This window comes from Myodes glareolus, chromosome 1 (assembly GCF_982192425.1).
Source record: "Myodes glareolus chromosome 1, mMyoGla1.1, whole genome shotgun sequence".
In the NCBI taxonomy this organism is placed as follows: Eukaryota; Metazoa; Chordata; class Mammalia; order Rodentia; family Cricetidae; genus Myodes; species Myodes glareolus.
The window spans coordinates 96,449,744-96,593,922 of NC_142026.1; the positions used below are offsets into that span (position 1 = coordinate 96,449,744).

Below are 144,179 nucleotides of genomic sequence, written 5' to 3' on the forward strand. Positions count from 1 at the left end.
CTGGATATCAAGTGGTCTGCATTTTAAAGTTAAAGGAGAAATGCCAAACATTTTCTGAACATTCTCCTCATGGTTATGAGGCATGAGTGGAGAGAGCCCTTCTGTGAACACAAAGAGAACTTCCATTGCAAAATGCACCTAAGTGTGTCTCGGTAAAGGCAGTACATTGTACGTGTTAGCACTGAAGTGAAAAACCCCACACACTAAGCAGGCTCTGAGACTTTCAGGGGACTAGGTAGAGAAAACAAATATGCCAAGTTGTCCAACGTAGGGAATAGCTACAGAGCACTGGGTGTGTGGGTAAGTACGCGGGTCCAGCCTGCATTCAGCAACCACAGAAAGCCTGTGAGAAGGAAGAGCTTTGAAAGAGGAGAGGCCTTTTCCAGCAAGTGCTGCTGAGAGTGAGGAAGCTGCAACACAAGAACAGTTTCAGGTGCCCTGGGGGAAACCTCTGCTTTTGAGTAGACTGCTCCCTCCCTGTATCTGGCCCTTCAGCTATCTGCCGCTCTGGGTCTCATTTTGTTTTCTCCGTGTGATTTCAGCTTAATGCTATTTCATGCTAAATTCAAGGGTGATATCTCTTTCTAATGCCCTCCCCAAGAAGATATAGGGTTGGCTGTGATGAAACAATGGAACCAATGTCTTTTCCTGTCTTTTCTTGGGGATTTGTTGATCAAAAGGACACAAAATAGACTGAGGAAAACCATGTGTCAGCCCGGCAGTTGGATCCCAAAACAGCACATAGCACCCTTCTTTAAAGAGAATCCAACTTACCTTTAAACAAACACAACTTTTGTCATTTTGAATTGGAATGCTATTAAATTTTATTTATGTTAATAAGTAAATGCTATTAAATTAAGATAAAAAATTTAATTTTTTTATCATTGCTCGGCATGAAATGAGGAATACAAATCTTTTTTGTAAGGGAATTGTAAAGGAATGCATCTTTTCTTTCAACCTCCACAGCTTAGAGGGCTGTGAGGCCCAAGTGTCCAAGTCAATGTGTGCACTGCAGTGCAGAGAGATGTGAGTGTTCTGCCTTCCAGTCATTCAAAAGGGTGCTCCTCTATCCTTGGATTACTCCAGAAACATACCTGATGAAGGCGGTGCAAAGACTGCCAAAGACTGGGTGGTACTGTAGGTTTTGTTCCCTGCTGTTCTATGCTTGCAGAGTCAAGTCTGCCCCGACAGGTACCTAAGTTAGGACACCTGGGAATAGAGATGGGGACAGTTTAAGCTGTTTGTCCCACTAGAGAGGAGGGCTAAGCTTTCTGGGATCCTTCAGGAAGTTTTCCATAGAGAAGTAGTTCTGGATTCAGAACACGGTGAGAGAGAAAGAACGAAGAGGAAAGCAGCTCAGGCGTGGAAGTAAGCAGGTGTGGAAGTAAGCTGGGAGCAAGCTTCTGTCCAGATCCGAGATGCTTGGAAAAAGGCAGCGTTGCCTCCGCCCTCCTACACCCTGCCATCTGTGCGGTACCTGGTCACCCTGTCCCCTCTCCGCCATCGGGGGGCTCTGAGCCTGCAGCCTCCTCCCTGCCCAGCGGCCAACAGGTCCCCAGCCCCGCCCCGCCCCGCCCCGCCCCGCCCCAGGACTCTGGGGCTCTACCCCGAGCTGGGCAAAGCTCCACGCACCGAGTTCCAAGCGCTGGAAAGGATGGCCAAGGTCCCCGAGTTGGAAGACGTCTTCGTACAGGAGCAGCCTTCGCCCCAACTTCCGTCCGAGATCGCGGAGGAGTGCTGCGTGCAGCTGCTGGGCAAGGGTTTGCTGGTCTACCCCGAGGACAGCGCGTACCTTGCCAGAGCAGCTGCAGAAGCCGCAGGCAGCGGGGAGAAAGGCGGAGACCCTAGGCTGCAGGTGGGAGTCAAATCAGGTGAGTGCTCCGCTCGCCCCGGCTGCGAGGCAGAGGCGTCCCAAGGGCGTTCAACAGTAACTATAAACCACTCCGAATACACATAGAAGTAGGGTACTCTGTTGGGACCGGGACCATCTCATTTCACCAGGAAAAATGTTGATGAAAACACTGTTAACTCCGAGGGCTTTGCTCCACTCCGTCTGCCTGGCTCGGGCACCACATTCAACGTAAAGCAAGTAGATGTGGAAGCCACCAGACTGATCGCATGTTTCCTTGTTCTTTGTCGCTCCTTAAACTCGCCCTCAGAAGTACATTTAAGCAATGGTAACTTTTCCTCCGAAGAAGAGGATGTTGACGCTCACGAGAGCAAGACCAAAGCAGCCGACCCACAGCTCTCTCAGAAGAAGAGCATCACGCAGATCATGAAGGACAAGAAGAAGCAGACTCAGCTCACCCTGCAGTGGTAAGCCGGCCCTGTCGCGCGCACCTGTGTCTCTAGGACCCTGACATTTCCCAATTTGCTTCTCCCTAAAAGTTTAAAAGACCCACGAGAAATGCATCCGTTTTCTTTTCACTGCCTATTCTCACGATCTGTATTCGGATCATAATGATATATGATATATCATTCTTCTGTATATATATATATATATATATATATATATATATATATATATATATTACAGGTTCTTCACATGTAAGCAGTGATGAATTTTTCTATAATTTGTTCAATATGAAATGTATTTATTTGGTATTTTTGTGCTCTCGAGATATGATCCTTCAAAATAACAAAAAGTGGAAGGACCTTAATTCTACCTTAATCCACAGCAGGGCAGAAACTGTGTCAGTTAGAAAATAGGTAGATTGAGTGAGAAGTAAGAGACAGACAAGTCAGTTAATCTGTCATAATTTTACAAAATTCCGTTTTATAGTAAATCATATATATGATTTACTGTAGCAAGTACTACAATTGAATTTGGCCCAAGATTTTTTTAAAACTAAGAGATTATCACCAGGTCTAAATATTAAGAGCGTTTTGGTAACACTTGTCTAAAAGGAAGAGGAATCTAAAGAACGACTGTGTCGTTAAGAAACCTTGCATAATATGAAGAATTATAAGTATAAGGTTACTTACTGATTAGTTATTCTGTCTATCATTTATCTATCTGTCTGTCTGTCTACCTCTCTGTCTGTCTGTCTATCTATCGGTCTGTCTATCTAGTATTATCTACAGGTTAGAAAAAATTCGAAAAATAAAATCTATAAATGCTATTAACCCTTATTTTTGTTTATTTAATCATTAAGTTTTAATTTGCATAGCCTGAAGTTCTGAAACTGTATGTTCAAACCCTTCCAACATCTGAAATACAGAACAATTATTCCTTTAAAGTTGAGTTGTGATTGTTGAAGTTTGTTGCTACAATTACTAGTTGAAAATACTCTGAAGCTGTAAACAGTTGAGAATAAAATTATCTGGAATACTTAGGAAACAACTACTATCATCAGGACAATTGGGAAATTTTTTGACTTTAGATTTATTTTAAAAGATTTTGTATGATTTCATCATGTTTTAGTTCAAATTGAGTGAATAGAAACAATCTTGGATTTATTTAAAATTCTTGTCATAGGTATGTCTAGCTTAACTCAGTATTTTGTAAACCAAACAATGACTATAAAGACAGCTACCTAAATAAATGGATCGCAGGTATTATATACCTACTTTTAAAAATGCAAGTTTTAAATAGTCATTTCTTCTAAGAATTATCATATTTTGAAGACTATAAAGCACTTACATTTTTGTTTTATTTTCCCGGTCTTCTAAAAACATAAATTAAAACCCTAAGGTATCTGGATTTTGATAAATCTGTAAGACTATAGAATCTTGAGAGTGTTAAAATTGGAACAGAAAATCAAACTAAAAATATGACTTATTAACTTAACTTTTATTGTCAATTAACTATTCAATTTTTGGGTAGGCAAATTCATTTGTTTTGAAATACTGCTTCCTAGTTGGTTTGGACAATTTTAATTAAAAGGATAATTGGCATCTGAAATTCATTGAATGGGTCTTTTGACTTTTACTTTGTGTGCATTGAGAGTATCTTAAATCTGAAATCTTTCAAGACTTCACCCAATTTTAATTTGAACAATGCTGCATATTGCATTTCTCTTGTGTTGCAAATGATTATGATTTTATTAAGCATAAAATTAGTATAATTACATTTTAGTAAAAAGAATTTACTGGACAATTAGGAAAAGTGGGAATAGAATCTCGAAGTTTTCATTTCTAGATTGTCGTTCAGATAAGTGCAGCACAAATATATTCATTACACTACATTTAGTTGAAATTAAATGGAAATCTACCCAGATTTCTGAAGTTTATATAGTTACATCTGTACCGCAGAGTTGGGATTGCATGTGTTATATTTAGAGACTTCCATAGAGATACATTGCTTCTTTAGATGATCATAGGTTTAATCACATTAAAAGGGTTTGAGAGTGGAAATAGATCGTCATTTCCACTTCAATAAAGTGAGTTTACCCTGGTGTGTTTTCCAAACAAATGCAGTACCCTGTTTTCTCTTGTTGTTCAGGATTCAGAAACAGTTGGTGGAGGAAAGTAAGGATGTATGAGCATTGACAAGCAGAAGCCTGGCATTATTTCTGAATTGAGGATGTTCTTTTAAAAACATAGCCTCTTCAATTTCATCACTCAAAGTCCTAGACCAAATAGTAAGCTACTGAACACTGAAGATTTAAAAAGAAGTAAGATCAAGTATTTGCCACAGTGGCTTGGGAGAAGTGGTTTTTACATTAGCATCACTTTGTAATGGTGCTAACAGGTGATCACGATGGTTCTTACTCTTCTAAAAAGAGTCCTTATGTTTTGTTTGTGTTTATGTGGTGGCACGTGTGTGTTTGCTTACAACACAAACATATTGTCTCGGAGCCTCTGTGAGTCAGGAGTCTAGACAGGTTACCTTGGCACTAAGTTCATGGCCATACCAGACAGAAATTAAGAAATTATTTGATGCTAGAATTTCAAGAGACATTTAGTTGTTTCTCAAATCTCACTGGTTGTTGAGAGAATTTATTCCCTGAACTGTAGAACTGAGCCCCTCAGCTCCTAGAGATCAAATGCTATCCATTCTCTTAGAGGTGGCCTTTTTAGAAGCTGTCATTCGCTTCTCCAGATCAGGAGAGGGTGTCTGCTACTACTTCAGGCCTTTCTTCTCTTTATTCTCTTTTATTATTAAAAAAAATTACTTTTCACTTTACATAACAACAGTTCTTCAGCCCTCACTTTCTCCTAACCCCTATTTCCCCTTCTCCTCCCCCATTCACTCCTCAGAGGGCTTAAAGCCTTTTTGGGGGGGAATCAACAAGTTCTGGCTTACCCACTTGAGGCTGGACCTTCTTTCTGTTTCTGACTTTCAAACATTTTTTTCCCTAGGGCTTGCCAAGTTAAGTTGGATCATCAAGATAATTTCCTTTCTCAGGAAATTAATTAACAGTTATATATAACCTTTGTGCACATTTTTAAGTCCACTGTTACATTTTAATTATGTAACCACCGGAGAGTGACAGCAGTGTAAGGAGTATATCCATCACCATTGTGATTTTTCTTTTTCTTTTTTTTTATTTATGGACAGCACATTCAAATTTCTCTCAACAATTTTGAAATTTATAGCACATAATTTTGGACTATTTTTATTCTGGTATCATTTTAAATAGCATCCAAAACAAAAAAAATCCATGTATATCTGCTCATTGACTCACTTGTACAGTCTGTTTTCAAAATGAGCATTAAGTAATTGAGGGGGCAGGGAGGTAATGGTTAAAAGGTTTGACCTAATTTTTGGCCTTTTCTCTCAGGCTTGAAGACAATTACATAGTGTGTGAAGGAGTTTGCCTCCCACGGTGCATTCTGTACGCTCACTATTTAGATTTCTGCAGGAAAGAGAAATTGGAGCCAGCTTGTGCGGCCACCTTTGGAAAGGTATATGACATATATTAGCTAATACTACCTGACAGCTAACATATTAGGTAGACAATGTGTAAGCCAAAGCATCTGAATGAGTTGTCTCACAGAATGTTAAGGCATTTGCTTTACAAGCATAAGTGAAATGTCTTAGCGTTTGTTTAGAGCGGTGTATGTTTATATCTTGATTTATTGAGTCACCGAATGCGGGCTATCAGATCTAATGTGAGCTCAAGGCAAGCTCCATAAAACTGTAGCATATTCCTTCAAAGAGAATGCATTCAAGAATATAGTTAAATTACATTCGGAAGTAAAAGTAAATGAAGGAGATCCACAAATGCAAGCTCTCCTTATTATTTATATTATCCAAACTTTTGAATTTTTAATAGTTTTTCATTCTATTACTTAAGTAGCTTTTCTAAATCTTTGTTTCAGTATGAATATGTTTATGCTATAGACATAAGATTTTTTATGAAAGGATTGGTTAAATTTCTGTCATTTAACATTCTATCTTCAGGATGGGAATCTATGAATCTGATATTAGATGACTTATATATGTTCATGTCATTTTGAGGACCAGGAAATAATATTAATTTCTTGGTAAAATAACTCACCATTGAAACCTTTTTAAGTATTCTGATAATCTAGGATACATTAGTAGAACTGTAGTAAGTTTGGATCTCAAGTATTATATCTCCAAAGTTCAGATCCTAGCCTGTAGAGGACTCATTGTCTAGAAAACAATGAGTGTTATGGTCCAGCTCTGTGGGTTTTCAGGGCAAGATGAAGCAAGTGATTTGAGGATTTTTCTGTGTACCCCAGGCTGACCTTAAACTCATTATTTAGCTCAGGTTGTCCTTGAACTTGTGATCTCCCAATCAGTCTGTTGAGTGCTGTTGTTACAGGCATGCATCATTATTCTTAGCACCCCACTTAAAAAACCCACTTTAAAGGTGGCCCAACTCTATACTTTCAAGAAGTATTTATATTTTGGAGCATAAGAGATTCCTCAGTGGTTAGAAGAACTGGCTACTCTTCCAGATGAACCTCTATTCCAGGGGATCCCATGCCTCTTCTGGATTCCATGGGCACAGACATACATACTGGTAAAATACTCACACATATAAAGTAAAATAATGCTAAAAAGTAGTTTATTTTTGAAAACATTTTTTCTTACACAGACAGTGTGATATACAGTGTGGTACTTGTGGACTTCGAATCTAACCGTGCCTGTGATTAGCTTATTGGATACATGATAATCAGTCTCCTCATAGCTCAGTGCACCCTCTGAAGCTGGATGAGACAGCTTCAGATGTCCATGTTAGTACTATCATTTTTCTGAGTCTACCTTACGGCAATGGTCCTTAAGTAGGAATCATGGAGCACTTTTAACATTTGATAAAACTAGAAGCAATTAACTCATCAAATTTTCCATGGAGCTCCTTTAAGATTCAAGGAGCCTTTCAGAATGGTGATGGATATTTAATGTGGGTAAACCTCTGAATGGAATTATCATAGAGAAATCTAAACAGCCTCCTGTGTGTGTAAATAAAGTAACTTTTGCTTCAGTAGTTACATCAAGCAAAAATAGATCTTGGTAGGCTCTTCCATGGTATTGGTGCAATTCCCACCAGCATACATGTATTGCTTTCCTGTAGTTTAAGTGTTCTTTTCAGTCTGCCATTTACTTTCTTAATTTAGTAGGATATGAGTGGCTTGCATTAGAACTACACAAGTTGGAAACCTTTTCCTTCTTTTTTAGACAATTCGCCAAAAATTTCCCCTCTTGACAACACGAAGACTTGGAACAAGAGGACATTCAAAGTAAGAATGGAACAATAGGTTTCTCCTTTATACTTATAGACATATGATAACTATTGTCTTTATCAGTGAATAGAATCAGGTATTTTCTTTCTTGGTGAAGTAGATAAACTGGGAAAAATAAAAGGGTGTAGAAAAGAATAAGGTTTAGAAAGAAACATTTACAAAGACTACTCATAGTATCTATCATGCCTTCTCCTGAAATATGTTAAGTGAATAGTTTTCATGATTTTAAGCTATTGTTGAAGTCACCAGGGTCATGAACAATGAATATACAAGACAAAATGTAATAACCAGGGAGACCGACAACATCCCCTAAAGGACAAGGGGAGCCCTGCCACATGCTTCAAGTTCTTCCTAGCCTTTTTCTCACTCAGATGATCATTTCAGTCATTTATCATCTCCTTCCCCATTCAAGACAAACAGCATTCATAATAGCCTGCTTTCTAATCCCTATAAACATAAATATCACTGTAAATATAAACATACAATAAGCAGTATGCAGCTTGCCCCTTGGCATCCTTGGTTTTCTCTGTAGATCTCCATTATAGGCTCATGTTCACAGTGATTATTCTGTCCATGTTTTAATTTTCTAACAGAATCAGATCTTTCTTCTTTTTTAAACTTGTCTAAAAAAGTTACATTGTTCTCAGAATTAATGGCATACTGATTTATATTACCCTCTCCCCGCAACTGCCGCTCCAAAGAGATATCCTTTGTCGATTTCAGCCCTTTGGGTATTTGCATGCAGAAATTTAAACAATATGTTTCCATTTGATGTCCACTCCGAAGATTAGCCCTCACTCATACTACACAGGTTTAGTAATGTCTCAATGTTACTCCTCACCCAAAGCATTATTCTGTCTAGTCGGATCTTTGGTTTTGTTTTGTTTTGATTGAGCTACATATTTTTCTTTGTTCCCCTCTGTTCATCTCCCCTCTCCTTCTACCCTCTTCCATGGTCCCCATGCTCCCAATTTATTCAGGAGATTTTGTTTTCTCTACTTCCCATGTACATTAGATACATGTATGTCTCTCTTTGTTGTCTAGGTTCTCTGGGATGATGAATTATTGGCTGCTTTCCTTTTGCTTTATGTCTAAATTCACTTATGAATGAGAACATATGATATTTGTCTTTTAAGATCTGGATTACCTCACTCAATATGATGTTTCCTAGATTTGCAAATTTCAAGGTGTCATTATTTTTTTCTGCTATGTAGTACTCCATTGTGTAAATGTACCACATTTTCCTTATCCATTCTTTGGTCAAGGGGCCTTTAGGTTGTTTCCAGGTTCTGGCTATGACAAACAATGTTGTCATGAACATAGTCCTTGTGGCACAATTGAGCATCCTTTGGGTATTTATCCAAAAGTGGTATTGCTGGGTCTTGAGGTAGGTTGTTTCCTAATTCTCTCAAAATAAATACAATATTTTCACATTGAGTTTCCAAAGTTCTTACTGAATCATATCTCTCCCATGCTCAATGACTTTCACAGGTTCACAATTTCAACTCTTTAAAATTATGTATCTATTCACTCCGTTTCTTTCTCTCCCTCTCTCCCTGCCACCCTCCCTCTCTCCCTCTTTCTGTGTGGGTATGTGTGTTCATGCCTGTGTGTTTATATATGTACTATGCACGGCACATATGGACATCAGATAATAAGTTTCAATAGTCAGTTCTCTTTTCCCATGTACATTCTAGGAATTGAACTCAGTTCATCAGGTTTGGCAGCCAGTTTTAGTTTTTACCAACTAAACATCTCACTGCTTCACAATATCTACTCTTAAAGACAACTTATCTCGGTATTCAAAGTCTATTATGACTTAGTTTCAACCCATTGTCCTATCTTCCTGTTTACTTCTCAGTTCTCAGGATATATCCATGTTGTCGCTAGATCACTACCGCAGTAGCCTTTAAATCACCCCATCTGTCTTGTCTCTCTTCAGTGGCAGCTTCCCCTTCTGATGACAACCTTGGACCTTGTATGTATTTTGAAATCTTAGATACTTAAAGGAATGGTTCCTGAACCTTCTCTTCTAAATATTCTCTTATTCTATTAATTTGCATAGGCTCTTTGCACTCTCATAACTGTTCATTAGTATCTATTTCGGTGTGACATTTAGTCCCTTCCTAATATTATAATAGGAAGATATGATTTGAGAACAGATAATTTGATTCACTTTTAATTCTTTCTGTTGTCTAACAAATAATGTATTGTCAATCAATACTTATTTTGATTAATTTAGAAAATACTATGGCATGTGAAAGTAGAACAACATACCACAATAGGAAAAGAAGGGGAAAAAAAGCCTTTTTCTTCTAGCCAAGTCAGTTTTATGTTGTTTGGTTCAGATTGGTTTGATGATTTCTAAAGTACTATATTGTGTAAGTGGAGCTGAGATCTGACAGTGTTTGCAGTAGAAAGATAGGGGGCAAAGAGGCAAAGCAACACAAGCAATCCTCTTGACGGGATCTACAAGAGATTGGGTGGGCAGGCTGCAGAGGACGTCAATTAATCCCAGAAGGAGCCTTTAGGATTAGGGATGAATCATTAACCATGCCATTGTGACACAGCCACACTCTAGTTCTTAACGTTGATATAGCAACATTTGGTGGCTTTTGGCAACTTATTGGATAATTAAGAGCCATAGACATGCTCAAGGCATTAACAACTTGAAATTTTCGGTCTTATTGATATACCATTTGCTTTTTATGACATGGTTATCACCCTTCCAGGCATTTATATATTGTAAGTAGAAACAATGTCCTTTGTGTAAACTACTTACATTGAAAGATATAGCAAGATACATCTTGGAAATGGTAATGCTTTGATGTGATTATTCTTATCCAGAAGACATTCCTGGTTTAGTTTCTAAAGACATCTTCAGATTTTATTTTGGAAGATACATCTAAGACAGCATGCCTAATAGCTGGAACATGAGTTAAAGTTGGGTAAATCAGAGTAAAATCTATGCTTTCATACATGGCTGTGTGACAATTGGACAGATCACTCAGCCTCTATCAGTAAAGTGGCTTGTGATACCTTATATCATTGCTTTGAGAATTAAATAATATATAAATAATATTAATGGAAGATCAAATATACTTTTGATCTTTTAAGGATACTTTTTGGGGGGTGGTTTCTCTGTAGCTTTGGAGTCTGTCCTGGAACTAGCTCTTGTAGACCAAGCTGGCCCCAAACTCATAGAGATCTGCCTGCCCTGGGATTAAAGGCGTGTGCCACCACCATCGGCTGAAATGATGTTTTTTATAAGAGAAAATTGTGACTGAAGGCATCAAAATTGACAAAGCAATGAAAAGTTATTGTTTATTGAATTGTACACAGAAGTATATGTGCATTTTCATTAGGTCTAATCTTTCCAATAATAATACAAGATAGGAACTATTATGTTTAATGAATAAGGAAACTGTAGTTAGAAGGTTATTGACTAGCCTAAGGCCGCAAAGATACAACCCATTAACAAAAGTGGCATTTATACAAAGGTTCAGCTGCTCTAAAGTTTACGCTCTAAGTAGTAAAAGTACGAAAGCCCACTTGTTTCTAATATCAGCCAAATTAGCAAAATGATTGCTTTATTAAACTTTTTACTATTTTTATCTTTTTAATTAAAAGTTTTATTAATTCTTTACTGCTCTAACAGTTCTTAAAATTCATTACTATTGGATTCTTCCTCAAAGACAAAAATATTTTATTAATCTTCTTTAATTTATTTCTGATAAATAAATTATTCTCTAATAAATTCTGTAATTGAATCATACCACTAATTCTAGAGAAATATATTTTATATGAAAGCAAATTTGTCCCACCAATGAATTCTCAGACTCTTAATTTTAACCCTAAGCATTCTCTATGCAAATACATTATCTTCCAACCATTATTTCTGCTAGGTGTTCAATATTTAATAGATTTTAATTTTATAAAAATACCTTATCTCTATACAAATATAGACAACTGAAATAGAAATACAAATGATATAATTTTATATAGAAAAATCAGGGTATCATGATTCCTTCCAGAATTTCAAGTCATTTTATTGCAATTGTAGTGTTTAATACAGTACTCTAAATAATTGTTGAGTATTTGTCAAATTACTTTAAAATATAAATGAACTTGTCAAAAACTCATTTTAACTTCATCATATGGCTTGTTAAAATGTTAATATTATGCAATATTCTGATGGTCATTGTTTGCAAAAGTAAAATTTCAATTTTATCATATTTTCACAGAGTATCTAATGTTTAAATATTTCATTTGGAATTGTCAGTTGGAACTGTTGCTAGATGATGATGGACCTAAAGGATTCTTCTGTGTTCTGGGCAGGAAAAGTGTTCCATGATGTCTGAAACTGACCTCAGATGTACTTGGGGTTGATGGAGCAAAGGTTCTTTACATCTAATAGCAATATGTGGAATCTACAGGTTGGGAAGCAATGGCCTGTGTGACCAGGTGTGAGAAACCCCAATCTGTGTAGGAAAGTGACAGTGGGAGGCTCTTTGAATCCAGTGAATTCCTTACTGGTTTTAAAGTCTTATTTTCCCAGCCTCAATAACATACTCTGCATATCAGTAAAAACCAAGAAAGAAACCAACTTAATCTTCACGTTTCTTCTTCTCCTCCTTTGATTTCAAAATAATACATAAAGCTGTACTTTAACATTTTTAAATTTACATTTTCAAAAATGAAATTGTATAGGTACCACAGAGTCAAATTCAAGTGTACCTTTTGATTATGAATATTTCAAGAATAATACATTCAGTTGGAATTGAGGTACAAAGCATGGTTCTAAAGAGCTTTTGGAGGTATAAAGAATTATAAGATAGGTTATCTGCTGTCAAAATTTTTCACTATTAATATTAATTAATAAGTATTATATTTGCAATCTCAGTGGTAGTTAGCCTCTGATAATACAAAATGAACAAAACAAGCCTATATTTGTCTTTGCCCAAAATAGCTTAACAAAGTAAGGGGGGTCTAGGTGAGCTCATTTATAGATACCACGCACATGGTGGACTGTTTGAATCAGTTACATTTTAATTTCTGGTAGACTTTGGTCAACCAAATCTTGGTTTTCAGACATGATGGGAAAGAGCTATTATCTTATTTATTAGTGGTGATTTAGTGGGTTAATAAAACTGATATGACAGCTGCTCTTATCACAGCAAGTTATTGCAAGTCCCTGAGGAGCTTAGCTGCATCATTTCCTTATCAGTTATCATTTGTGTAGTGTAAACAGCCAACATCAGGGCGACTAGCTCGGTGGGAACATATGTTTCGGGAATTCTATATGATAAATGATGAGAAAAAGAAACAATGGAAGCATAGGTATATGCTGCTCAGCCAATGAAGCAACGCGCTAGAGACAATGTGAACGTGCTAGCTGTGAAAGAGAAACACAATGGTTCCACTTAGTGTACTGAGAATCTGTTACAGTTAAGTTATGAGCCCAAGAATTAACCATTCCTGTGTGTTCATAACTTGAAAACGAGATCAGTCACTTGACCTAAGGCATAAGTCAGAGAACAGTTGGTGCTAATGAGTGAACACAAGTGTCTTAGAAAATCAGAAAGAGTAATTTTGGGATAAACATTTTTTTCCTAGGAAAATAGCTAACTATACTCAGAATTTTAGTGGTATTTGTAACATTTTTCCCTTAGTAAAATGGATGTAATGATGGACTGATAAAGGACTGTGCAGTGTTAGAATGGCCCATTAAACACCCAGCAGGTAGAGGTACATAGATCAAAATAGTCAAGCAGGTCTCACTCTTGCTTATCACGTATTAGCATATGTTCTTCTGTTGTAATATTCCTGGAAACATTTCCTAGCAAGATTTATTTTAGCAGAACCTAGCAATGACAAAACGGTGTTATAAAAGGCTGCAGCGGAGATGCAGGATCCGTGCATGCCCTGCATGAACCCGCTCCTCCTGGGTTTACGGGGTTTATATTTAACAAAAGGGAGGCAGGGGAGCTCGTGCACTATCTCTTCTCTTTTCTGAAAGACACTAAATCATCACTAAGACGATAACAGGTGCTTTGCTAGACCAAAAGAAAGCTTAAGGGGAGACAATTGTTTTATTTGCTCCTGAAGAAGCTAGGTATGAAGCCTGGCAGTAGACAGCATAAAACTCTGAGAAGTGTGTCGCCAGAACCTTCCTATCTAAACATACTACCCTCACATCTGTCCTACACAGTATTTAAACATACAACTTTTGCTTTGTTCAAGTGTTTTATTGGTAACATGGAAATTCACAGTGACAGCTGCTTACAAAAAAAAAAACTATTGGCCTTAAGAAAGTTTATGTTTTATTGGTTTTCAATCTCTAGAACAGTGATTTATAAATGTTTGAGGGTTTCCTCAAATCTTAGTGCTTAAGCCATGGAGAGAGATACTAATGATTACAGGGATAAGGCCACAATGGGATAAATAGCCAAGAGTGGAATTCAGTGGACAGAGAGATTAGTTTTCCTTCAGAACTAGGCAGTTCCACATGATAACAATATGCCTCAAAGTTGACCTAGAGAGATCCTGTCCCAGGAAGGAAGGAAGACATTCCCAGTGAAAAATTCAACAAAGCAAAGGCAGGAGCCAGCGCAAGCTCTTTATGGAGAGCAAGTAATCCGGACAGAAATGGATAAGTTTACAACATGCTCATGACTGGATGAAAGGAGTAATCAGATTTTCTTATATTACAGGAGATAAAATATGTTAATCTCTACCAAAGTTTCAATTATGCTGATAACACGAACATGACTATATATGCTTGACCTTAACTGGCAAGTTATTTTTTTATAGTTTCTCTATGGCACATTGTTACCTTTAAAATTTTTCCATATATTCAATTCATTTATTCAGCATGTTTATTGACTTCCCGTTACAGGAAGCTTGCAATCTAGAAGTCTTTATTTACACATGGAAGGTCAAATATAAACCATCCCAATCAATGTTGTAGGTCTTAGAGATTCCTGCTGTGATTTGTGGCACTCTAACTCATGATGACTCCTAGAGAGAGCATACGTGAGTGCACACATATTCAAACTATATTTGACTTAAGATTTTCTAATTGTGAGTAAGCTTGAGATACAAAACTAATTCTATCTTCTACATTTCAGGGGTGAAGGCTAGTGCTCTCTGAAACTGTGGTCTTGAATTTTGCCTTCAAACCCATAAGGCTGTTAAATAACCTTTAAATGAACCTCAGGGTTGGTAATGTGGCTCATGGGATGAAAGAATTTGTTATGGAAGCTGGACATTTGAGCTTGATCCCTAGAAATCATGGTGGAAGGAGAGAACTGACCCCTGACAGCTGTCCTTCTGGTCTCCACAGAGATGCACACATAGTCACACCACACAACACACATACACTCACACATCATGTACCCGCATACACAAAAAGATAACAAATAGAATTTAACATAAATTACAGATTTTTTCAAACTTTATTATGAAGTTGGGATAGTAGTATTTTCCTTATAGAATACATTTGAAATCATGTATGCACAATGATTTTGCATTAGGAGGAACACAATACATGGCAGCAACTTCTATTAGCATTTGCTCGCACCCACTTCAACTGTAGCGTGGGTTATTTTGGAACTGCCTTTCTTTGCATGTTTTTTTGCCCCAAGACTGTTAACTCCTTCAGGACGGAGGCTCTCCTCTAGCACACAGAACACAGAATACATTTGAAGAAAAGAAGATTCTTTTTCAATAGTTTCCTCTCTCTGGGCATGCTCATAAGACATCATAGATAGCATAAGTTTGGTCATCTCATCAGTCCTAAACAAGGAGACATTACTAATGAGAAAAGCTGCTGCTTCTCCACTGTGGAGGTGAAGGCCACTGACCAAGTCAGTTCCCCCATGTCTGTGTCGATACGTCAGTTACGTTTCATTATAGAATAAAATGTACAAAATCTTGACATTGAATAGAAATGAATCTTCTATTTGTGAACTTTATTGCTCTGATTGGATAAGAAATAAAAAGTAAACAACAAAATTATTTTCTAAAAATAAGGAATTGGTAAGTGCACATGAAACAATTGTAATGTCATGAATAAGAAAAAAAATACAAATCCACACTAGCCAAGGTCTTTAAAGATGTTGCAATTTAAAACAAATCAAACTGCAGGTAATTTTAGAACGTGGAAATGTATTTGCTTCTGTGCTGATCAGTATGGTAACCAGAGCAGGACCAGCAGGCATCTAGCTCAAAAGGACATCGACTGGGATGAACAGCTGGTCTTACTTTCTATGTCTGTTTTGTTCATCATTATTCTGACAACTATCACATCGGTCAGACATGATAGACACACTCTAATGTTTATTGAACTCATGGCTACCTCTTTGACTTATCTGATTGTCTGCCACCTGTGAAGGCCGTGTAGTTCTTTATAGACTGTATGGCAAACCACTTTACTTTGGGATACAATTATTTTATTATAGCTTTAAAAGGGGGGTTGGAGATGTGAAGCAAGAAGATAGGAGTTCTCATAAGTTAATCAACGTTTGACATGATACTTAGCATATATTGCTTTAGCCAGTGACTTAAGTATAGTTGTTTAAATTGTAAATTCTAGAGAACAAATAGTAAACTTTGCAAAAGAACACGAAGTTATGATATTTTTCCATTTGAAAAGACCCTCTTGTCTTTGTTTACCACTTGTTTATTTCTTCAAATGCAGTGACATTATATAGGTGTTTTAGTTCTAAAGTTTAAGATAGAAATAACAATACTTATTCCAAACCCATAAGATCATAGTCCCAATTCTGCTATGTCTGACCAAACTCATATAAATCTGACAGTTTATGAATAGTTTAGGTACTGCTGTTATTATTATTTATTATTTGCTGTTTAATGATTTCTTTTACTGTGTTTTCTTTGATCAGGTCTTTATTAATTAAGCTTCTTTTACCATAAAATCAGTTCAACATTTTTGAGATTTCATAGACTTACTATATTTCCATCTCTCTATTTGTTTTAATACATTATAGGGATCCTCTTTTGTAGTATCACAAAGTACAGCTTTTAACGGTCTATAAATGTGGAATAGTTATGGGAGTCTTCTGTTCAGGTTAACAGATTACAATTTTCTTACCCCAAACAGTCTTTAAATCTTCCATACTTACAAAATATTGTTCTGCCTGTTTCTCATCTATAACATCATTTTAATGTACAGATGTGTATATAGAGAGACACATTAGATTTTATATACTATCTAACTCAAGTAACCTTGAGTCAATAGAAACAGCTTCACTGTTATGGGCCTTGTGTTTGGAGGCTCTGATCTCAGTGCCCTCCAGCTTCTTGCTTTCCTAGAGCATCAGGAATTCCACATTCAGAGTGAATGCCTCCATCCTGACTGCATCTCTGCCCTGGGGCCTTGGAAATCCTGACACTTCTCATCTAAACAGCTTTGTTTCCTTGAGCCCTGGGGACCTGCTCCCAATCCATTCACAGGAGGTCACCTTGTCATACTCATATGTACATGACCTTGAAGAGTGGCTATGGGAAGCTTGTGAGTGGTGGAAAATCTGGGGTGTGCAGTATTCCTCCCCACAAGTGAACAAAGCAAGAGCTGATAAGTGGTGTAAGGGTGTGCCCCCCACACTATCAAACTATCACCTGGAGTCTAAGAACCCTAAAGTCAAGTCTGTGTTTTTAGGTCATTATGAGTGTGCAATGTAAGTATAACAGCACAGTAATACCTTATGTAGCAGTTCATTTAATTGATTTAAATTTTTAAGTAGTTTGGTATTCTATATGTACTTCTATTTTGGGCCACGGAAATGTTTAGGTATGAAGCTACTATACCAAGTTCTTTTTTTTTTAAATAAGAAATCCTGTTGTTAGAAGAACACTTGAAAAACATACCAGCTATTGCTCTATCCACTTTAAACTTACATGGAAATGCCAAAAAGTAACATTTTAAAATACAGTTAGTCTGGAGTCCAGTGAAAATATCCTCATCCTTTAGCTTCATTCACTTCCCGACCTTAGATGTGTGTGGATGGGAAAACATAGGGGAAAGGCAGGCAGTGGTACTGCCCAGGCAATATCTTTCATGGGTGGCAGTCCTTACTGGGTTGATTCAGTTATTCCTACTTCTCCTTTCTCTTTCACTAACACAGAAATGGCTCCTGTCTTGCTGTAGGTATCATTACTATGGGATTGGCATCAAAGAGAGCAGTGCATACTACCACTCCGTTTATTCTGGAAAGGGCCTGACAAGGTAGAGTGATGGCATATTCAAGATGCATCTCTGCACTTCTTTAAATATGTATGATGTCTATTCAATAAGATGACTTTGTAACTTTGCTTATTATGAATTTTTTTCTTCTGATCATTAAATATCAGCTTTGTGAGATCCTTGTCATGATATGGTCTCTACCACTTGGTAAATTATATAATTTTAATGGTTAATGAGAAAGTAACAGTGAACTAAGTGCTCCCAAAAGATGAGGAGGAGAATTCAAGGAAACAGAATTGCCTTTAAGTTTGCTCTTACTCGGGGACTGGGGAGATGGCTCAAGGGTTAAGAGTTAACGCTTATTCTTGCAGCAGACCCACATCTTCCAACTAGCAACTCTTCAAAACTCCAGTCCAGGGCACATAGTACATCTTCTGGCCTCCATGGGCACAGCACATACATGGTGCACAGACATCATGCAGCCAAAAACACCAATACATGTAACATAAAAAAATCTTCTAAATATTCTCATCTACTCATAGGATTGGATCTATTTTCAGGCTGGATTCAGTAACAAGTAAAGTTTAAATGTAATAAATATGAAGAGACAGTTGATTTAGAAATCTGTGCATTTGAATAATACCTTACCAACACAAAAGATTGCTATAATAACTCAACACATAATATTTGAGTACCATCTTACTTAGAATGACAGTAAGATACAATGGTCCCCTTTGAGTCTCTGTGACAAAAATTCATGTTACACTAAAGAGCCCACTGTTTTAAGCTGCTATTGAGCAGGATATTGATATGTGAGGTTATAGTCAGTAAGACCTTTGGGTACACAAAGCTTAGAAGAATGCTGGAACAGATGAATTAAAACGGCTCCTGGGTTTCCTCATGGTGTGGTTACTGAGAATTACTTGTAGCTCTTAAAAGAAGAATTCATCTTAGGGAAAAAGACATCACTTGAGTTATGCTAAGATTAATTTGGGTTTTTCGGTAGCAGATTTCTAGTGAATACCCACAATAAAATTTAAATACAGGCTAGGACACACACAATCTTTTAGTATAAAGTATCTTTCTTTACCTCAAATCTTACCTGACTTCCTGAGATACCCTTTATTTTAATTTCCTCCACAAAGCACTTTCTCTTAGACGTTTGAGCAGTAATGATGTTATGAACAGACTACTTTCATGTCCTCTTTGTTTTCTTGGATGCTATGATTATAATTTCTTTCAAACTAACGGAAAACATATGATTTTTAAGGTTTTCTGGGAGCAAACTGAAGAATGAGGTAAGAATGCTTTTTATCTCTTTTCTCATGTGTGTTTTTAGTTCAGAGGGTTTTGTTCTTTAAATATACAAGTACACGTTATTCATTGGGAGCTCTACAAACCGGGGACTCCAAATCCAGTTAAGTCAAACTTTGGGTGAAAATGTTTGCACAGACCTGCTTAACACCTTCCAGTTAACTTGGAAGAGATTATTTTTGGTGATCTAATTCCACATACTTAGAAAATTGAGAAGTAGACCAGCAGTGACCTAAGAACTTCGACTTCAGCAATTGGAAGAGCTCTAGTAGAGAATACAGAAAGAATTGGTATTAACTGTCGTCAAGAAGCCACAGTGCTGCACTGTACTGTGGTATGTTCTGCTACACTGTACACACACACACACACACACACACACATGCACAAATGCATACACATACATGCACACTCTCACGCATGTACTGTCTCACACCCACATATGCATGCACTCAACACTCACACTGGAAGTAATCTTTTCCCCTTGGCTTCCTCTCCAACCTCTCCTTAAAGAACAGATCAGCAAACTGACTTTATCTAAATGAGTTAGGCTACCATTAGGGACTGCATGGCTAATTAGGCACAAGATAAGACCTTCATTATCTTCATTTTAACTAATCATTAAAACAAGGGGCCACAGAACTAAATGCACAGGACAGTGTGTTGTGCGGTAAATCCTAACTAAAGGTAAAGCGTAACTCCATTAGTTTGGTGAAATAACGCAAGCACATTATTTTAAAAAAATAATAAAAGCCCTCAACCTTCTGAAATGACCTGTTTCTTTGCAGTACTTTTAAAAGAGTTAATGGTTAATTACATAATAAACTACAGATTGCTATTTTATCAAGGAAATAATAGCTTTTTATTAAATAAACAATTGCAAAACTGCAAAAAAATATTGACTTAGAAATATACTTTGGTTCATTAAAGACTAGGCCAATAGGGATTTTAAGTGATTTCACTAAGGGTTTTAAACGATTTTGCTCAGGTGTTCTTCCAGTCCGATGAGGTAGCAGAACTGATCTATCCAGCGATCTGACACATGTACAGCACATCTTAGCCCACAGAGGAAAAGGAAACTGTTTCCCAGACCTACCTTTTCCTCCTATGGTGATTACATTACTAATGCGGATGTAGTAATAAAGGTTCTAATAAACTATTCTAGGCACATCACATGGACTGTGTGTTTTCTACAGGCACATCATACGGACAATAGTAAAGCATCTTTGAAAAGATGTTTAAAATCAACACACAAAAGAGCTTTTTAAAGGCTCAGAACTAAGTAATTTGTTGTAGGTAGAAGACCAAGTTCGAAGCTTCGCATCTGTCAGACAGTTCCTAAGCTGCACCCGCACCCACCTAAAGCAATTTCTAAATGATATTTGCTCAACAAAATTGAAATTTTAAAGTTATTTTGTGCTTAAGGTAATCAACAATTGCTGTTTGCTAAGGGCAAGAAACAATCGGTGCAAATCTATGTATAGTTCAGGTTATTTGAACATTAATAATGCTGAGATAGCTTCAGTAGCTGCCAATACTGTTGATTTACAGCCAAAGCAAGTAGGTCTGAGAGATGCATGGGCTTTAAAATAATCAGAAGAGGGCTCTGCATTTTAAACCCATGGTCAAAACAATTAATACACATATTCATGGTGCTACAATCTCTAGGGGACAAGGGAGTATGTGGATATTCATGCAGAATTTAAGACCTGTGTTTATGAATTAACATTTTAAGACAATCAAAATTCATAAGATCACAAAGTAACTGTGCTTACTTCCCTCCCTCTTTGTTTTGTTTTGTTTTAATTGTTGGTTAGCTTCTACTGTGGCCAAATTTTGTTTGCTTTTATATTTTTGGAATATTTAAAGTTTGGCAAAGCTATGAAGAATAAATAATAAAATCCCATATACTCACCATCCCGACTAAGACTTGAGAATGAAGGTGCACATTTCCCCTTCAAACTGGAAAGAGGAAAGGCAAATTCAGAGGGAGAATGCACACTCTATAACAGCAAGCTGAGGCAGCTTCTCTTAGGTGGTGTCTCTCTTTCGGGCCACAACAGAGGAAGAAAGAAGTTTGAGGAGTGGAGGGGGGCCTAGGGTAGGGGGAAGGTGGAGGGAGTGAAAAGAGGGGATGGAGTAGGAACTGGGATTGATATGTAACATGAGAAAAGATTGTTTTAAAATATAAATTTAATAAAACATAAGAGAAAGAAAAGGAAATAGATTCTTTTCTTATATAATATATGCTGATTATAATTTTTCTTCCCCCCACTCCTCACAGTTCCTCCCTTCTTCCCGCACCTCCGAATCCACTCTCTTTCTATCTCTAATTAGAAAAGAACAGTCTTCTAAGAGATAACCACCAACATGGTAAAATAAGATATAATATGTAACAAAAAATACCATATCAAAGTCGGATACAGCATCCTAACAGGAGGAAAAAAGTTCCAAGGGGGAGCACAAGAGTCAGAGACCCACTTGTTCTCACAGTCAAGAGTCCCATAAAAAATACTAAGCTGATACCTATATTATATAGAGGACCTGGTTTATACCCATGTATGCACTGTGTTCGTCACGTCAGTCCCTGTGAGCCCATATGCACCTTGCTTAGTTGATTCTGCTGATGTCCTCTGCCCCCTCTGGCTTTTATAATCGTTCCACATATTCTTGGATGGGATTCTCTAAGCTCCAAGGCAAGGGGTTTGGCAGGGGCCTCCCATTTAGACTTTTGCTCTCCCTATAATGTTTGGTTGTGGGTCTCTGTATCTGTTCCCATGTGTTGCTTAAGCAAGCTTTCTGGTGGTGACTGGACAAGGCACTGAGCTACAGAAAACCATGAGGAGTCATTTTATGGATCTTTCTTATAAAGATCAGTAGTGTTTGGTTATACCCTAGGCCTTTGGACCATCTAGTCTCTGGTTCTTGGTTACCAAAATAATGCCAGGCATACATTCCTTCTGGTGAAGCAGGCCTTAAGTTAAATCAGATGTTGGTTAACTACTCCCATAAATTCTGTGCCACCGTTTCCCTAGCATATTTTGCACGCAGCATGGATTAGGTCAAAGGTTTTTGGCCAAGTTGGTTTCCACAAGATACCAGTTTTATTGGTGTTTGACTTCCTGTGCTTTTTTTTTCTGGAGTAATATTGTCTCTAGTGCTTTTTATAATATGTGCTATCATTTTTCTTGTAGTTTAAGTTTCTCTTTTGTACAAATAGGAATTCCTACTCAATGGCATGAATTAAATGACTTTTATTTACTCTCTCATCTCCTTACCACACACAATGATCCCCTTCACCTTCCCGTCGAGCTCTACTTACACTTTCATAGTTTTTTGTTTTTGCCTTTTGGTGACTCAGTGAATTTAGTTTGAGCTGATTGAAGAAGCTTGGATGAGGATTATTTACAGGTGCTGACCTGATTAGTGGCTTACCACGGAAGGAGATATCTCCTCTATTCCTAGAAACCACTAATTACCTATAGTTATAGTCTTAGAAAAATGCGGAGTCTTGTGATACCACCCTTACATACCACCAACTATATGCTTCCTACAAATACTCCAGTAAGGACAGGCTTTTTGAGTCCATCTCCACTCCTTGATGAATACAGATGGGCCCAATATTGTACAGATCTTACATAAGTAATCACACTCACTGAGAGTTCAAGAGTGTCATGAATGAACAGCTCATTGGTTATCTACTCCAGGCACTGATATATTAATTGAATAATCCTATTGTTCCTGAGAGTAGTTGTATCTACCCATGCAAAATATCTCTGGTCAAACTCTTTCTTAAAACTTTAGCTTCTGTTTAACTCATAAAGTAACAGATTGCTTTATGGTTTTAAAATACATACTTAGCTTTGATTGACCCTCTTCTTGCCCCATTCTTTCACTTGTCCCTGCCCTATTTCCTCACTTCCAGCCTGTCCCGCCCAGTATTCCCACTACTGTTTTCATAGCCCCTGTGCTTCTCCTATACAACCTCCCTAAAACCTCTTCTCTCCCAGAACTGTAATGCTCTCTTTTTTCTTTACATACAAATACACATTTATAAAATTTACAAACTAGCATTGACGTATGAGAGAAAACATGTGATCTTTGTGTGTCTGAGCTCAGGTTACCTAACTTAATATGTTTTCTAGTTCCATTTTGATACCACAAATTTCACTTTTCTTTATGCACAACTGGATAAAATTCTACTATATATATTATATAGTAGAATATATATATGTATATATATCATCCATTCTAGTTGGTATATATCTACAATGATTTTCATTTTCTTCCTGCTATAACTAGAGTATCTTGGATGTTCTTATTTCTGTCATAAGGTACAGGACCCTTTGAGCAGATACGTAGGAGTGGTACTGCTGAGCCTTAGGGCAGATCTATATTTAGTTTGTTTTGAGAAATTTCCATACTGACAGAGGCTGCCCAGTCTCCACATCATCCATTACCAGTAAATAAGCTTTCCCTTCCCAACCCCCTCACCAGCATTTGTTGACATTTGTTTTCTTGAGGCCAAACATGGTGACTGGTTGAGATGGAATCTCAGTGTGTCAGCGTGTTCATGTGCTGTGTGTGTGGAATTGTGTGTGAGAGCGAGGACACACACATGCCACAGTGTGCTTATGGAGGTCAGAGGAAACAGTGGGTGTCAGTTCTCCCTTCCACTTTGGGACGGGGTGTCATTACTCTTTGCTGCTGTGTCTAAGAGGTCACCTAGCCAGAGTGGATCAGGGATCAGCCTTTCTCCAGCTCTCTTCTTGCCTCAGGCGTGTCAGATTACAGACACATGCTACCTCTCTGGGACTGCAGGTGACTCATGAGGTTTCAACCCCTCACACCTGCACAGCAAGCCCCTTTGCCCACCAAGTCATCTCGGCTGTCAAGTTCATGTTTCTTCTTTGGGAATCACTCATTTTCTTATTCTATATCTCAATTGAGTTATTTTCTTGCTTAGTTATGAAAGTTCCTTGTATATTGCAGATACTATTTTTTCTGTCACATGTATACCTGGAAAGGATTTTGCTCTTTCTACAGGTTGTCTCTGACTCATTTAACTGATTGTTTTGCTGTTTGGAGCCTTTTGAATTTCTTATGGTCCCATTTATTAGCCATTAGCCTTATTTCACAAACAACCAGATTCCTACTTAGAAACTTCTTCTTTCTTTTCTGGCTTTTTTCTCTAGCAGGATGAGAGAGATAGGAGTGCTTCATTCTTCAAGATGTAGATAATTAGTTTTCCCAGCACCATTTGTTAAAAATTCTGCCCTTTCTCCAATGAGTAAAAGATCAAGCTGTGATAGTAGTGTGGGTTCCTTTCCCTGTGGCTTTTCTGATTTGGGGTAAATTTTGTCTCAGACATCTAGAAATATCAAAGTTTCCACCATTCCTTAGAGAATAATCTCTTTCTCATAAATTATTTATCTCTATTTTTATAAAGTGAAGAAAATTCTGTAATAGACAGCTTGTTTCTCCTTCAGACTAACTGTTCATGGGCAGTTGAGCAATGTTGTATCAAGACCAGTCTCAAGCGCTCCCTCCTTGGGATATGCTTTTCAAATATTTGCAGACTGTTATCACGTCCTCCTTTGTCATCACGTAGGCACCCTGGGCCACTTAGCCCCTCTCTTTGTGCTCCTCACAAGTCAGACACTTTTACCTTATAATCACATTTGTCTCTTTTCTGTAGGGTCCTTCTTTTTTGTTCCTAGAAATAGGATTAATAGCTTACCCACAAATATTGAAGTCACCACCTGAGCAAGAAGAAAATCAAACAAAACGCAAGAAAAGAGAAACCCAAAGAAACAAAGCAGACTAGTTCTATGGCCAGTCTGTAGCATATAACCTGGCATCTCTGGGAGCAGCAGCATAGCAATGAGAACACGAAAAGATAGCCAGTCCTTCCTGCTTTTGTGTCACACACTCCGAAGAGCATAGTATCATTTATAACTTTTGCCATATTTGTCCACAATTTCTAGCATACCCAAAGAAATGTATTTTTAAAAGTCTTCCTTTGGGCTGTTTTATTTCTTGCACATCATCTGCCTATATCGCTAGCTACAATTACACAAAGGTATTACCCATACGAAAACTTTAAACTATTAAGATAAAAGTGTATACTCTGCTCTGTAATGTTTTCTAGCATGCTAAGCAAATTTGCTAGGAAATTTCCATTTATAACACCCCAATACACAGAGATATGTGTGCATGACCTACTGCACTGATTAAAAGAGAGAAGTTCTTTGTACAGTGTTCCTCCTCTTTCTTCTCTACTAAGTAAAAGTTAGTGATCTCTAGGATACAATCCTATATTTCTGTCTCAGCTTTATGACTGATGAAAACATTCCTATCCATATCTGTTGCTTATGTTTTGTTCAGTTTTACTTTCTATACATTTCAAATTTGTACTGTGAATTTGTGTTTATTTAGTTATCAAATTTTTGTTGTTTACAAATGATAAATATAAAGATCCAGTTCCTGTATTTTGTACTATTATAAAGAACTCCACTATAGGGAAATACCAAAATACATTTATTCATCATATATTTAATGAGTTATTTTAAGCATGGAAAGCAATATTGATAAGAACATTTCCAGATGCTCATATATAGGAGTGGGAATTTCAGATTCTAGCACGTACTTGCACTTCAATTTACTATATCCTTTTTGTGTTTAGTTAATTTTTAGAGTAAAATTTCCTTCTTAGTTTCTTTTGTGTATATTCTTTGACACTTAGTAGTTATCACTTGTATCATATTTAATATCCTAAAGGTATAACACTCCAGACTGAATTTATACCAGCTCAATCTCAGTGACGCATAAAAATGACTGCTACGACCTCCATCTTCATCCTTTCCAGTTATGCCATATTACATTTCCAGTTCCATATTACATTTTATACATATGTGCCCCAAAATATAAATCAATAGTTAGTTTATGAAATTATATAGAAAACAAAATGTGGAGGTAACAAACAAAAGTTATAGTAGTTCAAATGTTTCTACTGATAACTATTTTTCTTCCCATGTCTCTGAGAATGCCTTACTTTCTTCTAGTTTTTTAAACAATACTTTATTAAACCCGTGAGAAATTCATAAAGTGTATTTCAATCATATTCACTACCTCACTGATCCCACTGAATTCTCCCAGATCTACCCACCCATCTCTCCACCCCTTCTCTTATTTCTTCCCTTTCTCCCCCATTTTCTTTATTATTGTTGCACGCACACATGCTTGTAAGTACATAAGTACAACCGGCTGAGTCTATTTAGTGTTGCGTTGCTCATATTAATATTCCTTTAGGGTTGACCATTTGGATAACTCATTAGAAGGTTTATCCCAGAGAAAGACTGATTCTCCCACTCACATAAGACATTTATTATCTATAGCTCTGTTTTGAGAGAACCTTGTGAGAATTTCCCTGTCCACACTGACATATCACCTGGTGATGTCAATGTACAGATCTTTTTCATACAACCATAATCTTTGATTTCATAGTTCAGCTTTCCTATTGCATGTAGAAGACACAAGACATCGCAACAGATGTCTTTGTTCTCTGGCTCTTAAAACCTGTCTGGCTCCCTTTCCCAGAAGTTCCCCAAGGCTTAAGTACAGGAGTTATGTTTTATCAATTGGGACTGGGCACTTCACAGTCAGTTTTCTCTAAATTTTGGCCAGTTTTGTCTTCCTGTCACAATCTCCATCTACTGCGAAAGGAAGTTTCTTTGATGAGGGGGAAAGCTACACTTACCTGTGGTTATAAAAATAACTGTAGTACTTAGAATGCAGTTCAAAATTACGCAAATTTGGGAAGATGTTATAGTGGCTCTTCTCTAAGCTCCATGGCATCATCAGCCAGGGGTAGTTGGCTAGACTTCCAGCACTAGGTATGAATTCCTTCTAATGAAAGGTCCTAAGTTTAATTAGGCAGATGTTGATTGCTCCTAGGATAAGAGTACCACTATTGCACCATCAAGGGTATCTTGCCCACAATGGTCATTACTGTGGTTCATAGGTCCACAGGTGGGTAGGACTTGTTTTCCTCCCTTGGCAGCTTGTATAGCACCTCCCAGTACTATGAGATTAGTTCTCAGGAAGGAATCTTCAAGGGTAATTCCCATTCCATTCCCCTAAGTCTTGCATATGAAGTGTGTGGTGTCTTCAGCAATACAGGCCTAACTTGCAAGTTATGGGAGGAAGCTTAGGGCAACATTGATAGCCTATACTGGTTTCAGGGGAATCTCATTTATAGCCCCTGACCAACAACTTGAAAGATTTTTCAAACCTGGCACTGAGAGTTTTGTTAACTAGTGTATGACTTTTGGGGGTGTCTTTGTCACCCCAAGTGAGATAACTTCATTCAAACTACATATATGCTATATGTATGTATATATGTATGTATATATACATACATACATAACTTATATACATTATATGAATTTTTAGGTCATCATAAAATGATTCCTATGGCTTTTCCAAACTTTCTTAGTATTATTTACCTTCCCCTGCTCCCCCTCTCATTCTTACTGCCCTCCTCAGTTAAAAGCTTCTGCCCTGATTTTTTCATTTCTCCTTTCATAGACTTGATTCTGCTAGTCCTGTCTCTAGAGTATCTTCTCCCATCTCCCCCTACTTGGTCCTTCTTTACTTTCCTAGTTTCTGTGTTTACTCTAGGTCACATACTCACATCTAAACATTCTGAGCTATGAACTATGCATAAGAGAGAACATGTGAGTATCTGTCTCTCTGGGTCTGGGTTAATATATTATGATACTCTCTTGTCCCACCATTTACCTGAAAAGGTTGTGATTTTAGATTGTCTTTGTAGCTGAATAACATTCCACAGTGTAGATTTGCCACATTTTCATCATAAATTCAGCAGTCATAGAACATTTAGGTTATTTCCACTTCTTAGCTTTTATCAATAGAGCGATAAACACAAGTGAGCCAGCATTTGTTAAGTAGGACGTCTTGTCCTTTGGGCATATTCCAAAGAATGAAATGACTCAGTTATATAGTAGATATATTTTTAGATTTTTGAGATTTTTTTCATGATGATTTCAATAGTGGCTGAACCAGTTTGCAATCCCACCAAGAGTGAATGAGCATTCCCTTCCCCCACCTGCTCGCCAGAATTTTTGTCAGCTATTTTGTTGATCTTTACTGTTCCAGCTCAGGTGAGATAAAATTCCATAGTTGCTTTGGTTATCATTTCCTTCATTGCTGGAGAAAATTAATGTTTATTTTGGAAATACTGTTTACCTATTTTTATTTTTTCTATTGTGAACTCTGTTCAAATCTATAGTCAATTTTTAGTCACTTCATGGATTTTAACTGTTTTTTGAGCTCTTTATAGATTCTGCATATATATCCTCTGTCAAGTGTATAGATGGCAAAGATCCTTACCCAGTCTGTAGGCTCCCTTTTTACTTAGTTGGCTGATGCCTTAGCTGTTTAGAGTTTTAGCCTTATAAGGTCCCATGTATGAATTGTAGATCTTAATTCCTGGACACAAAGAGTCCTATGCAGAAAGGCCTTTCCTACACCTACATCGGAAAGAATATTACCTAGGTTACTTTTTTTTTTCTCTTGGAAGTTTTGATGTTTCAGGTTTTACAGTGAAATTACAACTTGGCCTTTCATTAAAAATGAAATTCTTGCCAGGCATGGTGTTGCATGCCTTTTGTCCCAGCACTCAGGAGGCAGAGGCAGATGGATCTCTATGAGTTTGAGGCCAGCCTGGTCTAAAAAGTGAGTTTCAGGACAATCGGGGCTGTTACACAGAGAAACCCTGCCTCAAAAACAAACAATAAAAATACACAAACAACAAAAACAGAACAAAATTCTTCATTTTCATACAGTTGACATTCCTTTCTTTTTGACGTACAGTACCCATCTTTGAGGGTACACTGGCAATGGTCATATATGGCAAACCCAAAGCATAGAAAGTCTTTGAAATAGATCTTGAATTATGAAGACTAATTAAATGGAGTGGGTTGAAATCTACTTGCAATTATATCAGCAGATGAGGGTTATTTCTGTAATAGTTCTTGACTATTCTTAAGTTTTTATTCAATATTTGTTAAACTTGAAAATATAGGATATGGCTAAAATTTATACCAATTAGGAAAAATTGATTTACATGTTAATCTAATATTGATTTAAAGCTTATATAAAATCTTTCCACTTGAAACAAGTGATATTTCAAGTATTTGATGTTTAAAGACTCAAGAGTCTCCTGAACATTTTTCCTGTTTTACCATGAAAAATCTAGAAGGATATATAATGCCTGGTACTAATAAGACAGGGTGGAAACTCTGCCTATGTATATCAGTAATATGTCTCATAAACATATTCAATATGACCTAGATGAACACGGAAACAAGAAAAACCCAGAAGTCTGAAGAAACTAGAAAGCAGAACAAAATTCCTTCCTTCCTATCCTTTACCATATTCATAAATTTTATTCTTGACTCCAATTTTTTATTTTTCCCTTTTAGTTTTAATTTTGTTTTCTGAGACAAAGTTTCAGGTGGTCCAGGTTACCTCAGGCTCTCTATGCAGCTGAGATCACCCTTGAACTACTACTTTTTTCCTCCCAAGGGTAACCGCTTCGGAAAAGTTTAGCTTGTTTTAGAGTAGGAACAACCAGTCTGGTCTATGGGCCAAAGTAAACAGACATTCACTCTTCCTGGCTGAGTTTTCCACAGGTCTCAGCGTGTCAGCATTACACTTTGTCACACAATATGTATTTGCTATATTTTTGCAATTTGCTAAAAATTGCTTTCCTCCAGAGATGCGAAAGAATGACAAACTTCTGAATTCAGTGTAAGAGCATTGATGTAAAGAAGTTCAAATTACAAGTCTGGAAACCAAAAGAATTAGATGTTAAAGTTCTAGCAGTAATTAACCCACCTAAGACTCAGCACTCGGATTTAGTTCCCATCATCTTCCTTATCTTACTGGCAAATGTGCAGTGGGGATCCAGCAGCCCTTGACTTTGTAGCTAAAGTATTTTTAGCAACTCCAACAGTAAATCTTATAAAATTCACCCTTACTTTCTAAAACTTATGAAAAATGGCAAATATTCAAAAACAAAACTCCCAAGTGAGAGGGAAAATATTCTGATGACAAAGTTACTTAACATTTGGCCCAAATTGGTTGATGCGTCTGGTTTATTCAATTACACAGTTTACCCAAACTTCTAAATGTACACAGTTTGAAATGTTCATTTCTGTTTCATTGCCCAATTTGTCCACAACTGTGACACTTCTTTTTGTGCCTCTCTTAATTACAGGGCGGTTTTACTCGTAAATACTCCCTTAGCTCAAAAACAGGAACACTACTTCCAGAGTTCCCCAGTGCTCAACATCTTGTGTACCAAGGATGCATTTCTAAGGACAAGGTATCAATTAAAGACACTTCTCTATCGATTTTCTGATATGCTGGCTCCGTATCTCCTTTTGCTGGGGGATCTTATGGCACTTGCAGGAAGCAGTCAGAAATCCGCATTATCAAACAGAATTGATTGATTTATAGGAGAGACAAATGTTTACTAACATTGATTAAACACTTTACAATTAATTATTTACCATCTTTCTGATAGTGTATAATCAGAAGGTGGTAAAATAAATCCCCAGAGGCTAAAGATTATTTTTATTTAAAATTTAAAATTGAGGATATAAAGCAGACTGTGTCTACTGCGTCCAGATTTTCAATGGTAAGTTTTATAGGATTTTTTTTGTTAGTATAATTTTATTTCAATTGTCACTGAGCCTTTCTTTAGGACATAATCTGTCCCTAGCAATGAGGGGGATGCTTAGAAAATGTAAGGGTTATACAAGATGACAAAAAGGAGAATCATCTTCATTGAGTTAATTCTATAAATATTCCTCAATAAGAATTTCCAATGTTTCTTTAATAAAGTCTCATTATAAATCTTATTTTATTTCTAAAGTCATTTGTTGGAGAATCACTGCCTATATATTAGTGGGTACCATTACTGAATCAGAGCTTAATGATCTTTATATGTTTCTTTCAAGTAAAAGTCATTATATTGATGCAGGATGGGAGTGATTTTTGACACATTCATATTTTGAAGTGCAAACACACAGAGATGTCATTAATGTTCAACTGAACCATTTTAGCAATAGGTGTTTTGTAGAAAGAGGAAGCAAAAATGAATATTGATTTTTAAAGCTATTGATACATGTGGATGCAGAGTAACTCTAGGGTATATTTGGATGCCAGATGGACCATGCCAGGTAAGAAGAGGCCAAGTAGTGAAGATAATCTTCAGATGTTGAATACATCCATTTCCTTCTATTCTCACCTCCAACCACATTTCTTAAGGTTAACATACATTTTATTTATAGATACAATGACTTTTTAACTAGAGAAATTGCCAATCAATGTTGACTTGTGGGGAGAGTTGTGGCAAATAGTGGGCCTTCACTTCTTGGAGGAGGAGTGGTATTGGCTCTACTCTGTGGAGAGGACTGCTTGCATGCAAACATGCTATGAAGATGTTTACTGTGTAAATATACCTGGCGAAAGCCATAGAAGGAAGCAAGCGACAAAGAAAACTTGGCAAGGAACGTGTGCCAATAGTTTATTTCAGCTTCTCTGATGGCCTCCAAGGAGTTCTTATCTTTTACATTAAAATGCTGGCAGATCATTTCTCAGGTACCAAGGGTGATTTATCATGAGAACCCTGGCTTCTAAGTTCATACCCAGTGGACTCTTTTATGAGTCCAGGGACTGACACCTTTCTCTTTTTTCTGAAGGATAGCTTAGCCCTTTTACCTTTTTACAGTTGCCAAGATCCACAGGTGGCCGATCAGATCCTAGAAAGAGGTTGGGACTGAAGCCAAGGGCTTGAAGCACCATTTTAACGAAGCAGAAAGAGTAGAGAATGCTCAACGAGAATCTAATCCCGGTAGATATCAGCACCAGCAGCTGGGGGCTGCTCTTTCATTGAGTGTGAGCATCACTTAAGGTGGTGGTCAACTCCACGACACGTTTACTGTCCACAACTGAGCTGAACCTTTACTCTTTCTGGTACTGTCTAAAATGATATCTATTCTCAAAAAATAAAAACAATTATGTTTCTGGAGAATACAAGTACACTACAATTAAAGTTTAATGTCATAGGCATGTAAGTATTAAATAAACACATGAAATATTAAGATATACAATTTATGATGAGTTGTGTGTAAAGCAGCATATTTGAAAAAATAAATAAAGCAACATGTGAACTAGAAGTTTAGCTAGTAGATTTTGGATCCCAACAAGATATCCTTTATTAACTCATGTAAATTTAAATAAAGTAATTCATTGCATTATAAAATTTTAATACATGCATATTACTTACTTTGATCATGTCTGTACCCAAGTTGCCTACACTTTTCTCCTTTCCCTCATTCAACTGATCCCTTTGTATTCCTAAAAATATGAAGATATGAGGTTTTGACAATATTATGACTTTCTTTCCATTCTTCATGCTGTCCTTATTCTCATTTAAAAGATTTGCCTTGGTGATCTATCTAAAAATAATAGTTTTGCCTAAAGTGTAGAACAAGTTTCATTTGCTTTGTCGAAAACATCTCGTTGAAGATATTTTGTGATCAGCAAATTCCTTGGAGAGAGACTGCTAATTTTCATGACATCATTATTCATTGGCAATATACCATAAAGACCTATGCTGTCTCCAGAAAAAGAAGCAAAACACAAAATGTTAGGACAGACAATGACCACACCACCATAGATGTGATCCAAAGAGCTGCTGTGATCCAAAGAGCTAACACTCATATATTATATGGCATATAGCACTCATATACTCATTTTGTAAGTGTTAATTCATTTAGAATTTTTATTAAGGTGACTCTAGAGTTAACACCTGAAACCACTACACCACACTGTTCTTAACATCCAAAGAGTTGATGTATTTTAGCCCAGATGTGTGGTAAGACATCTTTAATTCTGGCACTTGGAAGGAGGAAGCAGGCAGATCTCTGTGAGTCTAAGGTCAATTTGGTCCATATAGTGAATTTAAACTTGGCATAGCAAGACCTTGTCTCAACAACAAGTTGATGCATTTTGAGATCTTACATTCCATTTTTCCAATTTAAACATTGTTTTGTCTTATGCAGAAAATTAAATGATATTTCAGCCAATAGTTTTCTTCCTACTACCTTTTAAAATGCTCTCATCACAATCATGTTGTATCATATTGCATCTTAGCATGTTGTATGGTATCAGGTCACCAATTTCCTCATCTTTTTTCTTCGTTGGGTAGTATCTTGAAATAAGGATCTGCTCCTTATTCCAGGTTCTCTGCATTGAATAAAATGCCTGGTCTAAAACAGGAACTTCAAAGTATGAAATAAACCAAACAATGGACTTTTAAAATATTCTTTAGTTAAACTTTTTCTTCCTTAACGTAGGTTGATACTCTCATAATGATGTACAAAACTCACTGCCAGTGTATCCTTGACAACGCAATCAATGGGAACTTTGAAGAGGTGAGGTGACAGAATGCTTCTTTATGGCATTATGCAAGCATTCACGTCCTGTTCTTAATAAGTTAATGTGCTCTTTGCTCTACAACTAGATCCAGCATTTCTTACTCCACTTTTGGCAAGGAATGCCTGACCATCTCCTTCCCCTGCTAGAAAATCCTGTTATCATTGACATTTTCTGTGTCTGTGACTCAATTCTTTATAAGGTAAGTTCCTTGGGGTGCCCTAAGCATAAAGACTTTATTTCCTTAAATGACACCCTGAATGCTTGTTACATAGTCACAATTATTTTAAAAACTTTAACAGTAAGCAAAACCAGCTTAAGTTTTTATTTACAGCTAAGGACAATCCAAAATAAGATAGCTAATATATGAAAAATCATTAAATTTTGTTACCTCTATGGGAGATTTTCATATTAACATAATACAACATCAGTTTTCTCAGGAGAAAGCCAAATTAGATACCCTTATAGGATTAACACCTTGAAAATCTCTAGTTTGAATAAATTAATGTCCAATTCTGTCCTTAATCTAATAAGAGTCCTCTTTAGAATCATTTCAAGAGATCCTGGAAGATGGCCAGGTTGACCTGGTCAAATATTTAGTAGGAAGGGAAAGAACATCTTCCACAGTTGAGCAGTAAGAAGGCCCAAATGGAGGGTACATGATATTACACCTTAAAATCATCTTGCCTGCATTTTTGCTTGCTAAGTTGTCATATGGAAAAACAAAAAGTGTTATTTGAAAACATAATCTGAGAACATTTGCATGAAAGTTCAAACATGTTGGGCAAATGAATTACTTTTTCATTCTAATCTTTTTTGGAAAACTAGAGGAGACAGCAGGTACATCACTGAGAGGCAGCTTTACAATTGACAGATTGACTTGAGGATAAGAAGTGAGAGGCCACAGTTTCTTTCTCCGCTTGGTAACCGTAGAATGAGAGAATGCAAAGCTAAGTGCAGGGTTTTCTCGCCTCCACTTCAAGTTCACATTGATGGACAAGGGAGAGCAAGGACTGTCTTGGTTTTGTTTCTTTTTTATTGAATAATGTAGAAGGAGCGGTGGGCCGCTTCCCACCGCCTGCCTCCCACTAGATTTACCCCTGAAATAATTACATGGAAACTGTATTCTTTTAAACACTGCCTGACCCATTTTCTGTAGCCTCTTATTAGCTAACTCTTACATATTGATCTAACCCATTTCTAACAATCTGTGTAGCACCACGAGGTGGTGGCTTACCAGGAGGATTCTAACCTGCAGCTGTCTCGGAGAGGAGAGTCATGGCGACTGCCTACTTCTGCTTTCTTTCTCTCACAATTCTGTTCTGTCTACTCCACCCACCTAAGGGCTGGCCTATCAAAAAGGCCAAGGCAGTCTCTTTATTAGCCAATGAAAGTAACAATATACAGATAACCCTCCTCCATCAGAATAAATGCCAATATTTACAAAAAAAGGCTCAGTTTGCACTGTGTGATTGTCTGTAATGCTTACCACTTGGGAAAGCAATTGGTAGGAGAGGAGAAGTAGTTCTGAGTGAACACGGGAGAGACCTAGGCTCAGGTACATAGCTGTCACTGTCAGAGCAAAGCTTTTGGAATGACAGATCAGCTCTTTTGAGAAATAGATTTCACACACACACACACACACACACACACACACACACACAGAGAGAGAGAGAGAGAGAGAGAGAGACAGAGAGACAGAGAGACAGAGAGACAGAGAAAGACAGAGAGAGACAGAGAGAGACAGAGAGACACAGGCAGAGACAGAGAGAGAGAGAGAGAGAATCATTTTTAAAATTTTAGCCCAACACAAAAATTTCTGGTTTAGTTATCAATAAGAACATTTAGTTTTCTTCCTTGTGATAGGGTCAGGAAGGCACAGACAGCCCAGTAAACAAAACAGTGTAAATTGAGATCTATGAGGTCTTTTCCTGCTTAAAGAGAGCATCCAGCTTCTAATCTGCAAAACAGTGAGCGATTAACAAAGCCAATCCATGGATAATTCTTACTAGGGCTGTTGATTGACCCTCTCCTATGTCTGCAGACACATCACACATACCCACTCTTGTGGGAGAATATCTAACCTTCAGAAAGGAAACATGCCATTCTCTAGGAAAGTGACAAGTAAAAGTAATTGATACATAATGCATCTGGCCTCAGAAATAATCATTTATGGTGCTGGGAATGAAGCCCTCTCATCCTAGAGGCCCAGGCTCAGTCTCAGTTTTGCCTAAACTCTGATTACAATTTGTTAATGTAAATAAGGTTTATGTTAACTCTGTTTTGCTTTTGTTAAGGTTCTTACAGATGTCCTCATTCCTGCAACGATGCAAGAAATGCCTGAAAGGTATGTCAAGCTAATAAAACCTGACAGGTCCTCAGAAGAATGACAACTTCATGTCATACACAACGATAATGAAAAAAAGAATGGCTTGGAATTCCAAGAATTAAGAAAAAATCTTAAATTATTGTACTTTTATGATTAAGTTTAATTTATTCTAAAAATTGGAAAATAGCATAATGAAATTACAACCATCTTTCAGAACTAAGATCTTAAATGCTGTATTTAATATACATGGAGAGATTTTTCACACAGCCTTTTCCAGGGTGAAGACATAACTTTGGGGGAAACAAACAAAATTTTCCCTTGAAAACAGACTATAAAATAATTTATTTTTAAACAGATAACACAAACTAATTTGTGCCTTGATGCATACTCAATGCATACAGCTTGACAAAAATATTTATTTTTGACATATTTTCATCAAAATGCTTTCTTTCTGTATATACTAGTTGGCATTGGTCTGATCAATAGTTTCTTTTAGTTATCTCTGGCACACTTTAGGCATATAATCTGCACGAGTTAGTTATGCATGACGATTTGTATTATGGCCCAACGGCTATGCTTAATGACAAGCAGCTAGTTAGGTGACTACTTCTAACAGTAGAAACAGCTGAACTTTATTAAATCATATTTTTTAAAAATACCTTTGGCTATGTACAATTGAAAAACTGAAAGCTCAATATTACCATTGTAGCAGTTCCTCCAAGAACATTTCCACATCAGTGCGTACAGCTGGGCACTTTTCTCTTAAGAGAGGACATACTTTCCCTTCACCCAGAGAACACTGCAATTCATTTAGTAGACTCATTGTCATTGACCGATAAGTAAATGCTTAAATACTATTCAAGAGTTGATATTATAATCCAAAATTACCAAATGGGGAAGCTGGAAGTGGAGAGAGTTCACTTAATGTCCCAGAGGCAGCTAAACCCCAGAGTTTAACCCCACAGTTTGCTTAGTCTTTCCCTTACATTACGTTTTATCACTGCTTCCCACGTACAAACCACATCAGCTCTACTTAGACTGCTTCTGTGAAACAAATATGACGATTTTAGAGTTTTACACATTTATATGTTCTTACATACATGCTTCCACAATTTGCAGTTTTAAGTTGACTCTGTACTATGTATAGAGTCATCTGTTAAATAAAATTAGATTTGGATGATAAGAATATATTATAAAACTGATTTAAAACATAAAATGTTATAATGTCAATATATTTATCATCTAAGAAGTCAAAATACGAAATAAAAATCTGACATAATTTCCAAGAAATCTATTTCACAGAAAATGAGTTATGAGTTAATAATAATAAGGTACCTATTGATTTTGTGCTAGGATCAAACAAGGGCATTTTCCATGAGTTAAAACAGTTTCATAGCCAGCTACTATTCTTTGTCCCATTTAATAGGTGAGGGAACTGGAGTTACAGGGAATTGAGCATTTTGAATTACAATCATATGTTAGCAGCTCTAGGCTAAGTCTGTTGTCTCTGAATTTATGATTTTGGAAGTCCTAACCAACAGGATCCATCCATAGAAATGTAGATATTCAATACACTTTTTTGAACCGTGTAGAACCTAACCCAGAGTTTTGTTTTTAGCTTGCTAGCAGACATAAGAAATTTTGCTAAAAATTGGGAACAGTGGGTTGTTTCATCCTTGGAGAACTTGCCAGAAGCCCTAACTGACAAGAAAATTCCCATCGTGCGAAGATTTGTATCTTCTCTGAAGCGACAGACATCTTTCTTGCATCTTGCTCAGGTATGGGGTCCGCTGAGAATACGAGTCACCCAAATCAAAGGGACTCTTCCAATTAAGGATCTTTCACAATTTGAAGGAAACTAAGCTTGCAACATTAAGATGTAATGTAAAAACTAGGGCAAATACTAGACCCAAGAGATACAGAATTATATCTGTGTAGCTGTATTTTAACTAACTGTGTAGCGTAAGCATTAATATCCTGCCTGCTCTTGGAAATAGACAATGCCCATGTGATATGATATGTGTAGTATGATAAGAAGTTGGATGGAGGGCATTCTGAAATTTTCTACTCTGGTTTTGCAATGCTTCTGTGATTCTAATTTATTTGAAAATAAAAATAATGTTACTGCAGTCTCAAAAGCAAGATATAAACTGGTACAAGTTAAAGTTGTGGGGAGTGAGGCTGTGTGGTTCCTTTTTTACATTTATCTTTTAAAGTGAGTATGAGTGTGTCTGTGTATGTGCACAGGATCACAGGTGTCTGAAGAGGCCAGAGGCATTGGATATCCCGGAGTTAGAGTTACAGGTAGTGGCGAACTGGCTGACATAGGTACTGGGAATCAATCTGAACCCTCTTGAAGAACAGTACGTGCTCTTACCCTCTGAGCCATCTCTACAGCCTCCAGCCTGGCTGTGAAATATTTAATGTTATTAAACCTCTGAGCCCTCTTCACTCTAAATTGATACCGACAGTCACTGTCATATATGGAGAAGCCAACTAATTCATAAGTAAGAAAATCACATACATTTGTCACTGTCACTTAATTGTTGGCTTTATAAAGGTTTTCAGTGTCCTGAAATAAAAACAAACAAACAAACTAGATAGGTCCAGATAAGAAAAGTAACATTAAAATGTTATTTTTAAAATAATCATCATTTGAATCATCCTAGCTTTATGATGATAGATCAAAAGCAGTATTTCCATCTTCTAAATCTCAAACAAAATTTTAAATCTATTTCAAAGATGACCATGAGCTTCAGTTATTGCTTTTCATTTTAAAATGAAGAAAAGGTTTGAGTAGAGGAGATAATTTTTGTCATTAAGTATTTGCCGTACAAACATGAGAACCAGCACTCACACAAAAGTCAGGCATGGCAGCAGCTTATACCCATAAAACCAGTGCATAGAAGACAGAGCAACGAGGGTCCCTGGGGCTTTCAGACCAGTCAGTGTACTTGAATTGGTAAATTCTGGGCTCAATGAGAGTTTTTGTCTCAAAAAATTGTATGGAGAGAAACTAAGGAAGACACCCAATGTAGACGTCTGGCCTCCACAGAGACACATGCATACAAATACATACAAACATGTATTTATACACAAATAAGCTCCAAAGTTATTCATGATTGTCTTCCTTCAAGAAGCTATTTTTATCAAAACTAAAGACTTTCTCCAATAGACTATAATTAATACACTTTAGTGTCTTTTTCTGTCCATGTGCAGATTGCCAGACCAGCTCTCTTTGACCAGCATGTGGTGAATTCCATGGTATCAGATATTGAAAAGGTTGACTTAAACAGCATCGGCTCTCAGGCGCTTCTCACCATACCCAGCAGTACAGACACGGAGTCTGACATCTACAGTGAACGTGAGTCTGTTTAGCTAACAACAGAGTCTCCTAATTTTGATACTATCAGCCCTTTGGTAGATAACTGGGAACAGGGAGGCTGTGCCATTCATTGTAGGGCATTTATCAGCATCATTGGCATCTGTGCACTGGGTGCCATGAACAGCACATTCCCTCCAGTTGTGGCAACCAAAAATGTCTCTAGGAGATACCAAATGTCCCTGACAGCAAAATGACATCTGTTGGAGAGAGTCGTATGAAAATATTTTAATTAAAACCAAAAACCTGTGCTCATTGAAAAGTTATACTTACTGTGGAAAATACTGAAGAGAATGATTCATCTCTCTTTATGCCACAACATTTCTAATGATTTATAACTCAAAGTTTTGTCTTGGGTTCAAAGTAGTTGTGGTATATTTTAATTTTTATTTACCACAATGCTAATCATTCATAATGGCAAGTTTTGTTATGAGATTTTCCTTTATTCGTATAATGTATTTTGATCATATTTATCCTTAATTACCCTTCTTCTTTCTCCCACTCCCACTTATTCCCTTCCTCTTCCCAACTATTGTGTATTCTCCTACTGTTCCCCCTTCTCTTCCTTTTGACATGGTAGATGACTCTATCACTGTGTTCCACGAACTGAAGGATCTCCTTAAGAAGAACGCTACAGTCGAGGCATTTATTGAGTGGTTGGATACTGTAGTAGAGCAGAGAGTTATTAAGGTAATTTTATGAAAAAATCAGGAAGTATTTTTAAGAAAAAAATCCTAAACTGGCTGTATTTTTTGGGGGGGGACTGGTGTGGAAAAGGTCCATACTGTGTATTTCTAAACCGTAATTTGTTTATTTATGATAACAAGAAACTGGGGCCAGCCTAGATGGCAATCAACAGATAAATGAATAGCGAAAAATGTGGTGCATATATGCAGTGGAATTTTTCACCTTTTAGGAAAGATGAAATTTTCTGAAAAAATGGCTGGGTCTGGGAAACATAGTATTAAGTGAGGTGATCCAAGCCCCAAAAGACAAAACCATGTGTTTTTCCTCACACATGAGCCTGAGATGGAGTCTCAAAGTGCATACGCATTACATGTAAGTGTGGGTAAAGGCGAGAAGGGTAAAAACAGGTGATGAGAACTGAGGAGGTGCGAGAAAAGACACAGGGCAGATGAGAGAGGTAAGACTAGGGTGGGATTATGGGGAGTTTGAGTGTAGTAGCTGAGGGGAAGAGATGAGGAGAAACATCCACTAAAATACACTTTGTTCAACAATGCCATAATGAGATTTTAGAACTTGCTTGCTGATCTTAAAATATTAATATTTTTTGTAAAGTTTTTGATATCCTATAAAACTGAATGACCCAAATATTAACATTAGGAATACAACCACTTTTGAAAGCACTGAACACGAAGTCAGTTCTGATTCTTTCTTAATCACAGGATACGGGATACTATTTTTTTTTCCTGTATCATCAGTTTATACAGTTATGCCTGAACAACAGCATTAATTAAAGATAAACTTAGAAATGGAAAGATTTGCATCTTTCTAAAGAAGCAAATTTTCTTTATACTTACTGGAACTGTGATTTTATACACTAAAATTCTGATTCCGAAAGGTCACAATTTTACATTTTCTATTTGGTTTCTTCAACTCTTTCAGTTAACCTTCAAGTCATCCATCATGAAGAAAGGCATTGAGAACAAATATGTCCCTCACTAGCTGGTGCGAGCCACTCCATATCAAGGAAACTGGTTATAGTCTGGGGACTTTTTGTTCGGGAAGGAAAACAGACTCTCGTTCACTACCAGAGAAGTCTGTTAATCATTTACAGGAAAGTGAAACCCTCGCTTCATACCTGCCTTCTGTCCTTCTTAAAGTTTTATCAAAAACAATTGAAGATAAAAATACACTGCAAATTATTTCATTTTACGATCCAATTCTGATAGGAAACCAAGCTATAACGAATAGTGTGCCTTTAAAATTACAAAACAAAATAACAAAACAAAACAAAAGCAAAAGCAAAAATAAAACCAAAACAAAAAAACATCCACAGGCTGAAGTTAAAACTTGCTGGACAAATCATTTTGCTTGTTTAAACAAGTATAGAGTCACACTATCTGCTTGTCGGGCAGTTCAGCTGCTGTTCATCTGAACAGGACTCACGTGCAGTGAGAGCAGATTTCAGAGCTTCGTTTTGCTCTTTTACTTTTAGACAAGCAAACCAAACGGAAGATCTCTGAAGAAGCGGGCTCAAGACTTCCTGCTAAAGTGGAGCTTTTTTGGTGCCCGTGTAATGCACAGCCTCACCTTGAACAACGCGTCGAGTTTTGGTACTCAGTATGCTTTAAAATGATTGGTTTCTGGATCATGTCACTCATTCTTCAGCTGACCCATTTTCAGTGCCTTCTTACTGATTCTTTTTTCCTTCTCAAAACAGATCTGAATATCAACCACGTAGAGAATGGTAGTTATGAGCTGCTGTTCTAGAATCAGATTCTCTGCAGTGTCAAATCCTAACGCTGTTTCTTTCCTTGAGGATTTCCTTAGCATTCCTTAAGCCAGTCTGAGGAATATTCTTTTCATAATGTATAGGTATTAGGTTACATGATCTAAATAAAAACACTTATCCCTATGTAAGCCATATGTAGAAGTGCTTGCATAGATTTCTTTATTAAAAAAACAAATAAAAGCAATAACTGTGACCCACTTCCCCAGAGACTCTACTCACTGTATAATAAAGCTGTCTCTTGCATCTTTCCCCAGGGTCCACACAGCTGCACTTGAAGAACCAATGTGTAACTTAGAAGGCACAGGTTCCTAAGTTTTGAACTGTCTTGCCTGATCTTTAAACCCACAATATAAATCGGGTTGTTAGCTCTTTTAAAATGTTGGTGTCTTCTTTTCCCTAAACTTTCTGAGCTCACTAATTTTCAGTTATAATACTAAATATATAGACAGTGAATTGGGTTTTAAGAACTTTTCATATTACAAAACAGATTTGAGTTAACTAAAGTTTCATCTAGGGTTCAAAAGAATTGAAGTCAAATAATGTGTTGCCAGGTCAAAAACAATATAGTCTATCATTTCAAATATTTTTTCTTCTATTTCAAATTTCTTAAAATGCACAGCCCTGGTCTGACTTTAGTATAAGGGAAAGACTTTTGTTAGGAAAATGGTTGAACAGTTCAAAGAGCTTTAAAGTTCCCAGGTCTGCCTTTCACATGAAAATCACTCATTGGCTTTTATTTTTAAATCAAATATGGTTCAAGCTAGAAAGACATCTTATTTGATAAAAATTTCAGAGAACGTTGGCCAATGTCTAATTATTTAGTACAATGTAAACAGAAATCAAGCAGAAGAGAGCTCATTCTCCCTAGCTAAAGCTTATCACGCTCCAGTGTGTGCCCTCTTAAAGCATAAAGCCTGTCTCACTTTCATCCGCATTTCCCTTTGATGTAATTAGTGGCCAAAGGACTGGCAGGACAGTGCACACAGGGAGCTGAGCAGGAGGTACACAGAAAGATTAGAGACCCAAGTGAAGCATGTTGGTCTTGGCGGGTCATTTAAAGTCCAACATGTATTTGTTTATTTCAGTTGTTCCTTGTAAAGTGTGGTGAGATGGTCACAAAGATAAGTTTTTTTCTCCCTTTCCTTTTCTCCCTCCTTCCCTCCTTTTCCTCCCTTCCCCCCTTTTCTCTCTGTGTATGCCCCTCTTCTGTACACAAGGTTCTTTCCACCTGATCCGGATGCTTCTGGATGAATACATTCTCCTGGCCATGGAGACTCAATTTAACAATGACAAAGAGCAGGAACTACAGAATTTATTGGACAAATATATGAAGAACTCAGGTAACTTAAACAACTATTACACTTTCCATGTTTCCTTATCGAAACCTGAGTTTACAGATCTGCAGGTGCACATGGGGGTTTCTCTAGTCTCAATTTTCCTCCCAGCTCAGCACCACTAGCATTCTACCCTTTCCCTGCCATTTAGACACAGCACTGAAAGTTTCTCGATGGAAGCTGGAAGTTTATGCAACTTAACATTTTTCATTTCTGAGACTTTAGATGAAGTTGGAGAAGCATTTGCTCTACCCCCACCCCTGCAAAAAAAATACTTGTAATCCAAACAACACATGTAGCAGTGCCACATAGAAACACAATGGGAGACGGGAGAAGGATAGCCCGTTTCAGGTGAGAAGTCTGCATTCTGAAACCTGTTTAACCCAGAGTGGGTTGTTTAGTGCCCTTCAGAATATACCCATCCACAAATACCCAACTCGCAAATCCAGTGCCATCAATATCAAAGCCTTCCAGCCTGTCTCCTGTGGAAAATATCACGCAGAAGTTCCAGATTCATAACTCAACCAAGATCCACTTTCATGGTCTTTTGCTTGGCCTTGTCAAGGAAGAGCATTTCACAATCTCCTCATTGTCACTTTATTTATTTATTTATTTATTTATTTATTTATTTATTTATTTATTTTTCCAGACAGGGTTTCTCTGTAGTTTTTGGTGCCTGTCCTGGAACTAGCTCTTGTAGATCAGGCTGGCCTCAAACTCACAGGGATTCGCCTGCCTCTGCCTCCCAAGTGCTGGGATTAAAGGCGTGCGCCACCACTGCCCGGCCTCATTGTCACTTTAAAATACCGTTTGCAGATGCGAGTAAAGCTGCCTTCTTGGCTTCCCCGAGCTCGTGCTTTCTGGCCAACCGTAATAAGGGCAGCTCACTTTCCAGTGACACCGTGAAGAATGAAAGCCACGTGGAGACATCCTACGTCCCTCTGCCTTCCAGCCAGTCTACAGCCATACCGCCTGCTCTGCACCCGTTCCCATCTGAGAATGCTGAGAACATGTCACTGCCAGGTATGCGGAGAAACAAGAAAGCACACCTAGCATTTTCCAGCCCACCACAGTGGACCCATTCCTTCTTTTCTCTCAACACTTCCAAACTCAGGAATACCAAGGAGAAAATCATTTTATATTGTAAAAAAAAAAAAAAAAGTTTTTGAAACATAAGAGTTCATATTTCTCACTTTTTCCAATACTATTTATACTTATACATTACTTATGAGATATCACAAACATTAACTCATATCAGAAGCAAGAAAACATATCTTCATCTAATAGAAGAAAACCTATCTTAGATATGCATAGAATCTTTAAGCCTCTTTGAAGATAAAGTGTGGGCTGTTTTCCAGGCATGGTGGCAGACATCTATAATCCCAGCATTCAGAAAACTGAGGTAAGAAGGTCATGAGTTCAATCTGGGCTGAGTTTTACAGCAAAACTCTGCCTTTTTTCTTTCTCCTTTGACACCAAATTATTTACTTCATAAAAAATACACTGCATTGCACTTTAAGTAAAATTAAAATCCCTTACTGTATATGAACTATTAACACAAAGAACATTTCAACTGACAGAATTTTCAGATTCTACTTTTAAAACATAATTTCTTTATTGATTCTTTGGGAATGTCACATCATGCACTCTAATTCCCAGTTCCCCATACCTCCCCTTGCCCTGTCCCTACCAAAAACTAAAAAAAAAAAAAAAAAAAAAGACAACTTGGTTCCTGTTCCTCCTTTTTTCCTGCCTCTCCAACACCTCCTCACAGAGTCTACACTTTTACCTAATCAGCTTTACCTGCAAATGTTCATTGCAATGAGTCTTTGGTCAGATTCAAGGCCTGTGGTGTCTGGCACACTATCATCACTGGACCCTTACCAAAACTCCTCTGGGATATCCTGCCACCTTCCTCAGTCACAGAGATCCTGCGAGTATTATTCTACAGGGCCAGTCCCTTCATGATCAGGACATAAATCAGGTAGATGTTAGGTTGGCCAACCCCAGGCCCTGGATGTGGGCCTGGGTAGTAGCTGTGCCCAAAATTCTGCCTTTAAAAATTGGGTTGCTTATTTGATTTTTGGCTTTGGTGAGATGTCTGTTCTCGTCACTGAAGGACCGCTATACAATAATTTTATGATTTGCAGCAAAATGAATTTTCAGTGATGTGAACTAGATGTCAGAGAATATTTTAAATATGCTTTTGGCCCATGGGCTTTATAAAAGTCCCATTTTGTACATTAATTCATTAATTCATGAAGAATTTTAAGACAAGAGAGGCCTTGTAACGCCATGGTTTAATTATACCAAAGGAAAGCCCAGGGAGTTGGAGACATTTGTAAATCCCATTGCTTGACAGTCGTGTATCCATTATGTTTTCAGCTGTCTCTTAAACAATGGGCACTGCAATGTCAATACATTTTTTATTATTGAATATCACATCATTTGGATTTTTATTATAGTACAGTGTGGGCATCACACTCCTTTGTCCTTCCTACTTGTGAGTTCTTTTTTTTAATTAAAAATATTTTTCACCAGTCTGGTCTACAAAGTTCCAAGACTAACCAAGGCTGTACATTGAAACCTTGTCTTGAAAAGCCAACAATAAAGAATTTTTTTCATACAATATATTTTGATCACATTCTTCCCACTTTCTCTTTCCAGCTCCTCCCAGACTTCCCCAGGTCCTCCCCACCTCTTCGACCCTGTGAGAAAATAAAACAATCTTACATTTTACTCTTACAGACTCCAGTTTACCACTGCTGTGAAACACAGCCGTGTTGCGATTATACGTGTGGCTGTTTGTTCTCCCGTTCAGTGACTTGCAAAAAGTAGGAATTACTAAATTGGAACAAATGGTACTTTAAGAAATCATTTGAATACTTTTAAAGTCATCGTCCTATCTGCTTACCACGCTGCTCACAGAATGCTCTCGCTCTTTTTTGTTTTTTTTTCCAGGTCAAATAGAGCTTTCCCAGAGTACTGGCCATTTGATGACACCACCTATTTCTCCAGCCATGGCAAGCCGAGGGAGCGTCATTAACCAAGGGCCAATGGCAGGCAGACCCCCAAGTGTGGGCTCAGTTCTCTCAGTTCCAACACACTGCTCAACATATCCAGAGCCAATTTATCCTACCCTCCCTCCAGCCAACCATGACTTGTATGGGACCAACTCCAACTATCAGACTGTGTTTAGGACACAGTCTCACCCTGCGTCGAGTCTCTTTCCTCACCGTGCAGAGCAAGGGCGATGCATGGCCTGGACTGAACAACAGCTTTCTAGAGACTTCTTCGGTGGCAGTTGTGCTGGGACTCCGTATAATTCCAAGCCACCTTCCAGCTATGGACCCTCCACACACATGCAAGAGTCACATGGCATGCAGTTTTTGAGCACAGGAAGCTTCAATTTCCTTAGTAATGCAGGAGCTGGCAGCTGCCAAGGAGCCCCTTTGCCATCTAATTCTCCTAATGGTATATAACTTTTAAAGACATTTTCCTGGCTTCTGAGAAGGCAGTAGAGCAATCTGCTAAGGGGTTTCACCTCTGCTGAGCAATGCACCTTCCAGTAAAATCTGTAAAAAAAAAAAAAAAAAATTAAGAAATTTTAGCACTTGTAGAATGTGCCTGCCACACCCAAGCACATTCTTTAATTCTTGTGTATTTATTAAAGTTTATCATAAATGATTTGAAAACAGTAAAAACATATGCCAGATACTTACAAATAATATTTTTTTCCTTTGACAACATTTTTCTATGGAAGCCATGCCTTCCAGAGAATTAACAACACTTAAGACTGGCTCTATAATCAATATTCCCTGTTTGGTTGAAAACAAAACCCTGAAGTTAAGAAAACTGAAAGACCTCTGAATTCATTAAACTTTTAAAAAGACTTTCTCCTAGGTGTAGCCCAGTCTTTCAGCCAGGAATATGGTTCTATAAATAGAAATTGTGTTTGAAAAGTAAGCTTTAAAGGAGTAACAGTACTTGTGATTTTCTTCATAAACATGCTTTATAAAAACATGGTAAAGATAAAGAAAATATGACAATGGTATAGTCAGTCTCAAGATGAATAAAATGTCAGTTACCTTTTCACTCAAATATATAATACTAAACCATTCTACTTAAAAGTGTGAGTCCAACTCTCAAGTTAATAGAAATGATATTGATCATTTGATGTTTTTAAGACTACACCCAACTACATTGTTGCTTTCGCCTTTCCTGGGGTGATTCACTAGCAAGCAAACAGAATATTCTCAACTTGTTCTATTCTAGGATACTATGGAAACACTGTAAACTACTCGGAGACTCACAGACTGGGATCGATGGTGAACCAACACGTCTCTGTCATCAGCAGTGTTCGCTCACTGCCTCCCTACAGTGATATTCATGATCCACTTAACATTTTAGATGACAGTAGCCGGAAACAAAGTAGCTCGTTTTATCCAGACACATCCTCTCCGGTTGCATGTCGGACTCCTGTAGTAGGTAAGTTGTTTTCATGGCCATTGAAAACATTTTAAGAAGTGATGGACTTCAGATACACAGAATGACCTGGTTGGGCGGGGGGAATGTTCAGGTGAACGAGGCGTGCGTGACCCTAAAGTAATTTATCACTGGACTCGAAGCTGTTTTTATGTTTGAGTGAAGAGTAAATTTCCGTTTTTTATTCTTTGTATGACTAGTGCACACCTAGTTTGAGATCTTTTGCTCCTTTCAAGTATAATAATTACTTATGTTTACTATGTGTAAAAAGTTTAGAACAGCTTTTCAAAGGCATTCTAAATACTAGCGAGCTTTATGAGAACAGGAATGATACATTTTTCTCATTCCCTTATGACTACAGTGGACTCAGTAGGAAGTGTCAAGAGTTATCTTTAGGCTCCGTAATCTCCATCAGCACCCCATACCACTGAAAGTATTTACAAAAGTGTAGCCGGTGATGGTAGCAACTAGCTTTTTTTTTTTTTTTTTTTTTTGGAAAATGTGATTGAGCACCCTGGCAGAAAATGTTGCTATTTTTAATTATTCTGTAACATACAATTCAAGTCAAAGTGAGCAAATCAGTGTGCCTACTGTGAAGTCTTCTAGCTGCTTCTTCCAACCTGAGCTTCACCCGTGAAGGAACTAGATACACCACCTCATTGTCTGAACAGTGGAAACTTAGCAAATCAATGAGTAGAAAAGAACAGAAACTATTCCAGAGGCTTTGGTTCTGGCTCCAGTGGCACAACACTTGGCTGTCATATGTGAAGCCTTGGATTTGACTTCTAGCACCAAGTTAGCAACCTTAAATCTATTCATACACATAGTCTACTTTAATTAGTAAGTTATTTCTGATAACATAGGTTTTGAACCTAAATCTATGAGTACATTTAGTTTGGAGAATTAATAATGAAGCAGCACAGGGAAGGTACACATTCATCAAGTACCACAAGAAGAGTTTTAATGTTTCTATGAGAGAATTCAAATCTTCAATGGAACTGATTTTTACACTGGTGTAAGTGAAGGGCATATGACACCCAATAGAAACCCTGGGAAAATGAAATAAATTCCATCTCTCATCCCTCAGTGTACTTTTCCAATAATTCAATAGGAAGTACTTCTTCCCTTCCTGTGGCCATCAGAAATGTGCCCTGAGTGGTCTAGCAGCTCATCTCCTGCTATCTGCTAATAGTCATTGCTTCTAGGTTACTCTAATGAAGCAGAAAATTCCACTTCAGGACGTTTCCTCACCACCAGACTAAAATGTGCCTTGTTGCTATTGTTACTATTAGTTCTGTTTACTTGTAGAGATAATGGACGCTTTGATGGAACATGCCTTGGAAGTAGGGTGGATTCTAAGCTTTAGCTGTCAGAGCTAGCCACTGAGCAGATTGCAACCTGGGTTTCAGAGTGAAAGCAGAAGGGGACTAAGTGAACAAGCACTGTGGGGCCTGGGACTCATTAAATCTTCATTAGTTATAAAGCCTAATCCTTAGAGACAGAGAACACATTGCCTTGACAATGAGACAGCATCAGCCATGCCAGAGAGACCTAGACCTCTTAAAAACGTTAACGAAGTTTTTTAGAGCAACTAGATATCAGACCCTAAGTATGGGGATAATGAGGTAATCAGTACATAATTTTTGTTTGGAGGATGTTTATGTTCTAGAAGAGAAGAGTAAGGCAATGAATATGAAAATTTATATATTACAAAGATAATTTCATCAGCATAGGCTTTCTCTCAAATGTGGAACCTGGACGTAAATAAATAAATATGAATATGTAGTTATGTGTATATACATGTGTGTGTGTATGAGAGAGAAGTATATTTATATATGTTTATGCATATAGGTCATAAAGTATCATGAAAAAGGAGGAATAACTCTTAATAGATATGGAATATATACATATATATATGTGATGGAATGCATGTGATGAGAAAGTAGACATTAGGATTAACTGGGGAGGGGGTAAATCAGCTGAAGGGGAAAGGAAGTTTGGGGAAGGCCTAATGGAAGATGGAAACAAATCAGAACAAGTATAAAGACCATAGATGCTATGATAATACCCATTACTTTACATATTAACCAAGAGAAATTTATTAAAAGATAACTTTAACTTTTACTATAATATTTTCTTCTATGAAATAATAGCTGACAGGACAATGAATGGAAAAATAGGAGAAAATGTTATTGTCCCAGTGAATTGTGCACAGTCACATTTAAAACAACTGATAAATGTTACATGCAAAAACCATGAAGACATAAAGCAGTTCTAAGTGAGTAGCACTTGAAGAAAAAGGAATAACTTGTTTTAAATTGTTGATTATATTTTCCCTTCTAGCCTCCAACTTGCAAACCCAGGTTCCTTCATCTTCATCCCAGTGTATGTATGGAACTTCCAATCAGTATCCAGTGCAAGATAACCTGGACTCCAATGGAGCAAGCAATAGAGAAATGGTGTCCTCTTTACCACCCATTAACACCGTGTTCATGGGGACAGCAGCTGGAGGCACTTAAATGAACAATGTGGAATGCAGCTGAAACTCAAAATCTCTGTTGTATTGATGCCATTATCCATCCCCAGCTACAATGAGGGCAAAGAAAGAAGGGGCAGTGACTGAATGTTTTTTCAGATTGCGGATACTTTGGACAATTCCATAATAAATGGAAATACTTGTATTGTGCACAAAAAGGTGAAAATGTGAAGTCATTAATGATCATAACTTCAAACACTATCAAATGAAACCAATGGAAATTTGAAGATGCAGACATTACAAAATGTAATGTTTCACTTTCTAATTTATTAAAAAATCTCTATGTTCCTTCATCTGTGGTTTCTAATGCAAGAAAATATATTCAATGCCTTAACAAAATCTTTAATTTATTAGGCTCCCCTAATCGTTGTTTACTCTCACTTATTTGACAAAAAGTCAAATGTCTATGTTCTACCTCCTGTGGAAATGTTTACAAGGTCAAGACGTAGATGTATGCAGCTCAGACCAAAGTGAATTGACCTTCTCACCCTGTGCATTAATGGGATGATTCCTGTTACATAGCAGTGTTCCAATTCTATGTAACTGAATAGAAATGACAAACACTTTTCTTCTTTATTTAAAATGATATGAGGAAATTAAAAAGACTGTATGAAAGCATTTTCAAAGGTGTGATTATTCTTAGGATTGGTGCTATTCCTGAAGAACATGGGGACTTGCAGACTGAAGTACTTTGAGTATGCAATAAAAAAAATTTAAAAAGATTGCTGCTTAAGACATTATAATTCAAGAGCATTTGTGTTTCAGACTCCTTACCTATACATATCTAGAAATTAGACCGTTAAATTTTCTTGTCATTTAAAAGCTGTTGTTTATCAAGTACCTTGCTAAAGCTCAGGGAAGGAATAGGTATTCAGGGATCATCTGGATGAAGAGCCTAGTTCAGAAGTGAATTATGGGTAACGAAGCAGATAGCACCATCTATCTACATACTTTTCTTTTTCTTTTCCATATGTTGTATCTGTGAATTTCATGACCTATACTAGAAGACATCCGTTAACTATAAAAAAAATCTCTTGTAATCGTATGATGGGCCTCATACTATTTGTGTAGAGAATTAGATTATGCTTCAAGCTCCAGGTACATCATAAGATTTGACAGTGCCAAATACCCACGATATATCATTCTTTAGTTGGTAAAAATAAACTATGGTGTTGTTTTCAACAAGAAATTAGAAACTGTTTGTGCACTTATTGCGATATGCTACCATTTGCTTAATAGCATGTGATATGATCTAATGAACAAGCAGAGAAAGTTAGCAGTCTTAGCAAATCGTGAATACAAAGCTAGGTGTTTTATTCCTCCCACTAATAATATGGTGTGACTACAATGAAGGGTGAAACTATAGCCTTGGGATGAAATAACACCATTAAGAAGTATTTAAACATAGCTCTTGAGAGCTACGAATCAAAATTTGAAGGCATGTTTACCACTGTTAGATACTATGTTTTATAAATTGGAAATATATTAAAAAATGAAAGTGGCAGTGCCATACTTTAAAACATCCTGTGTGGATACAAAGGGGTGGGGTGATAGGAAATTAAAGCTTGAAGTTTCAAGGGTAGAAAAATTGCATTGAATAAATGATGTTCCAGGAGCATCTAACAGCGTTCTAGAATGAGAAGAAACAGACTGGATAGGAGACAATATAGTGTATAATTGGTCTTTAGGCTTATTCTCCAGACTTATTTGCAAGGTATCAAGTGGAAATAGCTGGCCAAAGCATGTACAGAAACCCAAAAGACAGGAAAGAAGCATCTCTGGGCTTCCTGTCCTCCTGACTGATGCTGACTTCAAGAAGCAACTAGTGTGGGACAATTGTATTCTGTCAATTATATTTTAAATGAATGCTGATTGGTCAGTTGCCAGGCAGGAAGTATAGGTGGGACAACCAGACAGGAAGTAGAGGCAAGTCAATGAGAACAGGAGAATTCTGGGAAGAAGGAAGCCTATTCCTCTGCAGTCCTGACCAGCCACAGAAGAAGCAAGATGTGACTGTCTCGCTGAAAAAGGTACTGAGCCATGTGGCTAACACAGATAAAAATAATGGGCTAATATAAGTTGTAAGAGTCTATAAGGAGCCTGAGCTAATGAGCCAATCACTTTATAACTAATATAGACCTCTGTGTGATTTCTTTGGGACTTAACGATTGTGGGAAATGGTCAGGACAGAAACCCCGACAACACCTAACTAACTTTCCCTTTGTCCTGGAGAATGGGTTTTGGAGTCTCTGTTTGCTAGATGCTAGACAGTGTTTCCCAATACGGTCTACTGGTATTCACACAAGCTGACTTTGCCTTGTATAACTATTCTTATTGTAAAAGATTTAGTTCAAAATCCCTGATCCTCACACACTAAGTTGCAATAAAACTACTTCTTGTGTCATATCTCTAAATGCCTCAAGGTAGGCAGTGCAAGTCCTGCATGATTCAAAGGAGAGATGCCTCAAACCTTGCCTATGAGGAGCAGGAGACCATAGTATGACATACTTAACAGCCTTTGGTTGTACTCATCATTTAGAAAATGCTCCTTCATATTCTAAGGCCTAGTATCAAGTATCAAGTATCAAATTTCTTGAGTATCACAAGAAATTTTGAAACATATTTTTTTTGTTAATTTTAACTGCAATTTAAAGATCTTGCATTGCCTCAAATTGAACATTATGAAAAGTCTCTAGTATTCATTATAAAGAAGTAGCCATTCAAATTGTTGTTTACATGAAATACTAAATTAAGGTTATAAACCCAAGCTTTAAAATGTTACATTTATGACTCAGTTCTAGGGTTTTTCTTTCCAAATTGTACACGATTGTGACCAGTGTTAAAAATAGGTAAGTGTTCTGATTGATTCAGTGAATCCTTAAAATAATTTTAGATCAAGAACATATGTCATAGCTGCTTTCAAAAAACAGCTGTGTTTTCTCCACTGAATCACAAATCAGAATGGAGCTGATTTGTTTTCCCCTCTCCAGATCTCACTAGCTATATGTTTGCACATATATTTTCCAATAAAATGTTCATAAATTTTGTACTTTAAAGACAAAATCCAATGACAAATGCAACAAGTCTTTCTCTTTGTTCATGCTTTAAGAAAGGAGAATCCAGGGGATGCTGAAAGGCTCACCCAGTGAGAGATATGAAAATAGGGTTGCTACTGCATTTTAAGGGGCAAGGGCACCAGCGCCTAGTGCTGGATCAAGAACTGTGAGTATCTGGTACTTTGTGAGATAGATTTACACATTAAGGGACTGTCCCACTTCACAAAACAGGAATACTTCTATGAATAAAGAAAAGTAGAGCAGTAGGCTGTGTGATTATTGACCCCCAAACTTTGACTAGCCAAAGATTTTTATATTAGACAGACTCTAACCAACTCAAGTATCTCCTTAGGAAAGATGTCTGTAACAACATAGCTTTAAGAAATAAGCAGGTGGAGGCAAAGTAGGGGGAGAGGCTAAGTTCTTAAAGAGGATCCCCTGGAATGTGTGGGCTTCTCCAACAGGACACTGACAGGACACTGACAGACAGGTCCCCAAACATGTCACAGAACAACGGAGCAGCACTTGTGTCATTGTGACCAATGTGGCACAGTGGCCAGTGCCCCTGAGCCCAAGGCATTTGCTGGATACATTCTCTGTTCTGATGTTCAGGATACAGCTGCCTCAGTGGTACTTTCTGTCCACTACAGTGTGTAAGTCTTCTTAAAATAAAGTTGATTAGTAATAAATTTTAGGCTGATACATTTTATTTTTGATGAAATGAATCTGTTCTCATACAATCCACAGCAATAGGATAAAAAAAATGCTCTTCTGTTTTTTAAAATTTAAGTTTATTCTTAACTGTTAACACAAAAAGATTCAAGTTGGAGACCTGAAAGGGTTACCACATGATGAGGTTTCTTTATATCCATTTTATTCCACCAACCTGGGTCAGTCTAAACACATATCTATGATAGAGAATATATCATTGCACTTCCTCCTAGTTCTCTCCTGAGTACTGGGAAAGGAACTCGGGGCCTTGCACGTGTGAAGCAAGACCTCTGTCTCTAGACCACTTCTCTAATGCTTTTCCAGCTTCTTGAAATACACGTTTCTCTTTTTTTTTTCTTTTCTTAAGCAGAATTTCTCTGTAAAATAGTCCTAGCTGTCCTGGGACTCATTTTGTAGGCTTGCTTCAAACTCACAGAGATCCTTCTGAGTGCTGGGATGGATGGAGTGTGGCCACCATGCCCAGCTATAAAATGCATTTCTTGAAAGTCAAGACAGGTAGCTATTCACCTTCTCAAAGCTGCTAAAAGGCACAAAGGAAGGAAAAGAGAAAGAGAAAACATTGGACATAAATAAATTCTGAAACGCAAACCTGAAGGTGTTTGTTTTGTTTTTGTAGGGAGGAAATGGAGTAGTATGCTTGAACCCCTTGGAAGGGGATATTACAGGACTTTAGTTTTCTGCTTAACACAGAGAGGCATTAGTTTCCACCCAATCACCACAAGAACGGTGTGCTCTTGTTAGCCTCGGACTCACAGAAATCCACTGGCCTCTGCCTCCCAAGTGCTGGGATTAGAGTCATGTGCTATCACCCACTTCCTAGCCATGTCTAGCTTTTTATGTGTGTGCTGGGGATAAAACTCAGGTCCACATGTTTTCTAGTGAGCACTTTGATATTCGATCCACCTCCTCGTCCTCCATATTCTCTATTCTATATGTACAAATTCAATCTTATCTTACTGGTTTTGAAAATTAAATTTAAATAGCAAAGAAGAGAAGTATATATTAATGCACTCAAAAGACATTTTCTCATATTGCTGGTGTGATTTTAATCCTAAAGACAAAGGTAATTGAAGACGAAGAGGTCCAAATCAAGATCTCTCAGTGTAATGCTGTGATTTTACATCTTTTCTTAAGATAATTGTGAAACTTCCAAAAAATCAGTGAACACATTCGTAAAAGTGAAAAATTAACTTCTCAATATGATAACTGCTCTAAAGTAAAGAGAAACTATTCCTTTTATTAGTTAAAAGCATGGGTGCTGTTCTTACCAATCAATAGTCACAGTGAGGGTCAGAGATTTACAGCCTTCAGGCGTCTTTAAACACACTGAAGCAAATATGAGCTTCGTGAGCAGTTTGTTAATCAGCATTTGTCATTTGGATTTGTGTACTTTAGCTTATTAACGCTCTGCACATGACCTCTATGGAAAATAAAACTGTTCCCATATTTTAGATTGCAAACTGGCAAGATCTCTTGCCTTTGTATTTGCAAATAAGGGGCAATGTATTTGTGCTGTTTGACACATACGCAGTTTGTCATTCATTATTCATTGTGTGGACACCCTTACAATTCCTAGCATCCATTTTGGCTTTCTGTTGTTGAAGAAATTACACAGAATCTAGAGACTGTACCTGGAAGTGATACTTGCCGTGTTTTCATTGATAGCAGAGTGATCGCTTTCCTGGGGATTATAGAACAACAGCCCAGCAGAGAAAGCCCTCTAAGGGTACATCTCCCCCAGGGGAAGAAATGACCCCCAGCACAGCTATGTTTCTACCACATGTGTTCTCTAAGAAATACAAGGGCAAAGTGGTTAGAAACTGCTTAGGAAACCCAGACCTGCACCTCTCCAAGCCAGTCTTCGGCACAACTTCAGTGTCAAAAGGTGTGACCTAGTGTGATGCCTGTGAAGCTTGTGCTGGGCTTGCTGCAGCTGAACCAGAAAGTCTTCGGTCAGGAGCAAGATGTGCCGGATGGTGTGGCCAAGTCCAAGCCTTCTTACAAAAACCAGCCTCCTAAGTCCCAGACTCGCCTCTTCAAATGCACAGAAAAGAGCTGCCAAAAATTGATGCAAAAATATTTCAGGATAGGACAAACACATGCAGCACTTTATTGTTGTTGATTTTTAGGCTAACATACAAAAATGGGTTTCATTATGGTGTTTTCCTCTATGTATATTATTCATACACAACAATTTAAAACACAGCAACGCAGAGCAGATCTGTGCTAGGGATCAAATTCATGTGTAATAAATTAGGTAATTTAGTGTCTTAGATGCTCATTTTCCTCATCTGAAAAATGGGATAGTTGAGCTGTTTAGCACCATGGTTCCTGACATGCTCAGTCTCCATTAGGACTGGCTGTTATTATTGCTGTTATCCTAACCTCAGAGAACCAGCCCATGAAAGCCATTCTTTTCTGTCTTTATGTGAGATGTGGGCTATGCTCTTTCTGGAGTTCTCTATCAAGAGACTGCAAATAATAATGTTATATACAAATGAAAGAAAACACAAGATCTAGTAAATCATTAACATCTACACACTAATTTTGTGAAAACAAACCCGCACAGGGTAAAATATGACTTGATTGTTAGACATGAAAATAAAATTACAAGCAACATGTAAAAACCGTTTGCATTTACACATATTCTACTAATATCATTCAATGATTTAATTTTTTTATTTATCAGCAGTCCTAGGAGGTACTCTCCTAATAGTTATGTAAGCACCATGGTTGTTGTTTTCCACAAATCTGCAATAAAAGCTAACAACATTCAAGCCGGGTGGTGGTGGCACACGCCCTTAATCCCAGCACCCGAGAGGCATGTGGATCCCTGTGAGCTTGAGGCTAGATTGGTCTACAAGAGCTAGTTCCAGGACAGAGTCTAAAACTACAGCAAAACCCTGCCTCAAAAATCAAAAACAAACAACAAAAAACTAACAACATTCAATTTTTAGTAAAAATTTCTACAAGGGAAAAATATTTTTCCTCATTTTAAAATTGATTCGTATATATTAAAATGTAACTGATTAATCCAGATGAAAGGGGAGGTGGGAGGAACTGGGAAGAGCAGAGGGAGAGGAAACAAATAATCAAAATATATTATGTGAGGCAAAAAAATCTATGCTCAATAAGAGGGAATATATTTATATCTTATTAAACTGACAATCAGAAATTATTCACATCTTGTACATTTCTAATGCCTTTTTGACTATAAAGTTAGGGACAAGGTGTGTTTTGTTTTTTTTTTCCCCAGTTATAAGGGAAACATTTGTCAAAACCATTCTTCCAACCCACTAAGCTGGATGTCAACAGCCATTGCTGAAACCCCCATAGGTGTTCTGCAGACAGCACTATGTGCACACCCTTGACATTTGCTTCCTTCTGGATTTATCCCATCATGTGGCCTTGACCTTGTGATGCTGTGGATGTGATAATCCTGAGGTCATGTTAAATATCACTTAACACTGTAATTCAAGAAAACAATAATGAAATCTATACATACTAATAAAATTAAGTTGAAAATGCTGACAAAATACAGTTCAAAGAATACATGTTAATAGGTATACATGTTTCAAAGCTATACAAAGTACTATTTAAAAGTGAACATGTTATAAAAATACACACATGAGATTGATTGGGTTGTATGTGAGTATCCATAGTCATGCACACACACATACATAGTTATACATACATATGTGTTATCTTTAGGATAATGATGACTTCCGAGGGAGGAAGGAGAGCTGGAAAGACAGATTCGTAGTTAAGAGTGCATACTAAGTACAGTTCCTGCAGAGGACTGAAATTTGCTTCCCAGCACCCATGTTGGGTGGTTCACAATCACCTGAAGCTTCAGCTCCAGGGAAATCAGGCATTTCTGACTACTATGGGCACCTCTACTCATATTCCACACTCACAACTAAAAGTAACAAAATAAATATTTTTTAAGAAGAAAGAAAAGCATAAAAGAGAGGAAAGTAAAGACTCCAGATTGAGAACTTAATTTTATATGGGAAACACCTTGGTTCTAAAAAGTGAAGCAAATTTGACAGAATATATTTGTTAAAGTTTGATGTTAATTGTCATGTTTATAGTAACAGCGGGCATTCTTTTCAATAAGTTAACATGTCTCATATAATTTTTGCACGAATAACTTTATTATTAACTGCTGATGAATACTAGAACATATCTGGGTTCGTATGACAAGACTAGTTCGATCTAGAGATGCTTTCTCTTCATTTGAAGGCTCCTTCTCTGTGGGTTGTTTTGATCACCGTATCTGTCATCTTAACGCCAAACCTGGTATTCTGCTCTGGGTCCAGATCCTCAGGCTTTAGAAGCAGCTTCAAGTTAAGAAGAGGCTGTTTTCCACAGTTCTCTGAAAACTGAAGCCGCTGTCTTCCCCTGAAAATCGCTTGCCATGTGTGAAGCAACCGCATGCCAAAATTCCTGGCCGGTTGGACGGCCCAGGAAAGCTCAAATTGGTCCTGAGAAGGGTAGCCTCACGGTACACATAGAACATTTAGAAGAGACAACACGAAGGAAATTGAGGTTTGATGGCCAAAATCAGCACAATGAAAACAACCAATAATGAATATTGATTGCTAGAATTCAGATTGCCAGACATTCAAAAGAGATAGAGACAGTATTCCATTTTCACTCTGAATACCACTTAGCAAAGGAACCATTTAAAAAATAAAACAGTATGGAGGGGAAAGAAGAATTATGAAGAATATCTAAACCACTGACTAACCCCCCGTTTGTTCCTGATAAACTTCGATCACGTCGTCCTCCTCCATCTCCAGTTCTTCTGGGGTGTGGTTATCAGCAATCTTCTGGCCTTCAAAGAGAAATTTTAGTGAATTCAATGGGACGCCCTGTCTTTGACAATAGGATTCTTTGAGCTTCTTGAGTTGCGTTGTCATTTTCACTTTGAAGTGTATCTCATTTCCATCCTGTGCAACCACTTTGACTTTAATAACTTCTTCTTTCTTAGTCTCGAAGACCTCACTTGAAGGTTTTGTCTCCTCATCAGACATGGCGACCAATGGTTTCTCCAAAGATTCCCCAAAGAGTCTCCCGTAGCAGCAGCTGCCCGCGTCGGGGTAGAACTTCTGGGGCTTACAAACCAACTCTTCCCAACAGCCCTGTACATCTTGCGTCACTTCCGGGTTCCAGAAGGTTACCTTCTGTAACCATTGTGGGGGAGGGGTTGTGGTAGCAGATAGGCAGTCCTGGGCAGTCCCACATTCCAATCTACAAGAAAGGGGCAAAGAGAGGGCTCTATTCTGTATTATTTTAAGTTAAAATTGAAAAGTAAATCATAAAAAAGGAGAGCTTTGTCAATTTTAAAATGGAAACTTCACCCATATACATTGTTTGAACAACGTGGCAGTGAGTGGAGCAGAACTAGCGCCCTTAAGAGTCAAAGAGAAGTGAAATCCCATTAGCCATGCTTGTCTCTACAGAGAGATAAGCTAGGCAGTGACCAATGCATTCTTAGCAACGGCGGAGAATGTTTTCCTTCATTACAGTAGCAAAGATGCGTAGGAATAAAAAAGAAAAAAATTCCACATACAATCACTCATAAAGTCTCTCCATAATTTTACATATACGTGCAATGTCTATGTGAATACATGTTTTTAACACATCCCTGTGCATATTAGTACATACTTACTGCTTGTGAACCTTTCTGTACTGTATAGTTGATTTTGACAGAAAGTTGTTGGTAACTGTATAGGCTTTTCATATGAATATTTTATAACAATCAATTTCTACCTTCTATATCTCACCACCACACATACTCCTTCAAAAGAGTCTCACTACCTTTCTTAGAATGGCCTTGAACTCATAATCCTCCTCTAAAGCAGGGAACGAAGCTGAAGACTTCCAAATGCTAGGATTATAGGTGAGTACCAATCAGCCAATTGGTGGTGGTGGTGGTGGTGGTGGCGGTGGTTGTGTGTGTGTGTGTGTGTGTGTGTGTGTGTGTGTGTGTGTGTGTGTGAACTTGACACAGCCTCAAATCCCCTGAAAATGGAGTCTTACTAAAGTAATTGTCTTTATCAGGTTGGGTTGTGGGTGTGCTGTGGGAGTTTGTCTTGATTAGTGGAGGTGGGCACAACCCAGTGTGATAGTCTATTAAGAAAACTAGCTAAGTATGAGCCTGTAAATCAGATAATAATCCAGAAATCACCATTACTCTGTGTTTTCTGCTACAAGCTCCTGCTTGAGTTCCTCTTTGAATGGAATCATAAACCAAATAACCCCTTGGTTGCTTCTGGTCTCAATGTTTATTATAGCAACAGAATATTGGGTATCTCTCCTTCAATTGCGCTTTATTCTGTCAAGACAGGTTTGTGTAGCCTGGCTGGCCAGCAAACTCCAAGACTTATCCTTTTATTGCTTCCCTAACTCTGGGTTTGCCCCCGTGCTTAAGATCTGAACTCTTAGTTCACTTGAAATGATCAATAATAACCCCACCATAGTTTTCATTGAATCTTAATATGGAAATTCAAGTATAAAATATTCTTGATCACGAAGAGTTGTCTAGACGACAGACTAGACTTCTCAGCTAGTTTCAGCCTCAGATACTCCCATGCCCAATGCCTGTATTATCCTAATCAGCTGTTAACTTTTCCAGTGAGGGGTATGCATATGATTTTACCTGACCTATTTTGGAATTAGAGGAACATGGTTCAACATTAAAAATACTTAAAGCTAAATTCGTAGGCTATGACTAATCTATTTCACTATTCTTACATAATTCTTTCTAAAGTGTCAACAAGGCACATTAATTTAATTTTCACAGCAATAATATTTAATACGTTGATGTATACTCATGATGAGTTGCTGAGAAATCATTAGGAGAAACTGCTTTAGGATACCTCAAAAGTAGATTATTGTCGATTGTTTTGTTGGCCTAAATCCCCCAAAAGACTTTTGATCCACAAACATCTGTCAGTGTTCAAATTAATTATAAACTGTATCTTTAAAGACAGGGAGATCTACGAAAGAGGTAAGAGATGATGAACTCCACACATACTGGGCAGCAAGTAAAATTTAAGTGAGAGTAAATAGCAATAAGTACCCAAGCTTATTGAAATCTAGGCGTGATAGAGTCTCAATTTGACCCACTCTCAATGGCGATGTCACAATTCACACTTTCAAGTTCAGTGAGTATTGATGAGGTTATAAACATATGGCTTCCTCCCTTGAAATTATTCCTCCATGCAAACACACCTCTCAATAGCCTAGCAACTCATCCGCTTTCAATGTTGGGTGACTATCTCACATTCCCTTAGACAAGAGAAACTATCCTGACACATCTTCCACACAGACCTTCCCAAGGAATTAAATTCAATCTCCCGTCAATGCTCAGAGCAAGTAGTGTTCATCAAAGAGTTTTTTGAGTCATATGAAGATAAATCCTTTGCTTGAACTACTTTTGATGGAGACAAGCTCATCTTCTAGGGTAGAAACAAATTCTAGATCAAAGCCTGAGGTATAAAATGAAAGTTATATGTGGTTCCTAAAATGCCTTGAGTTACTACAATTTCTTGATCAATGGCAAATATACTATGGTACTGTAGGCTTGATATGGTTAAGGTCCCAACACTCGCAATAAATGTGATAAGCTTTAAAAAAAAAAAAGGAGAACACTAGCCAGGTGTGGTGATGGGCATCTGTAATGCTGTCAGTTGGAACTGAGACAGAATAGTGAGTTTAAGGTCATCGTGGGTTTATAGAGAAAAAAATCAAAATGCTAAAAATAAGAATAAGCTGAAAACACAGAGAATATTTAATTGATTGAGTGTTAGAGAAAATGGTGACAAGAGATGGAAGGGAAAACATCTGATCAGGAGATCACACATGTGGTGCTGCCAACTGATCAAGAAGGAAGTGGTGTGTTCCTGCAGCACTCTCTGATGAAGAACAGAAAGAGGAGGAACCATTTTAAATAGCTGGACCTTGTGGTGTCGTAGGAATATACCCCAGTCATCTTATTTTCATCCTGAAACTCTTGGGAACTGTAATTGTTGGAAGCGTACACATGTGGTCATTAAGATACGTTTTAAAATTGTGAGCAGTATCAACCATACCATGCATGACACCCACTGCCCATGCTGCCAATTGTCTTTTCCTGTGTCTCGTCAAGACTTGCAGCCTTTGTCTATTGATAAGCCTTGTTCTTCAAAGTCTCTACATCCTGGCAAATGAAAACTGAAATGATGCAGGAAACTGGTGAGTGAAGGAAAAAAATCCACATCAGATCTACTTCCTTATCTTATTGATTATCTCTGAATTGCTACCTCTGCAATAAAATGAGGCCACCAGATTGCACATCCTCCTCACAGTTCAGTGGTCCTCACCCAAAAGAGAAGCCCCGTTATCAATGTAACACACCACAAAAATATTCATAAGGCAGAGGTTGCAACAAAATCCAAGTTAGTGGGTACATCTCATGGTATTCACTGAGTGTCTGAATTCCAGGTGAAGCAGAATGTTCTGGTAGAGCAACAGGTAGCTGTGAGTATACTTGTTAACAGGCATTATATTTTTAGTTTTCTTTATTACCCAGTAAAAGGTACAGTAGACCCACCCACCCATACACACACACATACACACACACACACACACACACACACACACTTCATTGCTGACATCCAGCTCACCTCTGAAACACATTCTAACATGCTAATGTACCTGTAGACATTAGGATAAGTATTATGATTATGAGTAAAATTACTGCTCATGAAAAGTATGTGTATTGGACAAAGAAATGACTTTTAAAAATCTCTGAGGATGTTGATATTTAGAGGATTGAGTAAGGTTTAGGAAATATGTTGAAGTGTCCTGTTTTTGTTGGTGGTGGTGGTAGTGCTGGTGGTGGTTTTTCAAGATAGGGTTTCTCTGTGTAGCCGTTGCTCTCCTGAAACTCACTCTGTAGACCATGTTGGCCTTGCACTTACAGTAGCCTTTCTCTGCCTCCTGAGTGCTGAGATATTTTATTGCTAAAGGCTTAATAGTTTGTCATCTTGACCCCATGAATGTATATAAATGATCAGAGTGTGAAAATAACTGTGCTAAAATAGCCTTGTCAGAACATGTGACTTCCTTCGACGCCTTCAATTTCTCTGTATTGCTGAAGTATTCACATTTCTTTAAATCAATAACCATATCCTAGTTTTCTTTTTCATCTTTCTCCTCTGGCATATATGACTGATATGACAATTTTTTATTCACTCTACTTTACCCATTGCCAACTGTCACTATTTTCCATTAAGATCTCTAAGTTCATTTATGAATAGATTAGTCAACACACAAAACATGTTGTGAAGCACCAAGGCATATCATCTACAGAAGTGGGGTCACAGTTTCCAGAGCTAGCAGTCTTTCACTGATAGACCTCATCTTCCTAGCTGGTACTTGACTGTGATGTAAACAACTAAGATCTGCATCCTGGGAACCAGAACCTGTGGAAGGAATCAGACACAGGCAATAAATGAGCTTGTCGTATCAAAATGACCCAAAATCTCAGTGACACTTAATAAAGCTTTACTGCATGGTCTGAGAGTTGTTAAATATTATTACTACCTGAATGTATCTAAAAGACATATTCATAGAAACTCCACCATATGCCAGGCAGTGGTGGCGCATGCCTTTAATCCCAGCACTCAGGAGGCCGAGGCAGGCAGATCTCTGTGAGTTCAAGACCAGCCTGGTCTACAAGAGCTAGTTCTAGGACAGGTACTAAAGCTACAAAGAAACACTGTCCCCCCCCAAAAAAAAAGAAAGAAAGAAACTCCACCATACTTTATATATTTTATTCACATGCTCAAAGTAGCAAATTAATACAACAAACACCTAGGGCATCCTGGAATAAATCTGTCCTTACATCATTCTCATAAAAAATAAAGAACATTTTTTTATAATTTATTCACATGCTCAAAGTAGCAAATTAATACAACAAACACCTAGGGCATCCTGGAATAAATTTGTCCCTACATCATTCTCATAAAAAATAATAAAGAGCATTTTTTTCTGGAAGCCATAGCTAATGAATACATAAACTGTGGAGTACATGAACATATTTTGTGGTTTCTTGACAAAGCTCAGATATGTGTCCTTTTCTTAAACTGTAAAGAGAAAAAGAGAAGCAAAGAGTCAAAAATGATGATGTATGGAAAGAAGATAATAGATAAATTAAGTTGGCAAACAAACAGAAGCAAACATTCTGTGGCCCTTTGGAATCACAGATATGAATGAAGCACAGATTTCTAACAATACAGTGGCAACTCCTAGTAATGTATATCTGAAACCATTTTAAATGTCCTGATCAGAGTGTGCCGACCCCTCTACTTCTGGAGAGGTTTTCCCTACTTGGTGATGGCACAGATGGGCTCACAAATAGGGAAAACGTAAAAAGATTCTATCGGGCAGCTGAACTAGGACAGCTGACCTATCTTCCTCTGGGCTTGGTTGATCATTACCTTTGATCAAATAAAAGGCCACATGTTCCAGCTGCCCTTGTGCCCTGGTTACTACAATGGGAGAAAGGAAGGCGAGAGCAAGAAAGACAGCAAATTTAGGGCAAGATAAATGTGTGAATTTGCAACTTTGCTTAAATCCAAGCAAGTTTCACGTGTGCAGATTATTAATTTTAAAAAACCCAGATAATTAGATGGGATGAAAATGGCTTCCCATAAGTTCTGTATGCTTTCTGTAGCAAAAATAAGCTTGTGAAAGGAATTGGAGCTATTAAAATTAGAAAAGTACATAAAAAGACTATTAAAGGTACGTGAAAACATAAAAGTGTAAAAACTTTTAAAATTACATAAAATACATAGAAAATACTGAAAGCTTGGATAGAAATGAAGAAGAAAGGTGCATGAGGTGCAAAGAAGGGTTATTCAGAGAGCAGTCACTCCCCATGACGTCATGTGGAATCTTTATTGAACACAGACGTGCAGGGACCACCTCCCCTACAGACTTCCCAGCTGTACATTATATTATCACTTAGGGAAGTGGATCACAACCTCCTTAATGCTGTGACCTTTTAACATAGCTATTCATGTGGTGACCCCCTCATGATAATAATAATGTTATTAAATAAGCATAAAATTATTTTTGTTGCTACTTCATAACCATAATTTTGCTACTATTAAGAATTGTAATGCAAATACATGATATGCAGGAGAGCTGATATGTGACCCCTGTGGAAGGGTCATTCAAATCCAAAAGGGATTGTGACCCACACAATTGATTTAAAGAATATCATATTGTCACTGAACAATTTTCTTGTTTTCCATTTCAAGTTTTCTGTAGAAAACTTGGTAGATCTTAGGATTTACCTAGATACTTCAGCAAGCAGTGTACAAAATTAAGAATTTCTTCCCCAAATGTGTTTTAATACTTAGTATCACTTGAGATTGATAGATAGATACATGCATACATACATACATACATAAAAGTAGTAGGTATGAAAAACAATTGAAAAATCAATATATATATATATATAATCATGGATTTTTTTCTTTAAAATGTATAGTTTGGCAAAAATACAAATGAGAAGAGAGTAAACTGAATTTCAAGTCATTGACAATGATTTTCTATGGTGTGAAGAATTTCAGAAGACTGTGTTTAATCATTTTCTGTATCCATTAAATGATTGACTGCTATAATAATTAGAAAAAATTAAAGTATTTAAAATATTGTATACTGTGGGCTTTATTCAAAATTGGTCATTAAATTGTGCTTACAATACTTATTCTACAGAGTCTGAATGTTTTGCTGATAACCAGGAACTTATCATTGCCCTCTTGAAAAGTCTCCTAGTTAGTAAGTTCTGTTTTAATCTCATGAGTCAGAGCTGAGAAAGTCAAACCCTAAATACTTGCCTTACCTCTGAAGGACTGTTTTGTATTAGAAACCTTGGATACTGGTCAGGAAAAGACATGTACACAAGAACTTTTCAAGATACTGCTGCAAAATGTGTCAGACAAGATGGACGGTCCCAACCCAAAACTTAATTTGGATAAGAGGAAAATATTTGGAGAATGTGTCTGTGGAGGTAAATGAGTAAACTCAGAATGTAGGAAACCCTCACATCTAGAAGACAAGAGGAGTCGCTACATGGGGGAGAGGTCACAGGAAACTTGAAGGAAGCCCTAGAGTGATGTCACTGAGTATGTGATAGCTTGAGCCTTCCAGATAAGCAGATCTTCTTCAGCTTCTAAAGGAAAAGGAAGCTGAGCAAGAGCTCCAGTTTTCTTCATTAACTTCGAAAGACTAAAGACTTTCAAGTCTCAGCATGAAACCTGTGCAACTGCACAGCTGGGCCATTTCCTTAGATGCTTCTGCTCAGATAGGAACTGACTTCCACATCAACCCACCAGCTCAGATATGATGATATGACCCCGTTTATCCTTATGACACCAGCAAACTCATATGTTCAATTTTCAAAGTGTGATTTCTTTTTTTTTAATTTTATAAATTTCACTAGAAAAAAAATATCTTGCAAACCAAAATCCATCACACATCAAAATTAACCAGACAGTAAGTGTATGTACTCAGTGAAAGTCTATACATTTAGAATAGACATTTGGAAAGGAAGCCATGGAGTTTTACATTGGATTTTTACATTTGCAAATATAAAATGTATGTAAAGATAACTTTGTGCATTATGGCAACTTGAACCATGTACATCTTGTGCATAGTTTGCTCACTGTGAGAACAACATTCTTTCTTCCAATAGTGGTCAGCATGAAATCTGAATCCCCTTCCTAAATTGTAGCAAAAGTCAGAATGGGATTTCAGGATTCATATCACATCCCTGTAACTTCACTTCCAACCATGTATTGTATTCCTGTTCACTGTCAGCAACTGGGGATGTTCTGGCTGTTATCGCTGCTCAGCCGAGGGCAGCAAGAACCTCACTAGCTAATCCCTGGAATATGACTCTCAGATTTCACGGTATACAATGTCACTCAGTTGTTGCTACTAAATTTGGTCTGTCTCAAGAGGACCGTGGTAACTCAGGTAAATAGGTGCCTTCCACTTCACAGAATTCTCATTTTTAAGACTCCTAGAAACAAGTGTGCCCCGGAGTAGATAGCTTTCCACGTACTCGTGGTAGGAGATAGCATCTCTTCAGCAGGGCATTGTCCGAAATCGCAGTCTCCGTGAAGAGCATCTGCAGCCAGCTTCGTCAAACAGAGTCAGGTCAGATCAAAGCCAGGCTTTGTGGGCTAGGTTCCTGGCAAGAAGAGTGGAGAACAATTGGGTGGCGGAGGCACAGCTGATGGGTTCCCGTGCTCTTGCTCACATCTGACCACCTTCATGTCACACATGCTGATAAGAGCGAGAAAAGTAGCAGAACGGGACAAAGACTGATGATAGGATATTTTCAACATGATCACATAAATCTAGGAAAATAAGTAAAAATCCTCAGTGAATAACAAGATCTTTTTGTGAGCAGATGTGTTGACCATATAGTTTTCCCTACAGAGATATTTTAAGTACTTTTACCCCACACCTTCCAAGACTCAAGAGAAGTAGTTTGTCAGTGAAACAATCACTTTTGTGGGGACACTAAGATAAGACACTAGAAGCAGGTTCATAAGCATGACTATACCCTAGGGACCATCTTATCTCGCTGGGGATTGTAAACTAGATGATGTTAAAGGTACAGGCACCCCTTGATAGTCAGCATTCTTGAATGAATTGCTTTCTGATGTGAGTATGGACTGTGAAAGAGATTTTTTTATTCTGCACCCAATAGGAACCCAGGTATTGCCAAGAGAGTCTCCAGTCCTTCACCCTTCCTTCCCTGTGCTCTCCAGTTCTCTGTCAAGCTTGTGCAGGTAGCATGGTTCCATAGGCTTCGATTCACAAATTTTCTAGAGTGATCCTGCATTATGAGTTTATGTACTTTTAATAAATAAGCCTTAGAATTATAATAATTATAACAATTAACCCTGAGTTCACATTACCAAATAAAAATAAAAATATGTCTTTTTCTTGAATTTAAGTAATACCAAATTTTATAAAAATTTTGCTTGTCTTTAAAGGTTTCTTTTCATTTTAGTTCGTATATGTGTGTGACTTACTAAAGCTGTCTGTAACTCCCACCCTTAGGGTATCTGCTGACTCTGGCCTCTGTAGGCACCTGCCCTCATGAGCACATGCCCACACAAACACATGCACTCCACAAACAAAATTAACAAAAAGGTGAATTTTAAAAATACAAATAAAAAACTGATGTTCTCACTTCAGCAGTGCACTGGAAATGGAACCCACTGAATGTCTGCTGTGTACCTGGTGCTGTGGTTTACTGTGTGTTTATTACCTTAGCAGCCCCACGAGTCTGAAGCCACTGCCATCCCCATTTTACAAATGAAGAAACTGCACCCTGACTTATCTAGTAAGAAGCAGCTACTGGAGCTAATACTAGGCCCCTTGTGATTAAAGCATGCCTTCTGAGATTTTTGTGGTTCTCCTAGAACCAGATTTGTGGCCTGTTGGTACTGAACCTCTTCTCTCCTCACTCCGTAATACCTTACACATGTTACCGTCAGCTATTGTTGACTTGTTATGAACTGTGTAGGCAGAATATCTGATCTGACCTTTTACTGAAAGTCTTTAAGTTATTTGATCAAGGGAGAGGGAGGAGGATGGAGAGTGTGTGAGAGAGAAATAGAGAGACTTTGATCATCATTTATCATTGACAATTATTTTTCTTAATTTTTTCTTTCTAAAATAGACATATATATATATATATATATATATATATATATATATATATATATATAATGCATGTCAGAACTACAAAATTGTTTTTAAGGACCACTATTAAATGACATATGAATTGTTTTTTGTTAATGAACTACACTAGGGCTTATAGATAAATCCAAGTGTTTGTGCTCAGATGGATGAACTGATTGCAATAGAACTAGATGGTTTATTTTGGTCCCTAACTATACCAGATACCCAGAGACATTATTTTATGAAGACATCAAACAATCTCAAAATGCAAGTACTTTGATTTTCAGTGTTTCATTGCTGACAGGATCTCAGGTCCTGCAGGTGGTGTGGCTCCCCCAGAGCCAGGACCTAAGGAGCAGCAGGTACAGGGCCTGGTATCCTTCCTGCAGTTCCTGAAGGCTAGAGGGGTGATGTGGTCATTCACTCTCACATTCAGAGTATGAGGAGGATGTGAATTTACCCACCTTTCCCTGGTAGCTTCTTTCTGGGATCCAAGGCAGGGCCCGCCAACCATCTAGACCAGGCCAATGTATTTCATAAAGCGCTGATTTTCCTTTAAGAATATTTTCTCCTTTCCTGAAAAACTCAATAACTCCTGTTACTGAGTTCCCTCTGCTCACCACTACAAGTATCTGTAGCCAACACATCCTGCTAAATTCTGCAGGCCACAGAACATACGCAAGAAATATTCCTAACATCGAGGAACAACCAAACCTGTCTTTAATATCGTCACAGTCCTTCTTTAATAAACTAATACTAAGTCTGCACACACAGGAGGAAAGGAGGTCTCTCTGGACACAAGCTACTGGTGATAAGGCACTTGCACCTGCAGTTAGTTAATTGTAGTTAGTTAATTTTAACTCTATGGCAGCCCCCCGCTTCATCTCCTGGGGAGAATTATTCTGTTCTTTTTTCACCTTCTCCTGGTTCTGTTAGGAAAAGACGGTCCTAAAATTGGGACTCTGAAATTAAAAATAAAGGTCACTGTAGGTTTTTTTTCTTTTTCTTTTCTTTTTCTTTTTTTTTTTTTTTTGGACCTTGAGATGGGGAAGAGTTTACCTTCTCACCACAACAGATGGTTTTAAATGCAGTGATTACAAAATTCTGAAGGTAAAATGGTTTAATTACAAAGTCAATACTGCCTCCAACCTGGTCTGAGCCCGCAGCGTAAAAACAACAGACGGAGCAGAGCAAACGCTAGGACAATGTTTAACCAGAGCTGTGCATAGTGCGTGTAGTAGGCTTTCCACAGGGCTCCAGTAGACTAGAGAGCATGAGTCACCGCAGGAAAAAATATATATGTGCGTATACGTATTTCACCACGCAGTGTGTGCACACGAACACAATTCTAATGGAGTCTGCTGGAGCTGAAGTAGGAGGCAGCTTTCAGTTTTAGAAAAAAAATAAACGATTGGACAAACTCCAGGATATATGGGAAAGGAGTTTGCCATGAGGACAAATGTACATTATATGTTAGTAAATCCTGTTCAAAAATTAACTTACCTTTTCCCCTTAAAAACTAAAAGAAATTCAAATATTGGTAAGTCATTCAATGGCTAAGCAATTGTAAAGTCTCTTTAAGTTTTCAATCACACAAAGTAAGATTTAAGTTCATTCTCTTCATAAGTATTACATTTTTCCAAAGCCGAAGAGATGAGAGGATTTTAAAAATTAAGGTTAATTTAAAGATTACATGTCTAAAATGAAATGTCTAAAAATTAGCTTAAATTTTTAAATTAAATTTATTTATAATGAAAGATATCTGATGAAAATATTCCTATACTTTAATATGCTGATATATGAAATATGTTTTTCAGTTTTATCCATTCAGTAAACCATGCGTGAAAATTAGTGTAAAATACATGCACTTTCCTTAAGGTAGTATGTATACTCTTGCCTCCTAGCTGCTGAACATTTGACATGGGCAATGAGAAGATAGTTTGGGTCGCTGGGCTAAGCAGGTGTGGACGGGTCTGAGTAGTTAAGTAAAACAAACATTTCTGATCGTCTTATCTCTGGGCTTTCTGATCTTAATAAATGTCACCAGGATAACCCAAAGCAACTCTCCTAGCGACTCTATGGGGATTTAAACTCAGAAGGGCTTTGCAATTTCTAATCTCTTTAGTTCTGGAAGGAGAACGACTCTTTTCAGTAGGAAGTAGCTACAGTTTTGCGGAGATTTTGGTATTGAGATTCAATGTGTAAAGAACAAATAGAGACAAATCCTACGTTCCAAGGCTGAAAATAAGAAAATATTGTTGTTAAAGCATCAAATAAAAAAATAATTGTATTATAATCATTATGTTAACACAATTTTAGAGAAATAATAACATGTAATTGTCCATATACTTAATGACAAGACTTGCATGACACTGCTCACCTAGTTTTAGCTTTTGTTACATGTTTTATAAAATTTCCTAACATATTGACTAATTGCTTTATTTTCCTAGATCTCAAAGAGTATTGAGAAAAACAATGTTATTCTTCCTTGGCAAACTCGTGAAAATCATAACTTTGAAATTCATTTGTTCACTTGATTTTGTGTATGTATGTATGTATGTATGTATGCATGCATGTATGTATGTATGTATGTATGTATGTATGCATGTATTGCTGTCCCAAACGTTCTCTGCTGGCCACCATTCTGATGTATCAATGCACCAAAAAACAATACTGATAAAAACAATGACATTTACCATAAGTAAATACCATCTACCATAAGCATAATGACTTTTTACAAATTAATACACTTAGTACAACCAACCTTGGGATCAGAAGGCAAAAGTCACCACCACCCCAAAACCCTAAAACTGTCCACCCTGCAGTCACTATCAGTGCATAGCAACTACTACCTGACTTTATGAAGGAAAGTTTGGCTTTGCTTATTTATACATTATTTAAACTGAACTATACCATTTGACGTTGAAGTAACTTGCTTTCCGAGTTCAACTTTTTACTTTTGAGTTATGGATAGTCTTTCTGTTCATACATATATGCAACATACTGTGATCATATTCACCCCAGTCACCCTCTCATGGCTCCACCCCCGCAACCACTAGCTCACTTCCTTCTAACTAGTCCCTCTCCTATTTGTGTGTGTGTTTGTGTGTGTGTGTGTGTGTGTGTGTGTGTGAGAGAGAGAGAGAGAGAGAGAGACGGAGACAGAGACAGAGACAGAGACAGAGAGATTGAGCTGCTGCTTACTGGATCACGGATAATTTAGCAAGGTCTATAGCTCTATAGCACCGCGGAAAAAAAATAACTTCCTCTTTCCTGGCAGTCACTGACTACTTAAAGCTCCTCCGCAGGGACTCGCATGCGCTCTTGCACCCCTTCATAGCTGCATATTGAAGGGCCCAATCTTTTTCTCTGGAGCTTTAGAGCCTGTCCTAGAACTAGCTCTTGTAGACCAGGCTGGCCTGGAACTCAGAGAGATCTGCCTGCCTCCTCCTCCCAAGTGCTGGAATTGAAGGTGAAGGTCCCAATCTTCTGAGTCTTAGGCAGAGAAGCACAGATACTGAGTGCTCATGATTGCAACAGCCCTGCCTTCCTTATAAGACAGCATTCCCTAGCACTCTCCACAAGCCTCTGACTTTCACAGCCTTGTCACCACCTCTTCCATGAGGTTCCCTGGGCCTCGAAGGGGGCAGCCAGTTCGCACCTAACATTCAGCTGTAACTTACTCTCATCGCTTTTGCATTACACTAATAGCGTTTCTTCCCCCAGCAAGCAGCACAGAAGCATCCAGCACTATGGAGCCTAGTGAACAGGAAGCTTGCTGCTCAGTTCCAACATGATTTCTCTGTGTCCTGCATCCTTTATGGTCGTCAGCAATAAAGGCTTACAGTCTAGCGCTGTAGAAGGGAGGTAAAAGCAACGCTGGCCACGGTTTTCTGTGCAACGAGAGTGGTTCGTTCTTGCTGCTGTGTGTCTTTCGCATTTGTCTATCACAATTTCTTCTCATTCTGCTGACAGCTTTATTCTCACCAGTAAGGTTGCTGAGAAGCTTCTGACTCATCTCTTGGAAAATGTGTGGTCCTGTTTCTGCTAGATATACTCATAGGTTTAGGACACTTATGCAAAATGTGGAAAATATGTTCACCTTTATGGAATATAGCCAAAGTTGTGCCACTGAGTGTGCAGAGAGCTCTACTTTTATGTTTTTGTACTGCGTGAATTTCTTCGTGTGAATACAATTTCATTCATATGAACGGTATTAAGGAACTGGGGGTTCGACCCCATGGTGCAACACTTATCAAATGTATATAAAGCTCTCTCGGTTGATCCTTCACAAAATTATCATAATTACGTTTCAATGGTTTAATGTTACATTTTCACTCTTTTATACCAATCCATATTTATGGAGTTAAGATCTATGCATGCTGATGTGTGAACAATGAGTCTGTTATTTCTAATTGCACATATCCATAGGATTATCAAAACAATATATAACAATGAGGAAATTGTTTCATCCAGCAATGAAGTATTATGAGCTGAACTCAAGCCAATTTTTTGTTTTAAAGACAGTGTCTCACTACATGCCCCTGGCTGGACTTGAACTCATAGATATCTGCCTGCCTCTGTTCTATGATTGAAGGTGTGCCCCACTACACTTGGTTTGGGGCCAATTATTTTAAAGAATATTTTACGAGAAAATATTTATAGAAATTATTATTTTGTAAAAGAAAGATGCATTATTTATAATTTATGATACAGTAAAAATACATTCACTAAAAAGAAATATACTAAATACAAATAATGATTATTGTTGTAGAAAATATGAGGCACTTTTTTGTTTTTCTCTTTATATTTTTCTATATTTTCTACTGATATCATAACCAGGAAAAGATAAGTAAAAAATGAAAATAAGGTGTAGAGCCAGGAACCATATAGAAATTTTGCTTATGGGTTTGCTCTCTGTCTCATTTTCGGCTTACTTTCTTCTACAGTTGAGACCTAACTGCCAAGAAATGGTTCTACCAAATATCAGTCAAGGTAACCTCTCTCAGGCTTGGTGACAGGCCAATCTGATCAAGGAAATGCTTCAATTGAAGTTTCCTTCTCTGGGTAACGCTAGGCTTTGTCAAATTGTCAAGCAAAACTAGTTGGAGGGATGGCTCAGTGGTGGAGTGGCTAGTGTTCTTGTAGAGGACCCAGGTTTGGTTTCCAGCACCCACATCAGCAGGCTCACAACCACCTGCATTTCCAGCCCAAGGGGACCCAATGTTACCTTCTGGACTCAGTGAACACTACACTTATTATTAATACCATCGTCACTTTCAATTTCTTGAAAACTATATTCCTTCTCATGTATATTAAAACTCACACTAAATAAGTTCTGAACTTCTAAAGAGGATTTATTTATACATTTCTCTTTAAGCCTTTTTCCAGTATGGCAACAAACACATACAAACATAGCTGGTAGCAATGTCTTGATCATTTGTTTTCCATTATATTTTACACCATTGTCGTGATGATTTATTACTTTGTGTTTTTATTTGCATACAATTAAAAGCAACTTCATTTTAATGACATCATCTTAAGTTGCTTTCATTTATAACTTCACTGCCTTCTTCATTAGAGAAGTATACTAAAAGTCTACACATGTATTTATATGTAGTATATGTAATTTTGGTTAATAAGTAATAATATGATTCCTTATAGTTTCCCAGACAGCTTAGTATTATTCTCTCGTCCTTTCTTCGTCTCCTTCTGTATTAACATCCCTTCTTCCATCCCAACTAAAGCTCCACTCATTTCCTCTTACAAATCACTTGTATCCTAACCCAAATGTGATATTTTTTCATCTCCAGTTTCTGTGGTTACCGTACTTTATATACTCATATCTAAACATTTGTAACTGGGAACCACAAATGAGAGAGAACATGTGGTATTTGTTTTCCTGGATCTGAGTTACCTCACTTGATATAAAATTTTCTAGTTCCATTCAAAATTCATGATTTCATTTTTTTACAAATGAATAGCATTCCATGGTGTATATGTACTACAGTTTCATTATCCCTCCATCAACTAAAGCATATTTAGTTTGTTTCCATATGAATAAAGCAGCAATAGACATGGCTGAGCAAGTCTCTGAAATAGGATATCAAGTTTATATGGGTCATATGACAAATTTATTTGTAGCTTTTGAGAGCTCTCCACAATGACTTCCAGAGGGACTGAAAATAGAGACTATTTTTTATTTTTATTAATTATTTTTATTGTTTTTATTGCACTATACATTTTTCTCTGGTCTCCTCCCTTCCTTTCCTTTCCCCTTCTCCCCTCTCCCATAATCCCCTCATGCCTCCAGTTTACTCAGGAGATCTTGCCTTTTTCTCCTTCTATTTGGATCCTTGTATGTCTCTGTTAGGGTCCTCTTTGTTGTGTAGGATATCTGGGGTTGTAGATTGTAGGCTTGTTTTTCTTTGTTTTATACCTAAAAGCCACTTAAGAGTGAGTAACTATTATATTTGACTTTCTGGGTCTGGATTACCTCACTCAATATGTTTTTTTTCTTTATCCATCCATTTACCTGCATATTTCAAGATGTCATTATTTTTTACCATTGAGTAGTACTTGAAAATGGGGAATATTTTTAACATAATTGTTGTTACTGAATAAAAATAAGATCTATACAAATTTTGATTCTTCTTGACCAATGATTTGGGTTTCTCGGTTTTGTTTCTCCTTTTACCTGCATTTTGTCTTCAAATATAAAAAGAAATGAGTGGGGGCATCTCTCAAGTGGAATACGAATCAAACCCTTTGAAGTCAGAGAACATTTCTTTTATGACTCAGACTGAATAATCAAAATCAAGCTATTTCAAGGACGATCACATAGGCCGAGGGACTTTGATCCTTACACAATGGAGAAAGCTCCAGGATGAATGAACACCATGTCTTCCTTGCTAAAGTTCTGTCAGTCACCACAAGCAGTTTCTACTTCCCTCTAGGTTTAGAAGTGAAGTTATTCATTACCTGATTGTTGTTGATAGCTAACAAGCCTTGGTTGCAGATAATCTACAGTTTGTAGCTTCGATTGAAGCTGTCTTCATCTCCTCGTGTTCATTGCCCAATCAACCAAATTACATTTCAATCACAATAAATATAATTTTAATTATAGGACAGACAGACTATAATTCATCAAGTGGCAATACACAAGTAGAGCTATATCATGACTTTCATGGACCTTTGCATTTCCTCTATATGTGTCTCTTACTAGAGAGTAGAGAAAAAAACTTAAAAATTTGAAAGAACCATTAAATCCAAAATGATGGAGTCTAGAGAAATTGAATGAAGGAAGGTAACTAATGCAGTCTTCCCATAGAACTAGCTGAGCAGAAAGCTCCTCTTAAGGGCTGCTCTGGCAGTTGACTTAAGACACTTGGGAGGGCCACAGTCACTACATTTCAAAACCATCCAACTTGTGTACCTTTCTCTGTCACAGAAACTTTCTGGACTGCAGATTGTTCCTCCAGGTTCCTATTCTCTGTCATCTAGCCACGTAAACATCATAACAATTAATGCCCCAATGTATTCATTAGATTAAAGTGTTGCTCCCAGGGGGATTCCCCACTTTATCCTTCACTCCTCTATACTAAAGGAAAAAACTGCCTTGATGTGCACAAGGACATCCTGGTCGACCAACTGTAGATTATAAAACCATCCAGAAAGTAAGATTTCTTCCTGGCAAACCAGCATCTTTTGCATGAACAGTGATGCCGTCCATGGATCTTGTCTGCACCCAAGATGAAAGCATTTCCGCAAAACATCACTATACTTTGATTCTTTGAAAACGTTTCCAAAGCCGTATTCAATCCAAAGGTAAATAAAGGAGAACATAAATACATTTTAAGCCTTCTCTTGGTGAACAACTTTTACTAATGATGGCAACAAAATTATTGAAGCCTGCAATAAGCCATCGAGAGCTTGCATAGGTCACCTATGACCGCTATTAAGATTTAAATATCACCTAAAATTAAACACTTTGGGGTTATTAATGTTTCCTTTCCTCTCAAAATTTTTGTGTTGAGAGGAGGTCTGGGAGGAAATGTGTTAGCAACAGTAGGATGTGGAGGATAACTCTAAGTACATTAAACATCTGTTGATGGAACCATTAGCACAGTTTGTAGCTGCGGCCACCTGGCCCTTATTCCACTTGGTTCCAATTTTAGTATCTGAAAATATACTGTAGCAATCATGTAACACTTCTTTTAAATCTTTTACTGCTGCATTAACTGAAGCATTAGTACCAATCAGTTCTCGCTGAGATGAAAAAAAAAGATACCTGCTTATGGCAAGAATCACATGCCAATAAGAAAGTAGCAAGGGTCAAACATCACTTAGCACTGCAAGCCGGCTATCTTACTCTCTACCTGAGAGGAAGTCCTTAAAAGAGCAAATGGAGGCAAAGGTAAGCAAGTGTCTCCTCCATCACTCTATAGAACAGCATTAGACTGATGATGGGCAGGGAGCTGAAAGTCTCCCAAAGGAGGGGGGGGGGAACCCTCCATTTTCACTGAGTGCTCAGCTTAAATTAGTTGTTCTTTCCTGGAAAAGGCACAAGAACAATTTTCTACTAAAGTCTCATTAGACTCACTCAGTCCTTCTTCAGACACCATTCACTGCTGCCTTCATTTCCAGCCCACATGTCCGTCGACCTCTCGAAACCAGGGACCTGAAGCTATAGAAACCTTGTTCCCAATCCTGAGAAAAATCAAGCTTGCTTGTGGTTTCCTTTCACTTGACCATTTTTTTCCCTGTGAAATAAACTCTACTAAAGGGGTCACCATATTCATCAAGGTACTCTAAGGGGGCCTACAAAATCAGAAATTCACTTTTTCCAGCTCTCCCATTTAGTGTCCCCACTACAAGCTTATTATCAATGATTGGGGGTCCCAGTGTAGCAATGCTTGTGAAATGATTGGATGGAGTCATTGATGCAATTTTTTTAAATGAACCAATCCTAGCTTCATCCTCTCCTATGCTAAGTCATGCAGCTGGTTCTCTGGTACCACATGGTATATATATATATATATATATATATATATATATATATATATATATTTGTGTACCTTGAAATTGAAAATAGTGTCTGTCTGTCTATTCCTTAGACCTTGTTACGTATCTGCCCTTACATTATGACAAAGGTGCCTTGGACCAATTGACGTAGTTGATCAGTTCTCCAGCCAATGCATGACACAGACGTCTATTTTACCTTCTCACTGAAGACGGATGCTGTGAGGACATTGAAGTCCTCAGTGTTCTTTGACAAGTTGATCTGCTTGTTTTCCTTATTTTCATTCAATTTCAATGGGCACTTTCTCTTTAGTTTCTTTCATTGTAAAATAAGGAAAATGGATGCTTGGAATACATACTTCATGAACTATATGTATAAAACAAAAATAAAATGTATATCTGCATCAGAAACATGGTGAATGGGAGGTAAGATGATTCGTTTCTCCAATCCCAGTACTCAGGAGGCGGGGGCAGATTGACAGTCACAAGTTTGCAGCCAGCCACAGGTCCTAATCCAGCCAATAACTATAAAATGAGACCCTGTATCGCAGCAAAGACAGTGAATGAGGACGTTATCTATCTCCTTTGCTCTCCTCCTGCCAGGATTCCTGTGTAAGACTGCTGTCTGCCTTTCCACACCACTTCCGCACTCCAGGTTTCCGGTTGTTCTTCCACGTGTTCTTCCTCATGGACCCCACTGACTCTCACAGATGCTCCTGGCGTCCTGCTCCAGTTTCCTAACTACTCCTCTAGGTTCACCAGAGGGAAGCTCTTTCTCACAACTGTCCTCTTTAGAGTTCTCCCAGACCACACCAACTAAGGCAACTTCTTCCCTTCACCCCACGTTATCCTCTTCCTCACTTGGTTTTATATATTTTACAAATTTGACCTGTCAGAAATGGTTCAGTATCTGTTCTCACATTTAGAGTCTACCTCCTCCAACCCCTCTTTGCACAAGGACTGTCTTTTCTCTGCTGTCACAACTTTTGCATGGTGTGTGTGTGAGGCGGGTCTTGGTCTACAGTAGGTGCTCCGTGGATAGCTGTTGCATGAATTGAGTGTCTCCTGTACTTATTGACTTAGCAAGCAAGCAATCCTGAAGCACTTTTAGGTGCTGTATGTATAGAATGTATGTGCTGAGGATGCAATCTGATAAAATATGAGTGTTCACATTCAGGACGCACATACTGCAGAACAGAAGCAGAGAAAGAAACATCTAAGTGTGCTTTCCTTGTCAAAAAAGGACTAGAGGTCATTTCCACTGAAATATATTTTCATTGTCCTCTTTTTATGTTATTGCAAGATAAAGGAAACTTTATCAGTTTTGATCTTCCTCAATATTGGTTTGTATACATCACTAACATCTGGAGCTTTCTACTGGTACCTGTTTATAAGAAATGTATACATATATAATTATACATATATTATAAAGATTTATATAATTTTATGTAATTCTATTGTGATATTTTAATAAACACCTTTAAAACATTTAAAATATAAAATCTTTGGCCACACAAAGCTAAAAAAATTAGAGCCATACTTTTGTAGTTTTAACAGTTTCCTACATGATTCTATAGCAGTTGGTCGTGGATCACTCACTGGTCCCTTTCAGTATCTCTAGCTCTCCTTTTTACCACAGTTCTGTGATATCTTTGGATCGTTGTGACACATGCTAAAATGTAGCAAGAGCAATCTAAAATTTGGTTTTCCGTTTGAAAGGGAGTTTTTCTTTCTAAAGAAAGACTCTGAAGATGAACATAGATGGCTCCAAACAATGACAGTAAAATGACTTTAATGAGGCATATTGACACAAGTATTCACCTTGTGATCTGTAGAATAGTCAGATGGCTAAGCAGCTGATGCTCAGGAGGGTCACTCACTGTCCCCGAGGTAGCTAAGCTGGTGACAGTCTCCCTTGCTTTTTATAGAATGAGCATTTGATACAGCTGAACTGGAGTGTTCTTAGAGTGTTACCAACTAGGCCAAAGTGGATCAGCTGTTCCTGAGGTCCCTTTAAGCCTTTGTTTTTATGGATTGGGTTCATTTTCAAAGGCAGCATGTAGTAAACCTTGAAGTGCCTCAGCCTGCCTAGCCCTGCTAATTGCCCCTGAGTGCTGATCCTAAAGACCCATATGCTTCCCTACTGAGCAGATGAGGAAGTCAACTTGTCTTAGCATCCTTTAGAAGGGTTTGCGAGACCTGCCTGTGTCGCCAGTCGCCTCAGGTGGAAGCAGTTCATGAGTTTATGTCTATCTAGATCAGGCTACACACAACGTAAACTGATTCTTAACCCTACTGTTGACCGAGCTATGGGGAAATGGACATAAAAAGGAAAGAAGTATTGCGAATTAGACAATGGAGGAAGATAAAAGGAAAATTAAAAAGGAAGAGGGATTAGAAATCATTAGAAACAAAATCCTAATTTCATGTCTTCTGGCCCATCCTCATCATAAAAACCTTTGTATCATTAGGAGATGTGGATGCGGATGAAATAGGGGCTCCTCATAACACTCTCATCAACCCAGAAGTACAGAGTCTATAAAACAAGAGTGAAAAGGCAGTCATGCCCTTAAAGAGACAGCATCTCTTAAAACTGTCTGAGAACAGTAACTTCATCCTCTTCTGAATAAGCAAATCCGTGCTCAGTGCTCCCTCTACTGGATCTACAAGAGTAGATTATCCAGTTTATAAAATAAATCAGTCTTTCACTTCTGTCCTCTGTGAACTGAGCATTTGCTTGGAAACACAAACACCGTTTGGATGAGATGTGGACCACCGAGCCAAAATACAAACTCCCAACAGTTTATGATTCTCAATTTTTAAAGCCCCATGACTCATCTTTCACAAGAAAAAAAACCAGAAGCCTAAGGCCCCAGGTAGAGCTACCATCTCAGTAGGAATGATGTCAAGGGTACCTGGAAACCATATGCAAGCATTTTCAGACACACATGTAGCTATGCTTGGCATCCTCTTCCCCTCCTGCCTTTCTGGCCACACCATATACAGTGGCAGTCTCTAGTCTTTCTCAGAGTAAACTGAGCTACTCTAGACACGCTGGCTTCTGTATCCAAAAACAGGACAGACACTACAGAATGTCACGGACAAGTGCAGTGCCTACAAACAAGCCCTTCTTTGTTCCTTGTCTATAAAAACTTCATGTTAAATATTCTCCACAGTATCCAATACCTCCTTCCCATCCTACTGGCATAGCTTATACATGCATACATATACAAGTGTGTATGCATACTTATATATACATACATGTATATTCTTAATAGTTTTTAAATTTTTATATAGTTTGTATATCTACCAACTCTTTCCAAATCCACTCCCCTCTTTGCTTCCCACTCAACTTAGTATCCTGTTTTGCTTTTATTTTTCCCCATCAAGGTCAATTTGTGCTGTCAAAAGATTCTTGTATGTGTGGCCTTCCACTGGAATGTGGTAATTTATCAGGGGCCACATTCTTAGAGGAAACTCACCTTTTCTTTCCCAGTAGCCAAGAATTACCAACAGTACCCTAGCTGGAGGTGGAACTTTTTAATGAGCTCTCCTCTCCATGGTGGAATTTGGTTTGGTTTGGGATTGTACAGGTCCCATGTATACTGTTACAGCCACTATGAGTTCATATATTAAACTGACCTATGGAGAAATCAAATCAGTTCTTACCTGGAATTTTCACATGTATTGTTTAGCTTTCATCATTAATCTTATGGAACTGTGAGCCCTGTGAGCTACAACAGTGACTGGCCTGGAAGACTCTGCTCTTTAGTGCAATAGTGGTACAAATGGGCTGGGAGAAACCAATCCCTTTATGCTTAGAAGTAAATCCACTCCACAAAATAAAACCTATACCCAGCACTGTCATTGGGCCAATAGCCTACGGGTAGACAGATCATAGATCTTAGGGAAGAACCTACTGCTATTACTCTGCTAATGAATAGAGAATAGTAAAGCAACTCCAAATGACTTATCATTATGCCCATAAATTAAGGCATCTTTCAACTCTCAACAGAGGAATTGTTTGCAGTAGATGGTGGTCAACATGGAGACCCACATTTGACCATGGTATAGAGAATAAGACACCAAAGAATCCCTAGCCCTAAATAGAACATATATACTGCACTGCCCCTCCCTCCGGTGCTCAAGAATCTTTGTGGAATTGGGAAGGTAATGTAAACGCCAGAAGCAATGGATGACTATGGAGCCTTATAAAAATTAAATATTTCTTTTTAAGTTTCATAATGGATAATTTATTTTAAAATTGCACTTGTTTGGTGTGAAAGGGCATACATATGGGTACACAAGGCTGATGGCATGGGTGTGGGCATTGGAGGACAATCTATGAAAGTTGGTTCTCTTCCACCATGTGAATTCTGGGTATTGAATTCACATTATCAAGCTTAGGAACAACTACCTTGACATGATGATCCATTTGTTGGTCCATGATTATGGGTCATTTCAAGTCTATCCAAAAAAATTAAAAGAAGAAGGTATTAGCCCAGTTCATATGTTCCAACATCTGGTAGAAGCCAAAGGATAACAAATTTTTAAACCAACCTTGACTACACAGGAAACACAAAGACAGCCCAAGATACACAACAAGACTCTGTCTCAAACCAAACAAAAAATTAACTACACAAGGCCAAACCAATGTGTTGTGCTCACCAAACTCCCCACAGCTGTGTTGTCCCAAAGTATATATCATGTTTTATTTCATTATAAATATGCTAGTGTTTATAATAAAAGAAAAAGACTATATTAATATATGAAAACAATACTAATCCAGGCATAATAGCACATAGCCATGATTATGGCATTCAGAAGGTCATGGGCAGAAAGAGCACAAGTTGAAGGGCTAGCCTTGAATATCCTTGTCTCAAAAGACAAATTTTTAAAAGAACAATGCTACTACACCCACAAATAAACATAAATTGTTACTATTAAATATTGAATAAGTCTTCAAGTTCTCATCTCATTGCTCAGTAGATGTTATGTCTAAATTAATTTCCAGAAAAGAGTACAATTATATTTGATTGGCATGACTTTTGAGACAGTTTGGTATAAAGATTCCTGCTCCTACTCACCTTTCCCTTGCAGTGCGTTGTGATTGCGCTGGTTGTATCTCTGTACTCTATTTTAAGAACATTTTGGTCCTCTGTATATTGATATTTGTATATGATATTATAATAATGGCACTTGAGCTTAGGGGCCTGATAGGCTTAGGTTCATTTTTTTCAACAAGTACATCCGTAAGAGGTGGCATGGACTTGCATAGAGGCAGTTGGCTAATTTAATCCCTGTTTGTTTCCAATAGTAGTCATTGATGTTGAATAACTAAACCATTCACTGGGGCTGGCTAACAGTTACTCTGAATTTATAATTTCTTACTTATCATTCCTACAGAAGTAGAGCTACATGGTTACCCAGCAACACCATTTGGGTAGGGAAAGAAAACCAAATGGCTAAGTCTTTACCTTTTTTTTCTAACCATCAAAACAATGAATTTAGTCCCCAGAATATTTCACAGATGATCAGTTAGTTTTGTTTATGGTCATGGCTGATAAACCTCAGGTCAGTCTTGCGGTATATGGGGTTTCATATGATTCACAGGTTCTACAAATTGTCCTTTCTTTCTCATACTCACATTACACTTGGTGATCATACAGGTTTATCTTCCAGCCTTTCACTGAATAGGTAGGTCTTGGCCTTCATTAGTCTTGAGGGCACCTGCTCTTTACTGAAGAACTTTGCATATTCATGAACATTCCATTTTCCCTGAGCTTGTCTCACAGGTAAACCTGTTTATTCATATTTCCACTCAGATATTTATTCATTCATTAAACAATGCCTAATAAGTGGCAGCCAGCAGCAAGGTGTTCCCTTAAACCTCAAAAAACTTCCTTTAGTTTTGTAACCACATAGTCAGTAATATAAGAAGCACGTGTGTGTGTGTGTGTGTGTGTGTGTGTGTGTGTGTGTGTGTGTGTGCGTAAGACAGAGACAGACAGACAGAGAGGTGAAGGGATGGAGAGACTGAAAGATGGAGGTATATTATTTTAGGACCCTACTCATTGAAATATAAAGGAAGGAGGCAGGGAGTACTATTTTCAATGCCAACTTCTCATTTTCCCAATCCCTTTCTCCTTCACAAGGTGGACATCAGTTTTGGAATATCTGAATTGGAATAACAAAGATGTGCTTTGATTGGAAGTTGGCAGTAAGCTGAAATGCAGCGGGGTGGAAGAAGAGCTAGCTTTTGCAATTGTGTGGACATACTTGTTTCTGCACATATCTTTGCACAGAGTGTTGAGCATACATGGTCACAGAACCAATAGTTACTCAAGAGTGCAGCCTGAGCTGTCTCCCTAATAACAGAAGTGCAGAAGCAGCCACAGAGACTGTGCTGGATGCTCTGGAGTTGAGAGCCAGCTTTTTGTTTTTATTAATACTTGATTTCTCTGGCTAAAGCAACATTTCTTAACATGATGCACATCTGAATCTCCAGGGTACTGTAAAAGACCTGTTAATACAAGACACACTATAAACAAACCAGTATCTCTTCATTTCTTGAACTGGTGTTTTAATGGGCTTTTCAGGTGATTCTAATGTGAAGGCAGGCAGGCTTGGAAACATAAGCCTGAATTGCGCTAACTAAATGATAATCAGATAAAACAAGTTCTCTGATGCTGTAACTAGAGGGCAGCACTGCCCCAAAATTCAAACTCCTGTCTTCTTGTACTAGCCTCATTTATTTTTCAGCACCTTAATATATTTTTCCAAGTTTTATGAAATTTATGGTTTTGTTCCTGAGTAATATAAGCTTTACATATTATGTTATAATTTTATAAATTTTAAATTAACTAAACTTTTTAGTACAGATTCTGGTTATACTATAGAAATTTTTAGCTTTATTTTTTAATTCACTTTTTGACACAGGCTTTCATGAAACCCAGGCAGGACACAAACTTGCCATGTAGCTCTCTATACTCCCGCTTCACCTTCCCAAGTACTAGGCATCACATCTGCCTTAAACTCTATTACTTTCAGATAGCATTGTACGATATGACACTACAATGAACAGCTTAAAACTATTATCAAAATGAATAACACATTGTCTCCTTTCAAAATTTGTAAGGAACCTTTCCTGATTTGGAAATTGCACATTAATTTTTAAAATGGAGTGCAATATGAGAATGAGTAGTTTTTATGAAAAAAAGTAACATGACTACTTTAAATCCAATCTTTTTCAGAACTATATTCTTTCTCATATTATTTTAGGATCTTACTCATATTGAGGTATAATGAAGTCAAGCCATTTAAAACTATCCTACATTTTCTATATGTTTTAAATACACCAAAATACCAAATAATCCAATTAAAAAATGGAGTACAGATCTAAACAGAGAACTTTTAACAGACAAATCTCAGACGACTTAAAGACACTTAAGGAAATGCTCAGCTTCCTTAACCATCGGAGAAACACAAATCAAAACAACTCTGAGATACCATCTCATATCTGTCAGAATGGCCAATGACAGGGAGCATCACAGGTACCTGGTGAGCGCTCTGCTGTGCGACAGAATGGCGGGCAGGGGTAAACTAATCGCGGTGATTGGAGACACGGTGACGGTGACGTGACGGGTTTCCTGCTGGGCGGCATAGGGGAGCTTAACAAGAACCGCCACTCTAATTTCCTGGTAGTGGAGAAGGATACTACCATCAATGAGATCGAAGACACTTTCAGGCAGTTTCTAAACAGGGATGACATTGGCATTATTCTCATCAACCAGTACATCGCAGAGACGGTTCGGCATGCCCTTGACGCCCACCAGCGCTCCATCCCAGCTGTCCTGGAGATCCCATCCAAGGAGCATCCTTATGATGCAGCCAAGGACTCCATCCTGCGCAGGGCCAAGGGCATGTTCACGGCCGAAGACCTGCGCTAGGGCTCCTCAGCCGCCAGCCCCCTCTCACTACCAGGCCTCTCCCAGTTTGCCATCCTCTATTTAAGTTTCAAGCCTTTATTTCCGGCCCCTCCCTTCCTCTTCACTGAGTGGCTCCTAAGCTGTTGGGGTTCTGCTGTTCAGATCCAGGCTGGTGAGGGAGGGAAAGCCCAGCCGTCTTCTCTCCCCACCCCCTCCTCCCTGTGCTGTTACACAGTGTCATTGTTGATATTAAAAAGAATATTCTCTCCAAAAAAAACAAAAAACAAAAAAAAAACACTGATGACAGCTTATGCTGGAGAGGATGTGGAGCAAGGGAAACACACCTCCTTTGCTGGTGGGAGTACAAACTTGTACAGCAACTTTGGAAATTAGTGTGGCGGTTTCTCAGAAAATTAAGAATCAATCTACCTCAAGACCCAGCAATACCAGTTTTGGGTATATGCCCACAGGATGTTAAATCACACCACAAGGACATTTGCTCAACTATGTTTATAACAGCATTATTCATAATAGCCCAGAATCTGGAAACAGCCTAGATGTCCCTCAACCGAAGAATGGATGAATAAAATGTGGTACATTTACACAATGGAGTACAACACAGCAGTGAAAAAAAAATAGTGACATCTTGAAATTTAAAAGCAAATGGACGGAACAAGAAAAGAGCATACTGAATGAGTTAACCCTGATCTAGAGAGACAAGTGGAATATGTACTCACTCATAGGTGGATATTAGACATAAAGGCAAGGATAACCAGACTACAGTCCACAACCCCAGAGAACACAGACAAAGAGGACCCTAAGAGAGACATACATGGATCCTCATAAGAAGGAGAAAAAGACAAGATTTCCTGAGTAAATTGGGAGTGTGGGGGTAGGAGAGAAAGGAAGGGGAGAGGGGAGGAAGAAAGGGGAGTAGGAGAAATGTGTAGGTCAATAAAAGCAATAAAAATGAAAGCAGCTGTGCTATCTTATTAGAAAGGAGATAGAGTTTGAGATGCCACAGTTGGTTTCCAACGAATTTGTGCCAGCAAATGGATCACCCTTATTTCAACTTGAATTGCTATGAATAAATAATGTTTAATAATTTATTAATTTCTTGAGAATTTCATAAAACGCATTTTGATCAAAATAATTGTATGAAAATAATGTTTTGAAAGTGGGATCTAGGCCCGGAAGTGGCATCACTGTTTGAATACCCTAGCTTCCCTCTGGCCAGACTTTCAGGTAAAGGTGACGGACCAATCAAGGTTATCTGAGACTATGGGTAGGAAAGAGAACATACGATGCCTGGAAAGCCTTAGGGCACGTAAGCGGAACAGGCTGAGTACAATGAAAAGGAAAACCAAACATCCATGTTGAAATAGTGGCAACAGCTGTTGCACAACCGAGAAGCCCACAGTCTGATGTTGTTTGGGCCCTGTGGCTGGGGGCCTCTGCAGTCCCAGTCCGGTACTGCAGACATGGAGAATTCCTGGTCCTGAGCCAGGGATGGAAATGTGAGAACTGTGTTCTGCCATCAGAGAAGGAATCTGCAGCAACGGCAGCAGGATAGAATAAATTGCCGGCTAGAGGGAAGGCAGAACAAGAGGAAAAGGTGAATATTCCTCTTGGCTGTCAAGTCCATTCCATCTGGACTGTTCCTAGTTCCTAGGAAGTGCAGCCCACATTTGGAGAGGGGATTCACTTTTCAGTAAAGGAAGTCAGGGCAATTCCTTGGTCAAGGCTCCCAATGCAGGACGTTTTAGTTTACAGCAAGTTGACACTAAAATCATTTGCAGAGCAAAACCTTGAATTTAAAAGAAGAAGAAGAAGAAGAAGAAGAAGAAGAAGAAGAAGAAGAAGGAGGAGGAGGAGGAGGAGGAGGAGGAGGAGGAGGAGGAGGAGGAGGAGGAGGAGGAGGAGGAGGAGGAGGAGGAGGAGGAGGAGGAGGAGGAGGAGGAGGAAGAAGAAGAAGAAGAAGAAGAAGAAGAAGAAGAAGAAGAAGAAGAAGAAGAAGAAGAAGAAGAAGAAGAAGAAGAAGTTTTATTTTCCTTCCTTTCATTGCATCTTGGCCCAGGAGGCAGGCGAAATTAGAGGAACCCAGTCAGGCTGCATTCAGTACCCAAACTTACACGACAATACAAGCACAGACTGGTAATAAGGGAAACAGAGTCAGAGATAAATTTTAAATTTGCATGTGTGCATATTAACCCACATTCTACCCATCACTGGGTTCAGAAAACCATGTAGATAGAGTCTAAGATGTCCATCTTTTTACCCATTCTTGCAATATCTCTGCAAGTAGTGGATGTTCAAGAGATGTCTGTTAAGTGGATGATCAAGTAATGATCCATCATTTTCTCCATTCTTCTAGTTTTCCCTTGTTTTTCCCCTGCCCCCAGGCCTTTTCTGTGAGCCACAGGTGGTCTTTAGGGTGTGACTCTGTTTCCTTCCAGGGCCTCCCTTGCTTTTCTCGGCTACCTCCATTGCCTTCTTAATTTGCAGACCATAATAAAAAATAAAAATAAAAAAAAGAAAGTGGGATCTCTTCTAAAAAATAAAAAACTCACAACAGAAGTCTAAGCGTCAAGGGTCTCATTTTGCAATGAGACTGGTGATTTGTCCTAGTAGACTGAATTCTGAGCAAGTCTCGAAGTCTGAAAAAATAAACACAGTAGCTGGATGGGGTGGTGCTGGCATTTAATCCCAGCCCTCAAGGATGGCAGAGGCAGACAGATCTCTGAGTTGAGGCCAGCCTGGTCCACAGAGTGAGTTCCAGGGCAGTTAGGGCTATACAAAGAAGCAAAAATAAAAAAAAAAAAGTAAAAAGTAAGTATGGCTGAAAACAGAAAATAAGATATTTCATTCATGTCTTGGTCATTTTGTATGTAGCAGCAATCCTGAAGTGCACATGTACATCCTATTAGCACTGACTTCAGGCTGATAAAATGGTGCTTCTGATAAATTTGTCTTCCTTTTGTGCAAAGGATCAAACTCAGGGCCCTGTCTCTTCTAGGCAAGTCCTGAGCTACATCTCTTGCTGAACTAAAATTTCAGTTTTCAGCCACAGAAAACACTGACATTATAAGTCCAACTCACATACAGTGCAATGCTTTAGTCAGGGTGACCCTTAGACACAAGACATTTTACCCATAGACTAGACAAGCAGGTTAGAAACTGCCCATGTCCGCATTTATTTAGTAGATAAAGAGTTGCTTAAAGCACATGAAGGCAGACAGCAAAGATCAAAAACAGATTCCCCTCTTAGGAAAATCAACTCTTCTCTTGGATAAAATGACTTGGTACCGGGTCTCTAGCAGGGAAACACTTCTTATCACTAGAGATGCCACGTTGTCTGTGTACACATGACACTCACACTTTAGCAAGCCAAAATGGTGTTAACAGGAGGCTCTAGAACTTCCTCATATGAATCCAAGAAAAATGAGAATACCGAAGCCACTTTGGAAACATTGTGTCAGCCATGTCTCCTAGCCACCTTTCCCATGGTCATGGAAGCTATTTGGCCATTCCACTTTAATGTGTAAGAGTCAACTGACTCCTCAGTCTCTTTGCCATAGGCCGGCGAGTGTAGAACAGAAACAATTGTCAGCACTGGCTGCCTGGATGCCTGCCCTCAGCAGCACGTTTGTTGTTCCTACAAGGACTTTTGGCTGCCTTTGCTCCCAGCCATCTGTTAAGAGAGGCACTGTGCCTGCTCAGATGGGACCGGAGCCACCGTTTGTCTCTTGCAAATACTTGTCTGTGCTTTGACTATCTCAACTTGCCAAATTTGAAATTTTTGGATGTCTTTTCATTGTTTTTGTTGGTTTGGTTTGGTTTTGGTAGTTGTTGTGTTTTGGGGGATTTTTTCAAGAGTTTTGGCTCTCCTGGAACTTGCTTTGTAGACTAGGCTGGCCTTGAACTCACAGAGATCCACCTGCATCTGCCTCCCAAGTGCTGGGATTAAAGGTATGCGCCGCTACAGCCCAGCTTCATTGTTGTGTTTTGTTTTTTTTTTTTAAGTCATAACTAAAACTTCATTGTTTTTTGCCCCAGAACAGTTTTAGGTTCACAACAAAACTAGGAGGAAGGTAAAGAGGTATCCCATACACCTGCTGTCCCCATATGTGACTTCTAAACTTCTGCACAGCTAAGAAATACCAACCTCTGGGTCTGGAAAGATGACTGGTGATATTCCTCAAAGAATGACTTGATGTCCCTGTGGCAGGCAATGACAGTGAATCCACCTTTTCCATGATTGAATGCCTAAACATACAGCTATACACATCACAACCTTCTCCTTTAATGGGACTAGCTCCGAGAAGCTGGAGACTAGACAGTTGTCCCATAAAACTCACCAATCTGCAGACATTGCAATATTTGATTTGTGTATCATTGATTATAGCTCCAGCTCATATGATCCCTAGCTGTCATTAGCAATTACAAGTAGCACTGAGATTTCCTGCATGATGACTGATTTGCTTATGGGATGCCCAAGAATTAAGAGTCATCTCACAGAAGCTTGAGCCCAACCTCTGTGCCTTGTACTGTTGGAACCTTTTAAGTCTGTCATTTCCTCTCCAGAGTCTGAATATGATTATCTCCATATTTCTCAGCATCCCAGGGTGGAATCTGAGCTTCTCTCTAGGTCTCTGTCAGGTCTTCTTCTTTCCATTGAAAAGATCATCATGCTTGGCAGCCAATTTGTGTGTCGTGCTGCATCTGGCTGAGGATCAGTACACATTTCACATCTGGATTTGAAAGCAAAACTAATTGAGGAATCAAACCTAAAAAAGACAGCTAATATTGTGTGAGTGAGCTCTAAGCACCAAATCACACAAGAATCTTTATACAAAGGTCAGATTTTACCATTTCTGAGTTCCTCTTCTCCAAACTTCCAAGCAGAAAAGTAATATTTCTCTTTTTCTTTCTCTTTCTCTCTTTCCCTTCCTACCTATCTTCTTCTTCTCCTTCTCTTTCTTCTTCCTTCCTTCCTTCCTTCCTCATTTGTTTTTATTTTTGCTTTGTTGTTTTTTAAACAATGTCTCTTTATATAGCCTCAGCTGGCCTTGGACCTACAGAGATTGGCATGACTCTGCTTCCCAGTGCTGACATTAAATGTATGTACCACTATGCATGGCTAGATGTGATTTCTTAACTGAGATTAACACTAGATGAAATATGCAAAATTGTATTCTTAAAAAAGAGTAACAAATGTATAATGTATACCATCATTAAGTTTCTGATTAAATGAAAATTAACAGATTCTTTGTAGAAGACGGAATTTGAAATTTTTTCCAAAGGTCTTTTTACTTGGTCCCCACAGGATTTTCGGCAACTGCTGGACTGTCGTGAGTGAAGCAGTTGTCCTGCTCATGGGACTTTTACAGACAGAGAGACAGGTAAGACCTCTAGAACACTTACAGCTGAGGAAAGAGGCCCAGGACAGATGGAAACAGAGGCTATGAACCAGGAAGCAGTAAATTGAGCTCACTGAGCACTTCAGGAAGGCATAGTAGTGGGGTCCTGCACATGACAATGAAGACCACACCATGAGACCACAGAGTGCTGAGGCCAGGATTGATTCTGTAAGCTGCCTGCAGTGTAGCACTCCAGGTTGCTAGGAACTGAATATTTTGTGTTTTTCAAAATTCCAGTGTTGAAACCTAATCCCTCATTAGTAGTCTAGGGACTGGAACTTGGCGGGGGTATGATGAGGTCCCAAAAGTAGAGTCCTGGTGAATTATATTAATACCTTTATCAAAGATATTCCAAAAGAAGTCTCTTTTCCCCTGCATGATGTAATATATACAAGGTTGAGACAACCATCTATGAACCAGGAAGTTATGGCCTGTTTACCACTCTCGTTGGCTTCATGAGTGAAGACTAAAAGTGAGACAGACCAAAGTCTGATGCAATAGCAAACTTTATTCAGAGCATCAGACAATTTATGCTCTGAGGGTTAAGAAGAGTCACCTGAATAAAGTATACAATCACAAGAGTGTAGTAAAAAAATAAGCATGTTTATTCATAGACACATATGAAGAACAATAGCTGAAGTAAACTTACTCCAATCCACTATACCTGGGAAGAACAGGCAAACACATTCCAAGAATAATTCTGTGTTTTTTTAAAAAAAAACTCTGGTCACAAGACTCTTGATGCATTTTCCTGGAGTATTCTCACAAGCACTCAGAATTCTCACAAGACTCCATTCTTAAAACTTGTTCCAATAGCTCTCCACAGAAAACAACTTCTCTGGATCTTCAAGGTTAGACTTCTCAGCTTCCAGAACTGAATAACAAATGTTTGCATTTAAAACCACCCTGCTTATAGTATTTTATTATAGGACCCTGAAATGGATTAAGACACTGTCCAACACTGAAAGAAGTACAATTTGGATTTGTCATAGTGCGACAGACCCTAAGCAGACTGGAAGCTGATGACAAGACTGGAACTGTGTACCCTACAGTAGGATTTGCCTTTGACCGAGTTCTGTGCAGGGAAGCGTCCCATGCATTTCTTACGTATCTTTACCTTTTACAGTCTGAAGATAGAACCTGGTGTAATAAAACACAACTGAACCCAAGGAGAAGTAAGAGAAAGGGTTTCTGTGCAATGGTTTGAGGAAGAGAATACAAAGATTTGGCCACACGACTTTAATACATGAATGACAGCTATTGCTACCAACCCTATTGGATAGGACAGATGGATTTACCATAACTTACATGAACTGCAGGCTCATTTGCCTGCTGGGCCCTAGAGGATCTGAGAGTGACCTAATGTACATGTTTTAAATTTGTAAAATTAAGAAGTGAAACAAAGTTTAACAATTATGCTTAAAACTACTATTCTTTTCTACACTTATTTTGCCCTTGGTTACACTGTTTTAGTTACTTCTCTCATTTCTGTGACAAAATATCTAACAGTTATTTGAGCTCAGAGTTTCAGCCCATCAAGGCTAGGAAGGCAGGGAAGTCTGCATGGTAGTAATGTGTGGCAGACATCATCACATCTTAGAAAATGGTGAAGCAGAAAACTCAAACCAGAACCATAAAGACGATCACTAGGGAAGGTCTGTCCCCAGCTATATCGTAGTCCCAAAAGTTACACAGCTTCTCAATGCAACACCACCAGTAAAAGACCAAATGTTTACACTCATGAGTCTGGGGAACTTTCAATGTTCAAACCATAACACTAGAATTCATCTTGGGAATTATATTTAAATGCCTGAATCTTTGGGAATCTCATCACAAGGATGATTTTATGATTCTGTTTGATTGTTTTTAATTGAGCTATACATTTCTCTCCAGTCCCCTCTCCTTTTCTACCCTCTCCTGTGACATACATGCTCCCAATTTACTCAGAAGATCATGTCTTTTTCACCTTCCTATGTAGATCCATGTATGTCTCTTAGGATGCTCTTTGTTGTCTAGTTTCTCTGGGGTTATGGCCTGTAGGCTGGGTTTTCTTTACTTCATGTCTAAAAGCCACTTATGAGTGAATACATATTATATTTGTTTTTCTGAGTCTGGGTTACCTCACTCAATATGATATTTTCTAGATCCATTCACCTGCATTCAAATTTCAAGATGACATCATTTTTTACCACTGTATAGTTAAATGTACCACATTTTTCTTTACCCATTATTTGCTTGAGGGACATCTAGATTGTTTCCAGGTTCTGGCTATTACAAAGGCTGCTGCTATGAACATAGTTGAGTACATGTCCTTTTACTCCACAAATTTGAAAAACTTAAAGGAAATGGACAATTTTCTATACAGATATCACTTACCTTACCAAAATTAAATCAAAACCAGATAAACAAATTAAATGACCTATAACTGCTAAGGAACTAGAAACAGTCATCAAAAGTCTCCCAATCAAATAAAGCCCAGGGCCAGATAATTTCAGTGCAGAATTCTACAAAATTTTCAAAGAAGAGCTAATACCAATACTCCTCAAACTGTTCCACACATTAGAAACAGAAATAACACTGCCAAACTCTTTTTACAAGGTTACAGTTACCCTGATACTCAAACCACACAAAGGCATTTCTAAGAAAGAGAATTACAGACCAATCTCACTCATAAACATTGATGCAAAAACACTCAGTAAAATAATGGCAGACTGAATCCAAGAACACATCAGAAAAATCATCCATCATGTCCAAGTGTGCTTCATCCCAGAGATGCTGGGATGGGGTTCAGCATATGATTTTTCCTATTTACTAATTTAGTTGTATGTGGTTTGAAGTAATGTTTTGATCTAGTCGATTAACAAGAATATTCCTTCTGTCCACTGTGATGATTCACAAAGGGCTAGAAACATAAGACAAGTCAAATAAAAGCACTTATTGTGTAATGTCTGTAACATTAGTATGTATCCTACAGTACTGTCCCCACTGGGGCATGGAACAGATAACATAAATCTTTCCCCTTGTGTGTAGTTATAAATCAAATTTTCCATATATATTGACAGTCAATAGAAAAGGTGTTATCCTAGGGAATGTGGCCCACAATGCAGCCCAGAGGACAGCATGTTCACTGATGTTTCTTTTAGACAAGTATGTAATGACACAGAAGTTATCAAAATATGTATACAAAACATACACTTTTGTTAGACCATAAATAATCAGTATGAGCTTGTGAATCATTTCTTTGTGCATTCATTCTGTTGTTAATAACAACCAATTCTTTATCAGCTGTATTTGTAACAAAATTGAGTTAATTTTATATTCTGATTATAAAAATATATTTAACAGAACAATTAAACAATTCCAGACTGAATGTGGTGGTGCCATCCTCTAATGCCAACATGAAGGAAGTTGTGACAGGAGGTTTCTGAGTTCAGAAACCGAGACAGTCTAAGGTAAAACTCAAAACAACAAAAAGTGTTTCAAAGGTATGTTGCTCAACAACATAATAATAAGCCAGAACCTGGAAACAACCTGAATACCCCTACACTGAAGAATGGATAAGGAAAGTGTGGTACATTTACACAATGGAGTACTACACAGCGGAAAAATATAATGACAAATGGATGGAGCTAGAAAACATCATTTTGAGTGAAGTAACCCAGTCCCAGAAAGACAACTATCACATGTACTCACTCGTAAGTGGTCTTTAAACATAAAGCAAAGAAAACCAGTCCACAAATCACAATCCTAGAGAACCTAAACAATGAGGACCCTAAGAGAGACATACATAGATATAATCTACATGGGTCGTAGAAAAAGAAAAGATCTCCTGAGTAAATTGGGAGCATAGGGACCTTGGGAGAGGGTTGAAGGGAAGAGGAAAGGCAGAGAGGGGAGCAGAGAAAATGTAGAACTCAATAAAAATCAATAAAATCTTCAAAAACTGCTATGTTGTTCTTCTCCCATTTTAAATAGAAAATAGAGTTATTTTATATAAAATATTTTGATCACAATTTTGTCTCCTAGACACTCTGTACCTTCCTACTTTTCCAACTTGGTGTCCCCTTTCTTTTTCTCTCTCTCCTAATTGAACATAATTTTTTTCATACAATATATTCTGATTATAGTTTCCCCTCCCCCAACTCCTTTTGGACCCTACCCACATCCCCACCCACTCAGATCCACACCCTTTCTTTCTCTCTTTGATTAGAAAACAAACAGGTATATAAAATAAAATAGAAACAAGCATGGGGTAAAACAGAGGAAAAAAATGAGACAGAGAGAAAGCCTAAGAAACACATACAGGTGTAGAGACACATTCACACATACAGAAATCTCACAAAAGCACAAAATGTGAAGACATAATGTATAAACAAAAGACCTGTTTGGAAAATAAACAAACAAACAGCAAAAACCCTCCAAAACCTCCAAGAGTACTATTGAGTTTGTTTTAGGTTGGCCATCTACTGATTGGCATGTGCCTGCCCGTAAGTGCCCTAAAGTAATGAGTGTTTATCAATTAGAGATAACTTCTGGGTTAGGGATGGGAACTTGGGTCCACTTCCCGTTTTGTTTCTGGGACCACATTTGACTTAGTCCTGTGCAGACCACAGTTTCTTTGAGTTCATATGTGCACTGATCCTGCTATATCTAGAAGGCATTATTTCCTCAGTGTCCTTCATCCCCACTGACTCTTACAGTCTCTGCCTCCTCTTCCACAGAATTCCTTGAGCCCTGAGGTGAGAGATATGATTGAAACATCCATCACATTTGGGACTGCATGTTCCAAGTTCTCTCATTTTCTACACATTGCCCAATTGTGGGTATCTATTTGTTCCCATCTACTCCTAAAGGAAGGAGGCTTCTCTGAGAATCCGTAAGTTACTGATCTATAACAGAATGTTGTTAGTTATTTTATTCGCTATATTCCTTTAGCAGAACAGTGGTTTTTGTTTTCTACTAGCCTATCTAGTCTCATGTTCTTGGCCACCTAGCAGCATCAGGGATGGGTTCCATCTCATGGAGTGGGCCTTAAATCTTATCAGATAGTGGTTGATTACTGCCATAAGCTTTGTGCCACTATTGTACCATCATAACTTGCCAGTTCATCACCATTGTAGATTTAAGGGTTTGTAGCTGGGTTTGTGTTTACCATTATGGTCTGGTAAACTACAGCTTACCCTCCAGTACCATGAACACTAGTCAATAGAGGTAAACGTTCTAGGTGTGTGGTCATAGAGTTATGTACATGTTGTTCATCGGGGGGAGGGGGCCTTACCATCTGTTTGTGGGGAACAACCAATAGCCTTGACAATCAATAGCTTGCTATAATTTTGGTTTCCATGTGGTCCCTTTGACCAAGAACTTGATTAGACATAACCTGTTCCAGGCACTGGAGATTTCATTTGGTGGTGAGAGATGCCAAGTAGTTGAGTCTTTGTCTCACCCATTATTTGGTAATTACATGTAGAGTCACATTTATTAATTTTAAGAAGCTTCAACTATATTGTTCCTGTACAGCCACTTCAAAGGCCCTTGGTTTTAGCTCTTGCTATTATATATTTCCCTTCTTCTCCCTTCCTCCCCATTTGATCTTCCCTCGCTTCCAATCCCCATGGGTCCATCCATTGCTATCTATTTTATTTCCCCTTCCAAGTCCCTTAGTCTTTAACTAACTTCTGTAGTTATATGGATTATATCCAGTTTATCAAAAGACTTAATAGCTAACATCCACATATAAGCAAATACATACCATGTTTATCTTTTTGGGTCTGGGTTGTCTCATTCAGAATGATGTTTTTCAAGCTTCCTCCATAAGCATGCAAATTTCATGATTTTGTTGTTGCTTTTTAAAGAGATCAATAATTCCCATTATGTAAATGTACCACATTTTTCTAATCTATTCATTGATTAATGGACATGTAGGCTGTTTCTAATTTCTGACTATTATGAATAGAGCAGTAATGAGCATGGTTGAGTAAGTGTCTATGTAGTCTGTTTTAGAATCCTTGGGGTATGTGTTCTAAAGTGGTTTAACTGGATCTTGAAATAGTTTTCTTATAAGTTTTCTGAGGACATGCCACACTGACTTTCACAATGGCTTTACCTTCCGCCAGCATGAATGAGTGTTATCTTTACTCCACATCCTCACCAGCATGAGTTGGCTTTTTTTTCTATTGGTTTGGCCACACTGGCTAGTCTATGGTAAAATCTCAAAGAAATTTATATTTGCACTTCTCTGATGGCTGAGGGTGTTGAACATTTCTTTAAGTGTTTCTCAGCCATTTGTGTTTCATGTTTTATAATTCAGTTTAGTTCCCTATGCAATATTTAATTGAGTTATTTCTTTCTTGATGCCTGGTATTTTGAGTTCTTTATATAGTTTGGACATTAATCCCTTATTAAACATGTAATTGGTAAAGATATTTTCCCATTCTGTATTTTGTCACTCTGTCCAGATGATGATGTTCTTTACCAAACGGAAGTTTTACAATTCTCTGAGGTCTCATTTATTAATTGTTGAGTTTAGTGCCTGTGTTATCAGTGTTTTGTTCAGAAATGCATTTCTTGTGCCAATGACTTTAAGACTGCTTTCACTTTCTCTTCTATCAGACTCAAGGTATCTGTCCTTATGTTAAGATTTTGATCCAGTTAGAGTTTAGTGTTGTCCACAGTGATGAGTATGGATCTATTTACATTCTTTTTTTATACAGACATCCAGTTTGGCCTGAACCATTTATTAAAGATTCTGTAATTTTTCCAGTGTGTATTTCTGGCTTGTTTATTTTTCAAAAAATCAGGTGTCCATAGGCATATGAACTTATCTGAGTCTTCAATTCTGTCCCACTTATCATCATTTCCATTGTAGTCTTATTACTATACCATGGTCTTTGTATTACTACAGCTCTGTGGTATAATTTGAGACAAGGATGATGAAACTTCCTGAGTTCTTTCATCATACAGGATTGTTTTAGATATCTTGGATTTTTTTTGTGTTTCTATTAAACTGAAAATTGTCCTTTCAAATTCTGTGAAGAATAGGTTGGAATTTTGATGGGGATTGCATTGAATTTATAGATTGTTTGAAAAGAGTGGCCATTTTTACTACATTAATCCTACTGATCCGTAGGCATGGGAAATCTTTCTATCTTCTAATATCTTCTGTAATTTTTTACTTCAGTTCTTTTTAATCATACAAGTTTCTCTGGGTTATCAAATAAACTTGCTTGGTTAAAGTTACCACAAGATATTTTTTTGAGGCTGCTGTGAAAAGCATTGTTTCACTGATTTCTTTCTCATTTTGTCACTTGTATACAGTAAAGCTATTGAGTTTTGTGTATTTATTTTGTATCCAGTTGTTTTGCTGAAATTGTTTACCTGCTATAGAAGCTTCCTCTTGAGACTTTAAGAGTTATTTATATATATGATCATATAATCTACAAATAAAGATGGTTTGACTTTTCTTTTGCTATTTGTACCCCCTGGGATAATTTTATTGTTGATTCAATCACCTTGTTTGTTACAGATATGACCAAATTATTATGGTTGATTAAATTACTGATCTATTTATTTATTTATTTATTTATTTATTATGTATACAATATTATTTCTGTGTGTATGTCTGCAGGCCAGAAGAGGGCACCAGACCTCATTACAGATGGTTGTGAGCCACCATATGGTTGCTGGGAATTAAACTCAGGACCTCTGGAAGAGCAGGCAATGCTCTTAACCACTGAGCCATCTCTCCAGCCCCTAAATTACTGATCTTGATGTTGACTATAGTGAATCAGCTGCATCTAGAAAATTATACATTTCTTTTAGGTTTTCTAGAATTGACTTTTAAAGTATACCTTTATAATTCTTAATATCTTCAATATTTTTTATAGTGTCTCCCTTTTTATCTCAAATTTTCCTTTATCAGCATTTACTGATTTCCTACAGCTCTTCATCTAAGGGCAGGTCCTGTGATATTCATGTCAGCATGTCAACTGGTTTATCATTATTCAGATCTTGTTCAGGAAACCGTATTACTAAGATGCTGTGGCAGCTCCTGTACACTGTCTTAATAAACACTGTGTGGTGACATGAGTCCTGGTCCTCTGACTCTTATAATCTTTCCACCCCTTTCCTAGATGTTCCCTGATCTTTAGTATAAGGTTTACATTGTAAAAGTATCATTTGGGTTTAGCCATCCCATAATTACTTGTTCTCTAGCTTTTGATCTATTGTGTCCATCTTTTACAAAATGAAGCTTCTTTGATGAGGGGTTATAGCTGTGTTCACTGTGAGTAAGGAACATAATTAAAATATAGTTAGAAATTACGTTGATTGAGGAAAACAGCAGTAATAGATTCCTTTCTAGGTTCTATGATTTCTTCAGCCACAGGTAGCTGGCTAGGTTTATAGTACCAGATACAGACTCCTTCCTGTTAAGCCAGCCTTAAGTCACTTAGACAGCTGTTGGTTATCCCCAAAATAAATGTGTTACTAATGTGCCATGAGAAATACCTCGCCAGGCAAATCATTGTTGTGGTTTGTAGCATTTACAGCTAGCTAGGACTAGTTATTGCTTTTCTCTCTTGACAACTTTTGTAGCACTAATGGACACAATTAGAGATATTCTTTAGGAGTAAGCTTCCAGATCCATTCCAACTTGATTCTTCTGAGGTGTAGAATATCTTTAGCAATACTCTTACCTTCAGGTTCTGAGAGGCATCCAAGGTCTATGGTAATAGCCCATATTATTTTGAGAGTCTCTTGCACTCCCCTGATCAACAACTCCAAGAAAGGTTTATCATGCTTGATACTGGGGTCTTTGTTAGACAGATTATGGCTCTTGGTGGGAGCATTATCACCCTGTTTGATAAACTCATTTAAGATATGTGTGTGTGTGTGTATGTGTTTGAAAAATCATGCAAAATAATGTTTTCAATTTGTCTATAAATTTTTCAGATTTCTTTAGTGTTATTTATTTATCTTCCCTCTGCCTAACTCACATCACCCTCCCTTCACCTACTCCTTTTAAAGTCCTTCTTCATTTTTCTTATCTTCTTTTTTGCAGCACCTGTGGCAAACTATTCTGCACTTCGGAGCTCCCAATTCCCCATAGTCCCTTTCAATTTCTCTAGCTTCTGTGGTTACTTCAGAATATTTGCCCAAAGCTAAATATTCAGAGCTATAATCCACAAATCAGAGAACATAAAGTGTTTGTCTTTTAAAGTCTGGGTTGCCTCACTCAATATAGTAGTTCCCAGTTCACCCATTTACCTCTAATAGAATTCCATTGTGTGTATGTACCACATTCTCATCATCCATTCATCAGATGAAAAGCATTTAGCTTTTTTTCCATATGCTGTGGGACAAAACTCTTGTACCCTGTAAAGATTTGTCACTCATATTAGTTTTTTTTTTAAAAAAAAAAAAACACTGATTAGCCAATAGCCAGGCAGGAAGAACAGGTAGGGGTGACTAGACTAAGAGAATTCTGGAAAGAGAAAAGGCAGAGAGTCAGTCAACAACTAGATGCATAGGAAACAAGATGAGAATGCCTCATTGAGAAAAGGTACCATGCCAGGTGGCTAAACACAGACAAGAATTATGGGTTAATTTAAGCTGTAAGAGCTAGTTGATAATAAGCCTGAGCTAAGAGGTCAAACAGTTTATAATTAAGCCTCTTTGTGTTTCTTTGGGGCTGAATGGCTACAGAACTGAGCAGGACAGAAACTTCTATCTACACTATTGTCTAGGTGTTGGAAGCAGGGTGGCAATGAGCAAATACATTTGTAGCAAAATATTGAGTCCTCTGAGTATAAAGGCAATATGGTTATAGGGTAGATCTACTTTTAGATTTTTGAGAATCCTCCACATTGAATTCTAGAGTGGCTGTACCAATTTTGTGTAACCCCAACTGTAAATGAGAGTTCGTCTTTCCCCCAAATCTTCACCAGCATTTTTCATCCGTTAATTTTACCCTTAGCTATTCTGACTGGTTGAAATGACATCTCAAAGCAGTTTTAGTTTGTATTTTCTTAATTGCTAAAGATATTGAACATTTTTAAATAAATTTCTAAAACATATCTAATTTCTTCCTTTGAGGATTCTCTGCCCTGATAGTCCATTTTTTTATTAATTAAATCACTGCATGGCCCACTAGCTCTAGCTTCTTATTGACTAACTCTTACATATTAATTTAACCCATCTCCATTAATCTGTGCATCATCACAAGGCCATGGCCTACCAGCAAAATTTTAACATATCTGTCTCCAGCAGAGGATCCCTGATTTCTCCCCAACTCTACCTCCTTTCTCCCAGGATTCATTTTAGTTTTCCTTGCCTACCTAAGTTCTGCCCTATCAACAGGTCAAGGCAGTTTCTTTATTCACCAATGGTATTCACAGCATACAAAGGTGAATCCCACATCACCCCTTTTCTGTCCAAATAAAAAAGAAAGTTTTAATTTTAACATAGTAAAACTACATATAACAAAACAGGTATCCAGCAATAATTACAGTTACAATATTTATAGCTACTTTATCTTTTATCATAACTAATAAAAACTATAACTATAACTATAAATTCTCCAAGTCCATCAAAGACTCCAGAAGGATATAATATTACCTAAGAAAACAGGAAGTACATTATAAGCAACTTCCAAAATTCTAGAAATGACAGAGACATCTCACTACCTGGACAATCACACAAAGTTCTTCTGTAGCACTGGGGAATCTATCTTCAGCCCATAAACCCATAGTATTCAGCAGACTTTTCCACAAAGCAGGAAATTTCAAAGACAGCTCTGCCTATACTGACAGTTTGTCAGTCACTTTCTTCTGTGTCCTGCAGAATGTCTAGTAGACTTCTTTCATGAAGCAAGAACATTGAACGATCGTCTCACCTTTAGGCAAGTTCAGCAGTATTTTCTCTGTTGGTCCTGCATGTCCAGTTCATTAAGCAGTCCAGGCAAGATCAGTTTCTTGGCCAAATGGCTAACCAACTACATAAGGAGTCTCCTCTATGCACATCTTCCTCTTGAAGTAAATGGTGCTGCCAGGAGCAGGTGTGTCTCATTGTCATGAAACGACATAATTTCTTTTTTTTTTTTTTTTTTTTTCCTTTTAGTAATTTTATTAAATTATAAAAAGTTTCCATTTACGCCCCTCCTCCCAACGCCCTCCCACTCCCCCCCTCCCTCTCCTCCTCCCTCTTTGTTCCCAAGGGAAGTCAGGGTCTCCTGCCCTGTGGGAAGTCCAAGTTCCTCCCCCCTCACTCCAGGTCCAGGAAGGTGAGCATCCAAACAGACTGGATCCCAAAAATCCAGTATATGCAGAGGAAACCAGTCCCAGTGTCATTGTCAATGGCTTCTCGGAAAGACTGCAGGCCAGCCACATTCAGAAAATCCGGCCACATTCAGAGAATCTGGTTGGATCACATGCTCTTTCAGTCACGGTCCATCTGGCCTTGGTAAACTCTCATTAGATCCGACCCCTTGTATCAGTGGGTGATAGTATCCCTCGCAGTCCTTCGTCATTTTCTTCCTCCTTTTGCTCCTCGTTTGGAACTTGGGGGGCTCAGTTCGGTGCTCCAACGCGGGCCTCCATCTGTATCGTCATCCAACGCCAGGTGTGGGATCTATGGTGATAAGCAAAATATTCATCAGTATGGTCACGGGCCAAGGCTAGTTCAGGCACCCCCTCCTCTGTCCAGAGAACAATCTGGGGATCTCTCCTTGGACCTGGGATCCCATATATAATCAAGTTTCCTGTAAACTCTAATATGACTCCCTTAGTTGAAATATATTCTTCCCTGATCCCACATTCATCCTTCCTCCCTTCCCCCCATCCCGGTCAACCGAGCTTTCTCCATTCCTCCCCTACTCCCTTCTCTCTAACCCTCTCCCCTTCCAACAACCCTCCCACCACCCCCACCCCATGCACCCAAGGTTACCTGGGACTCTTGACTATTTCCTACCTCCTGGCGGATAGGTAAATAATCTTCATCAGGTTCGTCTTCTTATTTAGCTTCTCTAGGATCACGAATAATAGGCTCAAAGACCTTTAATTATGGTTAGAATCCACTTATGAGTGAATACATACCGTGTTCCTCTTTTTGGGTCTGGCTTACCTCACTCAGTAAAGCGTTTTCTATTTCCATCCATTTGCATGCAAAATTCAAGATGTCATTGTTTTTTACCGCTGAGTAAAACTCTAATGTGTATATGTTCCACACCTTTTTTAACCATTCTTCTATTGAGGGGCACCTAGGCTGTTTCCAGGTTCTGGCTATTACAAATAGTGCTGCTATGAACATAGTTGAACAAACGCTTTTGTAGTAGGTTTGGGCATCTCTAGGGTATATTCCCAAGAGAGGAATTGCTGGGTCCTGAGGGAGGTTGACTCCCAGTTTCCTGAGAAACCGCCACACTGATTTCCAAAGTGGCTGCACAAGTTTGCATTCCCACCAACAATGGATGAGTGTTCCCCTCATTCCACATCCCCTCCAGCATAGGCTATCATTGGTGTTTTTAACTTTAGCTATTCTGACAGGTGTAAGATGGTATCTCAAAGTGGTTTTGATTTGCATTTCCCTGATCGCTAAGGAGGTTGAGCATGACCTTAAGTGTCTTCTGGCCCTTCGAAGTTCATCTGTTGTGAATTCTCTGTTCAGATCAGTACCCCATTTTTTAATTGGGTTAATTAGAGTTTTAGTGCCTAGTTTCTTGAGTTCTTTGTATATTCTGGAGATCAGACCTTTGTCTGATGAGGGGTTGGTGAAGATCTTCTCCCAGTCAGAAGGCAGCCTTTTTGTCTTACTGACAGTGTCCTTTGCTTTACAGAAGCATCTCAGTTTCAGTAGATCCCATTTATTCATTGTTTCTCTTATTGTCTGTGCTGCTGGGGTCCTACTTAGGAAGAGGACTCCTGTGCCTATATCTTGTAGACTACTTCCCACTTTCTCTTCTATCAGGTTCAGAGTGGACGGATTAATGTTGATGTCTTTAATCCATTTGGACTTGATTTTTGTGCATGGTGATAGATATGGATCTACTTTCATTTTTTTACAGGTTGACATCCAGTTATGCCAGCACCATTTGTTAAAGATGCTTTCCTTCTTCCATTGTATACCTTTAGCTCCCTTGTCAAAAATTAGGTGCTCATAGGTTTGTGGGTTAATATCCGGGTCTTCTATTCGATTCCAAAGGTCGATTTCTCTGTTCTTATGCCAATACCAAGCTGTTTTCAATACTGTAGCTCTATAATAGAGTTTGAAGTCAGGGATGGTAATGCCTCCTGAAGTTCCTTTATTGTATAAGATTGTTTTGGCTATCCTGGGTTTTTTGTTTTGCCATATAAACTTGATTATTGTTCTCTCAAGGTCTGTGAAGAAGTTTGATGGGATTTTGATGGGGATTGCATTGAATCTATAGATTGCTTTTGGTAGAATTGCCATTTTTACTATGTTGATTCTCCCAATCCAAGAGCAGGGGAGGTCTTTCCATTTTCTGGTATCCTCCTCAATTTCTTTCTTCAAAGACTTAAAGTTTTTGTCAAATAGGTCTTTCACTTCCTTGGTTAGAGTAACCCCAAGATATTTTATGCTATTTGTGGCTATTGTGAACGGTGATGTTTCTCTGATTTCCCTCTCTGCTTCTTTATCCTTTGTGTATAGGAAGGCCACTGATTTTTTGGAGTTGATCTTGTATCCTGCCACGTTACTAAAGGTGTTTATCAGCTGTAGGAGTTCTTTGATAGAGTTTTTGGGGTCACTTATGTAAACTATCATATCGTCAGCAAATAACGAAAGTTTGACTTCATCCTTTCCAATTTGAATCCCCTTGATCTCCTTATGTTGTCTTATTGCTATTGCTAGAACTTCAAGCACTATATTGAAGAGGTATGGAGAGAGTGGACAGCCTTGTCGCGTTCCTGATTTTAGTGGAAAGGCTTTGAGTTTCTCTCCATTCAGTTTGATGTTAGCTGTCGGCTTGCTGTATATTGCTTTTATTATATTTAGGTATGATCCTTGTATCCCCAGTCTCTCCAACACCTTTATCATAAATGGGTGTTGAATTTTGTCAAATGCTTTTTCAGCATCTAGTGAGATGATCATATGGTTTTTTTCTTTCAGTTTATTTATATGATGGATTACATTGATAGATTTGCGAATGTTGAACCAGCCCTGCATCTCTGGAATGAAGCCGACTTGATCATAATGGATAATTTTTCTAATGTGCTCTTGGATACGGTTTGCCAGTATTTTATCGAGAATTTTCGCGTCAATGTTCATGAGTGAGATTGGCCTGTAATTCTCTTTCTTGGTTGTGTCTTTGTGTGGTTTTGGTATTAGAGTAACTGTAGCTTCATAAAAGGAGTTAGGCAATGACTCTTCTGTTTCTATATTGTGGAATACGTCAAGGAGTATAGGTATTAGCTCTTCCTGGAAGTTCTGGTAGAATTCTGCATTGAAGCCATCTGGTCCTGGGCTTTTTTTGGTAGGGAGATTTTTGATAACAGCTTCTAATTCTTCGCGACTAACAGGTCTATTTAGATTGTTCACCTGTTCTTGGTTCAACTTTGGTATATGGTACTTATCTAAAAAAAATGTCCATTTCTTTTACATTTTCCAACTTTGTGGCATATAAACTTTCGTAGTAAGATCTAATGATTCTCTGAATTTCCTCTGTGTCTGTGGTTATGTCCCCCTTTTCATTTCTGATCCTATTAATTTGCACGTTCTCTCTCTGCCGTTTGATTAGTTTGGATAGGGGTTTGTCAATCTTGTTGATTTTCTCCAAGAACCAGCTTTTTGATTCATTGATTCTTTGGATTGTTTTCTCTGTTTCTATTTTGTTGATTTCAGCCCTCAGTTTGATTATTTCTAGTCTTCTACTCCTCCTGGGTGAATCAGCTTCTCTTTTTTCTAGAGCTTCCAAGTGTGCTGTTAGGTCTCCAATGTGTGCTTTCTCCGTTTTCTTTATTTGGGCACCTATTGCTATGAACTTTCCTCTTAGCACTGCTTTCATAGTGTCCCATAGGTTTGAGTATGTTGTGTCTTTGTTTTTATTAAATTCAAGGAAGTCTTTAATTTCTTTCTTAATTTCGTCCTTGACCCAGGGGTGATTTAGTAGTTGACTGTTCAACTTCCATGAGTTTGTTGACTTCCTGGGGTTAGCATTGTTGTTGAATTCTAATTTTAATCCATGGTGATCTGACAAGACACATGTGGTTACTAATATTTTTTTGTATCTGTGGAAGTTTGCTTTGTTACCGAGTATGTGGTCAATCTTCGAGAAGGTTCCATGAACTGCAGAGAAGAAGGTATATTCTTTCCTATTTGGGTGGAGTGTTCTATAGATGTCTGTTAAGTCCATTTGATTCAATACCTCCAATAAATCTCTTAATTCTCTGTTTGGTTTCTGTGTGATTGACCTGTCCATTGGTGAGAGAGGAGTGTTGAAGTCTCCTACTATTAGTGTGTGTGGTTTGATGACTGCCTTGAGTTCTAGAAGAGTTTGTTTTATATAAGTGGGTGCCTTTATATTAGGGGCATAGATATTCAGGATTGAGACTTCTTCCTGATGAGTTGTTCCTGTTATGAGTATGAAATGTCCATCTCCATCTCTTCTGATTGATTTTAGTTTGAAGTCGATTTTGTTAGATATTAGAATGGCCACACCCGCTTGTTTCTTAGGTCCATTTGCTTGGAAAACCTTTTCCCAACCCTTTACTCTGAGTAGGTGTCTGTCTTTGTGGTTGAGGTGTGTTTCTTGTAAACAGCAGAATGTTGGATCCTGTTTTCGTATCCAATCTCTAAGTCTGTGCCTCTTTATAGGTGAATTGAGTCCATTGATATTAAGAGATATTAATGACCAGTGGTTGTTGACTCGAGTCATTTTTTTTTTTTTTTTTTTTTTTTAGGTAGTAGAGTGTATGTGTTTTCCTTCTTTGGGTTGTGCTAGTGAAGGGTCGCTAGATGTCTGAGTTATTGTAGTCAGTGTTGGCAATGTTGGATTCCTTGGGATGTAATTTTCCTTCTAATATTCTCTGTAAGGCTGGATTAGTAGTTACGTATTGTTTAAATTTGTTTTTATCCTGGAATATTTTGTTTTCTCCGTTGATAGTGAACGAAAGCTTGGCTGGGTATATTAATCTGGGCTTGCATCCATGGTCCCTTAGTTTCTGCAGTACCTCTATCCAGGACCTTCTGGCTTTCATGGTTTCTATAGAGAAGTCTGGTGTAAGTCTGATAGGTTTACCTTTATAGGTTACTTGACCTTTTTCCTTTGCAGCTCTTAATATCCTTTCTTTAATCTGAATGCTTTGTGTTTTGATTATTATATGGCGAGGGGATGTTTTTTTCTGATCCAGTCTATTCGGTGTTCTGTATGCTTCTTGCACCTTCATAGGAATATCACTCTTTAGGGTGGGAAAGTTTTCTTCTATAATTTTGTTGAATATATTTTCTGGACCTTTGGACTGCAATTCTTCTCCTTCTTCTACTCCTATTATTCTTAGATTTGGTTTTTTTATTATGTCCCATATTTCCTGAATGTTTTGTGATGAGAATTTGTTGGATTTGCTGTTTTCTTTGGTCAGGGCATTTATTTTTTCTATGGTGTCTTCATAATCTGAGATTCGTTCTTCTATCTCTTGTATTCTATTGGTTATGCTTGTTCCTGAAGTCTCTGTTTGTTTACCTAGATTTTCCATATCCAGCCGGTCCTCGGTTTGTGTTTTCTTCACTGCCTCCATTTCAGTTTTCAATTCTTGAACTGATTCCATTACCTGTTTGATTATTTTTTCTTGGTTTCCCAGGGTATCATTTACGAATTTACTTATTTCTTCAAACTTTTTGTTATATTTGTCTTCCATTTCTTTACTCATTTCTTCCATCTTTTTGTTATATTTCTCTTCTATTTCTTTAAGTGAGTTATTCATACCCTGTTTAAGAGACTCTATTGCTTTTATAATGACACTGTTTTCCACTTCTTCCGGTATAGGGTGTTCAAGTCCTTCTGTCATAAGATCGCTGGGATCTGGTGTTTTCGTGTTGTTTTTCAGATTGTTGGAGGAATTCTTGCCTTGGCGCCTGCCCATCTCTTCCTTCAGATGCTCTCCAATGGCTCTTCCCTCCGCTGGGTCTTTTGCTACTGGATTAATGCCCCTTGCTATCCAGGAATCACTTTGCCTGCAGCCTTAGGTTGCTGCAGGCAGGCTTTAGAACAAAGGGATTTCCGTCCCTTTGCACTCACCGCCTGTACGTCCCGCGGTGCCCACCCCGGCTGAGATGGAGGAATTTAAGCCCCGAAAAAAGGAGAGGGGAGGGTATGGGTTCCAGGCAGAAAGCTGGGATGGCGTTGCCGGAGAGAGGGATTAGCTGGGGAAGCTGCCCCTTTGGAGTAGTCAGGGAGATAAGGGTGGCGGGAGTATTGTGTGTTCCCTAACCGGCCTTGTGTGGCGGTCAGGAACAATACACTTACCCCTCCACAGGAACAGAGCCCCTCGCTGGTCAGAGGTGCCCCTGCCTGCAGACTTGGCTTGCTGCAGGCCGGCTTTTGGAACAAAGGGACTCCAGCCCCTTTGCACTCACCGCCTAACCTGGCCCGCGGTGCCCACCCCGGCTGAGATGGAGGAATTTAAGCCCCGAAAAAAGGAGAGGGGAGGGTATGGGTTCCAGGCAGAAAGCTGGGATGGCGTTGCAGGAGAGAGGGATTAGCTGGGGAAGCTGCCCCTTTGGAGTAGTCAGGGAGATAAGGGTGGCGGGAGTATTGTGTGTTCCCTAACCGGCCTTGTGTGGCGGTCAGGAACAATACACTTACCCCTCCACAGGAACAGAGCCCCTCGCTGGTCAGAGGTGCCCCTGCCTGCAGTCTTGGCTTGCTGCAGGCCGGCTTTTGGAACAAAGGGACTCCAGCCCCTTTGCACTCACCGCCTAACCTGGCCCGCGGTGCCCACCCCGGCTGAGATGGAGGAATTTAAGCCCCGAAAAAAGGAGAGGGGAGGGTATGGGTTCCAGGCCGAAAGCTGGGATGGCGTTGCCGGAGAGAGGGATTAGCTGGGGAAGCTGCCCCTTTGGAGTAGTCAGGGAGATAAGGGTGGCGGGAGTAATGTGTGTTCCCTAACCGGCCTTGTGTGGCGGTCAGGAACAATACACTTACCCCTCCACAGGAACAGAGCCCCTCGCTGGTCAGAGGTGCCCCTGCCTGCTGTCTTGGCTTGCTGCAGGCCGGCTTTTGGAACAAAGGGCCGACATAATTTCTTAAAACATTATAAATTCCATATTCTGAAGGTCTCTGAATGATTTTAAGAATACCTATCTAACTGAAATATAGCTCTATTTATCTGGAAAACCTAACAACATGACTACAAATGACTAATATAGATGATTGTCTATCACCTATATTTCTTAATTATATATTTTTCTTTTTTCAGCAGATTATTTTTATTATTTTACAAATAATACCAATCAAAATTTCAACTTCCTCTCCTCCTCCTACTTCCCTGTCACTCCTCCACTCACCCTCACCCTCCCCATCCAGTCCTAAGAGAGGGCAGAGTACCCTTCCCTGTGGGAAGTCCAAGGCCCTCCCCCCTCTATCCAAGCTGAGGAAGGTGTGCATCCAAATAGAATAGGACCCCCAAAAAGCCAGTACATGCAGTAGAGACAAATCCCAGTGCCATTATCACTGGCTTCTCAGTCTTCCCCAATTGTAAGCCACATGTAGAGGGCCAATTTGATCCCATGCTCATTCAGTCCCAATCCAGCTGGATGTGGTGATCTCCCATTAGCTCAGGCACACTGACTCAGTGGGTGGACCAACCCCTCATGGTCCTGACTTCCTTGCTCCTATTCTCCATCCTTCTGCTCTTCAACTGGACCTTGGGGGCTCAGACCAGTGCTCCAATGTGGGTCTCTGTCTCTATCTCCATTTGATGCCAGACAAAGGTTCTATGGTGATATTCAAGATACTAATCAGTCTGACTACAGGAAAAGGACAGTTTAGGCTCCCTCTCCTCCCCTGCCAAGGGTCCTAGATGGGAACATCCTCGTGGACACCTGGGAACACCTCTAGAGCCAAGCCTCTTGCCAAGCCCAAAATGGCTCCCTTAATTAAGATATCTTCTTCCCTGCTCCCATATCCATCCTTCCTCCATCTCAACCATCCACCCTCCCAAGCTCTTCCCAACCTCTCCTTCTCCCTTTTCCCTTCTCCCTTCTCTCTCCCCTTCTCCCCTTCTGCCCACCCAACCACCACCCCCATGCTCCCAACTTTTGCCTGGCAACCTTGTCTGCTTCCAATTTGCAAGAGGATCTATTTATGTTTTTCTTTGGGTTCATCTTATTATTTATCTTCTTTAAGACCACAAACTATAGGCTCAATGTTCTTTGTTTATGGCTAGAATCCACTAATGAGTGAGTACATACCATATTCATATTTTTGGGTCTGAATTATATTACTCAGGATAGTGTTTTCTGTTTCCATATATTTGTATGCAAAATTAAAGATGTCATTGTTGTTTACTGCTGAGTAGAAGTCTAATGTAAAGATTGCCACACTTTCTTTATCCATTCTTCCATTGAGGGGCATCTAGGTTGTTTCCAAGTTCTGGCTATTACAAATAGTGCTGCTGTGAACATAGCTGAACAAGTACTTCTGTACTATGCTTGGACAACTCTTGAGTATATTCCCAAGAGTGGTATTGCTGGATTCTGAGGTAGGTTGACTCCCAATTTTCTGAGAAACCACCACACTGATTTCAAAAGTGACTGCACAAGCTTGCATTCCCACCAGCAATGGATAAGTGTTCCCCTTACTCCACATCCTTTCCAGCATAAGCTATCATTGGTGTTTTTTATTTTAGCCAATCTGACAGGTGTAAGATGGTATCTCAAAGTTGTTTTGACTTGCATTTCCCTGATAGCCACGGAAGTTGAACATGTCCTTGAGTATCTTTTGGCCATTTGAAATTCTTCTATTGAGAATTCTCTGTTCAGTTCAGTACCCCATTTTTAATTGGGTTATTTATATTTTTAATGTCTAGTTTCTTGAGTTCTTTATATAGTCTGGAGATCAGACTTTGTCTAATGTGGGATTGGTGAAGATCTTCTCCCATTCAGTAGGTTGCCTTTTTGTCTTAATGACTGTGCCCTTTACTTTACAGAAGATTCTCAGTTTCAGGAGTTCCCATTTATTAATTGTTGCTCTTATTGTCTGTGTAATGAGGTTATATGTAGGAAGTGGTTTCCTGTGCCCATGTATTGCAGGCTGCTTGCCATTTTCTCTTCTGTCAGGTTCAGTGTGGTGGGATTTATATTGAAGTCTTTAATCCATGTGCACTTGAGTTTTGTGCATGGTGATAGATAGGGATCTATTTTCATTCTTCTACAGGTTGACATCCAGTTATGCCAACACCATTTGTTAAAGATGCTTTCTTTCTTCCATTGTATAATTTTAGGTCCTTTATAAAAATCAGGTGTTCATAGGATGGTGAATTAATATCCAGGTCATCGATTCAATTCCATTGGTCAACATCTCTGTTTTGGTGCCAATACCAAGCTTTTTTCATTTCTGTAACTCTGTAATAGAGTTTTATGTCAGGGATGGTAATGCCTCTGGAAGTTTCTTTATTGTATAGGATTGTTTTGACTATCTTGGGATTTTTGTTTTTCAATATAAAGTTTATTATTGTTCTCTCAAGGTTTGTGAAGGATTTTGTTGGGATTTTGATGGGGGTTGCATTGAATCTATATATTGCCTTTGGTAGAATAGCCATTTTTACTATGTTGATCCTACCAATCCAAGAACATTGGAGACCCTACCATTTTCTGGTATCCTCTTCAATTTCTTTCTTCAAAGACTTAAAGTTCTTGTAAAATAGATCTTTCATTTCCCTAGTTAATGTTACCCCAAGATACTTAATGCTATTTGTGGCTATAGTGAAAGTTGATGTTTCTCTGATTTCCCTCTCCACTTCTTTATCCTTTGTGTATAGGAGGGCTACTGATTTTTTTCAGTTGATCTTGTATCCTGCCGCATCACTGAAGGTATTTGTCAGCTGTAGGAGTTCTCTGGTAGAGTTTTGGTGGTCACTTATGTACACGATCATATCTACAAATAATGAATGTTTGACTTCTTCCTTTCCAATTCAAATCCCCTTGATCTCCTTATGTTGTTTTATTGTTATTGCTAGAACTACAAGCATACATTGAAGATATATGAAGAGAGTGAACAGCCTTGTCTTGTTCCTGATTTTAGTGGAATTGCTTTGAGTTTCTCTCCATTTAATTTGATGTTGGCTGTCAGTTTGCTGTATATTGCTTTTATTATATTGGAGACATATATATTATATCTCTCCAAGACCTTTTTGATAAAGGGGGTGTTGAATTTTGTCATATGCTTTTTTTGACATCTAATGAAATGATCATTTTCTTTCAGTTTATTTATATGATAGATTACATTGATAGATATTCATATGTTGAACTAACCCTGCATCTCTGGAATAAAGCCTACTTGATCATAATGGATGATTTTTTGATGTGTTCTTGGATCCGGTTTGCCAGTATTTTGTTGAAAAATTTTGCATCAATGTTCATGAGTGAGATTCGTCTGTAATTCTCTTTCCTAGTTGAGTCTTTGGGTGATTTTAGTATCAAAGTAACTGTAGCTTCATAAAAAGAGTTTGACAATGACTCTTCTGTTTCTATTATTTTGAACACATTAAAAAATGTAGCTGTTAGCTCTTCTTGGAAGTTCTGGTAGAATTCTGTTATGTAGGAGGGTCATCTGTCTATGTATTACTTTCATTGGTTAATAAAGAGACTGCCTTGGCCTTTGATAGGACAACAGTTTAGCTAGGCAGAGTAAACAGAACAGAATTCTGGGAAAAAGAATCAGAGTCAGAGAGCTGCCTGCCATGAAGTTGCCAGGTCAGACATACTAAATCTTTCCCAGTAAGCCACGACCTCATGGTGAGACACACATTATTAGAAATGGGTTGAATAAATATGTAAGAGGTAGCCAATAAGGGGCTGGAGACAATGGGCCAGGCAGTGTTTAAAAGAATACAGTTTTCGTGTAATTATTTCAAGTGTAAACTAGTCAGGAGATGGGTGGCAGGAAGCAGCCCACCACTCCTCCTTCCACAATTCTGCACTAAAACCATCTGGCCCTGGGCATATATTGGTTGGTAGTTTTTTGATGACAGTTTCGATTTCCTTGCAACTTATAGGTCTATTTAAATTGTCACCTGGCGGTGCAGAAGAATTGTCTGTATTCTGTCAATCATGTTTTAAATAAATGCTGATTGGCAAGGCAGGAAGTATAGGCAGGTCAACCAGACAGGAAGTAGGGGTGCCGTGAGGAGAACAGGAGAATTCTGACAAGGAAGAAGCCCATTCCTTCCACTCCTGCCCAGACCACAGAAGAAGGAAGATGTGACCTGCCCCATTGAGAAAGGTACCAAGCCATGTGGATACCATAAATAAGGAAAATGGGTTAATATAAGTTATAAGAGCTATTACAAAGCCTGAGCTAATGGGCTAATCAGTTTATATCTAATGTAGACTCTATGTGATTTTCTTTGAGGCTTCCCAGCTGTGGGAACAGGGCAGGAAAGAAACCCCAACAAGCAGACCCTCATGTTAAAGAATGGCTCCCAACATGGACAACTGTATCCACATAAAACCTGACAGAGCTTGGGAAGTAATTCTAGACAGAAAAGAGTAGAGTAAAGCATGGCTTCTTGATAGCAGCAATTTATCAGGTCTGTTCTGCTTGCTAGAGGCAAGCAAGCACTCTCATGTAAGAGAGGCTTCCTCACTCAGCTTTAGCTGCAAAACTTTGAAGCTATTTTAAGAGGTTCTGCCACGAAACACTTACATAGTGTTGATAAAAAGCCAATTGCATGCTTTTTGGTTTTCAACTATAGAAGGAAAAAAGCTGTGCCATTTTAAAATGCCGGCTTTCTGGGCTGTTCTGCCAGGGCAAACTCTTACTCATTCAGGCAGGCGGTCTGACTATGAATCATTTGAGTGTGGTTTGTGAGCACACTGTTGCAGTTTGCTTGCTGCCAAGGACCTTGAAACACCATAGAGTTGTGGCAATAAACATGTCTACAGCAAGTACCTCTGCCATGAGGCTAAAATCTCAGAAAGCTAAGAAATGGGCTGGATCCAGCCATCAAAGCCATGGCTTTAATCCTATACATATTGCTTAGTAAATTAAAGATTCATGTGGTCAGAAAAAGAGAGCTAGATACAGTAAGAATAGATTCAAATATGGGTTTAATTGAAAAAATAATAGGCTTGATTATCAGAGAAATTGATCTTCAAATCTAGTTTATGCCTTAATCTCTCTGATCCTTGGGATATTTATGGGTATAGTAATTTTTAGGTGTAAAATGGATGTGTTCATAGAAGTATAGAATATTTTGATAAAGTTGAAAATGAAAGAGTTAACGTAAGGTGCTTAAACTTTAAAAAATAGGCAACTGAATGCAGAATAAAAGAGGGGAATGGGAGAGAGGACCCAGTAAGATCATTTAAACAATATGCATAAGAAACAATATAGAGACCGCAGGCCGGGTCAGGTGGTGAGTGCAAAGGAACAGAAGTCCCTTTGTTCTGATAACCAGCCTGCAGAAAGCTAAGACTGCAGGCAGGGAGACGTCTGACCAGCGAGGGGCTCTGATCCTGTGGAGGGGTAAGTGTGTTGACCGCCACACAAGTCCGGTTAGGGAACACACAATATTCCCGCCATCCTTATCTCCCTGGCTACCCCAAAGGGGCAGCTTCCCCCAGCTAATCCCTCTCTCCTGCTACGCCATCCCAGCTTTCTGCCTGGAACCCCTCCCCTTCCCTCTCCCTTTTTCGGGGCTTAAATTCCTCCATCTCAGCCAGGGTGGGCACCGCGGACCGGGTCAGGCGGTGAGTGCAAAGGGACGGGAGTCCCTTTGTTCTGATAGCCGGCCTGCAGCAAGCTAAGACTGCAGACATGGAGACGTCTGACCAGCGAGGGGCTCTGATCCTGTGGAGGGGTAAGTGTGTTGACTGCCACACAAGTCCGGTTAGGGAACACACAATATTCCCGCCATCCTTATCTCCCTGGCTACCCCAAAGGGGCAGCTTCCCCCAGCTAATCCCTCTCTCCTGCTACGCCATCCCAGCTTTCTGCCTGGAACCCCTCCCCTCCCCTCTCTTTTTTTCGGGGCTTAAATTCCTCCATCTCAGCTGGGGTGGGCACCGCAGGCCGGGTCAGGCGGTGAGTGCAAAGGGACGGGAGTCCCTTTGTTCTAATAGCCTGCCTGCAGCAAGCTAAGGCTGCAGGCAAAGTGATTCCTGGATAGCAAGGGGCACTAATCCAGTAGAAGAAGACCCAGAGGAGGGAAGAGCCATTGGAGAGCATCTGAAGGAAGAGATGGGCAGGCGTCAAGGCAAGAATTCCTCCAACAATCTGAAAAACAACATGAAAACACCAGATCCCAGCGATCTTACGACAGAAGGACTTGAACGCCCTATTCCGGAAGAAATGGAAAACAGTGTCATTATGAAAGCAATAGAGTCTCTTAAACAGGGTATGAATAACTCACTTAAAGAAATAGAAGAGAAATATAACAAAAAGATGGAAGAAATGAGTAAAGAAATGGAAGACAAATATAACAAAAAGTTTGAAGAAATGAGTAAATTCGTAAATGATACCCTGGGAAACCAAGAAAAAACAATCAAACAGGTAATGGAATCAGTTCAAGAATTGAAAACTGAAATGGAGGCAGTGAAGAAAACACAAACCGAGGACCGGCTGGATATGGAAAATCTAGGTAAACGAACGGAGACTACAGAATTAAGCATAACCAATAGAATACAAGAGATAGAAGAATGAATCTCAGATTATGAAGACACCATAGAGAAAATAAACGCCCTGACCAAAGAAAACAGCAAATCCAACAAATTCTCATCACAAAACATTCAGGAAATATGGGACATAATAAAAAAACCAAATCTAAGAATAATAGGAGTAGAAGAAGAAGAATTGCAGATCGAAGGTCCAGAAAATATATTCAACAAAATTATAGAAGAAAACTTTCCCATCCTAAAGAGTGATATTCCTATGAAGGTGCAACAAGCATACAGAACACCGAATAGACTGGATCAGAAAAAAACATCCCCTCGCCATATACTAATCAAAACACAAAGCATTCAGATTAAAGAAAGGATATTAAGAGCTGCAAAGGAAAAAGGTCAAGTAACCTATAAAGGTAAACCTATCAGACTTACTCCAGACTTCTCTATAGAAACCATGAAAGCCAGAAGGTCCTGGATAGAGGTACTGCAGAAACTAAGGGACCATGGATGCAAACCCAGACTACTATACCCAGCCAAGCTTTCGTTCACTATCAACGGAGAAAACAAAATATTCCAGGATAAAAACAAATTTAAACAATACGTAACTACTAATCCAGCCTTACAGAGAATATTAGGAGGAAAATTACATCCCAAGGAATCCAACATTGCCAACACTGACTACAATAATTCAGACATCTAGCGACCCTTCACTAGCACAACTCAAAGAAGGAAAACACATACACTCTACTACCCCCCCAAAAAAATGACTGGAGTCAACAACCAATGGTCATTAATATCTCTTAATATCAATGGACTCAATTCACCTATAAAGAGGCACAGACTTAGAGATTGGATACGAAAACAGGATCCAACATTCTGCTGTTTACAAGAAACACACCTCAACCACAAAGACAGACACCTACTCAGAGTAAAGGGTTGGGAAAAGGTTTTCCAAGCAAATGGACCTAAGAAACAAGCGGGTGTGGCCATTCTAATATCTAACAAAATTGACTTCAAACTAAAATCAATCAGAAGAGATGGAGATGGACATTTCATACTCATAACAGGAACAACTCATCAGGAAGAAGTCTCAATCCTGAATATCTATGCCCCTAATATAAAGGCACCCACATATGTAAAAGAAACTCTTCTAGAACTCAAGGCAGTCATCAAACCACACACGCTAATAGTAGGAGACTTCAACACTCCTCTCTCACCAATGGACAGGTCAATCAGACAGAAACCAAACAGAGAATTGAGAGATTTATTGGAGGTATTGAATCAAATGGACTTAACAGACATCTATAGAACACTCCACCCAAATAGGAAAGAATATACCTTCTTCTCTGCAGTTCATGGAACCTTCTCGAAGATTGACCACATACTCGGTAACAAAGCAAACTTCCACAGATACAAAAAAATTAGTAACCACCTGTGTCTTGTCAGATCACCATGGATTAAAATTAGAATTCAACAACAATGCTACCCCCAGGAAGTCAACAAACTCATGGAAGTTGAACAGTCAACTACTAAATCACCCCTGGGTCAAGGACGAAATTAAGAAAGAAATTAAAGTCTTCCTTGAATTTAATGAAAACAAAGACACAACATACTCAAACCTATGGGACACTATGAAAGCAGTGCTAAGAGGAAAGTTCATAGCAATAGGTGCCCAAATAAAGAAAACGGAGAAAGCACACATTGGAGACCTAACAGCACACTTGAAAGCTCTAGAAAAAAAAAAGAAGCTGATTCACCCAGGAGGAGTAGAAGACTAGAAATAATCAAACTGAGGGCTGAAATCAACAAAATAGAAACACAGAAAACAATCCAAAAAATCAATGAAGCAAAAAGCTGGTTCTTGGAGAAAATCAACAAGATTGACAAACCCCTATCCAAACTAATCAAAAGGCAGAGAGAGCACATGCAAATTAATAGGATCAGAAATGAAAAGGGGGATATAACCACAGACACAGAGGAAATTCAGAGAATCATTAGATCTTACTACGAAAGTTTATATGCCACAAAGTTGGAAAATGTAAACGAAATGGACATTTTTTTAGATAAGTACCATATACCAAAGTTGAACCAAGAACAGGTGAACAATCTAAATAGACCTGTTAGTCGTGAAGAATTAGAAGCTGTTATCAGAAATCTCCCTGCCAAAAAAAGCCCAGGACCAGACAGTTTCAATCCAGAATTCTACCAGAACTTCCAGTATAGAGCTAATACCTATACTCCTTAATGCATTCCATAATATAGAAACAGAAGAGTCATTGCCAAACTCCTTTTATGAAGCTACAGTTACCTTAATACCAAAACCACACAAAGACACAACCAAGAAAGAGAATTACAGGCCAATCTCACTCATGAACATCGACGCGAAAATTCTCAATAAAATCCTGGCAAACCGAATCCAGGAACACATTAGAAAAATTATCCATTATGATCAAGTAGGCTTCATCCCAGAGATGCAGGGCTGGTTCAACATACGCAAATCTATCAATGTAATTCATCATATAAATAAACTGAAAGAAAAAAGTCATATGATCATTTCATTGGATGCTGAAAAAGCATTTGACAAAATTCAACACCCATTTATGATAAAGGTATTGGAGAGACTGGGGATACAAGGATCATACCTAAATATAATAAAAGCAATATACAGCAAGCCGACATCTAACATCAAATTGAATGGAGAGAAACTCAAAGCCTTTCCACTAAAATCAGGAACACCACAAGGCTGTCCACTCTCTCCATACCTCTTCAATATAGTGCTTGAAGTTCTAGCAATAGCAATAAGACAACATAAGGAGATCAAGGGGATTCGAATTGGAAAGTGTAGCTACCAAAGTTTCTTCCCTTCTCTCCTGGCGATTCGCAGGGCCCTGTGACCTCAGGCCTCCTGGAGACTCTGCACTAGCTCAGGCTTGAGGGGATAACCTAGCTAGAACCTGGTTCACTTTGTTATGGTGATTCCACTTGTATTCAAGGTCTTAGCAGTGGGCCGATAGCCTGCCTCCCCTAGCTGACCCTGCCCGAGGCGCTGGGAAGGCTTTAATCTTCCCTACTGCTCCTGGTTGGGAGGAGGCTTTGCATTTTCAGTCCTTCTAGCCCACTGGTATAAAAACCTGACTTGAGTTTAATAAAGTTGCCATTTACTCTCGTGAATGAGCAAAGGTTTCTTTTGTGTGTGTCTCTTTTTCAACCCTCAGGACAATCGTCCCTTCTCATGGGCCCGAGTTCAGGAAGCGCTCAGCCTGGGTCGGGCGTGGGTATCCATTGGAAGTGCAGACTCTTACAGGAAAGGATGAAGTTAAACTTTCGTTATTTGCCGACGATATGATAGTGTACATAAGTGACCCCAAAAACTCTACCAAAGAACTCCTACAGCTGATAAACACCTTTAGTAATGTGGCAGGATGCAAGATCAACTCCAAAAAACCAGTGGCCCTCCTATACACAAAGGATAAAGAAGCAGAGAGGGAAATCAGAGAAACATCACCGTTCACAATAGCCACAAATAGCATAAAATATCTTGGGGTTACTCTAACCAAGGAAGTGAAAGACCTATTTGACAAGAACTTTAAGTCTTTGAAGAAAGAAACTGAGGAGGATATCAGAAAATGGAAAGATCTCCCTTGTTCTTGGATTGGGAGGATCAACATAGTAAAAATGGCAATTCTACCAAAAGCAATCTATAGATTCAATGCAATCCCCATCAAAATCCCATCAAACTTCTTCACAGACCTTGAGAGAACAATAATGAAGTTTATATGGCAAAACAAAAAACCCAGGATAGCCAAAACAATCTTATACAATAAAGGAACTTCAGGAGGCATTACCATCCCTGACTTCAGACTCTATTACAGAGCTACAGTATTGAAAACAGCTTGGTATTGGCATAAGAACAGAGAAATCAACCTTTGGAATCAAATAGAAGACCCGGATATTAACCCACAAACCTATGAGCACCTAATTTTTGACAAGGGAGCTAAAGGTATACAATGGAAGAAGCAAAGCATCTTTAACAAATGGTGCTGGCATAACTGGATGTCAACCTGTAGAAGGATGAAAGTAGATCCATAACTATCACCATGCACAAAACTCAGGTCCAAATGGATTAAAGACATCAACATTAATCTGTCCACTTTGAACCTGATAGAAGAGAAAGTGGGAAGTAGTCTACAAGATATAGGCACAGGAGGCCTTTTCCTAAGTAGGACCCCAGCAGCACAGACAATAAGAGAAACAATGAATAAATGGGATCTACTGAAACTGAGATGCTTCTGTAAAGCAAAGGACACTGTCAGTAAGACAAAAAGGCTGCCTTCTGACTGGGAGAGGATCTTCACCAACCCCTCATCAGACAAAGGTCTGATCTCCAAAATATACAAAGAACTCAAGAAACTAGGCACTAAAACTCTAATTAACCCAATTAAAAAATGGGGTACTGAACTGAACAGAGAATTCACAACAGATGAACTTCGAATGGCCAGAAGACACTTAAGGTCATGCTCAACCTCCTTAGCGATCAGGGAAAGGCAAATCAAAACCACTTTGAGATACCATCTTACACCTGTCAGAATAGCTAAAGTCAAAAACACCAACGATAGCCTATGCTGGAGAGGATGTGGGGTGACGGGAACACTTATCCATTGTTGGTGGGAATGCAAACTTGTGCAGCCACTGTGGAAATCAGTGTGGCGGTTTCTCAGAAAACTGGGAGTCAACCTCCCTCAGGACCCAGCAATTCCACTCTTGGGAATATACCCTAGAGATTCCCTAACATACTGCGAAAGCATTTGTTCAACTATGTTCATAGCAGCACTATTTGTAATAGCCAGAACCTGGAAACAGCCTAGGTGCCCCTCAATAGAAGAATGGTTAAAAAAGGTGTGGAACATATACACATTAGAGTTTTACTCAGCGGTAAAAAATAATGACATCTTGAATTTTGCATGCAAATGGATGGACATAGAAAACACTTTACTGAGTGAGGTAAGCCAGACCCAAAAAGAGGAACACGGTATGTATTCACTCATAAGTGAATTCTAACCATAATTAAAGGTCTTTGAGCCTATTATTCGTGATCCTAGAGAAGCTAAATAAGAAGACGAACCTGATGAAGATTATTTAGCTATCCGCCAGGAGGTAGGAAATAGTCAAGAGTCCCAGGTAACCTTGGGTGCATGGGGGGGGAGGGTTGTTGGAAGGGGAGAGGGTTAGAGAGAAGGGAGTAGGGGAGGAATGGAGAAAGCTCGGTTGACTGGGATGGGGGGAAGGTAGGAAGGATGAATATGGGAGCAGGGAAGAATATATTTCAACTAAGGGAGTCATTTTAGGGTTTACAGGAAACTTGATTATATATGGGATCCCAGGTCCAAGAAGAGATCCCCAGATTGTTCTCTGGACAGAGGAGAGGGTGCCTGAACCGGCCTTGGCCCATAACCATACTGATGAATATTTTGCTTATCACCATAGATCCTTCATCTGGCGATGGATGGCGATACAGACGGAGACCCACATTGGAGCACCGGACTGAGCCCCCCAAGGTCCAATTGAGGAGCAGAAGGACGAAGAAAATGACGAAGGACTGCGAGGGATGCTATCACCCACTGATACAAGGGGTCGGATCTAATGAGAGTCCAACCAAGGGCAGTTGGACTGCGACTGAACGAGCACGTGATCCAACCAGATTCTCTGAATGTGGCCGGATTCTCTGAATGTGACTGGCCCAGAGTCTTTCTGAGAAGCCATTGACAATGACACTGGGACTAGTTTCCTCTGCATATACTGGATTTTTGGGATCCAGTCTGTTTGGATACTCACCTTCCTGGACCTGGAGGGAGGGGGGAGGAACTTGAACTTCCCACAGGGCAGGAAACCCTGACTGCCCTTAGGGACAAAGAGGGAGGAGGAGAGGGAGGGGTGAGTGGGAGGGTGTTGGGAAGAGGGGCGTAAATGGAAACTTTTATAATTTAATAAAATTACTTTAAAAAAAAAAGAAACAATATAGATATAAAAACATGAACAATAGCAGAAGTGATAGATTAAATATACTCACAGGGCCTCTGGAATCTATTTCACATGAAGAACAGATGGTCATTAAAAATAAAATAAGGGAGACTTGTGGGCAAAATTGTACTTGTGGTAACCAGGAACTTGTTTTAACATGTTAAGAATACAGTGACCACTAAAATTACAGTGATATTCAGGAAACATGTATGGACTGGAGATACAAGTACAAGACTCATTAGAATACAGACAACACATACAGCCAAGCACCAAAGATGGACACTGAAGTATGGACTGTCTCTTAGGAACAAATCTGAAGTCTTACTAGTGATTCCGACACAAAAGGAGATGAATGAAAACCAACTTCCGTTCTGAGTTCATTTATATATTTAATATCTTTAGATATCATTGTGCTATGACAGAATGAATAGTGATTATGTTACTATTCTTGCTTTTAAAGATCTGGAAAATAGCTGGTATGTATTATAAATCCAAAGCATAAACAATAAATATATGTTTGTGTTTTCATGCTATCCAAATTTTATGCTTTAATAAAAAGGACTTAACTTACAGTGAAGTTTAATATGTTTTTATTTCCTATATCATTTTCCTTACCTTTGTATTTGCAGCAAAAGCTACAGAAAGGCATGAGGACTACCTCGGAGTGTGTCCTCTGTGTTATCATAAACACAAAGGTTCGAATTTGTGTTTTAAAATAAAGGGTCCATTTCAACCATTTCCATTCTCCTAAGGACAGTCATTCAAGAAAGTGACGGCACACAGGAAGACTTCGTGTAAGTTGGTATTCTGTAGCAGGGTGTTCAGCTTTCTTTTGCTTGATTCCCTTATTGACAGCTATTCATAACACAAATGCTTTTGTCCTTTTCCCCTTCTCCCTGACACAATAGGCCAAGTAATTAACCAAGTGAAGAGGCTGTCAATTAAACACTGATACTAATCTAGGCATAAAAGCTTCTTTAGGGAACATTGGTCTTGAACATATTTTCAGCATTATCAGCATTGATTTTATTCAATCCAATTCTCCTACAATTGAGTGCTCCAAATGTTTGCATGCCATCCAGGCAACGCATACAACATGGATGACCCACACGGTAGGAACAGTGCTCACAAAGAATGTGCGAAGAATAGGCTCTCTATTGTGACTGCAAGGCCTATTTTTCCAGGAATAGATGTTCTGTCATTAATTAATGCTCCACATCTTTAATGATAAGATTGTCAAGGACAATTAAGGAAATGATTACAAGTGTCCTTGGTAACTGGAATGCCCTACAGATTTTAGCTTACTTTTCCTAAGTGTGGCGTAAAGGTCATTTCTTTGAAGTGTGAAGAACTAAGCATGCTTTCCATTGGTGCCATGATGTACAAATGCTGCACAAAAGAAAAGAAAATATCTTTTTGGCTTGGATTTTGCTAGCACAAATAATAATATATTTAAAAATAATTAAAGGATTGTGTCATTCATAAGCAATTCAGTAGTGGCTAATTATGAATTTTTTAATTGCTAAGGTTTATTCTTACCCATCTAATCTGTCTGCTAATTTATATACTGTATTCTATACTGTTTCCTTAGGTTACATTTTGAGCTGTGTGTGTGTGTGTGTGTGTGTGTGTGTGTGTGTGTGTGTAAGTAATGTAGATCAGTGATATTCCTCTCTCACTTTCCTCTTCACTTGCTGATAACATTTAAAGGTAGAGCTTTGCCCAAGCACTGGGTCAAATCCTGTTCTTTCAGGAAAAGTCCCCTTTCCAATCCATCATCAAAATATAAATAATCTGTAATTTTATGCTCTTCTTAATTTATTAAGCTAGACTGGCACAGTTCCGTGGATGCCAGCAGAAGTTGTGAGCCCAGGTCTGTAATCAAGCACTTCTTCACTCGTGTCTCAGAAAGCAGAAATACGCCACGTTTGCCATGGGTCTCCCTGTGGTTACAAAGTGGAAATCAAAGCCAGCCCTTACCACATGTTCAGTAAACACTCTGTGCTTGGGCTCTGGCAATCCTGAACTTTTTAATAACCTTTGTTGAATTTGTTCTTTGGCAGTATTATTCATGTGTGAAGAGCATTCCAATTATTGTAACTCCCTACCTTCTTTAATCTCCTACAGACCTTCAGCATACCGCTGTGCACACACTTTCCCTCAACCACATTCTTGGGTGGTGTATTGGGAGATTTGAGGTGCCAATTTGATTGAATTAATATTCCCAGGTATCCTTCTTTTTGTTACTAAAGGAGAATTTCAGCTTTACTTAGGATTCTGTTAACCTGGACCCGCAACTAGTAGCATTCTGAGTTCACAGCTAATAGTTACTTCCAAGTCGATGCTCTATAATTCTAAAAAACTCTGAATATTTCTGTTAATTATTAATTCTCCTACATACCAAGGGAAGAGTTCTGACAGTAGTGAACATGTCGAAAACTGTATTTCCAAAACATTAACAGTGCTTCATTTTAAAATCTCCTGGTAGAATTTTATAAGCTTTTATGACAACTTACACGTGTGCTACCATGAAGATGCTTATTTCAACTTACTGGGTTCTTATGATTAATTATGTCTTTTATAAGAATGCTAAACTCCATTGCTAAAAATGTTAAGGACACATTTGTTTGGCACCAAGTGTTTCATCTGACTCATAGCAAGAGAACTGTCTTAACTGCTGACATTCTGTAGTCTGGAATTTCTGTAATATTAGGGATTAACAGATTTTTGTACTTAAAGGAGCTCAAGATCTGGTATTTCTGTCCTAAATGATGCAAGTCCTTCATTTAAGATTTTGCTCATAGCAAAAATTTCACAATAAAAGACTTTTGCATTTTGATAATTTGTTATTTTTGAGAAAAATATTGACGATGTCTCTTTATTAAAAAGGAAATTTGGGGGTTGAATTTTTCACCACTTACTGTAGAGTGGATTCATCTTCCCAAGTTACTCGTGTTTGTAATACAGCCACTTTTTGAAAAGGGAACATCAGGATTGTTTGGTTTTCTCTGAAGTGGCGTGTTTGGTAAACAATCTCAGAGAATGAAGTGCTAGCCAAGTTCTCAACAAACGTAGAGACGCATGACTGCACATCTTCTCTACACAGAGGAAAAACAAGTGTAACTGTAAAGGCTGGCCAATGAGTACACTTACACACACACACACACACACACACACACACACACACACACATACGTGCACCAATGTATGCACACAAACATATCACTCTCTAAAAATATGAGGATGGCAAAAACACACCTGCTACTGTAGACTATTATTGTAAAAATAAATGCCATTTATTTTTACAAGGTATGCTTTTCTCATGTTTTCCAGGGGTTATTTGATAGGCAATAAAAGTGATGCTAAAAATTCACATATTCTACTTACAGTTTACAATGGAATCTGGAAAGGAGTCTCCAAATTTCCAGCAAAACACTCATTAATAAGCATAAGGGGGAAATAATGTTGCCACTGAAAATTAAAAGAAATAATTCATCCATTTTTTTTCAAAAGAAAAGTCATTAACTACCCATAGGGAAGAAGTTGGAGGACTGGGAAACATTTGGCAGCTTGCCTGTTCCTCATTCATCAAATAGGCACATGCAGGTTAACACAGATTTCTCATTTCACTCCCCAACTAGAGAGCATGTAAACAGACGCACCTTGGATCTGTAGTTCCTATTACACACAGGCAGTAAACATCTCCCTGAGCTACAGTCCATCCTAATGCTAAAGTTGGTCAAGTTTAGAGAGACCTCTGCCTCTACTTTCCTTCCCTACTCTCTATCTTAATCTATTCACAGTCTCAAGGGAAAAGGGCAGAGAGAAAGATGAAGTAATGGTGCTGGTTGACTGCTGATGGCTTATCCCATCAGGAAGTTTGTAGAAAAAAGGACAATTAGGATAAAAATATCAAATCTTGAGCTTCTTGCTGTACAAATGTCCATTAATTCCCTAATATTACAAAAAATTCCAAACGATAATATTTCAGCAATTAAGACAGTCTACCTGCTGTGATTCAAATAAAACATTTGATATCAAGCAAATGCATCCTTAACATTTTTAGCAAACAAGCTTAGCATTCTTTTAAAAGACATAATCAGATGAGCCAAGTTCACAGAGACAGTAATCTTTGTAGTAGTATACACGTAAATTGTCCTAAAATTGTACAATAGTTCACTGGTAATTTTCAAAATGAGTTATTCCTAGTGTTTTGGAAACACAATGATAATTTACAAATACTGTATGCTATATGGATCTTGAAATTATAGAGAAAGATAAAGCCTTGGAAAAATCCATTTTCCAATTTCTATTAACATTATTCTAAATTTTCCGGTAGGACAGAAATGAAAATTTAGTCAGGACTAATTCAGGGAGGACTTTCTGTGATGTTGCACTCAACTAGATATATAAGCCAAAGGAGAATTCACTGCCACTTTAAACCAACTGACTCTAGATAGCATTCATTGAGCTGCTCGATCTACAAGGAAGTATTCTAAATGCCTTTTGTAGTGACATTTCTGTATGCTAGGCAACCCCATCTCCAGTTAAGTGAAAACTAAATTTTTTCTTGGCCGATTTAAAATATCCTTCCTGTTTGATACCATTAAATCAGAAAGTATTGCAAATGATGAACAGAGAGTAGGGCTAGAAGTTCTGATTCCATAGGGTTGCAACTTTAAGCAGCTACTTCTGAGCATAATCAGAAATGATAAGACAGGAGGATCATGGGACCATTCCAGGAAAAGGTTTGCAGAAGTTAAAGTGGTGGAGAGCGGCTGGAACAAAGTAACCAAGCAAACAATAGCAAAGAGGCCTAATTCTGTAATGGTTGCAGATGCCAGAGATTCATTTTATTTTTCATGCAGGAAGATCTTTCGGGACAGAATCAATGCAGGAGGAAGCTGAGATCTTCCTGCTGCTGGCACAAAAGCCCACCTCCGAGGCTGACTTCCATCCCTTGGCTCTGGCAGCAACTCTACTCCAGTAGCTCTAGAAATGAATTTAGGCTACAGCTATTACTGCACTTCCAGCATTAAGACACACGCCTGCATATCACTATATTAGAAATCATAAGTTGTTCTTCCTTTGTGTGTGCTCAATATCCTTTGAATATGAACAAATTAACTGTGTGGCTTAAAAGAAACACAGGAGAACAGCCCTTGGTTTCAGCATTTAAAGCTTCCAGGAATGAGAAGAACGGGAGGAAATCAACACCTTCCTTAAGTGTTCCTCCAGCACTTGACTTTGTTGTGAGTGTGAGCGTGTCTACAATATTGTTTGTTTTAAATTGCTCCAATTGTTGTCTTCTGTTTACTTTGAACTTCTTGGAATTCCAAATCTGCAAGCTGCATTCCAGTCCGGCAGTGATTTACCACTCAGAGAAAACCCACACAGTAAGACTGAGATTAGTTCGCTTTGCTGAGAGATAAGTTCATTAGGAAACTTTGAAAGATGATGAAATTGCAGAGATATTCGAAGGAAACAATTTGAAATCTGTGATCATGCACATTTATTGAACGTCTGCTCCAAAGACAGTGGAGGTACACAGTCACGTGCAAGCTGTTGCCTGTAAGAAATTCATGATTCTGTGAAGTAGCCACTTCTACAGTGGAACAGTGGAAGAAGAATAAGTTCTCTAAACCCAGAGGGAAGCTGGGACAAAGAGACTAGGAAGCCTTCATGTTTGAACCTTAAAAGGCTTTTTGTGAGAAAGAGACATTGCCAGGACCCTGAGAATGACAGGAAGAAAATTGCCTGTACTCCTCATAGATGATATAATTGAGCTACCAGCTAGCCCAACAACCAACTGTCCCCAGGCTTCTTGATTAGAAGGATGAAAGCCATGAGGATGATGCACATTTGGTTCACCACTCAGTGCTTGCAGTTGCGCTATGAGGATAATGCACATTTGGTTCCTCACCCAGGGCTTGCAGTTGCGCTATGAGGATAATGCACATTTGGTTCACCACTCAGGGCTTGCTGTTGTGGCCATCCTAGATTTGGGGTTAAAGGCTGAGGCACAGCATGAGCTCATACAAAGCTCAGTGGGCAGCTTAGATGAGAACAGGAGGGTGGGATAAGGAACCAAGAATTGGACAGAAGACTGAACTTCTGAACATGGAGTTCGTGAAAAGGACTTTTCAGAACTGACTGTGTAACCACTGTGTGTCTCAATGGAAATGTGAGAAAAGAAATGTGTTGGGGGGTAGTGGGAATGATTTTGGCATACAATTAAAGAATATCAGAAAAAAAGTACTTTCACCAAATGTTCTTAGAAGTAGCCATGCCATATTTTGTGGATGAACAAGCATGGCAGCATTGCTGGAGTATATATCCCCACTTAATTTAAAGTAACTACCTAAAGCTGTTTCAAGTATCGCAAAGCCAATGTGAACATACTTCTTTGGTGTATGTATGCTAAAATTTTTAAATATTTACGTATACTATCTTAATTAAAATACAATAATAGCACTCTTTTCTTCTTTCAATGACACATGGCCCATATTCTCCCCGACTGCCTCTCAAGTGAATGGCTTCTTTTCTTCAATTATTTTTGTTATTTATATTTATATTTGTATATATATATATATATACACACATTATACATACCTTCTGAGTTCATTTGATTCTGCTTCTGTGTCCATTATTTCAAAGTTAACCACATTGTATTGGATAACCAATTAAAAATGTTCATCCATGGAGAAGGCTAATTGTCCTTCTCTCAGAGTTGTCATTAGTTGCCTAATGACATTAGTTGTCTTCATCTAGGTGTGGGACACCATAAGATTTCCCCTTTCCATGTCCACATGCATGTTGCTGTGGTCATTGTTCATGTCTTATTTAGGCAGCTTTGTTGTTATGGTATCCTGGGTGAGGCATCTCAGTCATGTCTAGGAGACACAATCTCATAGAATCTTACAATATTTCTATCTTTCCTTCTCTAATACTCCCTGAGTCTTAAGTCCAGGAGTTGTGTTGTAATTATGTCCACTGGGGCTAGGCTACAAAGCTCAGCTGATCTCTGTATTGTGACCAGGTGTGGCCTTCTGCAACGGTCTTAATCCAGTGCAAAGACAAGCTTCTTTGATGCTACACGTACTCGTGGATATAAGGTTAAGTTCTACAAGATAGAAATTATGCTGGTCTGGAAAAGTGGTGGTAGTGGGTTATTCAATCAATCTCTATTGTCTGCTAAAAACTGGGATCAAAGTATATAAAGGCATTGAAATCTGTAAGAGCCAGAAAGGTGGCTCCGTCCTTGTCAGGAGTGTCCTGGAGCCTGTTAGCCAGACAAACTAGATAATGACTCCGAGGATGACATGGGATTCTGTCGTCAGCCTGGGCAGCTCAAGACAGAGGTGATCTGATGGACAGATGGAGTCACTGTGGTGAACTGTGAGTGAATGGAACGGGGAGAGGAACAGCTTTGCAGATTATTTTAATACACCTTCCAGAGTTATTTATCTCTAACCTGATCCAACATAAAATGAATAAAGGGGAATTTTAGGGAAGGAAGATGAACACCCGCCGGGAATGCTTCCATATAAAAGATAACAGTATGGTGATTTAAACAAGAAAAGACCCCCATAGTCCTGGGTATTTTAACGCTTGATCACCAGGGGGTGGTGCAGCCTGGAACGTGTAGAAAGTGTGGCCTTGCTGGAGAAAGTGTGTCCGTGTCAGGCGTGGCACATCTCCTATCATCTTCACGTCCAGATCTCATTCTCTCTGCTTTGTTCTTATGTTTTCTTTCTACTCCTGCTACCACGCCTGCCCTTTGCTGCCATGTTACGCTACCCATTATGGATTCTAACTCTCTGGAATCAAAATCCAAAACAAACTCTTCCTACTCTAAGCTGCTCCATCATAGCAACCGAATGTAACTAGTACGTATAGTAGTCCTCTACAGCTGCTGTTCAATCAACTCTCTCCACTCTGCTGCTGGCTAGCCTGGAGACTTAGCTTCAGTATTTACCTTCCCTGTCGAGACCAGATCTTAGCAAAGCAGACTACACAGTACTGGGTTCTTGCAGGGAAATAGATATGACCATTGGTGCCCTGAACACTGTTCATCTGTGATCTCCTTTCATATGAGTAACCAAGGCAGGGTATGCCACCTCAAGCATTTTACATCTTCTTTCAAGACTAGCACTAGCTGTTTTTTTTTTAATCAAAAGACTTGGACCAGTGTAAACAATTCTGGAAAGCAAATCATAAAATCTGAGCTGGATGAAGGAACACTAAGAAACCAAGATTGTGGTATTGGGGATACCTGACCAGACTATACGCCAAATTATATGAGAACAAGTTGTGCTTTTTTAAAAAATGGACCCTTCATCCGTGAAAGAGTGTAAAGAGTCAGTCAGATGGTAAAAGGGAGAATTGCAAATATAAATACCGCCTCCTGGAACTGCTTTGCCAAAACAGAATTTGAACATTACAGATGAGTGCAGGAGAGGCAAGCAGTCCGACATATTGTTCTACCGACATCAAAGGCAAAAGAGGAAAGTGACTTTTTTTGGAACACAAATCTATGGAGAAACAGCACACAGAATGAGGCAGCCTGTGGGTCTATTGTCTGTCCACACTGAGCGCTTCCTTCCAGTGCTGCACACACTGTTGCTGGGCTGGAGAGCAGGGTTGCTGGAGAGGAAAGGCCCACGGCTGTGGGCGTCTCAACCCGGCAGCAGGTGAAATGTACAACGAGAGCTAAGTTAATGTACCAGAGTGCGGCTCAGCTGGGAGGAAACCGCTCGGAGCTTTCAAAGGGAGGAAAGCACTTGGGAGATTGTTTTAAAGGATCACAGAGCTCCAGCCCCTCTTCTGTTCCTTTCATGTGCTTAGTGAAAGCGCAGAAGTATTCCATTTCCAGTGTGGGCTTGTGAGTGAGACCAAGAAAGCTTTCTGAGGAGATACTGTTCTTCAGTGACAGCGTTTCAACAAGGCCCAGTGCCGCCAGTGCAATGGCCATCGAACACCAGCTTCAAGACCGCTCTCTCACGGGTGAGCTCCAAGTATTGCCTACAGACATGTCCCAAATAAGGAAGTCACCATTTATAGTACAGATACTGGTATGTGCTCCACACCCTGCCGCCAGTGGATCGTCTTTAGACCTAACTACTAAATGAAGGTCTAAACCTTTCTCTCTCTCTCTCTCTCTCTCTCTCTGCCAGTATGTCTCTCTGCCTATCTCTGTCTCTCTGTCAGCCTCTGTCTTTCTCTGTCTCTCTCTGTCTGCCTGTCTCTCTGTCTGTCTGTCTGTCTCTCTCTCTCTCTCTCTCTCTCTGTGTGTGTATGTGTATGTGTATACGAGAGAGAGACAGAGAGAGACAGAGAGAGAGAGAGAGAGAGAGAGAGAGAGAGAATATGACGGACCAATCTCCCTTTCATTCAATTAGTATGTACTCTGGCATTTGCTTTAAGGTTTCTGTTTGGGAACTGTTTGGTTGTAAGGTTCCCTTCACCTCTAAGTTAGTTGAGCTTACCACAGTCCATTAAGGTTGTCATTTTGTCTGAGGACCATGGGCAAAGGCCAGCAGGTAGGGTTTCACTGTTATCTCTGTCTGATCAGAAGAGGAAGTCTGGCCACTCTCCTTCTAGCTTCAAGCTGATTACTGGCCTCCCAGCCACACAAAGGGAGACGCCTTCTCTCCACACCTGAAGGCATTTGGGGTGCAATTTGTGTGGTACTTCTAGACCTGCTAAAAGGAGCGAAGGCTATTTTCCTAATCTGAGTGTTTGCATTTGTCCAAGTAGAGAATGCACAATAAACAAGCTAAAGCACAGGCTCCCAGGAGTTCGTGTCAGACAATAACAACTTCTGAGAAGGAGGAGACAAAGCCTCAGCTCTTCTCTACTTTACCACTCTCATATGGGCCTTCCGAAATGACGAGTTTACCATTTCCAAATGCATGGGCTCAAACTACCATGTGCAGAAAAAGACTTTTCGCTTTGATTTGACATATTCTGCCTCATTTGAAAATGTGTGCTGTTCAGCATACAACCGCTGTTGGATGGCCTGCACACAGGTTATAATCTCAAGGCAGGGATGGACACAAAGAGACCTGGATGATTGGCTTCTGTAGGGTTTGTACAGGAAAAGGCATTAGCGCTCTGGTTCCTGAAATCTGAGACGAGTTTGCACTAATAGAATGAAGATCCTTTTACCACAAGAATTTTACTGCTTTGCCTATCTCCCCTTTAGATGCATGATTTCAATATCAAATTTTGTGATTTTTTTTCTTTTTATTGAAAATATTTTTTCTTACCTAATATGTACTGAATTTGGTTTCTTCTTCCTTCACTCCTCTCAGCTCCTTTACACCTCTCCTCTCATCTGGGTCTACTCCTTTTCTGTATCTCAGTAGAAAACAAACAGCTTCTATGTGACAATAATAAAATAAAATAATAAAGATAAAACAAAAGCTAGCACAAACAAACAGAAGGAAAAGAGCCCAAGAGAAGGTATAAGAAATGGAGACCAACTCATCTGCATACTCATGAATCCCATAAAAGCACTAAAAAGAGACTATATGTATATATATATATATATTATATATATATAGTCTCTATAATGTATATTATATATTTAAATATATATTAAATACATATTTAATATATATTAAATTTAAAATAATAAGATAAAAAGTAAAAGAAAAAAGGAAAAGCCCCAATATGCCATTATGAGTCAAGGAACCTCCAAAAATGTTTTTGAGTTCTTTTTTGTTGACAGTCTACTTCTGAGCATGCAACCGACCTCCAAGTATTTTGTTTCCCCAGTGAGATTCCCTTGGAGCACACTAAATTTTCACTTGCAAGAGGTGTTATCAATTAGTATTGCTTCTGGATTATGGGTGGGGACATGTGTCTGTTTTTTCCTTCATCTGTAGTATCCATGGAGTGCAGACATGTTCATGCTGTCAGTCTCTGTGAGTTCATATGTGCATCAATCATGTTGATTTAGAGGGCCTTGTTTTTTGTTTTTTGTTTTTTGTTTTTTGTTTTTTTGGTGTCCTCCATCCCCTATGGCTTTTTTTAAATAATAATATTTGGATTTACCATAGGTCGCTGGCTATCTAGCCTCAGGTTCTTGGTAACCCAAACAATGTCAGTTATGTGTTCTATGTGATAAAGGGAACCTTAAGTCAAATCAGATATTGGTTGGTTACACAAGCAAATCATTTGCACTATCTATCTTGCAGGTAGGACACCATTGTATATTGGAGGGTTTGTCACTGAGTTGGTGCTTATATTTCTCTCTTGGTAGCAGGCAAAGCACCTTCCAGTACCAAGAACACTAGCCTGTTGGGGATGAAAGCTCTCTGTAAGCACCAGCTCAACTTCTCTATATATAGTGAGTTGTATAGGTGTTGTCTTCAGCAATACGGCCTTGCTGTTAGTTTGTGGAGAGCAACTTATACTCTTAGCAACAGCCTGGGTGATTTGGGGGTTCCCATGGGACCCCTTTGCCCAATAATTCAATTAGCTATAACACAATACTAGTATTGAAAACTTAATTTTTATGACAAAAATTTCCAGTTGGGATTCTGTCTCCCCCATTATTTGGCTATTTCATTTAGATCACCTTCATATGTGTCTATATCACTATCAGAAACCCTGTGTTGTATTAGCTTTGCATACCACTCCTTAAATGGTTCTTAATTTTAGTCATTTATCCCTCACATTCCCTCACTCACACCTAGTCCCTCTTCCTCTCCACTTGATTCTCCCATCCATAATTATCTATTCTAATTTTCTTTTACAGTGAGAGTGAGAGCTATCTGCCCTCCTCCCCTAGTCCCTTACTCTGTATCTAACCTCTGTGGTTCTACAGTTTGTAGCTTGGATCTCATTGACTTAACATCTAATAACCACATTAGTGAGCACATCTTATGTTTATCTTTCTGGGTCTGGGTTACCTCACTCAGGGTGATTTTTTTTATATCCATTCAAGACTTTCTGAACAGAACATTATTAGCACAGGCGCCAAGATCAAATATTAATAAATGGGCCCTCAAGTAACTAAAAATATTCTGCATGGCAAAGGACACTGTCATTCATATAAAGCTGTAATCTACAAAATGGGAAAAGACTTTTACCAACTATATATTTGAGAGAGGGCTAATAGCCAATATATATATAAATATCTCAAAAAAAACTAGATAAAAATACATGCAAATAATCTAACCAAAAAAAACGGGATAAAGATATAAACAGAAAACTCTCAAAAGAAGAAAAGCAAATGGCTAAGAAACAACTTTTTCAAAATGTTCAACATCCTTACTCATCAGGGAAATGCAAATCAAAACTATTTTCATCTAACACCAATAAGAATGACTAAGATCCATAAAACAAGTGATGGTTCCTGCTTGTGAGGATGTGGAGTAAGAGAAGTGCTAGTGGGAGTACAAACTTGCTCAGTTGCTTTGGAAATCAGTATAGCAATTCTTCAGGAAGCTGAGAACTGATCTGCCTAAAGAGTCAGCTGCACCATTCTTGAGCATCTACCCAAAGGATGCTCCATCCCACCATGGGGCACTCGCTCCACCACACTCATTACTGTTCTAGTCATAGTAGCCAGAAACCAGAAACAATCTACATGTCCCTTAAGAGAAGAATGAATAGAGAAAATGTGGTACATTTACACAACACAGTCTTATTCAGCTGTTAAAAATGAAGTCACGAAATTTACAAGTAAATGGATGGATGTAAGAAATTTGTGAATTCGTACTGAAAATGTCAGCAGTGGTCTGAGTTAATGCTGACTTCAGACTTGGCAATTAAGTATAATGAGAGCTTCTCAACATCTTGACTCTTCCACAGTGTGTGCCTTGCACTTGGTACTGGGAAATGGTTGAGTGCCTACTCGTCAATCACTTTCCAATATTCAGAAAAGCTGGGATTTTTTTCTATTATTTGAAGAAACTAACCTTTATATATTTGCTCCATAAGCAGCTACAAAATTTTTCCCTAAGGTTTTATTTTGTTTTTTTTTTTTATTTCTTCAGATATCTCAGCAAATGTTCTACCAAAATCTCAAAACTATGTTCCTGAAAGCATAGGACTATTAATCTTGGCCTGGAACACTCTATGGCTGAAGTAGCCATTCATAACTACAGCATAAGAATTGTGAAAAGTCACTAATATGAGTTCAACTTTTTAAATAAGAATCTGTTAGAATTAAAAAGTCTGTTGAAATAGCATTAAAGAATTATCCGTGCAAAGAATAAACTATGTCAGACTTAAACAGTATTTTCGTGGGGTTTACATTAAAACTTTTCTTTTCTGTAGACAATTAGTCACCATGTTCTGCTATTTCTTCAGGTCTCCTGATGATCCTCTCACACTGAGGCCAAGAGGAGGATTCTTCTCTCTATTTTATTAGTGGCTAGAGCACTTTTATCCAATATATGACACATCTATCTGTCAATTAAAAATATACACATTGAGCCTGCTAGTATCTAAGAATTCAATGATGAATTCTACACAAAATGTTTTCTGTTTTAAGTGAATGAAGGACTTGAATATACCTGTCTTGGGATTTCAGGTTCTAGAATTCAGAATTTTAACATTTAAAACAATCCTTAACCATTTATATTTCTTCTTTTCAGAATACTTTTTCATTTAATCTCATTTTCAATTAATTCTTTTGTTTTCTTGGTGTTTACTTTTTCCAGACAGTGAAACATACCAATTGTCTATTCTGTGTATAGATGGGGTATTTTCATTCTGCACACTGTCTCTTTACTTGAATGATAGTGTCTTTTGCTATACAAAAACCTTTTGGTTTTAAGAAATCGCTTAAATTTCTTTCTTAATATTTATTCCCACAGAGAAATGTATCTCTCATCATTGAACAAAGAAACTTCTCTTTGTAGCAGACATAAAACACTACAGCAAATCAAAACTGATCAAAGTGCCAAACAACTGACTATGGGTGTGCCGAGGCCCAAACCATACACCTACAACACAACCCTACTCTAATGAATCAAGGAACATCATGAAAGAGGCCAGGAAGACTGTAAACGTCAGATGACCAGGACATCTGGTACAAGATTAAGATTGTGCCTTCTGTGTGTGAATGTAAAGCTACACCCGTGAAATCTCCACAATAGTGTTGCCTAAACAAGACTTGAACAATAGTAACCCTTGGTGACATGTCAATGTGAATAGGGAAATCTCACAGGGCTCCACCCCCAGTTAATAACTGCTGAGAAAGAATTAATCTTCCTCAGGGATGAGCCCCCTAACTGGTTACCCAAAACTTAAAACTCAGTTGTCATCCCTAAAAAGAGATACATATGAGTTACAGTAAATTGACTCAATAGATTATATTTCTATACATGCATGATGTTAATAAGAATTAAATAAAAAGAAAGACCATGAATTTGAGAGGAAGGGGGCACAGGAGACATTAGAGAGGGAAGAGGAAATGAAATGCTGTAAATACAGTACACATATATGAAATTAAAATTTTAATCTTAAAGAGTCATGAAGACCTCTCACTGCAGCTTCCATGGGCATGGGAGATTGGCAGAATGTTGATTGCCTTGAGGTGGGAAATTAAGAGTGGATGATTACCAGCAGCCTTGGCTCTCCCTAAGTATGCACCTTGTCCATTCACCCGTGTTTTGAGAACTGAGAGATGGATTGAAGTTTGAGTTGGCAGCAGAAGAGGCTATAACCTCAGGATGGCGAGGTCCAAGTGTTGGTATCCTGCCATCAGTTCAAGGTTCTGAAAGCAATCTCTCCCAACATTTGTACAAAAATACCCCAAAGAATGTGTCTGACAGCTTTGTTAGGACAGATACATTTGGTGTCATTCATCAACCTATCCAACAGGAAAGTCTGTATATTTTAGTAAAAATCATTTACAAAAATGTCAGGAAATAACTCAATTTGTTTAGTTTGTTCATAAATACATTCTGCTACCTATAGCACTACATCCAGTTTTCAGACAAGGAATACAAAATAAAAATCAAAATACACTTCTAGCTTTAATTATTAACAGTATATTCTAGTACCTTTAATTTTATGTTCAATTAATGATATCATCAATAAATGAGATAATGAAAAAATATATTCATTATGACCACTTCATTTTTATCGACTTATAGTATCCATGGCTTTCTTAAGGCAATACTTTTTATTTGTTTGTTTGTTTATTTATTATTTTTAGTTTCTTGAGATAAGGTGTATAGCTCCAACTCACCTCTGAAATTGCGATCTTCCTACCTTGGGCTCTTGAGTTGAGTGTAAGATAACCATGGCAGTTGGTATCATTTATTTCTAGCAGTTACTAAACAATTTTTCAATTACAAACATTATCAGACAGAAAGAACTGAAGCAGAGATATAAATACAGAGAAAGACTACTTTATGCCTTGACTTATTTTCCTAGGTGACAATACCAACAAATACAACAAAGGATAACACATAAAAAAGAAAAATCAAATGTCTATTTTACCTGAAAGGTAAAAAGAAAAAAAAAGCACAAAAAAAGAAAGTGTCCATAAGGAAAAAAAAATGTAGTTTTTAAGTCATTTTCTTGGCCTTCAAGAGACCTCTTTTAAGGAAAGGTTGTTGAAAAAGCTCACTGTCCCCTTAAGCATGGACTATAACAAATACTTAAAGTAAAGCTAGGTAGAGAGAAAAAAATATAACAAAAGCTTTGATTTGGGGCTTTTTTTCCTTATAAATTATAGTTTATGAATCTTTTATCCATGTGGTAAGTGCAATTTTTGTCTGAATAAAATGATTTCAACCAATTTTCAGTAATCCATTTTTCAGAGCACTTCCCATCATATTCTAAAGATACAGCTTGTTAATTCTGAAAATGTAGACACACAGTTCACATAAGCATAGACTGCAGGGACAAAGTGCGGAACTCTATCAGGCGAGAGTTACAAGGACGTACCCTGTGGCCAGGGCTTTCAATAGAGGACTAGAAGCCCCTTCACAATGAGTTGAGGGCGTCTATTCATGTCTCTGCAGACACATTTAGAAAGCTCCCAATTGTGGTTTCAGTATCAAAATAATGAAGTGTCAATGGCATTTCTCCTCACAGTAAAGAATTAATTAAACAACGTCTGTAATGATCTGGCTTCTAATAAAGCTGTTTCTGACACAAGACCCTTTTACCTTGGTTCTGAATTGGGTGAATCCTTGTGAATGCTTTGTTGTAAAGACTCATCTCGCTTCCTCATGTGTGATATGGGTTTCTATGATCATAGGATCACAATTATCCCCTTACTCCTTTCAGAGAATTTGTATAGCTCTATGAATAAGAGAAACGCAAAGCACTTTGCAGATACACTGTTCGCTCCAGTCAATATGAACACTGACTGCCCTTATTTTGTCCAAATAGCAATACTTCCTTTCAGACAGTCAGGCAAGGGAAAACCTCAAGTCATACCTAAGAGCAAGGTACAAGAACAGCCAGAAAGCTCATTTGTGGAAATCAGGCAATCTTTTCCCACTACGCCTTATTTTATCTAATAGTTACTTTAAATATTTTTGTAAATAAATGATTTTAGAGTCAAATCAAATTTTAATGCATCAAAAACCCTTTTATATGAAATTTTCTTATAAATTCCCAGCTTCTTAGAGATAGCAAACATAGGGTGCCATGTATTTGAATGTGCACATTGAAAAAAGGATTAGCAAAAGTAAAATATTTCTAAATGTACATTAACAAAAACTTAACCAAAAATCAAATGCACGGTGAATCTGGCAGAGCTAGCCCTGTTGCATCATGGGATTTAGATGTGTGAAACTGAGGCTTCAGTTTGAATGTGTGGGTCTCTCTTAAAATGCCGCATGTTGACATCCAGCCCGTAAAATGATAGTGATTCAAGGTGGGGCCTCGGAGAGCAATAAGGCTGTGAAGCAGCCTCTTCCTCTTCTGGTACATGAAGACAGAGTGAGCTGTGAAGTTAGCCCTCGCTAGATACACTAGCATCTTAGCCTTGAACTTCCCGGCTGTGAGAACTGCAGGCAGTGTGTTCCTAGTGTCTAGAAGTCTCCCAGTCTATACAGTATTTTGCTGTAGCACCTCATATAGACTGACTCTTCTCTTTGTTTTTGGTTTTTTTTTTTTCAAGACAGGGTTTCTCTGTAGCTTTGGAGCCTATCCTGGAACTAGATCTTGTAGACCAGGTTGGCCTTGAACTCACAGAGATTCCCCTGTCTCTGCCTCCCTAGTGCTGGAATTAAAGGCGTGTGCCACCACTGCTTGGCAACTCCTCTCTTTTATTGGAGAGTCAACTGCTCACTCTTTTTATCCGCTCTTGACTTCAAAGAGAATGGTTGTTTCAAAGTGAATGAAGTTCAAAGGAGATGCAGAGAACCATTTGTCCGTGACTGTGCCATGGCATGCAGTATTATTTTTCCAATATAAATTTAAAAGTTGGAAAGTTGAAAACAAAGAAATTTGACTTCCTCTTTCTCTTTTTTCTGTGAGTCTATCCTCTTTGCTGTGATGGTTAACATTATGTTTCGAGGAGAAATTTACTGTGCCAGACTTGTAAAACTAAAGTTATTTTTAACTTTATAAGACATGGGGAAGTTTTTTCTACCTGAATGGTGCAGTTGGGCTATTCTTTAAAAAAAAAATGCTGATTATTGTAAAATATTTCACTGCCTCAGCTATTCCTACAAGGTAATGGATCACAAGATTAAACAGGCTAACTGCTAAATTCTTTGTTTGTATAAAATATTTGCTTGAATAGCTGAGGCAATGCTGGATGTCTGCTACTAAATCAAATCTTGCTTTCAATCCAGACAGTATGAGTTCATTTGACTCCCCCAAGTTACAGTTTTGTGGGTTTTGCCTTTAGAATCCTTGGGCTAACAATAACTGGGACCTTACCTAGAGAACATTCTCTGGCCAGTCTCTTCTTAATAAAAAGCCTCAATTTACTAAAGCCGAAATTCGAGTCAGACTGCTGAATCTCTGAAGACCCCAGATCCACAATATTAACCTTCTGATCTCCTCATATTCCTCTCTCTCTCTCTCTCTCTCTCTCTCTCTCTCTCTCTCTCTCTCTCTCTCTCTCTCTCTCTCTCTCTCTCCCGTCACTGAAGAACAACATGCTAGTCCTGATTAAAGACCAATTCTGTTTATTCAGGTTAACGTGGGAAAAAGATGTTCCTAGGTTGTGTAGCAATTTCCTCCAGAGACTGAAATATTCCATCCTTCCTGGAAGCCCTTTAAGCCAGAAGGTAAACTACTAAAAACACCTTCTGGAAGTGCCTGAAACTGATCAAATTCACTAGGCCTCTCTTTCCCAAAAATAAGCAAGTCAAGCTGCAAAGAAATCTCTGGGACAAGACTCTGGGACAAGCTAAACTACTGAGTGTGACTCCCAGAAGAGCCAAGTTGCAAACCCAACTCAGAGCAGACCAGATGTCTGGAAGAAGCAGAAGCCTGCTGAGCTGTCTGGAAGTTTAAACCAGCTGAGTCACTTAGATGAGACACTCTGTGACCCGTAGTGTGCTCCAGGTTCCCAGCTTTTATGAGCTGTCACAGTCCTGGGTTGGGCTTTGTTGGTGCAGTGGTCTTTCAGTCATTTCTGCTCCTTTATGTAACCCTTTAACTATATTTTTAAATTGCTTAGTTTTATTTTACTATTACTTTTTAATTATTCAAAACTATTTTCAAATTCAACTGTATTTTAAATCATATTATTTCTCTTCCCAAGTACCTCCAGATTTACTCCCCAATCCTACCCACCTAATTTAATTCTTTCTTCAAAAGAGAAGCAAAAAACCCAATACGACAACCCCTTCATAAAAACAAGGAAACAAAATAAAACCGCATACAAAAAAGGGGAAAAAAAATTTATTAAACTGCAACCAAATAAAAGCACACACACAAAAACTGTGGAGTCCAATTATATGACAGTCAACCACTCCTGAACATGATGAGGCCTATCCTGGAGCAGTTGATATACCCCGTGACACACTGTTGGAGAGAATATGTAGAGATAAAACAACTCCTACCAATAGTCGGCTATACCATAGATTGGCGTGGGATTCCCCTCTGTATGCTGTGAATACCATTGGTTAGTAAAGGACTGTCTTGGGCCTGCGCACTGGTGATGATACACAGGTTAATGGAAATGAGTTAAATTAAGATATAGGAGTTAGCTAATAAGAAGCATAAACTAGTGGGCCAAGCAGTGATTTAATTGATACAGTTTCTGTGTGGTTATTTTGGGGCTGAGCAGCCGGGACTAAAAAATGGGCTCCCACAACAATAGATCAGTACTTTATTCAGCAGTAAACAGAGAAGCATGCTCCTGCACCAGATGGGAACAAACAGAGAGACACAAGGCAGATATTACACAGGGAGTGAAAGAGACAATAAACCCTACTAAACACTAACCTGGGTATTTTCCCAAAGGCGAACGATTGACTTCTGGTTAAAAAAAAAAAAAAAAAAAAAAAAAAAAAAAAAAAAAAAAAATCTGCACTCCCATGTTTATTGAAGCATTTTTCACAATAATGCAATGCTAAATGTCAATCAGTGGACAAATACATAAAGAAATTGCAACAGGTACATACACAGAGCAACACTATTCTATTTTTTACACTCAGAATTTGCTCTTGCCTGAAGATAATATGGTGAATAAATAACCCAGATTCAGAAAGAAAATATTGCATGATAGCACTTCCATGTAGAACTGGGAAACATTTTTCAAACAATTAATCAGAAAGCTTGAAAATGGTTACAGTAGTCTGGATAGGTGATGATTGCCCTGGAGATTGGGGAAGAAATGGGGAGCTGAAGGTAACGGACACAAAACAGCACATATGTGGAACAAGCAGTTGTGCTCCCGATGTACAACAGGAGAACTAAAACCAATGAGATTGCATTACATCTGTGGGTTTCGTGTGTTAAAAAGTAAGTTTGGTGGCTATTGTCACAGTAAATAAAGTAATGAAAATGTTGACTATTAGGTGCCGGACTGTGACAACCATTTCTGTTTATAAGTGCCTGCCTCATGTCGCCAACCCCAAACCCAGCAACATTTGCTCTCTCTTAAAAAATAATCCATTTGGAAAAATACAAAGTTCAAAGCAGCCTTTTGCTTTTAAATGTTGTTGTTTTCATGCTCTGAGAGATGCAAGGCTATTAAACCCAGCCGCAATATGAAAGGGAAAGGACCCCCTAAGTACTCAGTCCTCTGAAGAGGAGCATCGTTCAAAGCAAGTGGGGTGGGTAGTGCACCTTGATTTTTCTTCCAAATGAGGAGCTGCCAAAAAGAAAAATCATTGGCCTTTTTCTTAGATTTGGAAAAAGATACCGTATTGTAGCAAGGGTTTACTGAAAGATGTTTTTGCTTAAGATGTGTTGTCTTTACTGTGTTCCTACTGCATGGCATTTGTGAAACAGCCAATTTGGTACAAAGACACATGGTTTTGCATAGTATGTAAAGCTTGCCGTGTGCTATCATGCAGTGCAGGAAGACCTCGCCATCAAGAGGTTATTGCGAGAGTCTTTCATATTAATTTATTCTATTTATATGTATAACTTTATATGGTTTGCCACATATATAACATATAGATATTACAAACGACAAAAACTCCTAAGTACATAATTAATGAATGAATTGGCTGTTCTTTAGAACATCTTGCTTTCAGTAGGGATAAGTCCTAGTGCCACTGCCAGTGGTCCCACAGTCTTCCCCAGCCATGCAGCTGTCACCCACATTCAGAGGGTCCAGTTTGGTCCTATGCTGGTTCCTTCCCTGTAAGGTTGGACTTGGTAAATTCCCATTAACTCAAATAAACTGTTTCAGTGGGTGTCCCCATCACGGGGGGGATGGATCAAAAATAAGCATCTAGCAGCAGCTGCATTAGTAGCGACTATGAGAGTGAACTCTAGTCTCGGGAAGATCCTGCCCACTGAAGGCAGAGCTCTGAGGTTAGCCTTCCAGTTGGCTCTTGTCAGTACAAAGGGCATGGGGAATTCAAAATCTGTAGGCTGAGCAGATTAAATAAAGCATGCCAATCCCTTCTCAGCTGAAGTCATTGGGTGATACTTGGAATTCCATTTCCATACTCAAAATAATCCTTGTCTTTTCCAGAAGTGCATTGCCAACATCATGTGTGTGTGTGTGTGAATATATGTGTATGTGTGTGCAAGCATATGTGTGTGTGCAAGCATATGCATGTGTGTGTGTACAAATTTGGATTTGAACCTATAAGTCATTAAGCAGTAAATAATTATTTGCTATTTTACTGCACTTGAACTTGGCTAATAAACCACTTGGTTTTCAGACAGAAAATTATTAAATGGTACATTCAAATTGAGTAGTTTAATAGGACATTAATAAAGAGCTTGTTGGAAAATAAGGAAAGCACAATGGACCAAATCAGTGAGAACCTGAAGCTACAACCATCTGTGGTTATCATTGACTTTACAGATAACATCCACATATAAGCAAACACATACCGTATTTGTATTTCTGAGTCTGGGATGCTGTGGGAACTGTTTTAGTCAGTAGCTTTTATGATACCAGCCCACTTTGGGCATGGTTTTATATACTATAAATGCAGATGTAAAGTGTGCACGGGCCTCTTGACTGCTGGATTTGGTTTCACTTTCCAGAACATACAAAGGACTGTGGATTGCTACCCTTTCTGTGTTTACCCCTAGATAAATAAACCTTTATTATACTCAAAAAAAGGAGTGATTGGATGGGATGGGATAATAGATAGATTAGTGTGAGGTTACACACACTAATAATAATAGTAATAGTGAGATTACTTGTGAGCTATTATTTATACACAATTTACATTGGTATAGATCCTTATATATTGATATAAATTCAAATTATATTTTTTATACTGAATATGCTCCTATTTCTGTTTACTATATTTGTGTACCTGTGCAAAGTTATTTTGTCATGTTGTATGCATGCATGCTTCTACCTCTGCTAAGATATATTGCATATTGATGAAACTTTATGATGTATTTATTATATTTCACTACACATTTATAACGCTGATCAAGATACTTATATACTAGTTACATTTGAGGTCATTGTCATCATTTGCTGCACATTTGCTTAAAGATTGTTTAATTTTTTAATATGAAACCTTAGTCATTAAGCTATGTAAGTATTAAGAATTACAGGTCA

The 144,179-nt window shown here is 38.4% G+C and overlaps 1 protein-coding gene, 1 non-coding gene and 2 pseudogenes across 2 annotated transcripts; 2 read left to right on the top strand and 2 right to left on the bottom strand.

Moving 5' to 3' along the window:
* Positions 1 to 1,641: 1,641 nt before the first annotated feature.
* On the top strand, positions 1,642 to 51,162 carry Rfx6 (regulatory factor X6). The gene is made up of 19 exons (XM_048425245.3): positions 1,642 to 1,871; positions 2,160 to 2,316; positions 5,727 to 5,850; positions 7,595 to 7,656; positions 17,831 to 17,908; positions 19,137 to 19,164; positions 30,483 to 30,590; positions 33,631 to 33,708; positions 33,798 to 33,911; positions 36,007 to 36,056; positions 37,657 to 37,816; positions 39,258 to 39,402; positions 40,001 to 40,110; positions 41,600 to 41,717; positions 43,114 to 43,236; positions 44,047 to 44,253; positions 46,192 to 46,704; positions 47,506 to 47,718; positions 50,059 to 51,162. Exons 1-19 carry the CDS (start codon positions 1,655 to 1,657, stop codon positions 50,232 to 50,234), a joined length of 2,781 nt encoding a protein of 926 aa, XP_048281202.3. The 5' UTR covers positions 1,642 to 1,654; the 3' UTR covers positions 50,235 to 51,162.
* A 7,031-nt stretch (positions 51,163 to 58,193) lies between these two features.
* Positions 58,194 to 59,166, bottom strand: LOC125394556 (small ubiquitin-related modifier 1 pseudogene; annotated as a pseudogene).
* A 14,934-nt stretch (positions 59,167 to 74,100) lies between these two features.
* LOC125394672 (small nucleolar RNA SNORA40) lies at positions 74,101 to 74,224 on the bottom strand. The gene has a single exon (XR_007230298.3). It is a non-coding gene; the product is annotated as a small nucleolar RNA SNORA40 (small nucleolar RNA).
* An 11,186-nt stretch (positions 74,225 to 85,410) lies between these two features.
* Positions 85,411 to 85,930, top strand: LOC148123537 (V-type proton ATPase subunit F pseudogene; annotated as a pseudogene).
* Positions 85,931 to 144,179: the final 58,249 nt, after the last annotated feature.

Coding starts and splice junctions, on each gene's coding strand:
- Rfx6 (XM_048425245.3), top strand. CDS start 1,655: ATGGCCAAGGTCCCCGAGTTGGAAGACGTCTTCGTACAGGAGCAGCCT. Junction 1,872..2,159: donor GCAGGTGGGAGTCAAATCAG/GTGAGTGCTCCG, acceptor ACTCGCCCTCAG/AAGTACATTTAAGCAATGGT. Junction 41,718..43,113: donor GAACAACGCGTCGAGTTTTG/GTACTCAGTATG, acceptor TCTGTACACAAG/GTTCTTTCCACCTGATCCGG.